Genomic DNA, 143,618 nt, shown 5'->3' with positions numbered 1-143,618 from the left:
GCTGCTCAGCAGGGTTAAGCGGTTATTGAAATAATCGGGTTGGGAGTGACCGACCAGATTTTAAAAAATAATTGTGAATTGGGACTCCCAATTCTGACTACTATTAAAATCAATAGGATTAAAAGTCAGGTTCTCTAATTTGGCCTCCTTGAACAGTAGAGGAGGTCGTGGTGGCAGCAGCGGTCCAGTGGTCAGCACTGCTGCCTTGTAGTCATGGGGTCCCAGGCTCAAATCCCCATCACAGTCATATTCATACCTACCACTCCAGGACTGCAAGGCAGCAGTGTTAAGCCAACACACCTGTCCTTTCTGGTAAAAGAAAAGAGAAACAATATTTTGGCGATTCTTGCTAAAAGTTGAATTGGGATGATCTGATCCAATTCAGCGAAAATCGGCCCAATTCTACTGCAGAGTAATAGTAAAGTATATTCCTAGATGCCTCATTAACATACAGAGCACAGGCCGTTAGTCGGCTTACTGTAGAAGTGTGAAGGTGAGTTCAGAAACACAAATGACACTCTTCGAATCATATATCTGCATCTCTCCACACACTATAGTAGTCCGAGAGGGGAGGAACGTGGTAACAGATTGCCTTAAGTTTTATTGTGGCCCTGTGAAGTTGAACAACATAATACGACCCTCGGACCATAAAATATTGTGCACCTTATCGAGATAAAAATACAGTGCAAATCCTTTACTACGTCATCAAGGCCGGCTGCACACCAACGGATTTGGATTGCGGAATCCGTGATCATCAACCGTGCTGACAATCCACGGCATTTTACATCCATTAGCAAGAATAGAACATTTGCATGTCCGCTCACAAAGGCAGACAGTGATTGTGAATACCGTTCACAGAATTAAAAGAAATTACAGCGCGGTCTATTTTTGCGCGGATTTTGAGGTGGATAGGTGGCAGGAAAAACACAGATTCCAAAAAATAATCTGTACTGCGCTTGTCTGACGGTGGCTCACTGCAGCCAAACAAGTATAGAAAAATAAGAAAAACGGCAGGTACGCGGGGTCGCCGGGCGGGCACAGGGTTGGATTCCGCTGCGGGCTCCCGCATGCAGAATCTGACCCATTTGTGTGCAGCCGGCCTAGGGGGTCTTGATAGTTCCTAGGCCGGATTATCAGATATTTTGGATTACTAGACATTTGATGGGAAGGTCTGTAACTCCTTCTTGTCAAGATTTTGTGAATTTGTGGCATCTATTATTCTTTAAATGAGTGAATAATTCATCCTAATGGCTATCTGAGGAATATATTGCTCATCCCTACTCACTTGTAGACAATCCCCAGGGGAAGCCCTCTTACCTGGCCTCTCAGGGGATGAGTCCGAGTTTGATGTAATGCAGCTCGGTTGCACGGGCAATGTCTGGGGTGATGGAGCCGCCATCTTCACCTCGCCGGAGACGTTCACAGCTGAGTAGTAAGCATTGATATAACATAATGGTCAGGAACCAAGTGCAGCAGCAGATGTAATCTCACCTGTCAGTCACTGACCTGGAGATCCACAGTCCTGCTGAGGGTCATCAGCAGCCAAGCAGTCACCGGCGACCTCCAGATCCATCATCAGGACTAAGAACAAACACAAGACACTCGCTATAACAATCGGCTATAGGGTAAAGTCCGACTTCTAGCTTACAGCCTGTGCCAATGCTCCACGCACAGTTTACACACACATTGTGTATATATTATATATTAGGTGTGAGATAGGGGATTAAGGGCTTCCTCACACGAGCGTATGCATATATATATTCGGCAAAACGCGCAGCTTTTGTACTGGGTGTGGACATGCACATTTGCTGCATAATTTACACATCTGCAGGTTTTTTGAGTGTGTATTGCCTACATGTGTACCGCGTATTTTACGCACACAAGAAAAACGCAAGCAGATCCAAAGAATGACCGTCTCGTGTCTCCTACCAGTAGCACAGTGAATAAGCATGTAACATGCGCATTAATTTCAAATTTTAGGCACCCATAGACTAGAATAGATATATTGTGCACCAAAGTAGGACATGCTGCAATTTTCTTCCTGCCCGTAAAATGCGTATGTTTAAACACCCAATGCAAATCAATAGGGTTTTAGCACAAATACACTTGTGTGAGGGAGCCCTACAACTGACTGCAATGACCCCAATTAAGAGATACTATGACATCAGAGCAGAACCTGGCATCCAAGCTGAAGTTACATGTTTATCATTGTATAATAAGAGGTATATACTCATGCCAGACAATACCAGTATTATACCTTAAGCCCCGGGACAAGTGTCAAGCACTCCATTGCCCAACAGCCGTCCCAGCAATGACGCTCCTGTGCGTTTGGCTCACAGCTTTTCAAAGTGTATGGCCAGTCTAAACCATCAGCCCTGATCAGAAAACTGGGGTGATGTGACCCCCCTCATATAATATCCAAATAGAGAGCGTATAAAATGGGCTATAAAAGGTTATAATAACCTATCTACACGGTGGCTCCACCGGCAGAATAACGAGTGCAGCTCTGGAGTATGGCTACACACCACACTGAACGCACACTCGGGGAAACCACACGTGGTTTGGCTCTTTCCGTTGCGGTTGTCTGATCCTTTAGGGACGCGGCCTAGTTTGGTACTAAGGTATACAACGACTCTTTAGTCTTTTAAGCTCCACTTTTTAAAATCCATCTCTTTTTCTCTCTCTGCTGACATGGCCACACGAGGGCCTGTTTATTGCTTGGCGAGCTGTAGTTTTTTAAGGCATGATTTTGGGGTACCTATGTATTGTTTGGCTTTTATTCTTTTTTTTTTTTGGGGGGGGGAGTGAAGACACATGAACTCTGTCAATGCTTCTCAGCACTCAGTATGCCGTATGAAGGACACGGAAACTTTTTCTACAGGTATGACGATTCTAAAATTATATAATTATTCCATTTTCGCACTATAAAAGTAGTTTTTGGCATCGCTGCATACAAAGAGCCAGAACGGTTTGGTTTTTCCACGCACAGAGTTGTGTGAGCACAATGTGGTTTTTATTGGTGCATTTTGGGGTACACATTACTTTTTGGATAACATTTATTGCGATTTTATGAGGCGAAATTAATAATTTGCATTTTGGCTCAGTTTTTAACTTTTTTAGTAGCATCTGCTGTGCAGGATGACAAGTGTGTTCACTTTATTATACAAGTCATCACCAATGCGGCGATTTTGTTTTAAAGATCCTCTAGGAAACAATGGGGACTCCTTGTGAAGAATCGCCTAAACATAGGAGGTGCCGCGACTCTTCAATATTGTAGCATCTCTGCGAGTAAAAAAAATAATTGCTCAGACAAAGCAGCAGGTTATTAACCCGCGCGAGTTCTGTCCATATCGCTATTGGATGGCACTCACGTGTCACTACACCCCAGGGCTGGGGTCACATGGGGCTGATTTCCAGCTGAATGCCCGCCTCCAAACCCGCACCATTTAGTGCAGATTTCACCCCTCACGAGGGGGTGTATTGCGCAGCAGAGACAGCGACGTAATTAACATGCCGTGGATTTGAATTCCGCTCCGCAAGGGAGTTTCCGCACCGTTCTGTGCGAGTTATTTCTACAGTTTGTGAATAAGAGTTTCGAAATGTGGTCCACTGTGCTGCTACTGTAAATCCTGTGCGGAGGGTCCGCATGGCAATTCCACCCTGTGTGAACCTAGCCTTAGGCCTCATGTCCACGGGATAATTGTGATTTTAAACTTGCAGCGTTTTTCCCGCACGCAGATCCGCGCTCCATAGGGATGCATTGGACACCCGCAGCTAGTTAATACCTGCGGATGTCATTTTCCCCTTGAGGCGCGGATTGCGTCTGCGGGAAAACACCCGCGGCATGCTCCATTTTAGTGCGGGTCTCCCGCAGGCTTCTATTGAAGCCTATGGAAGCAGTCCGGATCCACGGTACACCCGCGCCTGAATTTCTGCTCTCCGCGCGCGGGAGAGCAGGCGTTTAAAAGAAATAAAAATGGAGTGCCCGGCGCACATCCGCTGGGCCGGAGAAAGAAGATCCGGCCGCGACGGGGGGCAGGTCCGCAGCGTCCGGACAGGTAAGGAAATTCTTATTTTTTTAGCATCATATCTGCGGGAAAGGAGGGACCCGCTGCGGGATTCTCCATGAAGAATCCGCGGCGGGCCTGATTTTTCCCGTGGACATGAGGCCTTAGGGCGGCCTCACAAGAGGCTGTGAGGAAACATGGTCACTGCAGCAAGGATCCTCATTCATTAATGCGGTTTGAAGCCGTACATAATCTACGTGTTGCGTGCGTGACTGCGCATAGTACTGTACTTTTTGTGCAATACTCTTTCCATGGATTTCATGGCTCTTTAAAGCCTAATGAGTTCCTGATGTGTACTTTTTCCCGCATTCTGCACAGTGTCACACCCTTACGTATTTTCGCACCCCGCATAGACTTCTAGGGGACTTTTACTGCACAAAACGCTTATGAGAACGAACCCCATAAAATCTATGGGTTCTACTCTGTGTTTAGCGTGTGCAGATTTTGCGCATGTGAAGAAGCGCTTACACTGGGTTCACACGGGGCAGAATTTCCATCTGCAATCTTATGCCCGAGACTAAGCCGCAAAGTGGGCGAGATTTGCAAAAATCTCGTCCACACGCTGTGGACAAGCCGCAGCATGTCAATTGTCACAGCGTTTCCGCTGCGGGCCCTCTACTCTCTATAGGGAGAGATATTCTCAGCGTAACAGAGGTGAACAAGCCGCTTCAAACCCATGCGCAACGGCGTGGGTTTTGAAGCTGCGTAAGTCTCGCAGAATTTCTGTGTGGTCCCGCTGCAGACATACTGCGGCATTTCCATCCCGTGGGAACTCGGCCTTAGGGTGCAATCACATGGGTGACACCAGTCGCACGTGACTCGCATTGCACGGCACAACTGTATGTTCTACTCTCGCACAAGACTCGCCTCGCAGCAGCGCCTATTGTAAACACACCCATTGCAGATACGAGGCTGTATCTTCCTGCACAGAACCAGCCCGTGTGACTCCCCCTGATGTACGAGGTGTTAGCCAGCCCTCCTGCGGGGGCGCACATGGCCCCTGGGGTCAGGCACACCTCCACTGTGAAACCTTTGTTTTATTGTCCTCCACTGGAAGAACTGCAGCAGACAAGCAGCAGCAGGACATGCCGGTCTGTCGCCACCTACAGAGAAGTCCCAACTTTTCCCCACTCAGCGGGGGGCGCGGAGACTTCTGCTGCAGGAGCTGTATCCTCACACAGCGGCACCCCGAGCCCTCCCGCCCGTGTGACGCCACAGCAGCCGGTCCGTGGAGCCCCATCCGCACCAAGCACGGACACAACAAACACAGCACACACCTGGCCGCACGTCACCTCTAGAATGAAGTTGCTCCTTGTAGGTCTGATGACGTTGATGTCACGTGGTCGCGTGGTCACATGACTGGGTGGGGAGGGGCGTATTCATAATGCAGCTCTATGGGAGGGTGATTGCGCTGCCCTCACATTGTACAAGGAGACACCCGCAGCGAATAGTTGGCTGCTTCGGATGTGAGACCGGCAGAGTGTGTTCATTGTGCGGCGCGGGAATGAGGGTTTTTTAACCACTTAAGGTCGCGGCCTATTTTGGCTATAAAGACACAATTTTGGGGGGATTTTCATCTCCACTTTTCAAAAGCCATAACTTTTCCCCCACCCCTCGGCCGGTAGAGGGCGTGTTTGCCAAACTGTGTTTTCTGTTGGTACCATTTTTGGTGCATATAATGCATTGTAAAGCTGTTTTTGCAGGACAGGAAGAGAAAACATCAATTCTGCTGTTTGAGGATTTTTATGTACGTTAAATCATACAACATAAATGACACAATACGTTTTTTGGGGGATTGGTACAATTATGACAATACTAAAATTATATATTTTTTAGGTTTTTAAGACTGCATTCAAAGTCCCATAACTATGAATTCTCCATAGACGGAGCTCTGTGGGCTTGTTTTTTGCATGATGAGCTCTAGGTTTTATTGTGTTTTTGGGGAGGTAAAATAAAATAAGCATTTTTGCCCCATTGTTTTTAGTTACTTTCGTTACAGATTTTGCCCTGCAGGATAAATATTGCGATCTATTCATTGTACAGGTTGTTACGGATACAACGATACTACATTTATTTATCTTTTTATACAAAGAGGGGAAAGTGTGCAAAAAAAACCTGTTTATTTTGTTACTATTCCCCTTTTTCACATTTTTATGTCCATGTAGGAAAATTGAAGCAGACAAGCTCGGATCGCCACTTCTGTACTGCAGTGCATTGTCGCTTACAATAGTGGACACAAGCCATGGCAGGCTCACATCCGTTTGCCATGGCAACATAGCTCTCCGCAAATACATAGTGGAGGGCCAATGACGTTACAGAGGAGCGCATTCGCGGTGTCTCACAGCAATAGTATATAAACACTTGCATCGAGAGAGCGCGCATGTGCGGTGCGGCAATAGCCGTGTGTGGAGCGGGTTCGGCTCTTAATTCTGCTCCATACAAACTCTACGTACCCAGGATATATGTATGTATGTCCTGTGGCACTAAGGGGCAGGGATAGTATTTTTGGGGCGCAGTGTTTATACATCCCTGAAAACTATAACGCCCAATGTCCACCGGCAAAATTGAATTAATAAATCCCTGTGGGTCTCCCGCACGCGTGATCCGTGCCCATAGGGAATCATTGTCACCCGCGGATGTCATTTTTCCTGGCGTGCGGATCGCAGGTGTGGGAAACTACCTGCAACATGCTCCATTATGTTTGTTTTTCCCACACAGATGGCTCCCGTGGCTTCCATTGAAGCCTATGGAAGCCATCCGGTCCCGCGGCACACCCGCAGCTGTTTTTGTGCGGTGTTCAAAAAAAGTGTGCACAGCGCTGGCGTGTCGGGCACATCCACCGGGCCGAAATAAGCAGATCTGGCCACAAAGGAGGGGAGATCTGCAGCGTCCAGGCAGGTAAGTATAATAGATTTTCTGGCCTCATGTCTGCGGGAAAGAAGGGACCCACTGCGGGATTCTGCATGGAGAATCCGGGCAGGCCTGAATTTCCCCCCGGACATGAGGCTTTAGGCAACTATTTATACTAAGCTTTCTGCTGCGCTAATACACTGTTACAGAAGGAAGAGATACACAAACCACGCTTCCTTCCAACGAACACCTGGTCACATGTAATACAGGAATCGGCAATGCCGACGCCGTTCCTGCAAATGTACAGCGGTAGCAGTGGGTGGAGGGGAAAATAAAATGTCTCTTCTTGATTCATACACTCCCCACAATACAAGAGCTGCGTCCTGCAAACAAGTAACATTTTCATGTATAACAAGTTCTTAAGTCCCCACTAATTCTAGGGGAATCAAATCAGAGGATGCGGAATGGGACATTTGTCTTCCAAAATGTACAACACACAAAGTGTAAAGTATAAGAATGGGAAGTGTCTACAGGGGCCAAATGAAGCCGACTGGCCAATGCCTCTAATACTCTGAGCTCATCTGGTGATGGAAGATGATGATGTGGGCAGGGCAGGTGTTACTTAGGGGATGATTGGACCCTTCCAGTTAGACACTGATGTTTTTGACACCAGGATGGGTATTTCCTCTATAAAAGTTCAGCTTCTGGCCTTTCTTCCCCAGATCATTCGCAGCAGTCATGTTTTCTTTTCTTGTGTGCTTTAGGCTTCCTTCACACGGGCGACACGGCATTGTGGCGAGAAAAATCACAGCAATATCGCCTCACTGCACCGTGCGATATCACTGCGTCTTCTCGCGGCAATACCGCGATTTTGTAGCACTACAAAGTCGCGCAACTTTGTAGCACCACATGTGGGGATTTTTTGGGGGGTGCGATGGGGGGGGGGGGGGGGGGGGGCTTGAAATATAAGCCCTACCCCGAAAATATACCCTAACTGCAGAAAAAACGTAAAAAAAAAAAAAGCATACATCACCTAGACACGCTGTCCATGGCTCCGCTGCAGCTTCTCCCCAGCACTTGTCTTCTTCATCTCTGTTGGCTCTCCTGGAAGCGCTAGCTGTGATTGGCTGATGCTTAGCCAATCAGAGCCAGCACTCGATAAATGGCTGTGATTGGTTCATCGAACACTGGCTGTGATTGGCTAAATGTCAGCCAATCACAGCCAGCGCTTCCCCGGCCAGAAGAGATGAAGGAGAATAGTGCCGGGGACCGGGGGAGAAGATGTGGCCAGGCTGACAGTCCCGGAGAGGTGATGTATGTGTTATATTTTATTTTTCCTGCAGCTGGGGCTTAAATTAGGGTTTTGACAGTAGGATTACCGACTGTCAAAGTTGCATCGAACCGCATGAAAATTGCATTTTCGTGCAATGCGATGCAACAGAGAGGAAGGCTGCATAGGAAAACATAGGCTACAAAACCTTGTGTGTCGCAGGCATATCACCGGACCCGCGAGGTTTTTGTGTTGGGTTGTTGCATGCTACAAAACATCGCATGTGTGAAGTAACCCATAGGAAAACATGGACTTCACATACATGCGATTTGTAGCAACAAGACAAAATCGCGTGACTTTGTCGCCCACGTGAAGGAGGCCTTAAGGCCACTTTCCCACATTCACGCATCATCTTGGCCAAGTGCAGAACCCAGACACGGTTATGTATGGAAGTCGGCGCCACAGATCTCGCAGAAGAGCATAACCTCCATGTTACGCTCTCCAGGACCTCACATTGGGGCATGATGGGGGCTTGGTTGCAGGATAGTAACATAGTAATGACTCGGCTTCAAAGTCCTTTATAGTTTCTATACAGCCTTTTATCTGTTCCTGCACAACCATTGGGTTGTGCAGGATTCTTGGAGGCCAGGATATTGTCTTTCAGCCCCACGTGAACAGCGACATTGGTGGATTCTGAACTTGCGTTTGTGTCTGAAAGAAGCAATGACAAGGAGATAATTATGCATGCAAATTTGCTCTCCTTCCACAAAGGAGGAAAACTGTCTAGTGCTGACAATTGGGAGGTAGCTACCCTATAAGGCCTCATCCACATGGTCAGATTTTTGTTGCGCAATCCGGATCTGGCGTTGGTCTTCGGATTCCGCAGCAATAACCCTCCATAGCATGCTATGCAAAAATGATTCTTCATGCACACGAGCGGAAACCAATTGCAGTTTCCGCTTGTGGACGAAAAATCGCTGCATGCTCTATTTTTACTGCGGTACCCACATGGATGGCTTCCATTGAAGTCAATGGAAGCCGTCCAACCCGCGGCTTATCCGCAATGGCCGCGGATTCTGCGAGAAAAGCAGAAGTTAAAAAAAAAATCTGTACTGCGCATGTCAGACGACGAGCTGTGCGGACCATCCGCAGTACAGTGAAGCCGGAAAAAGACATCCATGTGGACGCCGGTGAAGAAAACAGGTACACAGGGTCATTCGCCGTGGTCAGGGCTGGATTCCGTGCGGGATTATGCATGCGGAACCCGACCCACCCGTGTGCATTCGGCCTAAGTCAATATCATTCCTTGAACAGGCCTTGCAATATGACTAAGCATATAATCTTCTCCATAAAGAAAAAAAATCTGCAGACAGTTGTTTCAATGTTCTTGGTCCTCATCTGGGAGAGACGTGTACTACATGGTTAGCTGGATGAGAGGCCACTGATTTGGGTCTGCTGAGTACTGTCTGTCCTTGTGAAGGGTGCTAAGTGGGCATAGGGATTCCTATAAACCATGGAATGCTTCCTGGAAAAAAAAGCTAAATCAGAGAACTGCTAACACGGTATCACGGTGTCCAACTCCCAGCATCCCGGCTGATCCCCTTCATACCAGGCATAGCTCTGTACCTTTGTTGCGACTGTGCCTGACAACTGCTCCAAGCTGCGGCTTAGTGACATTACTTAGAATCCTTTTACACAGGACGCTGTCGGGCGCCTCAGCGCCACCAGTACTGCCAGCGATAATTGCTCATGCACAAGAGCGAGGATCGCTCTGTTTATGGAGGCAGAGCCAGCTGCAGATTGTTTCTCCCACTCGCCTCCATTCATAGTAAACAGGTCGTCCATAGATGAACAAGCGGCTGTTTGCACAGGCCAATGTTGTTAAGTTTCATTCATGCAGAAACTGAATGCTAAACGAATTATGTCATTCGGTCGCTGCTGGCATTTATACTGAACGATGATCATTTAGATTGTAGCGATCCATCAAGAATCTAAACAATTGGAGTTCGTCCTATTCACTGAAGGTAATTTTACGATGAAGTCACACCACCAGATACAGCCACACAGAAATAGAAGGCACTGTGTTGTTTGTTTGGCATGGGTGCTGGGTGTTGGACCCCCCAACAATCAGATACTAGTGTCAAATATTATATATACTGATTAATATTACAGTTCTGAAAAATCCCTTTAATTATACAAAAAAAGTCTCACCTCGTCTTATCCACTTCAGCTTGCAGCATATATTTCACATGCAGGAGTATACTCACATACTTCATTAACCACTCGATCCGGTGGTGTTTATAAGTAAAGCAGAATCAATCAGGTGGGAACTTTGAAGTGCCGTGAATAAAAACTCCTTTTATTGTAGTCTGTGCATATAAAAGTCACAGGTTCAGAGGACTAGTTTCAGCTCCTCATGAGCCTTGATCACCTCCACGGCACTTCAAAGTTCCCACCTGATTGATTCTGCTTTACTTTAATTATACAGCTTGCAAAATGCAGCTCCGGCTACGACAGGAGCATACAAGATATATGCCTGTGGCTCTAGCCACGACGGCAGCCGCGTACGCCTGCGGCCTCTAGCCGCGACAGGAGCCGCGTACGCCTGCGGCCTCTAGCCGCGACAGGAGCCGCGTACGCCTGCGGCCTCTAGCCGCGACAGGAGCCGCGTACGCCTGCGGCCTCTAGCCGCGACAGGAGCCGCGTACGCCTGCGGCCTCTAGCCGCGACAGGAGCCGCGTACGCCTGCGGCCTCTAGCCGCGACAGGAGCCGCGTACGCCTGCGGCCTCTAGCCGCGACAGGAGCCGCGTACGCCTGCGGCCTCTAGCCGCGACAGGAGCCGCGTACGCCTGCGGCCTCTAGCCGCGACAGGAGCCGCCTACGCCTGCGGCCTCTAGCCGCGACAGGAGCCGCCTACGCCTGCGGCCTCTAGCCGCGACAGGAGCCGCCTACGCCTGCGGCCTCTAGCCGCGACAGGAGCCGCCTACGCCTGCGGCCTCTAGCCGCGACAGGAGCCGCCTACGCCTGCGGCCTCTAGCCGCGACAGGAGCCGCCTACGCCTGCGGCCTCTAGCCGCGACAGGAGCCGCCTACGCCTGCGGCCTCTAGCCGCGACAGGAGCCGCCTACGCCTGCGGCCTCTAGCCGCGACAGGAGCCGCCTACGCCTGCGGCCTCTAGCCGCGACAGGAGCCGCCTACGCCTGCGGCCTCTAGCCGCGACAGGAGCCGCCTACGCCTGCGGCCTCTAGCCGCGACAGGAGCCGCCTACGCCTGCGGCCTCTAGCCGCGACAGGAGCCGCCTACGCCTGCGGCCTCTAGCCGCGACAGGAGCCGCCTACGCCTGCGGCCTCTAGCCGCGACAGGAGCCGCCTACGCCTGCGGCCTCTAGCCGCGACAGGAGCCGCCTACGCCTGCGGCCTCTAGCCGCGACAGGAGCCGCCTACGCCTGCGGCCTCTAGCCGCGACAGGAGCCGCCTACGCCTGCGGCCTCTAGCCGCGACAGGAGCCGCCTACGCCTGCGGCCTCTAGCCGCGACAGGAGCCGCCTACGCCTGCGGCCTCTAGCCGCGACAGGAGCCGCCTACGCCTGCGGCCTCTAGCCGCGACAGGAGCCGCCTACGCCTGCGGCCTCTAGCAGCGACAGGAGCCGCGTACGCCTGCGGCCTCTAGCCACGACAGGAGCCGCCTACGCCTGCGGCCTCTAGCCACGACAGGAGCCGCCTACGCCTGCGGCCTCTAGCCACGACAGGAGCCGCCTACGCCTGCGGCCTCTAGCCACGACAGGAGCCGCCTACGCCTGCGGCCTCTAGCCGCGACAGGAGCCGCCTACGCCTGCGGCCTCTAGCCGCGACAGGAGCCGCCTACGCCTGCGGCCTCTAGCCGCGACAGGAGCCGCCTACGCCTGCGGCCTCTAGCCGCGACAGGAGCCGCCTACGCCTGCGGCCTCTAGCCGCGACAGGAGCCGCCTACGCCTGCGGCCTCTAGCCGCGACAGGAGCCGCCTACGCCTGCGGCCTCTAGCCACGACAGGAGCCGCGTACGCCTGCGGCCTCTAGCCACGACAGGAGCCGCCTACGCCTGCGGCCTCTAGCCACGACAGGAGCCGCCTACGCCTGCGGCCTCTAGCCACGACAGGAGCCGCCTACGCCTGCGGCCTCTAGCCACGACAGGAGCCGCCTACGCCTGCGGCCTCTAGCCACGACAGGAGCCGCCTACGCCTGCGGCCTCTAGCCACGACAGGAGCCGCCTACGCCTGCGGCCTCTAGCCACGACAGGAGCCGCCTACGCCTGCGGCCTCTAGCCACGACAGGAGCCGCCTACGCCTGCGGCCTCTAGCCACGACAGGAGCCGCCTACGCCTGCGGCCTCTAGCCACGACAGGAGCCGCCTACGCCTGCGGCCTCTAGCCACGACAGGAGCCGCGTACGCCTGCGGCCTCTAGCCACGACAGGAGCCGCGTACGCCTGCGGCCTCTAGCCACGACAGGAGCCGCGTACGCCTGCGGCCTCTAGCCACGACAGGAGCCGCCTACGCCTGCGGCCTCTAGCCACGACAGGAGCCGCCTACGCCTGCGGCCTCTAGCCACGACAGGAGCCGCCTACGCCTGCGGCCTCTAGCCACGACAGGAGCCGCCTACGCCTGCGGCCTCTAGCCACGACAGGAGCCGCCTACGCCTGCGGCCTCTAGCCACGACAGGAGCCGCCTACGCCTGCGGCCTCTAGCCACGACAGGAGCCGCCTACGCCTGCGGCCTCTAGCCACGACAGGAGCCGCCTACGCCTGCGGCCTCTAGCCACGACAGGAGCCGCCTACGCCTGCGGCCTCTAGCCACGACAGGAGCCGCCTACGCCTGCGGCCTCTAGCCGAGACGGGAGCCGCCTACGCCTGCGGCATCTAGCCACGACGGGAGCCGCCTACGCCTGCGGCCTCTAGCCGCGACAGGAGCCGCGTACGCCTGCGGCCTCTAGCCGCGACAGGAGCCGCGTACGCCTGCGGCCTCTAGCCGCGACAGGAGCCGCGTACGCCTGCGGCCTCTAGCCGCGACAGGAGCCGCGTACGCCTGCGGCCTCTAGCCGCGACAGGAGCCGCGTACGCCTGCGGCCTCTAGCCGCGACAGGAGCCGCCTACGCCTGCGGCCTCTAGCCGCGACAGGAGCCGCCTACGCCTGCGGCCTCTAGCCGCGACAGGAGCCGCCTACGCCTGCGGCCTCTAGCCGCGACAGGAGCCGCCTACGCCTGCGGCCTCTAGCCGCGACAGGAGCCGCCTACGCCTGCGGCCTCTAGCCGCGACAGGAGCCGCCTACGCCTGCGGCCTCTAGCCACGACAGGAGCCGCCTACGCCTGCGGCCTCTAGCCACGACAGGAGCCGCCTACGCCTGCGGCCTCTAGCCCCGACAGGAGCCGCCTACGCCTGCGGCCTCTAGCCCCGACAGGAGCCGCCTACGCCATCTAGCCCCGACAGGAGCCGCGTACGCCTGCGGCCTCTAGCCCCGACAGGAGCCGCGTACGCCTGCGGCCTCTAGCCCCGACAGGAGCCGCGTACGCCTGCGGCCTCTAGCCCCGACAGGAGCCGCGTACGCCTGCGGCCTCTAGCCCCGACAGGAGCCGCGTACGCCTGCGGCCTCTAGCCCCGACAGGAGCCGCGTACGCCTGCGGCCTCTAGCCCCGACAGGAGCCGCGTACGCCTGCGGCCTCTAGCCGCGACAGGAGCCGCGTACGCCTGCGGCCTCTAGCCGCGACAGGAGCCGCGTACGCCTGCGGCCTCTAGCCGCGACAGGAGCCGCGTACGCCTGCGGCCTCTAGCCACGACAGGAGCCGCCTACGCCTGCGGCCTCTAGCCGCGACAGGAGCCGCCTACGCCTGCGGCCTCTAGCCGCGACAGGAGCCGCGTACGCCTGCGGCCTCTAGCCGCGTCAGGAGCCGCGTACGCCTGCGGCCTCTAGCCGCGACAGGAGCCGCCTACGCCTGCGGCCTCTAGCCGCGACAGGAGCCGCCTACGCCTGCGGCCTCTAGCCGCGACAGGAGCCGCCTACGCCTGCGGCCTCTAGCCGCGACAGGAGCCGCCTACGCCTGCGGCCTCTAGCCGCGACAGGAGCCGCCTACGCCTGCGGCCTCTAGCCGCGACAGGAGCCGCCTGCGGCCTCTAGCCACGACAGGAGCCGCCTACGCCTGCGGCCTCTAGCCACGACAGGAGCCGCCTACGCCTGCGGCCTCTAGCCACGACAGGAGCCGCCTACGCCTGCGGCCTCTAGCCACGACAGGAGCCGCCTACGCCTGCGGCCTCTAGCCCCGACAGGAGCCGCCTACGCCATCTAGCCCCGACAGGAGCCGCGTACGCCTGCGGCCTCTAGCCCCGACAGGAGCCGCGTACGCCTGCGGCCTCTAGCCCCGACAGGAGCCGCGTACGCCTGCGGCCTCTAGCCCCGACAGGAGCCGCGTACGCCTGCGGCCTCTAGCCCCGACAGGAGCCGCGTACGCCTGCGGCCTCTAGCCCCGACAGGAGCCGCGTACGCCTGCGGCCTCTAGCCCCGACAGGAGCCGCGTACGCCTGCGGCCTCTAGCCCCGACAGGAGCCGCGTACGCCTGCGGCCTCTAGCCCCGACAGGAACCGCGTACGCCTGCGGCCTCTAGCCCCGACAGGAACCGCGTACGCCTGCGGCCTCTAGCCCCGACAGGAGCCGCGTACGCCTGCGGCCTCTAGCCCCGACAGGAGCCGCGTACGCCTGCGGCCTCTAGCCCCGACAGGAGCCGCGTACGCCTGCGGCCTCTAGCCCCGACAGGAGCCGCGTACGCCTGCGGCCTCTAGCCCCGACAGGAGCCGCGTACGCCTGCGGCCTCTAGCCCCGACAGGAGCTGTGTATGCCTGCAGCCTCTAGCTACGACAGGAGCCGCATACGCCTGCGGCCTCTAGCCACTACAGGAGCCGCATACGCCTGCGGCCTCTAGCCACTACAGGAGATGCATACACCTGTGGCCTCTAGCTACGACGGGAGATGTATATGCTTGCGGCCTCTAGCTACGACAACATGGATGTGTACTTTTTTATTGCTCAATGCAACAAAAAGTGACATTTCAACTCCTGATAAAGACTGAAGGGTCTTTATCAAGCTAACACAGGACTGGCAAAACATACAATATGTAAAAACTATTATCCAATGTAAAACAACCTAGCTTAAACAATACCTTCCCTCTAGCAGGTGCATCTAGTTCCTTTATGGATGGGAGGGGTTGGAGGGACGGCATCATTTCAGTCATTCATCCCAAAATATATGTATCCGGTGTTGGATTACATTTTCCTGTCAAAACGGGGTACTGACATCCATGTGACAACTGCGCATAAGTGAGACTCCCCTGATATCGCGCAGCAGCCTCACACACACTATTGCCAAATGGGCTTAGCGCTCACGCGCGGGATTACTGAGCTCTTGCGAGGACCTACATTTTAGGCTCCTCAAACAGACTCTGCACATGCGCGAGTGTTTTATTCTCCCAATCATGGTTCCAACGAATCAACCTCATTCACCCCGCAGCACTCTTTACATAGTACATGTCCAGTAGTAATAACCAGAGAAAAATGTAAAAAGTAACTTGATTATATAAATATTTCTAGCTGATATACCCGGCTTCGCCTGCTTAAATTTGTTACAGGTGTTTACGTGTGGTTCGCATGGAACATTTTATCAAGTCAAGCTTACTTTGGAGGAACCGAGGAATAAAATATGTATACACATAGAGGAGCGTTAGATTCTCCTCAGGCTGCACCACCCCTCCCACTCTCCTCCCTTTTTACCTTAAAAAGGTAACACCCCTTTTTATTCAAATTTAACCCCAGACTGGAGGTTGCAGATCCTTCTTAGCCTTAAAGGCATGCTCCATCCCTGCAGTCCATGGCCTCTTACTTATGTACTTTACAGCCTTTCAGTATATTCTCGTCAGTATACACATATAGAGGTTAGGTGGATTCTCCTCAGTATACAAATCATTTCCTTAGGCTTTATGGTTTCTAAGAAAAGAACTATTTCATGTATCGTAGATTTTCACAGTTTTTCACGCTTATAATTAAATATTGAGGTTGCAGCCCCTTTGCTTTTTTTATTAGGATGCAAAGAATGGTCATGGCAAATTTAAAGTTTGTACGACACTGGGAATTTACATAACATAGGGGTGCACTTACTTTTGCACTTAACATTGAATAATCGAGTTGTTACCCCTTTACTTTTCCTATTTAGGACCTAAACAAAGGTCATGCCACATTTTACGTTTGCACGACACTGGGAAGTTAGAGAATTAGTAGTAAGGTAGTTGAGTTAGTCAGTGGGGGCTTTCGCAATTATATATTAGCTGTGTCAATGTGTTATTTCCTAATTACGTCCTATTCCTATATAAAAGTCACTTACGGGTCAATGGGTCATTGTATTTCCATGGTAATTAATTATGGTAATGTATTATAACTAGAGATGAGCGAGCATACTCGCTAAGGCTAACTACTCGAGCGAACAGTGCCTGAGTCGAGTATCTGCCCGCTCGCCTCTAAAGATTCGGCTGCCGGCGGCAGGCGGGGGGAACAGAGGGGAGATCTCTCTCACTCTCTCCCCCCTGCTCACTCCTGCAACTCACCTGTCACCCGTGCCGGCAGCCGAATCTTTAGAGACGAGCGGGCAGATACTCGACTAAGGCACTACTCGCTTGAGTAGTTAGCCTTAGCGAGTATGCTCGCTCATCTCTAACTATAACCTATCCAGCATACCGTTATTAATTATATAACCAAGCTTGTGTAAGGTCATCTTTGTAGGATACATATATGTATAATGGAACACTTAACTATGCAACCTTCCAAAAAAGACATAGTGAATTACATTCATTAGGACCCAAATAGGATATGTGCCATCACTGAAAGGGTTTCACAAAGAGAAGCAAAAGTGATAGTAAACTGTTGTCCCCTAAATCTTCTATAATAATGGCAGGTTTGTGTCAATATTGATCACTGCGATCTCCACAGAACAACCCTCATAATAAAAATTGATATATGCAGAAGAATATCAGAATCAATGCTTTTTTATTCAATACATGTGTTATAAATATAACCACCTAATCTCTGGTGATACATCGTATTCATGTAGTAAACGGAGGACAATAACACTTGGGGAACAATCTCCTGCCGTTAATTTTCCAATAGCATAATCTTTATTGGTGAGGTGGAGTCCAAAGGAAGAAGACAAGGACAGATGCCGCACCGCCATACCCCAACTCCATTCCAGATATGTCCTGCAACAGTAAAAAAAACACATCATGAATATATAAAAGCAAATGCATGGGTAGCACTGCCATGTGTACATGCAAAGGAATACAAAAAAATGGAATACCGTAAATTACTCAGGCTAGGTAACAGGTAAGGCATTATACTCTAAATTGAGTCCTACCAGGGAGGTAGCATCCAATTCATGAATCCACTTAAGTTCTCTTTTCTTTAAACACCTATTCCTATCCTCACCTCTTATATTGGGGGGTACCTGATCTATGACGCGGAATCTTAACTGGCTAATCACATAACCCTTATCTATAAAATGTTTTTCTATCTGTTTTTCAAACTCATCATCGACTCTTAGAAGTTGGCTCCATGAAAGTGAATCTAGCATTTTAGGAGAATGACAACTGTCATATAATAATAGATTGTTTCTCATTTGACGTATAAATCTGTTTTTAATCGTCCATCTTGTTTAGGGATGCACACGTCTAGAAACTGAATCTTATCAACTGAAGTTCACTTTAACACATTCTGTTTGTGGAAGATACTATTTAGTTCCCCTTGAAATGCAAAAAGGCTCTCCTGTGTATCTTTCCATATGACAAAGACATCATCTATATACCTCCACTATGCTTGGAGAAAAGGCCAAGATGGGGAGGTATTGATGTAGGCATTTTCAACATATACTCATTGGCGTACATAGGGGCCATGTTGGACCCCATCGCCGTTCCTTGGCGCTGGCGGTAAAATGTTCCCTGGAACAGGAAAAAATTGTTGTTCAAAATAAAAGCCAAGAATGTCAATATGAATTGGATACAGTCTTGTGGATGATTTGAGGGGTTTAAACATTTACGAACAGCCTCAAAACCTCTGTCGGGTCTAATATTTGTGTACAATGACAACATCAAATGACGCTAAAATGGTGTCTGTCGTTACCGTGGTATCCTTAATTTTCAACAGAAAATCCATTGTTTCCCTAATATACGATCTTGGACCCATGGCATACCCTATCCAAAAATCGAGATGCATTGTTAAGCAATGAATTTCTACTTGAAATTATCGGCTGTCCAGGCGGATTCTGGAGATCCTTATGTATTTTAGGTAATGTGTACAGGACTGGTACATTCAGATGTGTTAGGGCTCCTACCCACTTGGTCTTTTTAACGCTGTGTTAACGCTGCATTTTTTTTCCCCGAATGTCAGTGGGACTTTTTTAAATGTTAAAAACACGATCGCACAAAAATCGCAAAGCACAAACTTGCGATGCGTTTTTAACATCAGAAAGTCCCATTACCATTCGCGTTTTTAAAAAAAAATGCAGCGGTAACGTGTTAAGAAAATGCAAGTGGGTAGGAGCCCTAGCATATAGAAATTGCATCAATTGTTGATCAATAAGCAGTTTCAAGGGCCCCATCAAACAACCCCTTCAAACCCTTCTGAAGACGTGCGGGTGGGTGACTCTTAAGGCATTCATAAACTGTCGCATAACTTCATTGATTAAAGGGGTTGTCCCGCGGCAGCAAGTGGGTCTATACACTTCTGTATGGCCATAATAATGCACTTTGTAATATACATTGTGCATTAATTATGAGCCATACAGAAGTTATAAAAAGTTTTATACTTACCTGCTCCGTTGCTGGCGTCCTCGTCTCCATGGTGCCGACTAATTTTCGCCCTCCGATGGCCAAATTAGCCGCGCTTGCGCAGTCCGGGTCTTCTCCTGTCTTCTATGGAGCCGCTCGTGCAGAATGCAGGCTCCGTGTAGCTCCGCCCCGTCACGTGCCGATTCCAGCCAATCAGGAGGCTGGAATCGGCAATGGACCGCACAGAAGAGCTGCGGTCCACGGAGACAGAGGATCCCGGCGGCCATCTTCAGCGGTAAGTATTGAAGTCACCGGAGCGCGGGGATTAAGGTAAGCGCTCCGGTAAGCTTTCTTTACCTCCCTGCATCGGGGTTGTCTCGCGCCGACCGGGGGGGGGGGGGGGTTGAAAAAAAAAAAACCCGTTTCGGCGCGGGACAACCCCTTTAAGGATTTCTTGTTGGTAATAGTTGGTATCCATTACAACAATGGCGCCACCTTTGTCAGCTGCCCGTATTCTAATGGAGTCATCCTCCCTAAGAGCCTTTATAGGTCTTCTTCAAATTAGACCCGAAACCAAACTTATATGCCCGGGCTCTTAATTGTTGGATATCCCTATTGACTAGCTGCACATACCTTTCTATACAATGTTCTGGATTAGGAAAGCAAAACTTAAAGGGGTTGTCCCGCGAAAGCAAGTGGGGGTATACACTTCTGTATGGCCATATTAATGCACTTTGTAATATACATCGTGCATTAATTATGAGCCATACAGAAGTTATTCACTTACCTGTTCCGTTGCTAGCGTCCCCGTCTCCATGGTGCCGTCTAATTTTCAGCGTCTAATCTCCCGATTAGACGCGCTTGCGCAGTCCGGTCTTCTCTGTGTTGAATGGGGCGCTCGTGCCGGAGAGCTGCTCCTCGTAGCTCCGCCCCGTCACGTGTGCCGATTCCAGCCAATCAGGAGGCTGGAATCGGCAATGGAATGCACAGAAGACCTGCGGTCCACCGAGGGTGAAGATCCCAGCGGCCATCTTCACAAGGTAAGTAAGAAGTCACCGGAGCTCGGGGATTCGGGTAAGTACTACCCGTTTTGTTTTTTTATCTCTGCATCGGGTTTGTCTCACGCCGAACGGGGGGGCTATTGAAAGAAAAAAAACCCGTTTCGGCGCGGGACAACCCCTTTAAGTAAGTGAAATGTACTTTTATTACGCAGTCCAACATCCCACATGGAAAATCCTCTACGGGGGTCGGACTGCACACCAAATGCTTTGAGGCACAATTTTTGGAAAAACTTTTACAGTCTACATCTAGTTGAAACCCATCCATCCTAGAATGACAAACCTTTAGAAAGCAAATTTGTGTGTCAGACAAGTTTTTAGTGGAAATACTTACCACTAATGATACTTCTTTCCTTGTCGTTTGGCACTCGCCATTGTTGTGATGCTTATCAGCCCTTTTCTTTGATCTTTGTTGCTTCCTGCCTTCTTGCGGGTCTTCACCCTGGGTATAATAGGGGGGCGCTGATCTGAAAAAGATTGATTGCTAGTAGCTTCTTACATGGGTGCTTCATCATTAGATTTAGAGCCTGCTGAAGTAAATCCAAAATGTGATGACCCTTTTTTTGATGGTTTCCAGGTCAATGTCTATTACTTTTGAAGCCTTGATTTGTGTGTTCCTCTCCTGGGGGGTTGCCCGCTTTAAGGCCGCCTGCAGACGAGCGGAAATCCCGCCGCGGGATTTCCGCCGCTGAACGTCTGCATAGGAGTGCATTACAATACGCACTCCTATGCAGACGGCCGCGGTTTGGCCGCGCGAAATCTCGCGCGGCAAACAAACCGCGGCATGTTCTAATTTCCTGCGGGGCACGCACTCACCCGGCCGCCGGCTCCGGTCTGCGCATGCGCCGGCTGCGCGGCAGCCGGCACATCAAAGAGCCGGGGCCGCCAGGCGCGGGTGAGTACGCGCTCGTCCCTGCAGGCTCTGGGGTCGGATCGCGCGGCGAGATTTCTCGCTGCCGGATCCGACCCGCTCGTCTGCAGGCGGCCTAAATGTGACCAATTTTATAGTCCTCAAGGTCTCTATGCCAGGTCATTCTCTTCATTCAATCTCCCTTTTGTACCGTGTGCATATATTATCACTCTTCTTCCAACCCCTCCCATCCATGAAGGAGCTAGATTCACCAGCTAGAACAGTGTTCCCCAACTCCAGTCCTCAGGGACCGCCAGCAGTTCATGTTTTCTGGATTTCCTCAGTAGTGCACAGGTGATGTAATTATCAGACATTGCCACAGGTGTTCTTACCATAGGAGATCCTGAAAACATGACCTGTTGGTGGTCCCTGAGGACTGGAGTTGGGGACCCCTGTGCTAGAGGGAAGGTATTGTTTGATCTAGGTTGTTTTTCATTGGGTAATAGTTTTTACATATTGTATGTTTTGTCAGTCCTGCGTTAGCTTGATAAAGACCCTTCAGTCTTGGGGTTGAAATGTCGCTGTTTGTTGCATTGAGCAATAAAAAAGTACACATCCATGTAGGATATTAGATTTGCACCAATTTTCGCTGTCCTTGAAGTTTCTTTTTGCTATTGTGGAATTGGATCCAGAAGCAGGATCTTTTGCTTGGGCTTGCAACTACCACTTCCCTGGATTACAGCTCTTGGCAGTGCTGCTGAAATCATTAATGCAGCTCTAGCTACGGCGGGAGCCGCGCACGCCTGCCGACCTAGCTACGGCGGGAGGTGTATGCATGCTCTGCCGTAGGATATACCAAGCACGGCATTATGGGATTTCAGTTACGCAGAGGATTGTTTATGATGGTGTAATGTTGCCATAAGAGCGTGTCTAGAATGGAAGACCTGATATAATCTACAGGTAAATGATGAGGAATGGTACCTGAGAGTCGCACGGTGTGTTCTCATCTCCTGGATAGAACAGCACAATACATGTAACAAGCCATAGATCAGCCGCAGGAACCACCACAGCAAATGCCATTCCCACAATCCTTCACCTCTACTGACAGGACCTGAATCCACCCGGTAAAAATCAAAGTGTTGAAATGCAGGTGGCTGACTATGCTACTCTCCACAAAACTGGGGGACACCGTGCACCCTAGGGGGAGAGCCTAAACTGTTGCCAAGCAGGTCAATGGCTGCAATGATTGAATAGGGAGACGGTAAACAATGAGAAACTCCTTTCCATTTAAGCCAATAGCATGTGAAAGGGAGCCTGAATGCAGTTTTAGGGGTGACTGGAGTACAAGATTACTGTGTGCAGCTCCGGGTGTGGCTATAGTTTAAGAATTATAAACGCCACTGCAGATGTAACTGAGCGCTGTGAACGCTGCTCTGAAGTACGAGATGTGTGTGTATACAGTTCTCGATATGACTGCAGTACAGGATTCGTGGATAACGCTTCGGATGCGACTGGAGTAGAGGTAGACGACCTGCAGCAGTACCTGAGATGTGAGCGGTGTCCTCCAACTTGGCTCTGCCATCATAATCTGGAGTGATTTGCCTATTCTGGTGACCTGGGGATAAAAACCAGTGACAGGTGTAGCGGGGTCTTGTGCCAGGAGAACAGAGCCGAGACGTCTTTACCTGCACCTCTTCTAACCTTGCGGAGGTCGGTATGGAGCTTGGTTGGGCGCCCGCTCCGGGGACGTGTGGCAGTGGTATTGAACACATTCCACTTGTATATGATCTTTCGGACGGTGGAGCTGTGCAGGTCCAACACCTTGCCAATGCTTTTATAACCTTTCCCTGCCTCATGGGCCTCTACCGCCTTCTTCCAGAGCTTGTCACAGATCTCTTTAGATCGGGGCATGGCTCCCAGCTACACGCCTGTCACATGAAGAGGCGAAAAAAGGCACAAGGATGTGGACTGACATATTACAGGGTTGGCTGTCAGGACTGGGACACACCGGGGTCGGAGTGGAAGCCGCTGCTCCGATCAGTGTTGTGGCCGGCGCTCGTAATTGGAGGCGCAGCTTTCATTGAAATCAATGGGATCTGCACTCGTAATTGCAGGCTGAGGTTCCATTGGTTTCAATGAGAATTGCGCCTGCACCGCCGGCCACCATACGGAGGTCAGCGCAGCGGCTTCCGCTCTGACCCTGGTGTGTCCTGAAAACACCCTTTAATGGGTGCAATCATACCAATCAGCACTGGATTCTGACTGTGACTAAGGCTCATTCACATAGACATATGCGTATTTCAGTCGCATAACTAAGCAGCATGATTATCAACTGAAATACACATTCACTGCGTATTGTGGGGGGTTTTACGCGCATATTTAGGCCCAATGTCCACGGGCAAATCTGATTTGCAGAAGATCTGCAGTTCCAGCCGCCCACAGAGAAGCATAGGCGTCCGCACCTCATACAGATTTTCCATATTCCACGTGTGGTAAACAAATCGCAGCATGCTCCATTTAAAGCCGGTTCGCGCATAGACAGCCTCCATTGAAGTCAAGGGATGTCGTTGGACCCGCGGCCCATCCACCATGGCGCATAGGCCATGGATTCCACATCCGCAGTACACAAAATAGAAGACCCGGACAGGTAAGCAGGGTCCACAGCCGCGGTCGGATTCTGCTGCACCCCCCACCGCCTGTGGACATAAGGCCTTAGGCCGCCAGCACACGAACAGATTTACATTGTAGGATCCACAGCAAATGTTGTTTGTTACATGCTATGGAAAAAACGCTTCTTCCAGCGCAATTGGTTTCCTCGAGCGGAGAAAAAAAATTGCAGCATGCTCTATTTTTGCATGGGTGGCTTGCAGTGAGGGCTCCTACCCACTTGCGGTTTTTTAATGCAATTGTCAATGGGACTTTCTAATGTTAAAAACGCTTCGCATGTGGGTAAGAGCCCTGAAGTCAATGGAAGCTGTCCGACCCGCGGCTCTTCTGCAATTAACATTGTGGAAAGGTCGCGGATTCCACGTCATCGCCTAGCGACGGCATGGGAAAAATAAACATTTAAAAATCCATACTGCGCATTTCCGACAGTGGCTCAGCGTGACTACCCACAGTAAAGAAAAAGAGAAAATACAGGTACATAGGGTCGCTGGACGCGTTCAGGGTCAGATTCTGCTTTGGGCTTCTGCATGTGGAATCTGACCCGGTCGTGTGCAAGCGGCCTTAAGCACGCAAAAAAAAAAAAAAACAGTGCAAGAAAACCCCCACTGATTTCACAGGGCGACTGCTTTTAAAGCAGACCATTTTAGGGCTCTTACCCACTTGCGTTTTTTTAAAGCGAATGTTAATGGGCCTTTCTAATGTTAAAAATGCATCGCACAAAAATCACAAAGCACAAACTTGCGATGCGTTTTTAACATTAGGAAGTGACAATCGCTTTAAAAATCTGCAAGTGGGTAAGAGCCCCTAGTGCGCAATTACACAACAAAATAAGGCGCACTGTGTAAATATAGACGTGAACAAACCCATAGGAATGAATGCGTAATACAGCATATTTACATCTGTGTGAGGGAGCCCTTACAGCCATACAGTGCTGCAGCAGAATGTGGACTACTACCCAATGCAAACAGTAATGGCACTTCTGTCACCTGACCTGCAGGATACTCCACTGCCTGCATTAAGCATCACCCTCTTACATACCTGGAAACAGGACGCACTGATTGTGCGCCGCAGAGGACGCTGGGAAATGTAGTGCATCACTCTACAGGAGAAACCATGGCAACGCACGGCATGACGTCACCGGAACTGGGAGGGATAAAGCAGGGAGCGAGTGGTTGCTGCTCAGGACACCAGTCCCAGTGTCCTTAGCGCAGCAGCCATTTTGTTGTAGTCCACATCGCCTCTAGCAGTGGCTGATGACTGAGAGGGTATCCCTCTGGTCTATATTTATTTTGTATGGTCTCATAACAAAATCATCCCAGCACACAGCCCCATTACAGTACCAGCTGCAGCAGGGCTCAAACTCATTGTTACAAGGGCCACATCCGTATTATTGCCTTCTGAGGGCTCATTCATACAGGTGTATTTGCACTCCATATTATGGACAGCTTACACCCCATTGATTTGCATGGGGATATTTTGCTCTGTATTAGAGCTTAACCCCTTCCCGCCGCAGGGCATAACTTTACGCCCTGCAACTAGATCATGGTGTGTGAAGGGTTCACAGAGGGAGCGCACCTCCTCTGTGACGTCATCAGAATCTTGCCATCTGAATCCGACGTGTTACCATGGTAACAGGATGCCAGATACCTGCATCCAGTATTGCCAGTGCCTATGATCACTATAACAAGTGATAAGGCATTGCAGGACAGAAGCGTAAAAAAAAAAAAAAAAACTAAACAACTGAAGCAAAATACAAAATTTGTAGCATTTTGCCTCCCAAAAAAAACTCAACAAAAAAAAAATTAAAACAGCCATATGTAGCCCAAAATGGTACCCATAAAAACACAGCTCATCTTGCAAAAATAAGCCCTCACAGAGCTCCGTGGGAAAAATAAAAAAAAGTTATAGGACTTTGAATGCTGCGATTTAGAAAAAAATATATTTAAAAAAAAAAAAAAAAAGGATTTTTAATTGCGGAAAAGTGGAAAAACCTAAAAAAAAAATATATATACGAATTTTGATATCGTAATCATACCGACCCACAGAAAAAAAACGTATTGTGTCATTTATGCTGCATGATTAACGTTGTAAACCCTCCCTCCTCCCAAAAAATGTATGGCAGAATTCACGCGTTTTCTCTCCCTGCTATCATAAAACTATTTATAAACGTTTTACAATATACCCAGTTTCCCTGAAAATAAAACATAGCATGATTTTCCAGAATTTTTGAGGATGCAAAATGATTTTTCAGGCTTTTTGAGGATGCTTGAAACATAAGCCCTACTCCAAAATTCAGCCCTGCTAACAGGTAATTTAAAAAGTCAATTTAAATAGTGTCCAGGCAGCTATACATGTAAAAAAGGTAAACCTTTTTGAACAAAAAATAATATAAGACACGGTCTTATTTTCGGGGAAACACGGTAGTGCATGTACCCAAAAATACTACAGTTCACCAAGCAAAAAACAAGCCGTCATACTTCGGCATCGACGGAAAAATAAAAAAAAGTTATAGCTTTTGAAAAATGGAGATGAAATCTGCCAAAAATCGTTGCGTCCTTAAGCCCAAAATAGGCCATGTCCTTAAAGGGGTTGTCTTGCGGCGAAAGCGAAAACATTTTTTTTCCCACTTACCTCCGAATTCTGCCCTGTTAAAAAGAAAGCATAGGTTAGTTTTTAAAAAGCACATTGCACTTACCTGCATCAGCGTTCTGCAGCTTCTTCTATTCTTCTTTTAAAGATGGCGCCGCTGGTCTTCTCCCATGGTGCACCGTGGATTTTCTTCTCCTTCCTTGCGTTCCATTGCCGATTCCAGCCTCCTAATTGGCTGGAATCGGCACACGTGACGGGGCGGAGCTACGATGACGACGCGGTGAGCAGCTCTCCGGCACGAGCTGCCCCATTCACCAGGCAGAAGACCGCACAGCGCAAGCGCGTCTAAAAAAGCGAGAAGCCAGCGAAATTAGACGGAGCCATGGAGACAAGGACGCTAGCAACGGAGCAGGTAAGTGAATAACTTCTGTATGGCTCATATTTAATGCACGATGTATATTACAAAGTGCATTAATATGGCCATACAGAAGTGTATAACCCCACTTGCTGCCGCGAGACAACCCCTTCAAGGGGTTAAGCAGATAGCCAGTGCTTTCAATGGTCACTATCGGGATTCTCGCCCATTAACCCGGTGTGCAGGAAAGATCAGGCAGGACCCATCTTCTCACAATGTTATTTCAAACTTAGTCAAAAAAACCCTGCATATTTCACAGACCGAAATGGCATCCTCCAATATGATTGACTCCTTACACGGCTATGGAGCTCTCTGCACTATGATGGGTTTCTCCCCTTCCACCTCTTTAGCATGAGCTTTTCTACCTTGGCGAGTGGCTTGGGTAGGGGGTCGGGGCTGTGCCGCCACCTGGGAATTGCTGAAAAATGGTGTGGAGGTGTGCCGGAGCTCAGAATCCCAAGATGGCACCTGGTCCATGCGCTAGATGCATCCTCTGGGGAAAGCAGAGAGCCGGTTGTTCTGCATCTGGACCTCCTGGGCATATAATATGACATGGCGTGTCACATTCAGCCCACTGGCCTTGAGTTTGACACGTGAGCTACAGCTTCCATATCATTGGCAGCCAGCAACAAAGCCCCCCCACTAACAATACCATCTGATGGTCATGACCCAGCCACATACCCCGCATGCTGAAGATTGAATCCACTCCTAGGGTATGCTCACACAGCTAGATCGTGTTGTGGAACCTGCCAATCCCATGACAAATCCACATTATTTACAATGGGAATCTGCGCCGTTGTTTGTACAGTGTGGATGTTTCTGCACAGTACCAGACCAGTTGTACAATGGATGCCACAGCCAGTCGGTGGACACCGGTGACTTGGGGTTCATCATGTTCCCTAGAATAGTCCTGACAGACTCTAACCTTATTTTGTCATCTGTTCATTTCATTTTCTTCATATATCTGTAAGCAGATCCTCTCAGAGAAATACCTTTCCTGTATGTTCAATACAAATTCTACTAGCTGCGCCCCAACATATAACTGCGCTGGATTGGCTGCAGCGGCTGCGGTTACGTGCTCTGAAGATAGAAGCAGATACATTGTATAAAATAATTAACAGAATGAATAGCAGGAAAATATTTAGGTAATAATGGGAAATGTTACAATAAAACATCTGATGCATCATGTGACCTTTGTGGGCAACGCGCACGTTTAGCGTAGGCTCCGCATAAACCAGTCTTCAGTAAAGCAACGTTAAAATTAGTTTTATTTGACTTTAGGTTTTGAGGCGGCAGCGTTCAAACAGTATAAACATCTTCAAGTAACGTTGTCTATGATTACCAAATAATACAAGAAAGGCCGGCTGTCAACTGGCGTAACGTTTTCCTGCAGCGGATTTCCGCCGCGGGATAACGCTAAAGTCACAGCGATTTTCCACGATGAACCTATCATTCATGATAGGTTCATTGCGGAAAATCGTGGCATGCCACGGACTTTTATACACGAGACCAGAAAATCATGTCGATTTTCCGCTCGTGTCCATCAGGCTGCACTTTCCCTAGTTATCCTATAGAAAGTGTACATTGCGCTACCTGCGTGCGGATTATCGCCGCAGATAACACAATGGGATATCACCTGTGGACAGGAGGCCTTAGGGTCTCTTCTGCCAATATCACCTGCACATACAACTACCCCACTTACCAGCCGGGTTTACAACTTACTGCAGTCGGATGTTGCAGATGGTTCAATACTGGAGCATTTATAGGCGGAAAACAACCCGACCCAAAATACTCTTTCTTTTTTTAATGGTATAGAACAGAAGGAGGGGGGACACAAAACACAGGGACACCAAAGAGGCATCCTAAACAAAGCTAACATCAGCGCACGTGTTGTGCTCTACCTTTTCAAACGGTGACAAAATAATGTGAATCAGGGCTCACTCACAGGGTGCTAAAGCCCAATGATTACTATTGGGCCACTCACACCAGCTTTTTTTTTTTAATTTGCTTTACAAACATGGAAAAAAAACCAAAAAACCTGCCGCATGTCGTATTTTGGTGCATAATACGCACCAATATAGACTATGGAGATTTAACATATGCAGCAAATCCGCATGGACACGTGTAATACGCAGGACACGTGCGCCTATGTGAGTGAGCCCTCAATAACTTTCCATAGGGCACCACCCTCCCGATTTTGACTCTCTACATCAACTGCATAGTTCTTGGAGTTGGTGAAATAAACTGGTATAGAAAGTGCTCTCCTAAGTGCAGACCGGTATTTTGTACCCGAGCTGCTTCTGCACACAGGAGAGCAATTAAAGGGCATCTACTGCCCCTTCCCGCTACACTGCATGATGTGTGCTAGGAGGCAGAGTCAGGAGGGGTACATAGTCAACAGTTGCCTCCTCACTAATGTGCTCCCTATATGATCTATGTAGATTCTTCCCCACAAGCGGCCTCTATTTCCACAGCTCTCTATCCATTTACTTGCCTTTTTTTGGACATACAGATCAGTTTCCTTGTGACCTGAAAGGGCTGGCCAGTCTAGTAATAGACGGAAGCAAAGAACCTTCTCTCTGTCCACAGAATGACTGACGCTGCATTTAGGGAAGGAACAGGAGTCTAAAAGCACCAAGTTAATGATCATTACTAAGAGTATGTGCACATCACAAAACGGTTCTGAAAATGAAATCAGCATAAAATGCGCAATTAAATCCACACAACTTTAAACTAGTTTAAGTGTGGATTGAATCATGGATTTCACTTACTGCATTGCCATGAATGGAATCTGCAGTGAAAATCTGACACATTTCTGCGATAGAACATGAGGCGGGTTTAAAAATTCTGAAGCGTGACTAGAACTGGCTGCGGATTTCTTCCAGTGTGAGTGAATGGGGTTTACTAAAAGCTCAATCACTATCGTTGTACTGCACTTTGTTGCAAAATTCGTTGACATGCTGCAACAAAACAGTGATGTCTGAACACATCCCAAGGCCGGGCTCACACGAACGGGTCGGACTCCACAGAGCAAATTGCGTATGTGTGTGGTTTTCTGCGTGAATGTGCATTTAAGGACAGCGTATCGTCCGCACGGAAAAACAAACACAAGCAGGGAATATCGGAAAGTTGTGCAACCCCCTGGAAACACCCTTCTATCGCGCAGGCAATATTTTCTTGTGCTGTCATGGTGAGATGTTCTGAGAGCCTTCAGGATGGGATACTGCTCTCCAGGCTTGGCTTGTTTACGCTATTTTTTTTGGAATTAGTAAAACCACTTAACCCCCCCCAAAAAAAACCAAAACACACATTCTTGTGGAGGAAGAGGCCAGAAGAACAAGCGGAGGTTGCAGACAGCAGTCTGGATGGTGTGTTGCTCCCAGACTCTGTCCTGCATTGTCAGCCTACAAATTCCTGCTTTCTTTATACCATTTGTTATCTGGTCTCCTAGTAACTTGTGTACGAATCGACGTCTATATGCAATTGAATATGCACTGCAGCTCCAACGCATGCTTAGAGATCAATGAAGCTTATGTACGTGGAACCCATGGTAAAATAGAGCATGCTGCGATTTGTCTTCCACTCGTGGAATCTGCAATTCCTACCCACAAGTGTGAGCGAAACGGCCAGAGTCCATGCATTTGATAAACCGCGTATCATACGCATTGACAGCAATCATGGAAACCAATCTGTTTGTGTGAGACCGGCCTAAGTACTATGATACAGGGAATGCATCATATTCAGCTCCTGAGGATTAAAAAAATACAAGACAGCATTGCAGAGACAAAACAGAGGAATGTATAAAACCGAACCATCCTAGAATACTGAATGCTAACATGCAGGGCCCCCACTCCTCTTCCGGAGACCATGTTAATACTGGTAAGACAGTAGCATGTAGGAGGGCCGTGGCGAGAACTTCCTACATTCAAGGGCAGTCTTCATTAGGACTTCTTCACATGGGCTATTTTAACATCTGTGTGCTGTCCGGATTTGACACAGATTACACACGGACAGTGCGCCGGCTCATTACAGTAAATATAACGACAGCTTTGTAATATGGGCTGTTTAAAAAAACAAATAAATAAATAATTGCCACGTGGCTTATTCTGGTCTGACTTTTCCAACAGTCCCCCATTAAAGTGAATGGGTGCGTTAAAAAAGGGCACCCATGTGCACGTTTTTTTTCCCCTGATCATTGCTAAACAATTTTAGGAAGGAAAAAAAAAAAAAAAGTTTACGACACATGGACATAAATAAAAGGAGACAACGCCTATAGATGTCACCCGGACTAACACAGCTCATTAAAATGTGTGTTTTCACGCAACAAAACCTGCCCTGCTTGTGTGAATAAGGCCTTCTGAACATCATCTGCTGATTGCTGAAGAAGGCAAGCTTGGCATTTTACTGCTTAGAGGGAAGGATGGAGTTGCTGAATCCAAGGACAAGCAGGGGTGTTAGATTGGCCATAGACGCAAACGTTTTATTAGTGGATGAGCAGTCCGAAGTCTACGGATAGGCCAACAGCCCCGATGTCTGATCGGAGGAAACTGAACAGAACAGGCTTCATTTTTACTTGCCTAACCTGGTGTTATCTCTGGTTCCACTTATGCCAGAGCAATCTGTCAGAAACGGTTAAACTGAGCTAAAACGTGTTCAAGGGGGTTGTCATTTATTATCCATCCACAGGCTAGATAATACATTACTGACCACTGGGGGCCCATGTTCATCCTCACTACACGCAACAAGGGTCATTTTGAATGAGGAGGGTAACGCGCATACACACTGCCGCTGTATTCAAAGTCTATGCAACAGACAGAGATAGCTGAATCCTGCACCGTCAACCCCATAGACACTGAATGAAGCGCTAGTGCACATGCTCATTCACAGCCCTAACTTTTCCTCATTGTAGTCATAGGGCGGCATAGAACTCCCGCTCTAGTGATGAGCAGGAGCCCTCAGCATTCTTATTTATCACCTATCTTGGTGGCAAGTGATAAACGTGTGTTGTAGGCGACATTAATGAAGAAGTCAGGGTAGAAAGGTTTTGGTTTTCGCACGTCTATGGCTGGCTTAAGGAGAATATGGTCAACCCTTCAGAGAACAGAATCACATTGTAGTCCTTATGGTTCCAGTGCCCACCTACAAATTCTACATATGCATTCCACTCAAACTACAAAACTTACACTCTTAGAAACTTTCTGACCTCAGAGGGGACAGAAAAGGTGTAACTTTTCTTCCAGAATATAATGGATAGTATATGCCTAGCTATGGCTAATGAAAAAAAAAAAAGATTGACAAAATAAAAAACCTACTAGTAACATTAAACACAAGTCCTTATGTCTTTTTTTTACCATGGTCTCAGAAAAGAAGGTAGACTGTACCCGATGCAGTGGCACTTGTGGTGAACTTTTACCATTATAAAATATTTTGCAAATACAAAGTTCTACAAGGTCTTGTCATGTCTCTGGCCATTATATCTCTTCATGGTGGAAAGCCCATTTGTGTTTCATGAAATGTGATTTATGTGCAAAGCGTTTCCCGCACAGGCGGCACATGATGGGCTTCTCATGATCATGAATCTTTTCATGTCTGGCCAACTGGGACTTGGTGTCGAAGCGGTGGTCACATTTGCTGCAGGACACAGTTTTCCCTTTTACGTGTCTTCTCTGGTGAACGAGCAGGCTGCATTTATGGCCAAATTTTCTTCCACATTGTTCACACTCAAAGGGTTTCTCACCGGTGTGTGCCCTCTGATGTATAATGAACTGCGATTTGTAATCATACTGTATACCACAGATGGTGCAGGCATAGCGTTTAACAGCATGGTTCTCTGCCCGATGCTTGATCAGCAAGGATTTGGTGACAAACACTTGGCCACAGTCCTCGCATACCACATCCACCTCTTCTTCATAACTCTTCAAGTGCTTTTGGGATTTGAGGTGCCTTTTAAAAGCAAGTCTCTTGGGGAAGGTCATGTCACATTTCTTACAGTGGTAGATTCTTCCCTTTCTGCGTAATAAATTGTATTTCTTCATTCTAGAGCTTCCATTGGATGCACCATCATCCTTAAGTAAACCGGAAGAACCTGGAAGACTTGAAGATAAATACTCGTCTTCTTGCATAGAGTCCTCTCCATCCTCCTCTTCTGACAATAACTCAGACTCGCTGTATTCACTGAAAGCACCTTCTGGCAGCCATTCTGGAGAGTTTGGCTGTTTTGTGGTCGGTTTGGCTTCTTCCTCACTGACGGATTCATCTGTCACAGAAGCACAAGTCAAGTCAAGATTTCTACAAGTTTCAAAATAGTTTTCAGCATTTTTAGGATTATAACCAGTGTTCATAATATCATTTCTTGGAAGTATCTTGCAAATGACATCTGAAAAGAGTTTCAACAAGATACTAAAAACTTCTGAAAATTTACTTACACTGAAATCCTCTGGCAAGCAAGTGAAATAACCCTTATAATTATACAATATATTTTAGCAAATAAAATGGGTGCGATAGTTTACAAAAGCAGCATCTTGTAAAAAGATAAAATATGTAAACTGATCCACTTTACCCTCAGAATAGGGTCATGTATCGGCAGTCGTGACACGAGTTAAGCCCTTCACTCTGAAGTACTTTTTCATCGTTGTTTACTCAGCCCCACTTTCCAAGAGCTCTAACATTTTTCTTTTTCTGTTGACATAGTTGTATGAGGGCTTGTTTTTTGCAGGATAAGTTGTATTTTTTTTCTTTTAATTTTTTTTTAACATTAAGGTTAACGTACTGAAAAACGTGAAAAAAAGTTCTTTGGCTTTAATGTTTACAGCATTTATGGCAAGGTTAAAATTAAAACTTTATTATGTGGGTTTGCACAATTGTGGTGATACCAAGTTTATATCATGTTTTACTAGTTTTAAACAAATAAAAAAAAACAATTAAAAAAAAATAAAACCATTAAAAAATCCTTAGATTGCGTCCGTGGGCAGGTGTTAATGACTATGGTCAACATTAATCTTAATTTCTCGTCACATTCCTTGGGGAATACAACTCAGTCTGGTGCTTCAAGTATCACTGGAAGACCTTTCTGTTTGATCTTAAGAGGATGAGAAATGTGCAGGAACAGGGGGGAAATATGTAGGGAAACTTGAAGATTGTCCACAGAATTATGAGAGCGTCCACTGCCCAAGCCTGGGGATCCTTCAACCTGGACATCCTTGCTATTCATTCTGGATGCCACCATGTTAATGTCCGGGTGCCCCCATCTGCGGCACAGGTCTTAAAGATGTTGGGATGGCTCTCCCAGGTCGACTTTCTCTCTGTTCAGGAAGCCAGCTATCCAGTTGTCCATGCCCAGTATGTGGTCCCCCGAGATCGCTGGGAGGTGTGCTAACACCCATGCCAGGATTTTTTCTACTTCTTCCAAGACTGCTGTGCTGCGGGTTCCGCTTTGATGATTTATGTACGCAACCGTCATTGCGTTGACCATCTGGATACAGACTGGGAACCCGAGAACTGTTGTGCAAAGTGGTGAAATGAAAGTGGTAGGGCTCAAAGCTTCAATCCACCCGAAACGAGACAGTGTCCAGGGTGATGTGGAGACTCTTCAGAGTGGCTGAGTGGGAAAGCCCCTTTACTAGAATGTCATCGAGATAGGGGATACTGATAATCCCCCTGAAGCGCAGAAATCGCTGTAGCACTCCTCAGATGGGCACATTTCGGTATGTGCCTTAGATGGTGATGGACGACAGGAAACCTCCCTGCTCCATCGATGCTATAACCAGCTTCAGAGACTCCATGCAGGTATGTCGGACTTTCTCATATTTATTCAGCTTCTTCAAATCCAGAACAGGGCAGACAGACCCATCCTTCTTGGGAACGAAAAAGTTGGAATAAAACCCTGTGAAACTCTCAGCCGAGAAAACCCTGAGCAATGACAGCCTGGCCAAGTAGCTGGCATATAGCTTGATCCATAACGTTAACCCGTGAAGGAGACGTTGGAAACGTAGACCAGAAGAAACGTCCGGGAGGCTGGTTGACAAACTCTATGGCATATCCTGAGCAAATGACCTCCCAGACCCAGGTGTCTGAGACATGGGAAAACCAGATGTCTCTGAAGCGGAAAAGTTGTCCTCCCCCAACTGGGGTGGTGGGCCACCCTTCACGTAGAGGATTTTATGGAGTACCTGAAGGGGAGCGCCCAAGTAAGGCATGATGGGAGTTGTAGTAGGGGCCGTGGCAGGAGAGGTGGGTGGACTCCTATCCAGTGGATGAGAGAGAGGATAGGACAGACAGAATACTAACCTCACAGCGAAGTATATTCCCCCATCTGAACAAATTACTACTATACTCCAGCAGCGGGTGCCCCACTGCTCACCTCCTCTTAGTGCTTTCATTGGAGGGGGCAGGCTATGGCTGGCATGTCACTATCAAACTGATGATAGACCATTCCTTCTTTTCTTCTGAGGGTTGGGCAAACAACAAAGTGGTTGGCTCTACACAGTTATCCCTTCTCCGTGGGGTAACTAGTCTAGTGCCTGCCCCGTATACCTAAAGGTAGTCATAAAAACTTACCGTTAACAGAGAGGTCTGCCTCCAATGAACACTAAGCTAAAACAGATTAGCTTGGTGCCTGCAGGAGGCGCATAGCTGGTAAGAAAAGCTAACACTTTTTTTTGCTTAGTAGCTATACTAACCGTCCAAGCTGCATTCCCCAGTGACACAGACAAGAAATGTATTTTAAGCCGAGCTCTCTGTCCTTTTTCGGTCTACTCAAAACAGATGCAGATATAAGTATGGATCAGTGCCAGCCTTACCCGAATCTGTATCATCTGGCAGTTCCATGAGGTCCTGAGGCTCCTCTATGACCAAGTCACTGTAAAGCTCTTTGTGCGATTTAATGTAGTCCCACTCATCCATGGAGAAATAAACAGCAACGTCGTCGCACTTCACTGGCACCTGCAATGCCGGAAATCGGGCTAAGCACAGACCAGATAACCAGAAAACACTGATGCAAGCTTAGCAATAAAATAAAAATTTTTGCTGAACCTTTCAGACTCCCTAATGAATTGCTTCCTAGTTTACTTAACAAGGTCCAAAATACATTCAAGCCATTGCTTATCAAGGCTTGACACATCCATACCTCTATGTGCACAAAGAAATAAGGACGTGGCACCTACATTCACTGCAAGCACTCTTGGCACACACAGACACATTAGACACAGCAAGAATGATCCAGTGCTGAACAAGGACAAGATTCCTCCTTCCATTTTCTAACAAGTAGAAGAAGCCCTAGTAAAATCTGATTGGTGGCCATGGTTGATAGCGCAGCTTGTGATGAAGCACTTGTAATGATCTTGTAAGTCAGAACTCACCTCCTCTGGAATGTCAGGTGGGTCATCTCTCTCCGTAAGCACCCATTTCTATATAGGAAGACATATTATACGTCAGATAAGACACAAGACAATGTAAAGCAATCATTATCCAAGTTGGAGGTCTATTTAACTGGTAACTAAACTTTTTATAAACCTTCTGACATATAGCGACATGTCAGAGGTTTTGATTGGTGGGAGTTCGGGTGCTGAGACTCCGACGATTGCTAAAACTATTGGGCACAAGCTCTTATCTGAGCGCTGTGCCCATTCTGCCATTGCGATCAGTATACAGTCTCCACAGACGTTCTACAGAACTCGTACACCACTGCGGGCAGTGATGTAAGTGGGCACAGAGTTCAGATGTCAGAAGTTTGTAAAAAGTTTAGTTACCCTTTAAGCCTTCATCTTTGGGATCCTACATTTGCCCATCCTCCTTACATCCAGTGGGAGCACTACAGTTTGTCACACATCACCCCTACCATGTCTTTAGGTTACAGGCACTACAGGGACCAGGAGAGTTGTGCGCACAATGAAGCAGTTGTTATTGTTTGATGCAATGTCTGACAACTCTACTCCACAGGGGATATTTGCTTGGAGTGTTCCAAATAGGATCCATGGGAAAGATGACCAAGAAGAAGCTTACATCTCCAGTCAGAAGAGCAACGATCTCCAGAACTTGATTCAAGAACTTCTGCGTCATCAGCTTGGATGCCTCTTCAATAAAGGGGGTGTTCAGCAGATGTTGCATGAGTGAGACCTGAATAGGCAAAAAATAGTCAGTGGTCGAAGAGAGGAACTGCATGTTCATATTCTGTGCCCGTAAAAGTCTGTGAAAAGACACCAATCAAAAAGGTTGTTGTATTTGCTGCAATCCGGTCCAATAGGCGGCACTTAACTTTTCTGTGGTGCTACCTTACAGCAAACCAGTTACAACTATCATTGATGGTGGTCATCCTGGGACTATAGCAATGTGGATCATAATGCAGCAACTGGATTCTTAAAGCGGAGTGAAGCACTCTGATTACTAAAGTCAACACTGAAAACTAACCCAAAAAATTTATTAAAACACCAAGTCATATACTATAATCAAAATACAAATTTAATGGTTAAACTATGAACAAAAAGGGGCACATTTATGAAAAGTTTGACACCGGGGGGGATGGGAATAATCACTAATAGAGATGAGCGAACCTACTCGTTTCGAGTAATTACTCGATCGAGCACCGCGATTTTCGAGTACTTCCGTACTCGGGCGAAAAGATTCGGGGGGCGCCGGGGGGAGGCGTGGCGGAGCGGGGGGATAGCAGCGGGGAACAGGGGGGAGCCCTCTCTCTCCCCTCCCCCCACTCCCCGCTGCAACCCCCCACTCACCCACGGCGCCCCCCGAATGTTTTCACCCGAGTACGGAAGTACTCGAAAATCGTGGCGCTCGGGCGAAAAAGGAGCGTGGCCGAGTAGGTTCGCTCATCTCTAATCACTAATTTTTGTGCAAATGTGTATTTGTGCAAAAATTTGCGACTTCTCTTTTCTGCACCAGTTCTGCCACCTTTTCAAAAGATGGGCAGGACTTATCAGGAGGGGCATGGCCGCCCGAAAACAACGGATTCATGTATACATTTACACCAGAAGCTGGAGTAAATGATAACAATGTACAGCAGGTTGGACCTGGTGTACGTTACTGTCTAGGCGCACGGAGCGGCTGGGAATGTGCCAAACACATGAAGAGGTGTGCACTTCTTTGTGTATTCAGCGCACCATGCGCCCAGGGAAATTCTAGCGCAGGAAATGCCGGGCTTAGTAAATTTTTCCCAAGATATTTTCTAACACTGACAAAAAAATAAAAAGGTTACAACCCCGGAACACAAAAAGCAGAAGCGATTTACTGGCTTAAGGCTAGATTTATGTAAGGTGACTGAGTTCTACGTCAAATACATTTACATGAGACGAAATTCAAAACCTACCATAAAAAAAAAAAAAAAAAAGGGAGTAACCCACAAATTCCTCAGAGGAAGGCATCAAATTGTGTATCACGCGATGGTAGGATCCGCTTTGGGGCTCACTCACACGGGCACGTGTCTACTGCGTATTTTTCACGTGGGCAAAATACACAGTACATAGCAAATACCCATATCTGCTGCACGTAAAATCTTCACACATCAAAATAGGACATGCAGTGTTCTTTTTTTCTTCACACGTGTAATATGCGCAGGGCAAATACCGCAGGTGTGAGTGGTGCAATAGAAATCAATGGGCTTTTAGCACTGTGTAATATTGGAGACACGTACGCCCGTGTGAGTGGACCCAAGAATCACACAATATGGATGAGAAAATGCGCAGATGAGTTCATCAGTGGTATTATGGGAATACCTCAGGGTGTATATATGTGACACTGGATTGTTTTTCATGAATGCGACTATTAATATAAGCATTTGGCACTTGAATATATTTCTTGCATCTACAAGTCACAATGGGCAATACATTATTTGATGGTCTAATTATGGAGTATTCCATATTTTCTCCCCAGATTTTGGTAGGGCACTCTGCCACTCATTGTGGGTAATTCATGCGTGTTGTATGATGTAATGTTTAAAATCTTCTTGACCTCTAAATGGGAGTTTAAAAAAAAAAAAAAAAAAAAAAAAAAGTTTTAATGTAACTATATAATTTGCATTTTGGATGGTAGCATATGACTGTTTCATAGTAATCTGGAGTAATAACCGCTTTATTTGGATAATGGTATAAGGATATGAATATTAATTAGCACTATACAATAAGGCAGTTTTCACACAGCGATAAAAATCACACGATTTGCGCATGTTGCAAGAGTGAGAACGCAGAATTATGAAACCAATGAATTTCAATAGTTCCATTCCCATTTGGGAGGTTTTCACTCGCGCGATGTCGTATGTTTTGAAAATCAATGCCTGCTCCATCTTTTTGCGGTTTTTTTTTCTAGCCCAGGTGTCCCTACGGAGCTTCCTATTTATCGCATTGCAACGCATGAACTTGCGATTTTCGTGCGATGAGTTTTTAACAATAAAAATTTTTATTGAGTGACAAATGGCCTGAGAAAATCACGGGAAATAACAATGCCCGATTTTTCACAAGAAGCAGCATCACTTACACTCAAAAATCACCTGAAAACTGTGATATTCCTCCAATTTTCTTGCGGCGATATCGCGATTGCCTGTTATAGTGACCTGGAGGGCCTCCAGAGTAGTCAAAGAAAGTTAATAAGGTCCTGGGATCTCACTATGAGCCTCAAGGGGACATAGGAGGTGCCCCTCCTGAGATAGAAGCTGTTTTGCTGAAATGGCTATCCCAGCAACAGCTTAAAGGGGTGGTCTCGCGAAACCAAGTGGGGTTATACACTTCCGTATGGCCATATTAATGCACTTTGTAATGTACATTGTGCATTAAATATGAGCCATACAGAAGTTATTCCACTTACCTGCTCCGTTGCTAGCGTCCTCGTCTCCATGGTTCCGTCTAAATTCGCTGGCAGCTTGCTTTTTTAGACGCGCTTGCGCAGTCCGGTCTTCTCCATTCAGCACGAGCCGCTTCAGTGTGCTCCCCGCTACAGCTCTTCTGCGCATGCGCAGACGAGCTGTCACTGCTCGGGAGCGCGCTGAAGCGGCCATTCTGCACCATCCTCTGTTAGAGGAAGGTGCAGAAACTGGAGCTGCCCAGCGGAGAAGACCAGCCCAGCCCAGCCGCCCCGAGAAGCCTCCCAGGTAAGTGATGGGTCGGGGGGGGCTGCCGCTGCGCCGGGCTGCGCCGGGGGGGCTGCCGCTGCGCCAGGGGAGCTAGCGCTAGGCCGGGGGGGGCTGTCGCTGCGATGGGGGGGGGGCTGTCGCTAGGCCGGGGGGGGCTGTCGCTGCGATGGGGGGGGCTGTCGCTAGGCCGGGGGGGCTGTCGCTAGGCCGGGGGGGCTAGCGCTAGGCCGGGGGGGCTGTCGCTGCGATGGGGGGGGCTGTCGCTAGGCCGGGGGGGCTGTCGCTGCGCCGGGGGAGCTAGCGCTAGGCCGGGGGGGCTGTCGCTGCGCCGGGGGGGCTGTCGCTAGGCCGGGGGGGCTGTCGCTAGGCCGGGGGGGCTGTCGCTAGGCCGGGGGGGCTGTCGCTAGGCCGGGGGGGCTGTCGCTAGGCCGGGGGGGCTGTCGCTAGGCCGGGGGGGCTGTCGCTAGGCCGGGGGGGCTGTCGCTAGGCCGGGGGGGCTGTCGCTAGGCCGGGGGGGCTGTCGCTAGGCCGGGGGGGCTGTCGCTAGGCCGGGGGGGCTGTCGCTAGGCCGGGGGGGCTGTCGCTAGGCCGGGGGGGCTGTCGCTAGGCCGGGGGGGCTAGCGCTAGGCCGGGGGGGCTAGCGCTAGGCCGGGGGGGCTAGCGCTAGGCCGGGGGGGCTAGCGCTGCGATGGGGGGGGGCTGTCGCTGCGATGGGGGGGGCTGTCGCTGCGCCGGGGGAGCTAGCGCTGGGGAGCCGGGGGCTAGCGCCGGTTACCTGCTGTCTGGTCGGCGGCTGCGGGGCGTCTGGTCGGCGGCTGCGATGCGTCCGGTTGCCATGGAGACACAGCTGGCGGCGTCTCGGGAGCGCGCACGTCGGGCTGCAGCGAGCGACGGGGAAAGAGCCGGCGGCCATCTTGAGGAAACTTTTATAACTTGCTGAAACGCTGGAACGGTAAGTACGAACCAGCTAGAAATGTCATTTACAGGGGGGCTTAGTAATGTGTGTTTAATGGGGGGGACTGGGCAAAAAAAAAATTAACTGCTTCCTCGAGACATCTCCTTTAAGATTGGTGCTTTAGTTGCTGCTTACCAATTGGTGTTTTAGTTGCTCAGCAATACCAGAGTCCACATGGAAAAGGTTATTTTAAGTGTGCATACGCTGTCAGTTGGGAGCAGAAGAGGGCAGACGCAAAGACAAGAGCAGGAGAGGGATATAGTGCGGTGAGACAGCGAGTGTGTCATCAGAAGAGATAGAGGGAGGAAGAACAGAGAGTAGTGGAGTTTCTCCTTCATCCAGAGTCAGAAAATTGGAGCAAGTCAGAAAGAGAGGTCATCATAATAGTGAGTGTTACCTCCCCTTGCGCAGCTAACAGTAGAACATAATCTACCCTGCATGAGCCCTTTCTGCCTGTCACTGACAGCCCGGACAAAGTAGAGGGAAAATCTTTATTGTATCCAAATAACCTTCACCATGAGAGAAGTAGGAAATCTGACACTGTCAGTGTGGATACAAATGTAACTGTTATCATTGCTCCCAAATCCACAAGAGTGAACTGTCTCTTTGACCTGACATTATATAGTAAATTGCATGCCTTCAGTTTACTGGCATCCAATTGGACTCGTCTCGTTATTTCATTACCATAAGTAAGGTTTTTCTCATATAAAGGCATTGGCATCACATACAAATATCAGCAGTCAGTACCTAAACTACGCAGAGACTCTTACCAACCCCCTGCTGCTCGAGTCGCCATATCTGTCAGAGTAGCTGCCACTGTGACAGTGTAGACTGACATCACCTACTCGAGCTACCTCTGGCTCGCTGCAGTAGGGGGGGGTCAAAACTTGGCATCTACAAACAGGATAGTGACGGCTGTGACCTATTTCACGTTGGTGTACCAAATATCAAAATTTTAAAGGCCCAGCCCTTGGCAGATCACGCCAAAAGTAAAACGGACTCTATAACATGTCCGATGAAGGTGATAATGAACAAACTAGCGCTTGCTCAGCCCAGAGCTCAACCGGCTTCACACCGCTGACAATGCCCTATTGCCTAGGTGCCCCTTGGCTGCCACGATACAGTGGAGAGGGGCATACCTTTTGTGAGTTTAAGAGTAAAATGGGAGCAGTGTTCTGACTATCCACTCGTGATGGAACAAAAAGTAGAGATCTTGATAAGACAATTAGAAGGAACTGCAGCTCGGGAAGCGAAAACCTGGCCCCGTGAGCACAGGAAAATATTTGAATGTCTGCAGGGTATCCTTGACGTGCATACTATGGCAGAGATCAAAAAGTGTTTTCTCAATAAAAAACAAAAGCCTGGCGAGTCCCTTTGAGACCATGCCCTATCCCTACAAGAGGATATGAAAATGGTTGTACAGGCTGATCCCAAAGAGGATGACAGGGCAGATCAAGCTCTCCGAGGGCAATTTATAGAGGGAACGCGGACAGATACCCTCCATACCCAATTAAAAATGTTATCCGTCCAACACCCAGATAGTAGCTTTCTTGAGTTTAAAGAACTGGCCATTCAGGTACTGGGAACAGAATCCCAGGTGGCCAAATTAGACAAACTCTGAACATTTACTGGTCTGGGCGAGAAGAAATTGCTTTGGCATACCAAAACAAGGTATCTTCGTAATAAAAGTCCCCGACAGAAACAATCCGGACGTGACATTAAGAATGAATATCCTACGCAATTCCTACACAGATGTTAAAAGCCTTGCAGAAGTCTATCCCGGCAGCATCTCAGGCCCAACAAGTGGTACTGCAGAAGGCCTCCCGAGCTTTGTCGGCCCAGCAGAAGTTCTCAAATTCGAAAGGTCATGTGGGGCGAGCTCGAATCAAAGACATAAAACCAGTAATAGTACCCCCGGAATCGGAGTTTCTACTCTGGTGTCAGACCCGTTCTGGATTGCAAGGGAAAGACTATGAGGCACTGGTTGAGCCTATTCCTATTGATGGACATCCATTTTTAATGGCTGCCAAAATCCTTATTGTCGTAACTGATGGGAGAGTTCCAGTTCACCTTATTAACCTCTGTCCAACTAAAAAAAAAAAAAATGCCGCAGTAGCACAAGTCTCTCTGCTGTCACCTGAAGACATTCTTGACTCCAATGAGACAGAAGTACAGAAATGTACCCAGCAGAAACAGCTCTACCCACAAAGACTCAAGTCGTGAAGAAATGATCTACATATTGGAGACTCACGGACCACTAGGGATCAGATTCAAGGAGAATGGGACGGGCCCTGAGAAAAGCAGGCTGCTTTTAGCAAACACGCTATGGACTTTGGTCGCATCAAAGGCATTTTCCACATTGTAGGAAAGGTCCAACTCATTGTAGATACCAGTCTGGAAAGGGTACGGCAGAAACAGCAAGCTGACTTTGACAAACACGCTCATGCAACAACGTTACTGATTGGAGATAGAATATGGCTCCGTAAAGAACGCACGATAAACCGTACGACATCTCCTCTATACCCTCTGTAGAGAAAAGATTATATTGCATCACTCAGCCTAACAGAAAACCTCAGATCGTACACCGTAATAGACTCAAGCTATGCACGTCCTCCATGTCATCACCGGAATTAACAGACTCGGATACCAGGAAAACAGACTGAGTCCGAAGCTGAACCAACGAAGGTACAGGACACTGCATGCCCATCGCCCCTTAATTTAAATAACCTATGGGCCTGGTATCAGCAATCTCCACAAATGCTACGAAACCCATCACAAGTTCCTGATAACACCCCATCTCCTCCTCGAAGACTTCCAGCGAGTCCGTTGATTGCCCTCAGACGCTCTACGAGAAGTAACAAAGGCCAGCTTCCAGCTCGCTATCAGGATTGATTATACATGTCTTTATATTTTTGCTTACGAAACAGGTTTTTCTTTTTATTTTTCCGCGGTGTTTTATGGTCGACATTTTTATTTGTTTCGCCCTCTGGATTACAAATATTAACCCCTTCCCTCCCCATGACGTAAGGGTACGTCATGTAAGCGGGGTACTTCCCGCAAAATGACGTACCCTTACATCATAGGGATAGCGCAAGATCATAGCATATCTCCCGCTATCCCGCAGCAGGAGCCGGCTGTCACTAGTTAACCCCTTCCCTGCAGCGATCTACGCAGGGAAAGGGTTCACAGAGGGAGCTGTGACTTCAGCCAGCTCTTGCGATAACATCGCGAGGGCCCGGCTGGTTGCTATGGCAACAGGACACCAGATACCGGCGTCCTGTATTGCCATTGCCAAAGATCGCTATAGTAAGCGATAAGGCATGGCAGGAGAGAAGTCCTGCCATGCCTTAACGTAGCGATCATTAGTGCTGCAGTGAAAGTCTATCAGAAGGACACAAATGGTGTAAAAATAAGAGCAAAATACAGAACAAAAAATAAAAATGTAAAAAAAACAGTTAAAAACCCCCTTTTTTATGCTTTTTTTCATATTAGCATAAAAAATCTCACATATTTGGTATCAACGCGTCCGTAACGACACGTAAAATAAATTGAACACTCTTTTTATCCTGCACGGCAAAAAGTGTAAAAAAAAAAAGCTAAAAGACCGAGGCAAAATGCTAATTTTTAGCAATTTGCCTCCCAAAAAACGCAATAAAAGTGCTAAAAAAAAACAAACGTATGTACCCCAAAATGGTACCAATAAAAACTACAGCTCGTCTCACAAAAAATAAGCCCTCATAGAGCTCTGTCCATGGAAAAATAAAAAAGGTTATAGGACTTTGAATGTAGTGATTTAAAAAATAATCATTTCCAAAAAAGGGCTTTTATTGTGGAGAAGTGGAAAAATCTAAAAAAAAAAAGAAATTTGCTATCATAACCGTACCGACCCGCAGGAAAAACTGTATTGTCATTTATGCTGCATGATTAACGCTTAAAAAAAACAAAATATATGGCAGAATTGATGCGTTTTCTCTCCCTGCGATTCTAAAAAAAAAATAATAAAAGTTTTACAATGTAGTCTATGTACCAATAAAAACTATAGTTCACCACGCAAAAATCAAGCCCTTTTATGGCCGCGTCGACGGAAAAATAAAAAAGTTATAGCTGTTGAAAAAAGGAGATTAAAAAATACCAAAAATCCTTTGGTCCTGAACGCCAAAATAAGCCGTGTCCTTAAGGGGTTAAGAAATGTGCCCTGAGAGACTACCGAGAGAAATGGAAACGTTCAAGAATTGGCCCAGAGAAACTACTTAGTGACATGTTGGTTTGATTCCCGTTTATTGATAAAGGCCACAGTAATAAGTGATAGTCTCTCCCGCCATTCGGTAAAGTGGACATCACACATACTTTGAAAACTAAACTCCACAGTTAAAGTTGACATGCTTTGTTTTTCAGGTCGTTCTCATTGATGTGGACTTTAAAGGACTTATGAATCATAACATTTGACTACTGCTTTTTAATTCTTTGCTTCCAGGGTACCTACATCACAGTACATTTGAAAGTAACATAACGCACAATGAAGATATATGCAACCTTCAGAATGTGGTGAGAAGGATTATGTAAGGGCCCTATAGCTAGCTGGGATCTAAGACTCAGTCTTAACCTAACGTTTCTCCTTCCAAAATACATACTTGCAAATACTCAAATTTCTTTTGTCAACAAAATGAACTGTCATAATTTTAGGTGGGTAGTCTTCCTTGTTCTACGGTTTGTAGTTTAGGCCGAGGACATCTATGTTTTAAATAGGGGGAAACTGTAGTAACCCGGAGGGCCTACAGAGTAGTCAAAGAGAGTTAATGTTACCATGCAGCGCGGCACGGGGTCCCGCGGTCGGCGCGTGTCGCTCCGGCGTCGGCTCCGGCGGCCTGGAGCCCTGTGTCAGGGTTATCCCAGCGGCTTGGGGCGGCCGGTGGGCAGCGGCGTGGGCGTGTCCGCCCGTAGGGTGCCGCCCGCACTCCTCCGTTCTTCTTATACAGCAGTGGGTGGAGTGGCCTCCTCCCACTCTCCGCCCCTGGGCGGACCCTTGTGGTTAAAAGACTGGCAGTGAATTGAGCTCACTGCCAGTTATTGGTTCTGCGTGCACTTAGCCAGTCTGTCTGCGGTTATCCTCAGCCAGTCCCTAGTTGCCGGTCAGCTCCTTTTGGTTCCCTAGTGCTCTGTCTGTTCTTGTTGGTTCTGTTGGCCTCTAGTCTAGTCTGGCTCAGTCTGCACTAGTTGCTATCCAGTATCCTTCCAGTTTGCCTGTGAGCTCCATCTCCAGCCTTGTAAGTTTTGTTGGTCTGTTCCATCTGCCTCCCCTGTCGGCACTCTGTTCCCCCCATTAGGTAGCTTCCTTCTTGTCAGTCGCCAGGTCCCTAGCCAGGGCAGGGACCGTCGTCCAGTTGTCCGCCTGGGGTTAGCCAGGGCCGAGGCAAGTAGGCAGGGACAGTGGGGTGCGGGAAGATCAGGGCACTCCACCCGGCGCTCGGGGGGCAGAGTGCCGTAACAGTTAACTTCCTGGGATCTCACTATGAGCCTCAAGGGGACATAGGAGGTGCCCCTCCTGAGATAGAAGCTGTTATAGCTAAAATAGCTATCCCAGCAACAGCTTACTGACTGGTGCTTTAGATGATTAGCAAAACCAGAGCCCGCATGGAATAGGTCATTTTAATTGTGTGTACGCTGCTGAAAACACGGTAGACTGTGGTTACCGCATGTTTGACTGCGTTTTGTTCTGTTCTGGCATTATTAGCCTGCTCGGCGGCATTTATAACTGTGCTGAAAAATGCAATCAAAAACGCATGCCAATGCAGCTGAACACACAGTAAACGCTGCGTTAAACGCAGTGTTTTTACAAGCGCTTGTGTAAGAGTGGCCTGGCTAGTTTTACATTGTGCAGGCGAGCCAGAGGCAGCTCAAGTGGGTAGTGTCAGTTTACACTGTCACAGTGGCAGCTACTCTGACAGATATGGCGACTCGAGCAGCAGGGGGTTGGTAAGAGTTTCTGCGTAGTTTAGGTACTGACTGCTGATATCTGTATGTGTTGCCAATGCCTTTATATGAGAAAAACCTCACTTATGGTAATGAAATAACGAGACGAGTCCAATTGGCCTTGTGTGGCGCAGAGTGTTAAGGCAGCAGAATACAGTCCTAAACTCTCACTCACAACGGGAAGGTTGCGAGTTCAAGCCGACTCAAGGTTGACTCATACTTCCGAGGTCGGTAAAATGAGTACCCAGCTTGGTGGGGGGTAATAAGCAAAAAAAAAAAAAACCTCAAAGCACTGCGGGACAAGTTGGCACCATACAAATAACAGTTACATTTGTATCCACACTGACAGTGTCAGATTTCCTACTTCTCTCATGGTGAAGGTTATTTGGATACAATAAAGATTTTCCCTTTACTTTGTCCGGGCTGTCAGCGACAGGCAGGAAGGGCTCATGCAGGGTAGATTATATTCTGTTAGTTAGCTGCGCAAGGGGAGGTAACACTCACTATTATGATGACCTCTCTTTCTGACTGGCTCCAATCTTCTTACTCGGGATGAAGGAGAAACTCCACTACTCTCCGTTCTTCCTCTCTTCTGATGACACACTCGCTGTCTCACCCCCTCTCCTGCTCTTGTCTTTGTGTCTGCTCTCTTGTGCTCCTAATGTCCAATTCCCAACTTCACCACATCTAAAAAGACAGCCAAGGTAGCTGAAAAAAAAAAGCAATACTCATCTAACCCGTCTGGGTCCCTCCCGCTGCTCTCCACCGTTCCTGCAGGCTTCCCATGCAGTTGCCAGTGCCGACAGAGCATCTATTGCTGGTAATGGGGATTGAAAACCCCGCCTCCAGCAAGAGATTGCTCTGATTGGTTGTCAAGCGCCGCAAATGGGCCAATCAATGCCAGGGCTCGATGCATCAATCACAGCCATTGAAAAAAAAAAAAAAAAAAAAACAGAATAAAAAACCTGTGTGAGGGAGGCCTTAGTCTCAGGAATTCTATTCATGCTTATGTAGTGTGATGACTTTAGTTCAAACACAACTCACACTACTGAAAAGCCTCACAATCCAGCCCTCCTAAGTCTCTGTCAATTATAGAAAAAAAAAAAAAAAAATTTATAAGCTTACCATGACTTCTTCCATTGCAAAAAATAATCTACTGTCTTTTACAGGAACATTTCTGGGCAACTGAGAATTGTCTGGAGTTAAACCCTGCAGTAATGCCGTCCAGTTCTGTAAAGCCTGTTCTTCAGTGTCCGGGTTTGAACCTATTGCTTCAGGTCCCCCCATACCCATGTCTCTTGGTGGGACAGCTGGGCCAAAGCGATAAAGGTAGTCTGGTCTGACGTTCCAAGAATTCTCTCTACGTAGAAGTTCAAACTCTGAGCATTGAATGGCTTTGTCTGCAGAACATTGTAGGGACTTTAAGCCATTAAAAAATTTACCCATTCGTGTGGATGTGGAAACTTCTCGGACAAGCGTAGGTCTGGTAAGCACTCCAATGCTGCGAACACCCCAGTAAGGATCAGTGCTGGTGGCGACATGTCTCAATTTGGGGTTATAATCAACATACATACTGAGGTGTTCTTTAGACGGGTAAGATCCATCAAAGCCAGAATCCGAATGAAATGGTAACTCAACTTCCTCTTCCTTTATGACGTTCCTTTGAAGGCCTGGAAATATAGTTGGTACAGCATCTTGTTTGAGCTTCACCTCTGCACCACGAATCATGTAACTATTGGGAGCAAAGTGATCAGAACACATTCCAAATCTCTCCGAGGGGCTCATGTCCAGCACCTGCCTGGCAGCAAGGTCAAGGTCTCCAAAGTTCTGGCCTGTTTGCTGAAGCCACAACTTTACTGCAGCAAAATTGGTCGGAAACATATGCACAATAACATTAGGGTGTTGGAGCTCCATGAAGTTTGGACAATCCGTAACAATGCATCTTGATGTAACTTCCACCTGCAACTAGAGGAAACATTTATCGTTGGATGCCATCTAGTAAGCTACACACACATACCACTGGAGAAAGACATTGCTACATACAAGACTATAACCTACTATAACACTGCCCCCTACGTACAAGACTATGACCTACTATAACACTGCCCCCTACGTACAAGACTATGACCTACTATAACACTGCCCCCTACGTACAAGACTATGACCTACTATAACACTGCCCCCTACGTACAAGACTATGACCTACTATAACACTGCCCCCTACGTACAAGACTATGACCTACTATAACACTGCCCCCTACGTACAAGACTATGACCTACTATAACACTGCCCCCTACGTACAAGACTATAACCTACTATAACACTGCCCCCTACGTACAAGACTATAACCTACTATAACACTGCCCCCTACGTACAAGACTATAACCTACTATAACACTGCCCCCTACGTACAAGACTATAACCTACTATAGCACTGCCCCCTACGTACAAGACTATAACCTACTATAACACTGCCCCCTACGTACAAGACTATAACTTACTATAATACTGCTCCCTATGTACAAGAATATAACTACTATAATACTGCCCCCATGTACAAGAATATATCTACTATAATACTGCCCCCTATGTACAAGAATATAACTACTATAATACTGCCCCCTATGTACAAGAATATAACTACTATAATACTGCCTCTTATGTACAAGAATATAACTACTATAATACTACCTCCTATGTACAAGAATATAACTACTATAATACTACCTCCTATGTACAAGAATATAACTACTATAATACTGCTCCTATGTACAAGAATATAACTACTATACTACTCCCCTCTATGTACAAGAATATAACTACTATAATACTGCCCCCTATGTACAAGAATATAACTACTATAATACTGCCCCTATGTACAAGAATATAACTACTATAATACTGCCCCCATGTACAAGAATATATCTACTATAATACTGCCCCCTATGTACAAGAATATAACTACTATAATACTACCTCCTATGTACAAGAATATAACTACTATAATACTGCCCCTATGTACAAGAATATAACTACTATAATACTGCCCCTATGTACAAGAATATAACTACTATAATACTGTCCCCTATGTACAAGGATATAACTACTATAATACTGCCCCCCATGTACAAGAATATAACTACTATAATACTGCCCCCTATGTACAAGAATATAACTACTATAATACTGCCCCCTATGTACAAGAATATAACTACTGTAATACTATCTCCTATGTACAAGAATATAACTACTATAATACTGCCCATATGTACAAGAATATAACTACTATAATACTGCCTCCTATGTACAAGAATATAACTACTGTAATACTATCTCCTATGTACAAGAATATAACTACTATAATACTGCCCCCCTATGTACAAGAATATAACTGCTATAATACTGCCTCCTATGTACAAGAATATAACTACTATAATACTGCCCCTATGTACAAGAATATAACTACTATAATACTGCCCCTATGTACAAAAATATATAACTGCTATAATACTGCCCCCTATGTACAAGAATATAACTACTATAATACTGCCCCCTATGTACAAGAATATAACTACTATAATACTGCTCCTATGTACAAGAATATAACTACTATAATACTGCTCCTATGTACAAGAATATAACTACTATAATACTGCCCCCTATGTACAAGAATATAACTACTATAATACTGCCCCTATGTACAAGAATATAACTACTATAATACTGCTCCTATGTACAAGAATATAACTACTATAATACTGCTCCTATGTACAAGAATATAACTACTATAATACTGCTCCCTATGTACAAGAATATAACTGCTATAATACTGCCCCTATGTACAAGAATATAACTACTATAATACTGCCCCCTATGTACAAGAATATAACTGCTATAATACTGTCCCACTATGTACAATAATATAACTACTATTCCTCCTAAATATCACAAAATGGTTAAGGGTACTCTTACACAGGACAACTGTTGGCCTCTTCAATGACCATCGCTCCTGTGCTTTCACACAGGAGAGACAGTTCAGTCAATGGAGGCGGAGTGCGCCAGAGAACGCTTCCAGAAGACCATCTCCATTCAAAAGATTAGCTAAGTGAGAAGCCGTTCACTAGTGAGCTAAAACAAAGCAACTAGTGAGTAATGAGCTGTTTTCCGCTCAGCATACTCTCAGGTCCCGCGTTTACATAGGACAACTACTACTTAAAAAGTGCTGATAGGTGGCCCGTGTAAAAGTATCTTGAACAAACCGTTAAAATATCTCTACTGGTATTGGAAATAACAAAGTGAACGTGACTTGCCGATGGTTCCTGTTCTGGGTGGAGTGGAGTTGTGGAAGAAGACTTCGAATAACGATGTTCCATCTTCAGTGCTGTGGTCATACTGGAGGCGTTTGTCCCACTGGCCACCGGAGAAGGCGGAGAGGAATCAACCTCACATTGTTCAGTTTTAATCTGGACCATCATTGTATCCAACGATGGAGAGGAAACTAAAGGGGGGTGAACAAACAAAGTTGGGATAGCGTCCTTCTTAAGAATCCTCTGTGACCCATCGACAGTCATATAGCAGTCTGGAGAGAAGTGGCGGGAACATATCCTATATTCAGATTTTGATTTGTCTTCAATTATTTTTTGAGAAACTTCATCTATGTCTTGGAAGTCCAGTCCAGTTTGTAGCAACCAAGACTTGATTAGTTCAATATTACGTGGAAATGAATGAAGAATCAAGCCAGGAATTCTGCTCTCCCAGTTTATTGTACACCCCTTAATGATACAAGACATCATCCTGCAAGGAAACACAAAAACCACAGTGGTGGGAGTTAGACATCTACATCTGATACCTTCCATTCTGCTGTAGTTGGAGATGGGGTGACCAGCACATCCATGCCCCAAATACCAGCAAGGTAAATTAGGTTGTACATGGGACACAGTTGTTCTATAGATCAATGCAAACACTGGGCGGACTGTTAGCGGTCCTAAGTTCTTTTTAAAATTGGCTTGATAAATAATATGGTCTTTCGCAGTGAAGCCTCTCCAGAGGACCACCACTCTATGCAGACCAAATTTCTTATGATAGACTTTCCATTCCATCAAAAAATATGTATACTGGCCATTTTCTTTGAAAAGCCCTCCCCCCAATTCTGGATGGTCATCTCACAGAGATTTCAGTGTAAATATCACATGTTGATATAGGGAAATACTATTGTCTGACAGGATATAATTTCTGTATACTCCCAGAGTATGTATTTCTAGATAAGATCCACTGTAAAAGGCCAGGACTGAAAGATGGCAGACTGTAAAGAGAAGCCTATGGAGTTCCTTGCAGTTATACGAGTGCCCTAGCAAAGTAACAATAGAACTGAGGAACGGAGTGCAGGGACCAAGATGCAATGAAATGGAATTAAATAGAAAAATTATATTCACAACACAAGCTTAAAACATCCAATTGGGAATCTGGCAATGTGTTTCTCCATCAAGGACCAGCAGCCTCATCAGGTCAATCCAGTCCAAAGCTTTTATTAAATGCAATGACCTACTTTGACCAGTTGATGTCCCTACATTGTTGTAACCTATAGTGTATGTATACAATAACCAGTTTGCAACAGTTGAGGAATCCGAAATAAACAGTAACATAGTATGTTAGGCTGAAAGAAGACAATGTCCATCTAGTTCAGCCTGTTTCCACCCCCTTCCACCCTTGTTGATCCAGAGGAAGGCAAAAAAAAAACAAAAAAACAATGAGGCAGAAGCCAATATAGCCCATTCGGGGGAAAAATTTCTTCCCGATTCCATAATGGCAGTCAGAATACTCCCTGGATCAACGTTTGAAAGTTCCTACCTGATGCGAAGACCCGGATCAACAACCCTGCTGGTTATTTAATGTCTATATCTTGTAATTTCATAGTGCTCTAGAAAAAATTCCACTATAGATTTTGCCATAACCACGTCCTCAGGCAGAGAGTTCCACAGTGCCACTGCTCTTACAGTAAAGAACCCTCTTCTATGTTGGTGATTAAACCTGAGTTCCTCTAGACGAGGCTAATACCCTCTTGTTACTGTCACAGTCCTGGGTATAAACAGATCATGAGAGAGATCCTTGTATTGTCCCCTCATGGATTTATACATAGTTACTTGATCGCCCCTTAACCATCTTTTTTCCAGGGTGAATAATCCCAATTTTGATAGCCTCTCTGGGTATTCTAGTCCTCCCATTCCAGTTATTAAATTTAGTTGCCCACCTTTGAACCTACTCAAGCACTGTAACAAACATGTATAAATAATTTGATCAGGAGAATGATGATGCCAATCTAAAGAAATTAGGCTGCCTGCAATTTGCATTGCAGAATCCGGAGCAAGCATCTGCCTTGAGATTTCGCAGTAGATACCTGCCATAGCATGCTTTTTCCTGCCCACGTGCGGAAATCATTATGATTTTTTGCTCGCGGGGAGAATAATAATTAAAAGAAAATAAAAATAATATCGCAGCATTCTCTATTTTGAGACGGTTTTCGTGGAGATGGCTTCCATTGCAGTCAATGTAAGCCGCCCGACCCGCGGCCCTTCCACAATAGTCATTGTGGAAAGGTCGCAGAAAACACGTCATCGCCTAGCGACTGCGCAGCAATAATCTGCACTGCGCATGTGCACCGGCTGGCACATCCGCAGTACAGAATATGAAGACTGCGGGCAGGTACGCGGGGATCACCGGCCAGGCACAGGGTCAGATTCCACTGTGGGGTGGCACATGCACAATCCAACCTGGCCGTGTAAAAACTTAGATTAAATAATATATTCAACTCTGCATTGGTCCATATATACTATTAATTGCTCAAAACTAAGTACTCTCTGTAAGAAAAAAACATCAAGTCTGGCTAAAATCCACATTAAAGGGGTTGTCTCGTGAAAGCAAGTGGGGTTAAGCACTTCTGTATGGCCATATTAATGCACTTTGTAATATACATCGTGCATTAAATATGAGCCATACAGAAGTTATTCACTTACCTTCCCTGCGCTGGCGTCCCCGTCTCCATGGCTCCGTCTAACTTCAGCGTCTAATCACCCGATTAGACGCGCTTGCGCAGAAGAGTCTTCTGCCTTCGGCTCGGTCCGGCAGCAGCTGCGTTCTGGCTCCACCCCCTTCTACGCGTCATCGCGTAGCTCCGCCCCGTCACGTGTGCCGATTCCAGCCTCCTGATTGGCTGGAATGGGCACACGTGACGGGGCGGAGCTACGCGACGACGCGTAGAAGGGGGCGGAGCCAGAACGCAGCTGCTGCCGGACCGAGCCGAAGGCAGAAGACTCTTCTGCGCAAGCGCGTCTAATCGGGCGATTAGACGCTGAAGTTAGACGGAGCCATGGAGACGGGGACGCCAGCGCAGGGAAGGTAAGTGAATAACTTCTGTATGGCTCATATTTAATGCACAATGTATATTACAAAGTGCATTAATATGGCCATACAGAAGTGCTTAAAGGGGTTCTGACATGAATAATTTTTTTATGCTTTAGCAGCCATTGTTCCCTGGTCTGCCTAATGGACCCAGGGAACCCATGGGTTAATGGCTGCTAAAGCATAAAAATCTTATACTTACCTTGTCTCCTGTTGTTGTTGACATCGGGGGGTCATCTCCCGGCAGCATATTAGCACTTTCTGCTTAGGTTAAGCAGCCTGACTAGAGCCACCTGATTGGTGCACGCTGTGCAGTCACGTGGTGCCGAAGAGCCAATCAGGTGGCTCTAATCAGCAGCGCTGCTTAACCTAAGCAGAAAGTGCTAGTATGCCTCCCGGCAGGCAGTCTTCTTCCTCCAGCAGCCGCGCCGCTCCGGGATCGCGCGCATGCGCAGTGGAGAGGTGCCCTCTGACAGGAGTCAGGACGGGCTGCGTCTCCACTGCGCATGCGCAGCACTCCGGAGTTCAGCCGGATGGACGGGCCGCCCACAGCAAGCACTGCTTGTGACGTGCTTGCTGTGGCGGTCCGTCCGTTGACCTCGGAAGTGCCTGACGGACGGACCAGAGCAGGAAGCGGTCTTTTTGACCGCTCCTGCTCTGCTTTAAAGGCACAGAAGAAGATGCCGGCTGGAGGGGACATGCCTGGCGATCGGGCCAGGCCAGGCAAGGTGAGTACAATTTTTTCTTTTTCATGTCAGAACCCCTTTAACCCCACTTGCTTTCGCGAGACAACCCCTTTAAATCTGATTCCCCAATTATGAACATTCTTCCAAATTCCTAACAGGTCATCTAAGTGTCTCTTGTAGAATATCAAAATGACCATTATGGGAGTTTCCATTCCAGGTAAAAATATTTTCAAATACTCCCATGAACATATTAGTATAAGCTGGGCCACCCGCATCCCCACGACTGTCCCAAATAGAAAAAAATCCCTGCGCTACGGAACACAGAAGGATCAGTCGTAGACCCATTGGTCCGTATGGTTGATTTCGGCAACTTCATGTTGCCTTTTTCAAGCAAATAGTATATCAAATACATAAAACATTATATATATATATATATATATATATATATATATATATATATATATATATATATATATATATATATACACACACACATACATATATATATATAGATACACATACACACACACACAAATTAAAATCCACTTACATTCCTATCACTCGTGGTGGACGCCGATGCAGGGGCCGTTGCGATGTCATTGAGTGGGAAGTACTTCCTACTCAGGTGACTGAATACGTCACTCTCTTTCTTGGTGAAATGCAGTGTGCGTTCCATCTTGCACTTTCAATTATAAAAACGGCTATTACTACAGCGGGGCGTGCGCCGTCATTGTGAAACATCGGGTTGTCAGCATAGTTTCTCATAAAAAGATGAATGCAATTTAAAAATTGTGCAAAAGCATGTAAGTAAATGAGGGTAGGAGTCTCGGGCATCGTTTGCCCAACAGCTGTCCCATCTACATGGGGTTAAATATATACTTATCTGTCTTTGTAAGGTGCAACCCGTCTCTAGCAAGGAGTCCATCATAAACATAATTCACTCCAAGGTCTAAAAATTCTTTCCTTTGCTGATGGCACCATCAACATAGCCACCTCTAGAATCCGCTGCCTTCTCCTTATTCCATGGCCATTGCAATATACTTGTGACTGAGTTGGTACTGGAAACAATTGGACGACCTGGGTGATTATACAGAGCTTTGGGGAGGCTGCTGAAACTGGGTTGATACTGCAGTCAACGCACAGTTGAAAAACACTGTGTTTCTGCCAACACCTGTGTGAGGGAGGCCTAACCCCCCATGCTACCATGGATGTTACAGCCTTCTATTCTAATATTAAGGCTACTAAGGCTTCCACCTGCATGGAGGATAGAATGGGCTGCTGCCTGGATTCCTAGGAGCCCCAGGCGAACAGCACCTTGTACTTGCATTTACAGGTCATCAACAATTCCACACGAGGCGCTTTTTATTTTTCTTCTAGTGAAGTAACAAGACTTCTCGCCATAGAATACATCCATCTTTTACTGGTTGGCAATAGAAGGGATCTTCCTCCACAAATCTCACTGAATGTCTATGGAAGCCATAGGTGACTCATCATCTCCATTATGTTTTACAGCCTTCTCCATATTGAGATTACTATGTGGCGTATGCCCTTCTCTTGTGACAATATCCCGGTTTTAGGACTTGCAGCAATCTGCTACACAGCATTCACTCATTAGTGGAAATATCTTCATGGATTGGTCTCCTGTAGCTGTAATATACGTGCGACCTAAAGGAGAGTGAATGGCTCCACCTGCACCATTTACTGGGAAGTTGCTCTTTAACAGCTTCTATAGTTTACAGAATAACATGCGTTTCTGAATAGGATCTCCCACCTGAAAGCTGCACATTGCCAAAATCACTACAACACCCATCCGTCGTATTAAATTCCAATGTATAACTTTCCAAACGTTTTCAGGTCATGCCCCCACCTTCAGCCTGCTAGGACTTGTAGTTCCAGTTAATGGGGTACAGGTCACTCCCCCCGCTTTTGGATTCTGTGGTATTTCTGAAGCTTACCTCTAATAAATGTATTGGAAACTTCCAGCTTTGAATCCACAGGATTGAGGGATAATTATGTAACGAGTCCTGTAAAGAAAAGGGGGACATTATATTCACAGCAAACGCAGCGCATAATTCCCAACAATGACCCAAAGTACGGTGGAAGTCCTGCTAGCATCACCATGACTGGAGCATGGGTCACACCTCGGCTGGGTGAGAGGTCACCAAATATCTTTCTTTGTATACATAAACACTCATTTTTGTTGTCTGTTCTTTACAAACATCCAAACTAGTGGACCAATCTGCAACCAATCTGGCACAATGGTAAATCAGGCGCTTCGGAAGGTCTTAGACCGGCCTTCAGCCCTCCAGGACCCACTGCTAACAACAAATTTGCATTAGTACTCTGATTTTTAGCAAGTATGAGATGAAACCCCGTCTAAAGCCTTCCGAGGCCCCTGATTTACCCATGTGGCTAATTTAGTGCTATAAAGATGTTGGCGTCATATTAGTCACATATAACAGAGTTACATGAAATAGAGCGCTGTGAAGCCAGCTCATTCTGATGGCTTAGAAATATATAAAACTTCTCAATTTCTGTGAATCTACATTTCATTAAAATGTCCATCTTCGAATTCATCATGTAATGTCCTTCTTAGGCCTCCTGCACACGGGCAGATGTGCATTGCGGAGTCTGCGGTGCGCATGCGCCTCCGGACTCTGCAGCAAATACCGCCTCACAGCATGCTATGGCAAATCGCGATTTTATCTCCACGAGCAGAAATCGATTGTGATTTTCTGCTTGCGAAGAAGAAATCGCACCATGCTGCGGGTCATGCACAGACGGCTTCCATTGAAGTCAATGGAAGCTGTCCATCCCGCAGCAATGCGCAAGTATCGCGGGATTCGCGTCACCGCCTAGCACCGGCAGCTACTGCACATCCGCAGCGCAGAAAGAAGCCACTGGAATGGTATGCAGGGGTCACTGGCCGGGCAGCGGGTCGAACTCCGCAGCACCCATGTGCAGGAGGCCTTATACTGGTGCATTAGTGTCCATGTAATACATATGACATTTCTTATACTGGTGCATTACTTAGTGTCCATGTAATATATATGACACATTTCTTATACTGGTGCATTACGCTTAGTGTCCATGTAATACATATGACATTTCTTATGCTGGTGCATTACTCTTAGTGTCCATGTAATACATATGACATTTCTTATACTGGTGCATTACTTAGTGTCCATGTAATACATATGACATTTCTTATGCTGACGCATTACTCTTAGTGTCCATGTAATACATATCACACATTTCTTATACTGGTGCATTACTCTTAGCGTCCATGTAATACATATGACACATTTCCTATGCTGGTGCATTACTCTTAGTGTCCATGTAATACATATGACATTTCTTATGCTGACGCATTACTCTTAGTGTCCATGTAATACATATGACACATTTCTTATACTAGTGCATTACTCTTAGTGTCCATGTAATACATATGACACATTTCTTATGCTGGCGCATTACTCTTAGTGTCCATGTAATACATATGACATTTCTTATGCTGGCGCATTACTCTTAGTGTCCATGTAATACATATGACATTTCTTATACTGGTGCATTACTCTTAGTGTCCATGTAATACATATGACATTTCTTATGCTGGCGCATTACTCTTAGTGTCCATGTAATACATATGACACATTTCTTATACTAGTGCATTACTCTTAGTGTCCATGTAATACATATGACATTTCTTATACTGGTGCATTACTCTTAGTGTCCATGTAATACATATGACATTTCTTGTACTGGTGCATTACTTAGTGTCCATGTAATACATATGACATTTCTTATGCTGGCGCATTACTCTTAGTGTCCATGTAATACATATGACATTTCTTATGCTGGCGCATTACTCTTAGTGTCCATGTAATACATATGACACATTTCTTATGCTGACGCATTACTCTTAGTGTCCATGTAATACATATGACACATTTCTTATGCTGGCGCATTACTCTTAGTGTCCATGTAATACATATGACACATTACTTATGCTGGCGCATTACTCTTAGTGTCCATGTAATACATATGACACATTTCTTATACTAGTGCATTACTCTTAGTGTCCATGTAATACATATGACACATTTCTTATGCTGGCGCATTACTTAGTGTCCATGTAATACATATGACACATTTCCTATGCTGGCGCATTATCCCCAGCATCACTTTAACAGAAGTAGTGTATATTTAAAGTGCCGCATTACTCTTAGCAACTCTTTAACACATACAACATCTGCCTATCTTGTTGCATTAGTTCTAGCACCATTATAATACATATGCCATCCTTCAATTAGTGCATTGCTCTTATTGTCCTTATAATCCATACATACACTATATATATTTTTTCTTTTTGGGGGGGGCGGGGAGGTGGAAGGGGAAAAGACCCCCTAACAAAGTGCTGTGTGGGTTTTTTGCAGCACAAATTGTAGTTTTCATATAGTTTATCACGGCAACAACATATGTGTGGGGTATTCTTCTGCGTTTTGACTTTTTTTTTTTCTTTACAGTTTTTCTTAACTTTGTACTTTTGTCCCACTAGGGGGCTTTCAATCCCTTATACTTCAGTACTATATTGTATTATTATATAGCCTATGAAGATCAGCCAGAGGTTGAGCCTTATTGGCCACTCTAGGTGGCAAACTCTGAGGCAGTCTTTAAGCCTTTGGGTGCCATAGCAACCCATCAAGACCCGCTGATCATATTGTGGGGGTGTGATGGGTGACACGCCATGCTTATTTGTGCACACAAAAAAATGTGCAAGTATTCTCTCATAGATTTCAATGGGCAATTAAGTTTAATCCGTGCTATGAACATGATACGCACAAAAATAGAACATGCTGTGTATCATTTTGCCCAAACTAAATGTGCATGCAACATTTGCGCATGTAAACAAACCCATTGAAATCATTGATACTATTCACCATATAGTGCGCACACAGATCCTGAAGGCGTAATATGCAGCGTAAATGTGTTTGTGTGACTAAGCCCTAAAGGAAAATGAAAAGGAAAAAAAACAACAGTTTTTTGCCCGTTTTTTATCAGTTTCTCTTCTTAAAAAAAAATGGACCCTAAGCAGGTGTGAATGCATCCTAATGAGATTAGAACTAGAGGCAAATACAATAGAAACCCAAAAAGCGGATTAAAAAAGGTCCTAAGGCAGCGGGACAAACGTGCGATATACTCCCTATATGGACAGTCCATGCGATATACTCCCTGTAGGGAAAGTCCTAAGGCAGCGGGACAAACATGCGATATACTCCCTGTAGGGACAGTCCTAAGGCAGCGGGACAAACGTGCGATATACTCCCTATATGGACAGTCCTAAGGCAGCGGGACAAACGTGCGATATACTCCCTATATGGACAGTCCTAAGGCAGCAGGACAAACGTGCGATATACTCCCTGTAAGGACAGTCCATGCGATATACTCCCTGTAGGGACGGTCCTAAGGCAGCGGGACAAACGTGCGATATACTCCCTATATGGACAGTCCTAAGGCAGCAGGACAAACGTGCGATATACTCCCTGTAAGGACAGTCCATGCGATATACTCCCTGTAGGGACGGTCCTAAGGCAGCGGGACAAACGTGCGATATACTCCCTATAGGGACAGTCCTAAGGCAGCGGGACAAACGTGCGATATACTCCCTGTAGGAAAAGTCCTAAGGCAGCGGGACAAACGTGAGATATACTCCCTATAGGGACAGTCCTAAGGCAGCGGGACAAACGTGCGATATACTCCCTATATGGACAGTCCTACGGCAGCGGGACAAACGTGCGATATACTCCCTATAGGGACAGTCCTAAGGCAGCGGGACAAACGTGCGATATACTCCCTGTAAGGATAGTCCATGCGATATACTCCCTGTAGGGACGGTCCTAAGGCAGCGGGACAAACGTGCGATATACTCTCTATAGGGACAGTCCTAAGGCAGCGGGACAAACGTGCGATATACTCCCTGTAGGAAAAGTCCTAAGGCAGCGGGACAAACGTGAGATATACTCCCTATAGAGACAGTCCATGTGATATACTCCCTGTAGGGACAGTCCTAAGGGAGCAGGACAAACGTGCGATATACTCCCTATATGGACAGTCCTAAGGCAGCGGGACAAACGTGCGATATACTCCCTATATGGACAGTCCTAAGGCAGCGGGACAAACGTGCGATATACTCCCTATAGGGACAGTCCTAAGGCAGCGGGACAAACGTGCGATATACTCCCTATAGGGACAGTCCTAAGGCAGCGGGACAAACGTGCGATATACTCCCTGTAGGAAAAGTCCTAAGGCAGCGGGACAAACGTGAGATATACTCCCTATAGAGACAGTCCATGCGATCTATTCCCTGTAGGGACAGTCCTAAGGCAGCGGGACAAACGTGCGATATACTCCCTATATGGACAGTCCTAAGGCAGCAGGACAAACGTGCGATATACTCCCTATATGGACAGTCCTACGGCAGCGGGACAAACGTGCGATATACTCCCTGTAAGGACAGTCCATGCGATATACTCCCTGTAGGGAAAGTCCTAAGGCAGCGGGACAAACATGCGATATACTCCCTGTAGGGACAGTCCTAAGGCAGCGGGACAAACGTGCGATATACTCCCTATATGGACAGTCCTAAGGCAGCGGGACAAACGTGCGATATACTCCCTATATGGACAGTCCTAAGGCAGCAGGACAAACGTGCGATATACTCCCTGTAAGGACAGTCCATGCGATATACTCCCTGTAGGGACGGTCCTAAGGCAGCGGGACAAACGTGCGATATACTCCCTATATGGACAGTCCTAAGGCAGCAGGACAAACGTGCGATATACTCCCTGTAAGGACAGTCCATGCGATATACTCCCTGTAGGGACGGTCCTAAGGCAGCGGGACAAACGTGCGATATACTCCCTATAGGGACAGTCCTAAGGCAGCGGGACAAACGTGCGATATACTCCCTGTAGGAAAAGTCCTAAGGCAGCGGGACAAACGTGAGATATACTCCCTATAGGGACAGTCCTAAGGCAGCGGGACAAACGTGCGATATACTCCCTATATGGACAGTCCTACGGCAGCGGGACAAACGTGCGATATACTCCCTATAGGGACAGTCCTAAGGCAGCGGGACAAACGTGCGATATACTCCCTGTAAGGATAGTCCATGCGATATACTCCCTGTAGGGCCGGTCCTAAGGCAGCGGGACAAACGTGCGATATACTCTCTATAGGGACAGTCCTAAGGCAGCGGGACAAACGTGCGATATACTCCCTGTAGGAAAAGTCCTAAGGCAGCGGGACAAACGTGAGATATACTCCCTATAGAGACAGTCCATGTGATATACTCCCTGTAGGGACAGTCCTAAGGGAGCAGGACAAACGTGCGATATACTCCCTATATGGACAGTCCTAAGGCAGCGGGACAAACGTGCGATATACTCCCTATAGGGACAGTCCTAAGGCAGCGGGACAAACGTGCGATATACTCCCTATAGGGACAGTCCTAAGGCAGCGGGACAAACGTGCGATATACTCCCTGTAGGAAAAGTCCTAAGGCAGCGGGACAAACGTGAGATATACTCCCTATAGAGACAGTCCATGCGATCTATTCCCTGTAGGGACAGTCCTAAGGCAGCGGGACAAACGTGCGATATACTCCCTATATGGACAGTCCTAAGGCAGCAGGACAAACGTGCGATATACTCCCTATATGGACAGTCCTACGGCAGCGGGACAAACGTGCGATATACTCCCTGTAAGGACAGTCCATGCGATATACTCCCTGTAGGGAAAGTCCTAAGGCAGCGGGACAAACATGCGATATACTCCCTGTAGGGACAGTCCTAAGGCAGCGGGACAAACGTGCGATATACTCCCTATATGGACAGTCCTAAGGCAGCGGGACAAACGTGCGATATACTCCCTATATGGACAGTCCTAAGGCAGCAGGACAAACGTGCGATATACTCCCTGTAAGGACAGTCCATGCGATATACTCCCTGTAGGGACGGTCCTAAGGCAGCGGGACAAACGTGCGATATACTCCCTATATGGACAGTCCTAAGGCAGCAGGACAAACGTGCGATATACTCCCTGTAAGGACAGTCCATGCGATATACTCCCTGTAGGGACGGTCCTAAGGCAGCGGGACAAACGTGCGATATACTCCCTATAGGGACAGTCCTAAGGCAGCGGGACAAACGTGCGATATACTCCCTGTAGGAAAAGTCCTAAGGCAGCGGGACAAACGTGAGATATACTCCCTATAGAGACAGTCCATGCGATATACTCCCTGTAGGGACAGTCCTAAGGCAGCAGGACAAACGTGCGATATACTCCCTATATGGACAGTCCTAAGGCAGCGGGACAAACGTGCGATATACTCCCTATATGGACAGTCCTACGGCAGCGGGACAAACGTGCGATATACTCCCTATAGGGACAGTCCTAAGGCAGCGGGACAAACGTGCGATATACTCCCTGTAAGGATAGTCCATGCGATATACTCCCTGTAGGGACGGTCCTAAGGCAGCGGGACAAACGTGCGATATACTCTCTATAGGGACAGTCCTAAGGCAGCGGGACAAACGTGCGATATACTCCCTGTAGGAAAAGTCCTAAGGCAGCGGGACAAACGTGCGATATACTCCCTGTAGGAAAAGTCCTAAGGCAGCGGGACAAACGTGAGATATACTCCCTATAGAGACAGTCCATGTGATATACTCCCTGTAGGGACAGTCCTAAGGGAGCAGGACAAACGTGCGATATACTCCCTATATGGACAGTCCTAAGGCAGCGGGACAAACGTGCGATATACTCCCTATATGGACAGTCCTAAGGCAGCGGGACAAACGTGCGATATACTCCCTATAGGGACAGTCCTAAGGCAGCGGGACAAACGTGCGATATACTCCCTATAGGGACAGTCCTAAGGCAGCGGGACAAACGTGCGATATACTCCCTGTAGGAAAAGTCCTAAGGCAGCGGGACAAACGTGAGATATACTCCCTATAGAGACAGTCCATGCGATCTATTCCCTGTAGGGACAGTCCTAAGGCAGCGGGACAAACGTGCGATATACTCCCTATATGGACAGTCCTAAGGCAGCAGGACAAACGTGCGATATACTCCCTATATGGACAGTCCTACGGCAGCGGGACAAACGTGCGATATACTCCCTGTAGGGACGGTCCTAAGGCAGCGGGACAAACGTGCGATATACTCCCTATATGGACATTCCTAAGGCAGCAGGACAAACGTGCGATATACTCCCTATATGGACAGTTCTAAGGCAGCAGGACAAACGTGCGATATACTCCCTGTAAGGACAGTCCATGCGATATACTCCCTGTAGGGACGGTCCTAAGGCAGCGGGACAAACGTGTGATATACTCCCTATATGGACAGTCCTACGGCAGCGGGACAAACGTGCGATATACTCCCTGTAAGGACAGTCCATGCGATATACTCCCTGTAGGGACAGTCCTAAGGCAGCGGGACAAACATGCGATATACTCCCTATATGGACAGTCCTACGGCAGCGGGACAAACATGCGATATACTCCCTGTAAGGACAGTCCATGCGATATACTCCCTGTAGGGACGGTCCTAAGGCAGCGGGACAAACGTGCGATATACTCCCTATATGGACAGTCCTAAGGCAGCAGGACAAACGTGCGATATACTCCCTGTAAGGACAGTCCATGCGATATACTCCCTGTAGGGACAGTCCTAAGGCAGCAGGACAAGCGTTCATTTATATATTCCGTAGCAACACTAAGACTAAGGTCTCTCACACGAGCGTTTTACCATGAGCGTATCTCCGGCGCAGGGCGCACGCTGCAGTAGACGGCACATGGTGTACTGCTGCTGCGCGATGACAAGTCCCCACACACCATCTTAACACGTAACACGCACCAAGATGTTGCACGTCGTGATCTTTTTTGCATGCACATTTCAGATGCAGTGTGTGCCGCAGCGCTGAAAGGAATGAAAGTTATTTACTGCATATTACACATGCAAAACCCACGCGTGTGAGAGAGCTAACATGTGGTGTGCACCATGAGGGGCTGTAGGACTGACACTGCAGGAGAACCACACTATAACACAAGACTGACACACAGTGACACGGGAGGGGGGCAGCTACAATGTGCTGGTGGCTAACCAGGAGCTCATTCACACCTCCGCCTCCAGTCTGCACCCAGACTAATGCCCCCGCCTCCGTGCACTGCTTGGTAACGGGCCTGCCGGTAACAATGCACAGTGGGGTGTATGCCCCTCACATTACCTGCCCACAGACACACAGCGTGCAGCTTGGAGGGAACAACACGCTCTCGGGCTACTGATTGGCTGAGGTTGCAAGGTGACGTCACCACGTCCCACCCGTTATCGGTAGGCCTTCTGGGAAATGTGGTTTATTTTGTCTAGATGCCGTAGCGGCTGCGTCACTTCTGCCTGAGGGATTGTAGTTCATACTGATGAAAGCACAGGACTACAACTCCCAGAATCCTTATAGGACAAAGGGAACTGTTTGATGATCTCACAGACTGTTAACCAATCATGGAGCAGCTTCGATTCTAAACGTGTTATTTCCATTTTGTGCGCTGCTGTGAAAGGTAGGTTGAGAGTTTCGTGCCCCAGAGCTCCGGCTTCTGCTTATATCGTAGCAATAACTGCATGTTGACAATGAGAGGCCAGCAGTTATCACTATGCTATAATCTGCTCCCCTCTACATCATGTCATTAGTGACTGGCATGCAATCACTCAGGACTCCAAACTGAAAAATACCTAGGAGACATTGGCTGCTCAACAGGAACATTTGGGAGCCAAATTAACCCCTTAGTGACTGAGCTTTTTTTTCTATTTTCGTTGTTTTCTCCCCCCTTTTAAAAAATTGTAACTGCGATCTAGCTGTATGAGGGTTGTTTTTTGTGAGAAGAGTTGTATTTTTTAATGGCACTATTTAATGTACTGAAAAACTTTTAAAAAATTCTAAATGGAGAGAAATGAAAATAAAAACGACATTCCGCCATATTTCGGTGCATCTTGTTTCTACGTTGCACAAAATGCAACAAAAATGACCTGATAACTTTATTCTACGGGTCAGTACAATTACTACGATACCAAACTTGTATATTTTTTTTTACAAGTTTTTTTTTTTCAAAAATATTTAATTTGGTAAAATTATTTTCTGTCTCCAGCTTCTGTGCACAATAACTTTTTTATTTTTGCATCGACATAGTTGTACGAAGGCTCATTTTGTGCGGGACGTCTTGTAGTTTGTGTTGGTAGCTTGTGTTATTTTTAAATATATACAGCGTTTTGATCACTTTTGATTACATTTTTTGTTGGAGACAGGGTGACTTAAAAAAGCGCAATTCTGGCGGATTTCTTTTTTTTCTGACATTCGCCGTGCGGGGTAAATAATGCGTTACTTTGTTAGATCGGACTTTTACGGACACAGCGATACCAAATATGTGTTTTTATACAGACTATTCTATTATAAATATGACAAAAGGGTTTTTTTTGTATGACTTTATATTTTTGAATAATTAGTAAAACTTTTTATTTTTAAACTTAAAGGGGTTGTCCCGCGCCGAAACGGGTTTTTTTTTTTTCAATAGGCCCCCCGTTCGGCGTGAGACAAACCCAATGCATGGGTTAAAAAAAAAAAACGTTTAGTACTTACCCGAATCCCCGTGCTGCGGCGACTTCTTCCTTACCTTAGCAAGATGGCCGCCGGGATCTTCACCCACGATGCACCGCGGGTCTTCTCCCATGGTGCACCGTGGGCTCTGTGCGGTCCATTGCCGATTCCAGCCTCCTGATTAACCAGGGAGAAGACCGGACTGCGCAAGCGCGTCTAATCGGGCGATTAGACGCTGAAATTAGACGGAACCATGGAGACGAGGACGCTAGCAACGGAACAGGTAAGTGAATAACTTCTGTATGGCTCATAATTAATGCACGATGTACATTACAAAGTGCATTAATATGGCCATACAGAACTGTATAACCACACTTGCTTTCGCGGGACAACCCCTTTAATTTTGATCACTCCTGCAGTATGAGGTAATGCCATAGCATTACATCATACCACGATCTGACAGGCAATCTATCAAGTCAGTATTCCTGTTCCCTCATCGACAATGGCAGGTCGAAAACCCCATCTCTCAGAAGCAATAATAGCAATTATCAGCAGCAAATTTCTCGCCTTTGTACCATAAATTGAAGTATTATGGCTTGGGAACCATAAAGAAATCCAACCAGGGCTTGGAATCCTCAGCAAAGGCTCCATTTTAGGCTTTGGATCGCGGTAGATACCCACATTCAGGCCTGGGAACCTGTAGCAAAGAAACCCATCCCGTGGCTGCACTTGCCTGGCTATGGGGCGTTGGCCCCTTGGCAATGGGGATACCAACCTTACAGATTGGTAGTGGCACTGCCGCCATGGACCAATGCAAGGATTTAAACCTCTCATGTGAACTTCAGCTAAAATAGTGTGATGAAGTTTTGTCCCCTTAAATGGAAAGACCCCCAACAGGAAACTACAGGAACAGATAGATTAACCCCCTCTCTTTCTAATGGCACAAAGCAAAATAAAAATTGGAAGTGTCCTTTTTGAGTTACAGGAGTTTAACGCTGCAGGGCGTACAGTTACGTCCTCCGGGTTCAGGGTATGTATGAAGGGGGATCAAGGGTCAATCCTGCTCCATACAATTCGGGTATTGGCTGTTTATTACAGCCAACACCCGCCTGCAACAGCTCCAATAAGTTGCACCACTGATCGGAGCTGTTAACCCTTTTAATGTCGCCATCAATTCTGACAGCGGCATTTAAATTCCCCCGAGCGATGTTTGGTGGTCCCACGCTGCCCCCTGCGATAAGATCGTGGGTTGCCGTGTGGTTGCCATGGCAGCTGGGGGCTTTCTGAAAGGCTCCAGAGCTGTCATTGCAGATTGCCTATGAAGACATGCCTGTGCTATGGCTTGATTGATTGCCTGTCAGATCGCAGTATAATGTAATGCTATATATTATAAAATTACCTTAGGAATACTCCAGGTTATAGAAAAAAAAACAACACAATTCTAATTGTCAAAGGCAAAACCCCCATAGGTAATAACCCCTAAAATACAATCCAAACATATAGTATTATTCTAAAAAGACAAAGACAACATCAAATGATATTTTAAATAAAGGGGCAAATGGTTAGCAATGAAATGTGATCAGCAGTCATCAATTAGTATCATGTGTGCAACTGTGCATACACACACCAAAACATAGGCCTGGATGGCCAACTGCCAAAAGCCTATGTGGAAATTAATAAGTCAGCACCCAAAACCCTAATAAAAGCTAATCTATAGCCACCCGACATGTTTTGCCTTGCAGCGTTCTCAAGGGAGCAAAAAAAAATGGCTATAGTGATACTGCAGGAGCGATCAAAGCATTGCAAGTTCTTGCCCCTGTGGGGACTAAAAATAAATGTAAAAATTAGTTTTAAATTTTTTTTTATTAATTATTAAAATAAAAAGTAATAAAAGTTAAAAAAAAACCTTTTTCCATATTTATAATAAAAAAAAATCTAATTAGTAAAACAAACATTTGGAATCGCTGAATCTGTAAAAGTTCGATATATCAAAGTCACACATTATTTACCCCGCACGATGAACATTGTCTGAAAAGAAAATAACTAGAGATGAGCGAGCACCCTCGTCTAAGGTGGATACTCGAGCGAGCATCGCTCTTCTCGTGTAACTGATTACTTGTCTGAGCAAATACGGGGGGGGGGGGGGGGGCGGCGGGAGGGATCTCTCTCTCTCTCACCCCCGCATTTGCTCAGACGAGTAATCAGTTACTCGAAGACCGATGCTCGCTCGAGTCTCAGCCTTAAACGGGCGTGCTCGCTCATCTCTAAAAATATTGCCAGAATTGTACGGTTTATGGTAACTGTCTCTAAGAAAAAATGTAATAAAAAGCGATCATAACATTGTACGTACTCTAAAATAGTACCTATTGAAACTACAGGACATCCCGCAAAAATGAGTCCTTATACATGTCGATGGAAAAATAAAAAAGTAACGGCTATCAGAAGATGGTGTCAAAAAATCATTTAAAAAAATTAAATATCTTTGGAAAAAAATAAAAGTACAGCAAAAAAACCTTTAAATTATGTATCGTAGTAATTATACTGAGCCATTGAATAAAGTTATCATGTCATCTTTGTTGCAGTGTGTACACCATAGTAGAAACAAGACCCCTCCCACCCAAAGATGGCGGAATTTCGTTTTCTTTTTCATTTCACTCCACTTAGAACTTTTACATTTTTTTCAGTACATTATACGAGGGGCTGCTGATAAGTCTTTGGCTTTACCCAGAAAGAAACGAGATAGGAAGATGAAACTTTACATTTCCTCCACATACTCTCCACTGATGTCAGCACACTTCTTACATCGGTATTCCAAGTTCTGTAAGCCTTGCAAAAAGGAGGATTTGGGTTGTGCCTCAAACCAGTCATCCGTCACAGCCATGGCATCAGAAATGGTGTGAAATTTGGTACCCTTGAGGTGTTTCTTCAGGTTTGGAAACAGATGATAGTGGGAGGGAGCTAGATCTGGTGAATACGGTGGGTGTGACGTCAACCAGCTGGAAGCCTAGCTCCACCAGTTTTGCCGTGGTCACTTGTGCAGTGTGAGCGGAGGCGTTGTATTGCAGGAAGGAGATTCCTTTGGACAGCTTGCCGCGCCTTTTGGCCTTCAGAGCTGCCTTCAATTGGTCCGAAAGTTCAATGTAATACCTTGCATTGATGGTGGAACCATTTTGAAGGTAGTCCACTAGCAGCACCTCTCCTTATCCCAGAACACAGACGCCATTACCTTAGTGGCTGAACTTTGGGTGAGGAGAACCACTGTGCTTCCCCTCTTCTGACTGCTCCTTGGTTTCAGGGTCATACAAATAAATCCAGGTCTCATCCATAGTGACCAGTCGATCCAGGAAGTTCTTATCAGTCCGGAAACGCTGACAAATGGACCGGAAAGTTCTCACTCGATGCTTTTCTGATCTGTTGTCAAACATTTGGGGACCCACTTTGCAGATAGCTTCTTCATGTTCAAATGTTCATGGATAATGACACAAACACGTTCACCAGAAATCCCCATGATGTCCGCTATTCCTTTAGCTGAAATTGGCCAATTCTCCAGTATGAGGTTGTGCGCAGCATTGACGATCTCCGAAACAACCTCTCTCGGTTGTCCAGGACGTTCCTCATCATTGGTGCTGAAGTGGCCACCCAGTTCATAACTGTAGAATATGAAGGGCATTGATCCCCCAATGTCTGCCACCTATCACCATGAATATCCTTTGCCGACTCTCCTTGCAGAAACCGGAATTTTATCACTCCTCTGCTCTCATTTGCTGTGAATATCGCCTTAGACTCCGCCATTTTGTTTTCCCGCGTGCCGAGATCACTGTTGCCATAAGCACAAAATTTTGAAAACATATATTAGACACATAAGGCTTTCATGTGATGTAACTCGTCCCGCAAAAAACAAGCCCTCATACAGCTACGTCAATAGTTAAATAAAAGAGTTATGATTTTTTAAAAGGGGGGAGGAAAAACAAAAAAAAGGGTCACGTCCTTAAAGGGGTTGTCCCGCGCCGAAACGGTTTTTTTTTTTTTTTTTAACCCCCCCCCCCCCCCCCCCCCGTTCGGCGCGAGACAACCCCGATGCAGGGGTTAAAAAAACAACCCGCACAGCGCTTACCTGAATCCCGGCGGTCCGGCGTCTTCATACTTACCTGCTGAAGATGGCCGCCGGGATCCTCTGTCTCCGTGGACCGCAGGGCTTCTGTGCGGTCCATTGCCGATTCCAGCCTCCTGATTGGCTGGAATCGGCACGTGACGGGGCGGAGCTACACGGAGCCGGCATTCTACACGAGCGGCCCCATAGAAGACTGCAGAAGACCCGGACTGCGCAAGCGCGGCTAATTTGGCCATCGGAGGCCGAAAATTAGTCGGCACCATGGAGACGAGGACGCCAGCAACGGAGCAGATAAGTATAAAACTTTTGATAACTTCTGTATGGCTCATAATTAATGCACAATGTACATTACAAAGTGCATTATTATGGCCATACAGAAGTGTATAGACCCACTTGCTGCCGCGGGACAACCCCTTTAAGGGCTTAAAGGGAACCTGTCACACAGTTCACTAGCTCAAGCCACTACATACACATATATATATATATACACAGTATTTTCTGGCATATAAGATGACTGCCCAACGTTTCCAGTTAAAATCTAGAGAAAAAAAATCAATACCTATCGCAGCGTTCTGCGATGATCTGCGGCGCTGCTGCAGGCTGTTGCTCCCTCCTCCACGCCGACAGAGCATTGCTTTCTGGAGGCGGGGCTTAAATGCCCCGCCTCCAGAAAGCTAATGCTCTGATTGGCTAACTTAGCGCGGCGTCAGCCAATGAAAGTGCCGCGGCAGGGACGGCTTCCATTGACTTCAATGGAAGCTGCCCTGCGTATCCGCTCTAAAAATAGAGCATGCTGCGATTTTATTTCGGCACGTAGCGTCTGCAAATAAAATCTGCTGGTGTGCATTAAAAGAGGAATCTCTACACACATCAATAGGCACATTGAGCAGCGGATCGCCCGCGCCTGCTGACAAGCGTGGAATCTGCTGCTCAATTTGCCCCGTGTGCATGAGGCCTACGGATCTTCACAAAGTGTTTTACAAGTCAGTTCACTAAGCTGCTAATATGTAGTTTTATATTGGTGGTTTTCCTTAATGTCCCTATCTGAGAGCCATACAGCCACTAAGTGTTGAGGGGCTTGTACAAGTTTCTGGGAGGCCAGAAGCTTAACATATTGGTATTTGTTTTTGGCTCTAATTAGGAGGGTTTGAATACCGCAATATTTCTATTTCAAATTGTTCATGAAAGTTGGTGCATCTGAAGGTACTTCTTCTGGTTATTTAAAATAGTGCAATTCAGTGGGGGCATTGTCAGGCACAAAGTCTTTTCTAATGCCAACTTCACAGTGATGGATTCTAAACTTCAGCTGTGGTCGTTTAGAAATGTAATCAGGCCTGTGGATTGATTTGGACCAAGGTAACTAAGGCCTTGAATTGGCTGAGGCTTGGTAAGTACATGTCCCTTACTAGTGGTTTATGATTTTACTACATTAAAGGCCCATTTACACGCAAAGATAATCTTTCAAAGGACTGAAAGATTTTGGAATCTATTTGCATAAAGTGTTAATGGCCATTAACGCCTTTTATCTTCATTTGCATGTAAAAGGGCCTCCAGGAGTTGTTTGCAGAGCACAGTGTGTGATTAATCACACGCCCAGCTGTGCACACAGCTGCATTGTTCTGCTCACTGCTGACAGCAGATTATCTCCTGTGGAGATAACAGCTTGAGGTCTACTGAGAGATAAATGTGTTTGCTTTTCCTCTCAGTAGCTGAATTATGGATTTAAAGTTCACCTTAAAATCATCATTTAAACGAAAAGTGCATGGTGCCCGCGTTTACATGTAACAATTATTGCTAATTTCTGGTTGTTTGAACGAATTTTGAGCGATAATTGTTACGTGTAAATGGGGCCTTAAGTCACAAATAGGATACATCCCCACAAAAAGCTGGCTCTACTGTGTAAGATGGGTCCATTTTAATAATGAAGTAAGATGGGAAATATATGTAAACACAGCAGTTTTGATGAGTGGTAGAGAATATTAGTGAAGCTTTTACTTCACAAAAACAGAAGCTGGTCATCCTTTTTTCATCGCATGAGCAGATGACTGACCGACCATCAGCGACTGGGATGCATCTACTCCTGTGTGCCATGTATCTTGTCATAAGGGTGGACAAAATGTTAGGTAGAGAAGATTAATAAGATTTATGGTGAAATTTCATACATCAAACTCCTGTAATTGGGGCACTGTTCTTTTATTATGAACCAGGATTTGGATCCATCTTGTATGAGGTGCCAAAGTTACACAGATTTTTAGTCTATTTTTTTTTTGTCTTCTCAATTGAATTGTTATATTAAAAAGGCCATTTGTTTTATCTTACTCTTCGCAGGTGGACAACCATGCCTAATTGTATTGTTGTAGGCTGTCCACACAAGTGTGGCAAAAAGGATAAGTTTCCAGAAGTCATAATGCACGCTTTTCCTCGTTCACTGGATCGAATAAAGTCTTGGCTTCTCCGAACCGGTCAGAGGTTTGAAGACCTAGATGGATTGGCACAACGTATCTATGATGGGAAAAAAACCAGCGCACATCGCCTTTGTTCAGCTCATTTCACAATAGACAGTTATATAATAAATAAAACCAACAGAATACTTCGTCCTGATGCCCTCCCAAGCATTTTCCCTCCCCCTGAGGACTATGATAGTCGTAAACGGGCAAGGAAGCAAAAAAAAACCAAGGATTCAAGGCTTTCCAATTCACTACCTCGCTTGCTTTGGCAAGAATCCTCTAGGGAAGAAGATTGGGCAAAAAGGGAATATTTGTTTCAGGGTGCTGAAACACAAACTGACTTGTCTTGCTTTGATACAAGTGACCTTCAACAATATGATAGATCTTTATCAGACACTGAGTTCCAGCAGCTGCTTTGTGATCATCCTCATGTCTTTGAGCAACCCATAGTAGATGCTCCTCAGTCTCTGCTTGCTAGACTTAAAGAAGAGCAGGTCCAGCTTCCATGTGCCGAACTTAAAAATGAGGTCTTGCGTGAATCAGAGGAGCATCCAAGATTGCTGACTTCTATAAAGTCTGAAAATATTGATGAGCATCCAGTAGACCAACATGAGGATGCTATTCGTCACATTGTGATAACCTCCCCCAAAGAAGAAGCAAATCACTTAATGTTCCCTGATTTGAACGACCAAACAAACTCCAGAGTTACAGATCACAGTCTCTTTGAGGTTAGTATGATGGATACATCTGCAAGCATTGGATGTTTTGGGTGATGCAAGTCCTATGCACATCTGATTTATTCGACCCTTGCTCAACCTGTTCATATGTCACCAAGAACCATCTCAAAAACCCACCGCACACAATCATCTGCACCCATACCCAATCATCTGTGCCCATATCTCGTCTACAAACAAAAAGGTTCTATCGAGTACTGAATGCGTTATTGAATGTAGTGTATTTAATGCTCCATATGTTCTGTCTGTAGTTCTCTGTTTATCTGTAACGGGGAACTCACTACTAATAAACCTTCTGTTCTAGGAAAATCGTAGGCAATCTTATGCTTCCAAATTGTTAGTTTTATATATTTAAATTTTTAGTTTTCCCAGTTTTTTGTGGTGGAACTTATTGTCTCGGCTTATAGTCGCGTCGGCTAATACTCGAGTATATACGGTATTAAGCACGATCAGTAAAGTGACTGCTGTGTTGAGTATTAGAACCCAAATGCAGGATGTTATCTTCCTACATTCTGGCAATTGACCTGGAATCTAGTGACCTTGCAATGTCATTACTGTCCTGGATGGTCTGGGGGGCTATCACATATACCAGTCGGTCACACCTAGTAGTTGTACGAGGGACAGTGACAGCTCAGCGATATGTTCAGGACATCTTGCAGCCACGTGTGTTCCTCTCATGGCGGCTTCCAAGAGTCAGCAGGATAATGCTCGGCCGCACACAACATTGTCACACTTCTGTAGCCTGCCCTATTGCCAGATTTATTGCCAATAGAACATGTATGGGACCATCTGGGATGCCAACTTTGACAAACTAGGAGTTCACACAAACTAGAGACTCAGCTACCACAAATGTGGAGCGATATGCTGCAGGATACCATACGGAGCCTATGTACCTCCATGCCTGCTTGTATCTCAGCTAGAGGCATCCCAACAGGACATGTAAGCCTCCATGCCCGCCTGTATCACATCTTGTATCCAAGTTAGAGGCAGTACAATAGGGTACTAGAGCCTCCATGCCCACCCGTATCACATCTTGTATCCAAGCTAGAGGCAGTACAATAGGGTACTAGAGCCTCCATGCCCACCCGTATCACATCTTGTATCCAAGCTAGAGGCAGTACAATAGGGTACTAGAGCCTCCATGCCTTCCCGTATCACATCTTGTATCCAAACTCGAGGTGGTACAACAGGGTACTAGAGCCTACATGCCCGCCCGTATCACATCTTGTATCCCAGCTAGAGGCGGTACAACAGGGTACTAGAGCCTACATGCCCACCCGTATCACATCTTGTATCCAAACTAGTGGCGATGCAACAGGATAGTAGAGCCTCCCTTCAATGGGTCAGTTCTCCACAATAAATGATCCTTGTGCTCTGATATTGGAATCACTGACTTATATCAACGTTACAATCACACAGAGAAACTTTCATTTGATTCTGACAGCTAGGTACTGAATTTCTTTACAATGAGTGTATTATTGATGTATATTTTTTTGAAGCACCTAGGATGAGACCAAAACTATGTGGATAGGTTATAAGAAGACCCAGCTCAATGGGCAGCGTGATATTCTCAGAACAGGCGATGGGAAAAGAAGACGACAAGCTCTAAGATAAATGAAGCCAATTACAGAATTTATGAAGACCTGAACAAAAACCAGGGAGGTGTGGAGAAACACTTTGGGACTTAAAACTTAAATAATAAGAGGTTCTTCCAATAATCATGAACTTTCTAAATCTATTGTAGACCAGCTGAAAAGAAACCTCCTATATGTCATCACTGCTGCCTTCTGGCCACTGTATATACTGTTCATTCAGAAGGTCCTATGTTGGGATTGGTTCACCAGGCATCTTAATGGCATGATCATGATTTCCATGATGGTATATATTCATCTCTCCCCTTAATTTTTCCAAACACAGTTGTCCATTACAATGAGCCGGATTTTCGCATATCATCTAAAATGAATTTGAGCTTCAGTCTAATTTGTGACGTTACTGGAAGGTTTTGTTCAATTCTGTCGGGGATCAACTAACTGTCCTAGCTGTCCAAGTTCAAGCCCCTTCTATGAATTCAGCTTCTTCTTTCCAAACTAATCATACATTTTTGTACTTCTCTTGTCTTGGTCTCTGCAGGTGGACAACAATGCCTTATTGACTTATTGCTGCTCGCAGAGATGTGGCGAGAAAAATAGGTTTCTAGATGTGATAATGCCCTATTGTCCTAGACTTGTGGATCAAATAAAAGCTCGATTTCTTCAAAAAGATAAAACATTTAAGACAAGATGCTTTAGCTCGGCACATTTCAACCATAAATGACAGATATTGTGTTTGCTTAGCTCCTTACACTGTGGACTGTTATGAGACCCGGTGCCCTCCCAAGCATTTTCCCTGTTTATGAAGACGTTGATGGGTCCATTTTAAAAAGGCAAAGGAGACAAAAAAGCCCTGGAGATTCTGGTCAGCACTCAAATCCAAAGACTTCTGCAGTTTTGCAAAAGGTGGAGAACTAAATGCTCATTCATTGCACAGTGCTCAGGTAGATCCATCTAACATCCAAGTCCATAGACCTTTATCGGAAAAAGTACCTAGGGATCCTTTTTGTGGTATTATAACTCTTTCCCAAAGAAGGTCATGTAACATATTTGAGAAGGGGTAGAGGTGGAGCTCCTTCAGCTAATAGCGTTATTATGCCTTATAAAAAATGGAGTCAGGGGCTACCTGTCAACTAATGCCAACCATATACATAGAGAGTAGCGTGTAGACTGAGAGGAGGAAGAAGAAGAACCGGGTATAATACTCATTGAAATATTTGTAAGAGTTGCGACAATGAAGTCCACAATTTTTTCTTCCTCCTCACATGTAACATATTTGGACAGTGCTGTTAATTTTACAGACAGGACAACCTCCAGAGGTACAGATTATAAGACCTGCGAGGTTAGTATGGCTGTAAGGGAAGTATTGGATGTTGTGGAGAGTTCTGCTAGACCAGTAACCAACTTGTGCATTCATCACCATATTTATAGCCGACCATAGCTGATGTATATACGATGCATCGTTTTGTTTGGATATTAATTAGTATGGATTTGCATAATTGGTTACAAGAAGGTGAACCAAGATCTGAGCGTAGTACTATCGGACAGGCACCAAAGCTTCATGGCACCACAACAACCACAAAGCCTTGTTCGGAAATGGCGGTGGCAGGCCCAGGCACGCGAACAGCGAGAGGAGACTTTGGATAACCAAAGTACAGTAATGATATGCTCTGTAATTAGCCAGCTGTATAGCTTTGATTCCCAGCCTAATGCAGATCTTAAGTCAAGCTGAAGAAACGTCAGAATCATGCAGTGAGGGGTACAGTGGACCTTCTACATGTGATCAGGAATAGAAGAGACCTCTCAACATTTGAACTCCTTGTCACTTGATTGAAACCTGTCATCACTGTCATTGGACTATGGAAGTAAAGCTTTTATATAGTAATACATGCAATCGCAGCAGGGAATTATAGTTATCCAACAAAACACCCTATGAAGCTGACAACTTGTGGGTCCTCTTATTTATATTTTGTCCCCTCAGTGTTTCTACTATAAGGCAAACCTGGACCCAATTACTCTATATTATCTGCTATTGATGGGCACTAAGGGTTACAGTTTGGCATATGGTTTTAATGTAGAAAACTGTTCTTTACAGTCTAATCTTGGTAACTGACTATAGCCTATTGTAATCCACCATATTGTCAGCTCTTATGACTCTGCTTCTCCAGGTACCATGTGAGTCTCAGATCATTTTGCTTGGCTACAGATGATCCTAAATGAGTATTGTTGCATGAGGACTTACAACCAAAGTTTGAGGTACGGTCTTCAGTGATCCGTCATTGGTGAACAACAGGTCCAGCAATGCATTGTGTATTCTTTGTATATTCTGAAATATTCATGACTCCTGTAATTGGTGATAGAGATGTAGATTATTACAAAGGGTAGAGCACTGCCTCATCTTCCACAGAGTTCTCCTTCATGTCCATTTTTCTATTTCTAGATGTACTATGGGATAAAGCAAGTGCTTTTCACTATTATGTGGTCTATCACTATAATGCTGCTCAGATTAAACTAATAACCTTGTATAAAAGCTGTCTGTTCATAAGGGAGTAACAATTGTTCTGAAGGAATCGGTAGTAATAATATCTGCTTCCGTGTAATTAAAAGGTTCGTGCTGGGTATACGTCTTGTGTATGTATGAAACTAAAAGTGCAAGTAGAGGAATCTATGGAATAAACTTGTTCTTATAATTTTTCAGATAGAAGAGATGCCGAAATGTATTGTGAAGGACTGTCTGCATTATACTGGGAGGAAAACTAGCCCCCATGGAGTGAGTCTACACATGTTTCCCAAGGACTTGGCCTCCATTAAGAAATGGCTTGTACAGACTAACCAAGACTTTGGTGACCTTGACTTATTTGCTCTGGGGATCTTGCATGGAAAGACAGGTGTTTGCTGTATTTGCTCTGCCCATTTTGCCCCAGAATGCTACGCCTTAGTTGGGTCACAAAAAGTACTTTTGGAAGGCGCTATTCCAACAATATTCCCTGAGAGGGATAAACCGTCTAACACAATGGAGACTGTGGATAAACCTGTATTTGAAAACCTTTACTTGCCTATAAAACTGTGGACAAACAGTGTGTCTGTGGTATCAAATGCAGCTCAATGGGGTGCTAACCAACTGATAAACCCTGGCATTAAAATTAATCAGAACAGTAATATAGTCGCCAATGAGTTCGGGGTTAATGTGAGCACGTCGGCAGCAGAAAATAAGCCAAAAGAAAGGTCCAATGAATGTGAAAATCCACCAACAAATTTGGGTACGTGCCTCCATCGTAACTTGGACTTGCCTGACGCCACGCTGCATGAACAGCTGAATTCTGACACTGAGACAGTCTCAAGGTTCCCTGACTTGTCAACTAAGAACGAAGACAAAGCTGTTCAATGGCCCGAGTATGAGAACAGTGGGGATGGAGACATGTGGAAAGTTCTGCACGATCATTTCTACAGAGTGCAAAGTTGCAACAAGTATCTAGGCTTGAACCGATGCTCGCCGATGACAGAGTGTATGTCAAAGGATGGGTTTGATAGCTACTTTGAAGGCACTCATTTGGAAACTGAACTGGTATGTTTGCCATTACTTGGTATTTTTTCACTTTAGAGCTGCCAAAAAACCCTACATTAATTCTTATTGGTTAGTCTCTGATTAAGTTGCTCTTTATCCACTGCCATCTGTTATTGGATTTTATTTCCAACTTGGTAAGGAATGGGTTGTCCCTACAGACCTTACGGGTAAAAAAAAAAAGTTCAGGGCTTGCATGGTCCTGAAGGAATTTGGAGACTCCATCAAGCATTGACAGGAAGCAGCTGGGGTTCCAAGTGACAACTCCCTTTTAACATCCATTAAAACTATTTTTGGTGTTTTTAAATTATGCATATTGTTTCACTGTTCATTGTTAAAATAGTTTTTCTTAACCTATCTCCATCAAGTGTTACCAACTATGAAAAGAGACTTGAGTAGTTAGTTGTTGGCTAGCCAACCGGTGCTTGGTCTCTTCACTTTTCTTACCTTCTGCATGTTCTCTCCCTCCCACCCCCATAGTTTTCAATGTTGCAGTATATCATCAGCATCTTCACAGTTAATAGAAATAAGGACCTAAAATCGGCAAGGATCTTAAACCAAGCCCTGGAGGTTGTCTCCCTGATAACTGGAGAGGTGAGCCCTTCTTCACGTTTGAGGACAAATCGCACTTGTGTCCAACTGTAAGTAGATCTCTGGGACTTTCAAGGTTGATTTTACTGTCATTTGCTTAAAAGGGGTGTTCCCTTAGTTGACATTCATCACCTATTCACATAGGTATAGGTAACAAATGTCTTACCAGGACATGTCCCACCGATGACTAGAACAGGTTTCCGCTTTCCTCCTTACTGCATAACCACAGTGAGGAGCACATAGAATGGAGCTGCAGTTGAGTATGCACCCTTCTGCTTCATAGCCCCATAGACTTTGAATGGAGCAAGAAGAGAGCCTGGACCCTTCTGCTCCATTAAAGGTTTTCCTGACTATGTTATGTACTGAACAATATCTATTGATCGGTTACATCCCAGCCTTTAGACATTTATTATTCCTTTTGTGTAAGAGAAATTTTTGAAGACCAATGATGTACATGTATATCATTGGTTGTCAGGGGGTGTATGGAGTGAACTTGGGAGCAGAGTCTGCTCTATACACAGTGGCTATTTAAGAATTTAGGTGTTGCAGTCAATACTGACCACGGCATCTAATTCATTGATGAGGGGGCTCCCTGCCAGTGGCAGGGCTTCATAGGTTAATATTGGCATGTACTATACACTGCAGATGTATTGTAGTGTATTTGTATGTTCAGGTTCCCAAGTGGGACTAAAAAAAACAATTGTGCTAAAATGTGTGGCCTTTCTACTTCTCTTTCCACAATTTGATAAGAGGGCAAGGCTAGATGGAGGTGGTGGAGCTGCCATCAGTTTGACAGATTTACTATGGCTTGCTCCAGAAATTGGCTTAAACGTTTTTTCCGGGCAGCGTAGATTTCAGTTTGTGGCGCACTTACAGCCCAACATCTATCAAATTTATAAATTGGTACATGCCACATCTTTCTCCACCACACATTGATTTAAGGCGGGCGTTGAAACACCAGTCTAAAGGCCCCTTACATAATGATCAGCTGCCAACATTTTTCCAAACTTTCATTTCTCCAATCAATAGCCCATGAAAAATGGTAACATTCAGTCAAGGAAGACGTCAAAGCTCATTTGTCAGCTGATCATTTATGGAAGCATAAAAGTGCTCACTCGGCGGCGGCACAACTCCCAATGTAAACATGGAGATGTGCTGCCAATGAATGCATTCTGTATGGGGATCGAACAATTTTAATAGTAATCATTAGTCCCCATATTACATAGTCTGCCCATGAACTAGCGCTGGCAAGCAATGTTCATTGTCTATCAACTCGTTACCACCCGTAGAACTACTCTAATAGCCCTTTCACACGGGACGATTCTCATTCAATATTGTTCAGATTGCCGCGCTCCCGCAGGAATCTGAGCGATAATCGTGTAAACGCATGCAGCGACTAAACGAGAATCATTCAATTTCTGCATGCAGGAAACTGAATGAAGTGTCGTTCAGTTAAACAGCAGACATTCACATCTGAACGACTGTCTGCTTACAGTGAATGGAGGCGGGGGGGGGGGGGGGGAGCACTACCCGTCCCGCTCCACCTATATGCCGGCAGCGTTGTGAGCGATGCCAGCGATACTCGCTCCTGTTTAACAGCGCAGGAGCGAGCATCACTGGGATTTGCTGCGGGCATTGTTTTCCATACGTCTTCTTGCTAGATTTCCTCTTTAATGTATTCAGTATTCTTATTGATCAATGTACACATGTGGTGTTTTTCCATGATTTTACAGGAGTGGGTGATTATTAACAAGAACTCCATCCATAAAGGTGTGCACCAGCTGACTGGCGAGGTAAGCAGTCCTATTGTGTCATTCTAGTGATAGTGGAGAATTCAGAAAGAGTATATAAAGGGGTGTGTTTAGCAAAATAGTAACTGTAAGCCGCTATTGAGTTGATGCATTTATGTTCCCGAGGAGACAACAGCCTGTGAGAGAAACCATTGAAAGTAAAAGACTAAAAAATAGCATCTGCCCAGCTGCCAGCTAATATACAGCACATTTTTCAGTTTCCTGTGAAGTGTGACGATGTGGCTGTCTTCTTCACGATGGATGAATGGACCTATATAGACCAACACAAGGAAGACTACGACGACTTTGTAACAGATAATATCCCAATGAGTCGCACGTGGGAAGTTCCCGAACACTGGGATTCTGGTAAGAAATTGGTCCATGTACATACATGTAAATAAAAAAATAAAGCTTGTTCTTTGTATAGCGCCAACTTATTCCGTAGCGCTTTCAAGTAATTTATTTATTACTCCCAACTAAGCTGGGTACTAATTTTACCGACCTCCGAAGGACGGAAGGCTGAGACAACCTTAAGCCGGCTACCTGAACCACGCACGGGATTATACTCGCAACCTTCTGGTGACAAGCGAGAGCCTAGGCCTGCATCTCTGCTGCCTTGAGACTCGGCGCCATGACATTGTCAACGTTTGCTTTATCCTGACTGCTTGGCTGAGGCTCTCTATAATCTTCTGGTGTTGGGGTTGTTAGATTAGGGGATTTTCTTTTTCCATTGTACAATGCCTGATGTAAGGTTACATTTACAAGTAGTCTATTTTGGTGAGCATCCACACCAAAATCTGCACCATTTGGTGTGGATTTTGATGCAGTTTTTTTATGCTGATACACAGCAGATTTAACCCTTTCAACTGAAGGGATGAGGTTTGCTGCGGATCCAAATCCAAGACAAAACTTTGGTGCAAATATTCCACTGCAGAAAATTTGCACAAATACTGCAACGTGTGAATGTACCCTGAATTTCACATAACGCACTGCTCTGTACAGACCCTACACAAGCAAGATGGGGAGGGCGTTACATGGATCTGTACTGTCCTGTACCTGACCACTAACAGAAAACCAGCAGAGTAGTGAATAAAGCTTTAGATGTGACTAGTGTATAAGACTTTATCCACTATTGTTCTTTGTTGTTTTTTTAACTGTCAGATCCCATTACTGAAGATGATGAAGAAGACGACATGGAGGATAACCCTGAAAAAATCAGCTCAGAATGGGAACCAGATAGTGACATGGAATCTGAGGATAGTTATGACGGAGGCCAAGAACCCAGCAAGAGTCCCGATAGATCATCTTCTGCTGAGGAAGACCCAATAACTCATAGATGTGAGCAGTGTGAAGAGTCTTTCTCCGACACACAGGCTCTTGAGACACACAAAATAACACACATGAAGAAGTGTAAGAACTGCGAGGAGCTGTTCAGTTCTAAAGCAGAAGTGATTAAACATCAGGCTGAGAACCACGCCGCCAAGCGCTTTGCCTGCACTGTCTGTGGCATACAGTACAATTACAAGTCTCAGTTCATCATACACCAGAGGGCGCACACGGGAGAAAAACCATTCCACTGTGATGACTGCGGGACAAAGTTTGCCCATAAAAGCAGTTTGCTTGTCCACCAGAGGAGACACTTAGAAGGAAGAACCTTTAAGTGCAGTAAATGTGAAAGATGGTTTGACAAAAGAAGTGAAGTGTCCAGACACGAGAAGAAGGTCCACAACAAGAAAAAGCAATATAAGTGCAGTAAATGTGGAAAGACATTTGTACAGAAAGCAGCTCACGAGAGACACAAGTGGGATCATGATGATGACTAAAGACGTTTGGCTTCTTGGAAGCTGGATATTTAAAGGGGTTGTCCCGCGCCGAAACGGGTTTTTTTTTTTTTTTTAACCCCCCCCCCGTTCGGCGCGAGACAACCCCGATGCAGGGGTTAAAAAAACAACCCGCACAGCGCTTACCTGAATCCCGGCGGTCCGGCGTCTTCATACTTACTTGCTGAAGATGGCCGCCGGGATCCTCTGTCTCCGTGGACCGCAGGGCTTCTGTGCGGTCCATTGCCGATTCCAGCCTCCTGATTGGCTGGAATCGGCACGTGACGGGGCGGAGCTACACGGAGCCCCATTGAGAAGATAAGAAGACCCGGACTGCGCAAGTGCGGCTAATTTGGCCATCGGAGGGCGAAAATTAGTCGGCTCCATGGGAACGAGGACGCTAGCAACGGAGCAGGTAAGTATAAAACTTTTTATAACTTCTGTATGGCTCATAATTAATGCACAATGTACATTACAAAGTGCATTATTATGGCCATACAGAAGTGTATAGACCCACTTGCTGCCGCGGGACAACCCCTTTAAGTGTTCGATTGTTGTTTTTTTTGTGTAATTAAGTCAGGTAGGGATGTGGCAGTAAGACCTGTGAGGTGTGGCAGTTCCATTGTTGCCATTACTGGGGAGCAATTTCATGTTGCCTTAAAGGGGTATTCCCATCTCAGCCAATCCCATTCATGTCTATGGGATTTGGTGGGAACGTGTCACCAGGATCATGCTGCCCGAACCATAGGCAGAGAGAACCCAGGATAGGTATGTACAGTTTATCCATGTATGTAGGGAGAGAGCTGTCATTCCACCTGATGCAGACGGGAAGAGGCCAGCATGGTGCCACCCCCGTGACTTGGAGCTGCATTTGGACAGCATCTTCAAAGTGGGTTTGCTATGATGAAGCTGAAAGGGTGGAGACACAGATTAGATATTAGTCAGTGAGGGGGATCATTGAGTGGAACAGGTTACAATAGGAGTGGGGAGTTCTCCTCCAGTGGAAGTCCTCAAACAGTGGCTGGACAGGCATCTGTCTGGGATGATTTAATGATTCTATACTGAGCAGAGGGTTGGTCCCTTCCAACTCTACCATTCTATGGTTCAGCAGGATGAGCCTGGTAACATGTTACCTTTAAGAAAACTGTAGAACAGCCAATTCAGGGCAGATGTGGCCATGGCATATAGACAGGTATTCCCATCTCAGTCAATCATTGCATGAGATGGGAATACATAGTAACATAGTATGTAAGGCCGAATGAAGACAATGTCCATCTAGTCCAGCCTGTCTATCCTATTGTGTTGATCCAGAGGAAGGCAAAAAAAAACCCAGGGCCAGAAGCCAATTAGCCCTTTTGGGGGAAAAATTCCTTCCCGACTCCCTACTGGCAATCAGACTGTTCCCTGGATCCCTAAATGTTCGACGTGCACGCATCTTGCGCAACAGTATGCACCCTCGATTGGCTGATCAAGGACCGCATACATTGCACAAGTAGCACACTGGATGACATTGCCAGGCATGGAGCTCATCCTAATGGGGATCTACAATTTACTTGTGGAAGTAATGAAGATAGACTTGTTCACACTCCGCTCACACGCTGCTACAACCGCTGCCGCAACCGCTGACCCTCTGCCGCAACCGCTGCCGCAACCGCTGACCCGCTGCCGCACCCGCTGACTCGCTGCCGCAACCCCTCACCCGCTGCCGCAACCCCTCACCCGCTGCTGCAACCCCTCACCCGCTGCTGCCTCTGTGCAACCACTCACATGCTGCCGCTCTCGCGCATCCTCTTACTCGCTGACACTTATGCGCAACCAGTCACAAAAATTTTTATTTTTTTTTTACAAACACTTAGACCCCCAGACACACACACACACGGAAGACACAACTAACCAGATACACAGAAGACACACACTTAGCTCACAAACACACACAGAATATACTTATCAGCTCCTCCACTCCTCCTGGTGACGTCACCCGCTGTCCCGGCGGCCGCTCACTCTGCCCTCCTGTCTCAGCTGCTCCGCTGAACTCCTGGTGGCCTCTTGGCTCCGGCTGCTGCGCTCCGGTCTCTCCGGTCTCTCCTGCCCCCGCACCTGCTTCGGCTGCCCCCGCACCTGCTTCGGCTGTCCCCGGACCTGCTTCGGCTGCTGAGCTGCTCCGCTGTCCCCTTCAGCTCCCCGCTCGTGCCTCTAAATGCCCTTGCAACTGGTGTCTAGGATTTTCCTTTCTACGCAGTTTCTTTTTTTTCTTACTCCCGTAGAAGTGAATGGAAGTTGGACAAAAGTAGCACAGCAAGCTGCACGGTTTATGCAGCTCCCATACATTTTTATGAGAGTTAAGGAAACTGCACAGAACTGCCCCCAGCTCGGCTGTTTCCATAATTCTGGCTATCTCAAGCAACAGAGCTGAGCTAGGATGGGGGTGTCAGTTTTTTGAGTTAAGGAAATACATCTAGGTTCCATCACTGGGACCGACACCTATCCGATAATTATGGCAAATCAAGGGGATATGCCATAAATATCCAAAATGGGAATACCCCTGTAATGTGTGCAATCAACTCCTGCTTCCTCCGAGGCTTCTGTTAACTGGTGGAGCCTGGACCACTGACTTTCTTACTGATGTCTAGTACATTCAAAGCTTTAGTTCTCCATTCTCTGTTGAATTTCTCCTACTTAGGTAGAGCTATTGTTAAATGCAAGAGCCACATCCGTCAATTCATTTGGTAATTAAAAAACAAATGTCTGTTGGACGTCTTAGATTTGATCACCCCTACAGCTAGTATGTGAGGGAGTTGTCGAAGCTGAACACTCCCTTAATGGTGGATAGGTACATGCAAATTCAGATTTCTTAAAGTGGCCATTAACTTGACAATGATTTGAATTATCCAACCAAGAACAGGTAGGAAGAGCCATACCCATTCCACCTGGGGATGCCAGTGATCGGATTCATAGCTGAACCAGTTATCTGTTCTGGGTTGGATCTACAAGATTGCCACGTCTGCGGCTTCCTTAGGAGACATGAATACAGACATTTATCAGAAATGATCCTTGGTAATTAGTCGCTGTTGCTAATGTTGTAGGGCTGAAATAATATTTGACTGAGATTTTTATGGGGCAATAGAGAAGCCTTGTACAGATGCTTGCCATTGTGAGAATAGTACCCTCCAAGGAAATCAGTCATCACAAGACATGTGTTTACCTGTACGCCAGGCCGATGTCTGTTCTAACACTAATGCTCATCTAATGGGAGTCTGTGTGAACTTGGCCGCTTGTAATGATATACTGTATACACATTAAGATATTTGGTTTCTTTTAACGATTAGGACTTGTTTTAATGTTAGGTATTTGACACAAGTAAATACTGGATATATTACATTTTATATGCAACTTTTTAAATAAATCTTTATCCTAAAAGGAAAGTATTGTGGGAGGGAAGTGCAGTTCTTTAGTAGTTGTACAGAGATGTAGTGTGCCGTACTAGGCAGGAGGATGGGGCGCATAAAGGCGTAGGGTGCCCTACTAGGCAGGAGGATGGGGCGCATAAAGGCGTAGGGTGCCGTACTAGGCAGGAGGATGGGGCGCATAAAGGCGTAGGGTGCCCTACTAGGCAGGAGGATGGGGCGCATAAAGGCGTAGGGTGCCCTACTAGGCAGGAGGATGGGGCGCATAAAGGCGTAGGGTGCCCTACTAGGCAGGAGGATGGGGCGCATAAAGGCGTAGGGTGCCCTACTAGGCAGGAGGATGGGGCGCATAAAGGCGTAGGGTGCCCTACTAGGCAGGAGGATGGGGCGCATAAAGGCGTAGGGTGCCGTCCTAGGCAGGAGGATGGGGCGCATAAAGGCGTAGGGTGCCCTACTAGGCAGGAGAATGGGGCGCATAAAGGCGTAGGGTGCCGTACTAGGCAGAAGGATGTCACGGACAAAGGCGTACGGTGCCCTACTAGGCAGGAGGATGCCGTACTAGGCAGGAGGATGGGGCGCACAAAGGCGTAGGGTGTCGTACTAGGCAGGAGGATGGGGCGCAGAATGGCGTAGGGTGCCGTACTAGGCAGGAGAATGGGGAGGACAAAGTGATAGTGTGCCGTACTAGGCAGGAGGATGGGGCGCACAAAGGCGTAGGGTGCCGTACTAGGCAGGAGGATGCCGTACTAGGCAGGAGGATGGGGCGCACAAAGGCGTAGGGTGCCGTACTAGGCAGGAGGATGGGGCGCACAAAGGCGTAAGGTGCCGTACTAGGCTGGAGGATGGGGCGCACAATGGCGGAGGGTGCCGTACTAGGCAGGAGGATGAGGCGGACAAAGTCATAGTGTGCCGTACTAGGCAGGAGAATAGGACGCACAATGGCGGAGGGTGCCGTACTAGGCAGGAGGATGGGACGCACAAAGGCGTAGGGTGCCGTACTAGGCAGGAGGATGGGACGCACAATGGCGGAGGGTGCCGTATTAGGCAGGAGGATGGGGCGCACAATGGCGGAGGGTGCCGTACTAGGCAGGAGGATGGGGCGCACAAAGGCGTAGGGTGCCGTACTAGGCAGGAGGATGGGGCGCACAAAGGCGTAGGGTGCCGTACTAGGCAGGAGGATGGGGCGCACAAAGGCGTAAGGTGCCGTACTAGGCTGGAGGATGGGGCGCACAATGGCGGAGGGTGCCGTACTAGGCAGGAGGATGAGGCGGACAAAGTCATAGTGTGCCGTACTAGGCAGGAGGATAGGACGCACAATGGCGGAGGGTGCCGTACTAGGCAGGAGGATGGGACGCACAAAGGCGTAGGGTGCCGTACTAGGCAGGAGGATGGGACGCACAATGGCGGAGGGTGCCGTACTAGGCAGGAGGATGGGGCGCACAATGACGGAGGGTGCCGTACTAGGCAGGAGGATGAGGCGGACAAAGTCGCAGTGTGCCGTACTAGGCAGGAGGATGGGACGCACAATGGCGGAGGGTGCCGTACTAGGCAGGAGGATGGGACGCACAAAGGCGTAGGGTGCCGTACTAGGCAGGAGGATGGGACGCACAATGGCGGAGGGTGCCGTACTAGGCAGGAGGATGGGGCGCACAATGGCGGAGGGTGCCGTACTAGGCAGGAGGATGAGGCGGACAAAGTCGCAGTGTGCCGTACTAGGCAGGAGGATGGGACGCACAATGGCGGAGGGTGCCGTACTAGGCAGGAGGATGGGACGCACAAAGGCGTAGGGTGCCGTACTAGGCAGGAGGATGGGACGCACAATGGCGGAGGGTGCCGTACTAGGCAGGAGGATGGGGCGCACAATGGCGGAGGGTGCCGTACTAGGCAGGAGGATGAGGCGGACAAAGTCGCAGTGTGCCGTACTAGGCAGGAAGATGGGACGCATAAAGGCGTAGGGTGCCGTACTTGGCAGGAGGATGGGACGCACAAAGGCGTAGGGTGCCGTACTAGGCAGGAGGATGGGACGCACAAAGGCGTAGGGTGCTGTACTAGGCAGGAGGATGGGGCGCACAAAGGCGTAGGGTACCGTACTAGGCAGGAGGATGGGGCGCACAAAGGCGTAGGGTGCCGTACTAGGCAGGAGGATGGGGCGCACAAAGGCGTAGGGTGCCGTACTAGGCAGGAGGATGGGGCGCACAAAGGCGTAGGGTGCCGTACTAGGCAGGAGGATGGGGCGCACAAAGGCGTAGGGTGCCGTACTAGGCAGGAGGATGGGGCGCACAAAGGCGTAGGGTGCCGCCCTAGGCAGGAGGATGGGACGCACAAAGGCGTAGGGTGCCGCCCTAGGCAGGAGGATGGGACGCACAAAGGCGTAGGGTGCCGCCCTAGGCAGGAGGATGGGACGCACAAAGGCGTAGGGTGCCGCCCTAGGCAGGAGGATGGGACGCACAAAGGCGTAGGGTGCCGCACTAGGCAGGAGGATGGGACGCACAAAGGCGTAGGGTGCCGCCCTAGGCAGGAGGATGGGACGCACAAAGGCGTAGGGTGCCGCCCTAGGCAGGAGGATGGGACGCACAAAGGCGTAGGGTGCCGCCCTAGGCAGGAGGATGGGACGCACAAAGGCGTAGGGTGCCGCCCTAGGCAGGAGGATGGGACGCACAAAGGCGTAGGGTGCCGCCCTAGGCAGGAGGATGGGACGCACAAAGGCGTAGGGTGCCGCCCTAGGCAGGAGGATGGGACGCACAAAGGCGTAGGGTGCCGCCCTAGGCAGGAGGATGGGACGCACAAAGGCGTAGGGTGCCGTCCTAGGCAGGAGGATGGGACGCACAGAGGCGTAGGGTGCCGCCCTAGGCAGGAGGATGGGACGCACAGAGGCGTAGGGTGCCGCCCTAGGCAGGAGGATGGGACGCACAGAGGCGTAGGGTGCCGCCCTAGGCAGGAGGATGGGACGCATACAGGCGTAGTTTGCCGTAGTAGGCAGGAGGATGGGGCGCATACAGGCGTAGTGTGCCGTACTAGGCAGGAGGATGGGGCGCACAATGGCGTAGGGTGCCGTACTAGGCAGGAGGATAGGGCACATAAAGGCTATGTGAACAAGTAGCGGCATATTGGTGGATAAATGCTGCATTAAAATAAAACCTATTTTCTGAAAGTGGAGACATGTTACAGTCAGACCGCAGTTTCCTGCCCTGCCCAGTTGTAGGCGCACCACTATATACAAATCTCTCCTGACACTCCTGTTTCACCAGAGCTAAGTCTCCCACAGCAAGACAACAATGACATCACTGGTGCCACTTAGCTGGTGAGCAACTGTCACAGTCACATTGCTGTGGCAGCCAGAAGTGGAGGCCGGCAGAGGATATAGTATGGTGGCATTTGCCTCCAATATAGTTAGTTCTATAGCAGTACAACTCATGAATTGTGTTGCTTATCACCTAACTTTTTACACATTAAAGGGGTTATCGCAGACTATATTATTGATGACCTATCCTCAAGATAAGGCATCACTATTAGAATGATGGTGTCCGACTCCTGATGCTGCTGCCGATCATCTGTTTGCAGGGATAGAGGCCTATTTATTGGTCTGTGATGACACATCCATTAGTCACATGGCCTTTGCATGGCTCAGTTCCATTCAAGTTCCATCCGTTTCAGTACTAGGCACTACCACTATAAAATGTACAGTGCTGTGCTTGGTACACAGTTAAGTAGGCACAGCACTCACCCAAACAGCTGATCATGAGGGGTGCTGGAAGTTGGACCCCACAACTCCAATATTGACTGTTCCTGAAGACTTTAAAGTGACCTTTTGGGTCCAGAAACAAAACTTTTCTGGTGGGGATGGGTTCCATTATCGTGTGCTGCACTGATCGGTTTTGTTTTTTCAAGCGATTGTCACATTTCACACAGTAGGCAAGTAACAGGAGGTCACAATACATATAGTAGATGCCTCTTGGTCGGGCGTGGTAGATAAAAAGTGCTGAGCTCAGTTGTGGTCTTCTGCAACTCTAGACGTTCCATGTATTACGCCTGCAGTAGCAGCAGCTCCATTCTGTGAAACAAGCACATGTTTAACCCCTTAAGAACCAGGCTGTTTTGTACCTTAAGGACCAGATACCTTTTTTTTTTTTTTTTCAGGGATTTTACCCATGTGGTGGTTGAGCTGCCCTACTTTTTATGACATCATGATTTTTTTTTTTTTGTGGGTTGGTACGTACCACAGTACCAAAATGAATGTATTTTCTTTTTTTATTTTTCTACTTTTCAACAATAAAACCATTTTTTGAAAATTATTTTTTATTTTCATTGTTACTTTATTTTTCCATGGATCGTGATCTGCAAGGGCGGAACAACCGGAAATTCTTATAATCAGCAAAGTTCAAGTTGCCTTTGTATTCTCCTCTCTCAGGAGAACTGGGGGAAATTCTCAGTCAAAAAATGCAATTTTGAATTTTTCTAACCATAATTCTTAGTTTGTTATGAAAACCCATGACAAGGACAAACTCCACTATGTGATCCTAAAGAAGTGTTGATTGGTATAAACCTGTTCTACAACATGCTCACCAGAACAGTCTCATCCAATGTGGGTCCCTTATCTATATCCTGATAAAGCTGAAAGGTTATTGTAGAAGTAAATGCCCCAGATGGGATCCATACACACTATCATAGGCACCAGGCCAGCGGGGCCATAGAACTGGTCCAGAAAAATTGACTGTTCTGATCTTAGATGGCAGTCTTGCAGTGCTGTGGCCAAGATGTCCTCATCTCCTTATTGATGTAGATGTAGGCCCAAGTTAGGAAAGGAAAAATTGAGATGGACGTAGCCACCAGCAATCTGATCCACCAACCACGGCTCTGTAATAAATCAGTGAAAATCATTATAGTAATTGTAAAAATGTAGATGGGGTAGCATTATGGTGGCTACCCCCCTCCCCCCCCCCCCCCGGGTACCTAGGGGGCAGTGTTCCGGTGGCTACCCCCCGGGTACCTAGGGGGCAATATTTTTCAAGTATCTGTGTCTGGAAGGAGTGACAGCATACCAGGTGCATAAATTGAATACTTCTTTATTCCTCTATTCCTGCGACGTTTCGATCCGGCTCGGGGTCTTTGTCAAGCTTATAAGCTTGACAAAGACCCCGAGCCAGGTCGAAACGTCGCAGGAATGGAGGAATAAAGAAGTATTCAATATATGCACCTGGTATGCGGTCACTCCTAGATACAGATCTTTGCACATGAGTCTTGGGCTGAGACTCCTCAGTGACGGGGATTCAGGATCTAAATGATCCAACTATTGAAATACAAGTCAAGAAAGTGCTACAGGCTAACGGTGTCAGTATTTTTCAAGTAGTCATTTCTTAAATGTGTATTCCAGATCCTTTAATATTGGTGGCTTCTCCTCAGGATAGACGGTCAGCAGAGGTCTGCAGCCGAAGATCCTCGTTGATCGCCTGGCCCACTGCAGTGCAGCGGATTGGCTGACATCATCGGTGGTCAGGGCTGGAAGTGTAATAGACGGCTTTACACTGCCATTTAAATCAAAGTGATCAATACCTTCTATTAGATGTCTAACCCACTGCACTGACAGCTGATCAACAGGGATCTGGAGTGGGGTATCGCCGCCTACCAACTATTGATCACCTGTCCGTTCCGATTATTTCCCAGTAAGGGTGACTACCCACTAGTGTTTTTCTGCTGCGCATTTGCTGCTATTTTTTCTTCCAATTGTCAATGGGACTTTCTAATGTTAAAAACGCAAAGTTGCGTTGCGTAGCGTTGTGGTTTTAACATTAGGAAGTCCCATTGACAATTGGAAGAAAAAATTGCAGCAAATTCGCAGCAGAAAAAAAACCCGCTAGTAAATAGTCACCCGTAGCATGTCCTGCGATCATTGCTGATCACATCTTCTAGACCTAAAAAATGAGCGACTGCACATCTCCAGCTGTGTAACTAGGGAAGCGCTACCAACAATGTACTCTATGACAAGAGGAGGTTGAATAAATGATCGCTCAAACTAATGGTAATTGCCAAGTGAAAGTAAACGGGTGCCGCTCAGCGCTCCTTAAACTTACCTTCCAGTGTCTTTACAGAGGATGAGCCACAGTGCAATGATTAATAATCCAATTAACTCCCTACAAGATAACTTTGAGTGAGTGTCAGAAGGAAGCCAAATCTTCATTTTTAATGTGTCTTTGCAGCTAATAAGCTGCCGTTATATAAAGTTATTTTCTACCTCCACCCTCTTACTACTTCCCCTATGTGTCAGTCTTCCCTGTAGTTCTAGCATTCTATTCATAAGCTACAGCAATCATGTACTGTAGTCATACAGCTTACCTGCACTCCTCCTCTTGTAGTATGCTTTTTATATTACCAGAAATCAGAAGCGATGCCAAAAGATAAAAAGCTCCAATCAAACAGATGGCGCAATGGAGACCGGACAGCGTCCTCCAGATCACGTGACCTATGTGTTGAAAATAACATGGATGTTGTTACAAAATGCCCCTTTAAATTTTAGCAGCTATGGAAAGATGTGAGAATCAGTGTTGACCCAGGACCTGGTCATTATCACTGTGGACTCACCCGTTATATCTGGATCTATACTGAGGAGGGAAATCAGGGCGGCTGGGACTGCATAGATCACCTATAGAGAATAAAGAAACGGAACGGAGTGTGTACCCTGGAAACCGTAGAGCCGGATTCCGCATGCAAAATCTGTCCCTGGCAGCAGCGGCATCCGCGAGTACCTCTCTTGTCTTCTTCATCTGTACTGCAGATGGTCCACATGGCTCGCAATCGGACATGCACAGTACATTTTTTTTTTTCTTCAAATGTTAATTGCAGACGGGCCGCGGATCAGACGGCTTCACTGACTTCAATGGAAGCAGTCTGTGCTGAGCCCGCACAAAAGTGGAGAATTCTGCAATTTTTCCCTGCAAACCAAGTGTGCAGGGAAAAGCGTTGATGCCTGCAGTGGATTTCATAGCAAAAATCCACCCATGTGCAGGCGGGCTAACAGTCTGGTCAGAACGGCCCAGTTGGCAGGTAATTTGTTGATACGACCATCCAGCTTCTCCCATCCCAATACTGCGCCCCTCTAAGACTCCGGTAAAGGGGTGAAATCTCTTCTCGTAGAGGCGTCTAGTGAGCAACAAGCTCCACACAAGCTGAAGAAGAGGTCACTACGGGCCTCTGAGAGCCTTTTATAGGCCAAGGGTGGAGGCGCTTTTACGGCCTCCGGTGACAAGACCGTTCATCTAATCACCACAACTCATCATTTGTATATCTGCCTGAGATGGAACTGCAGGACGGGTCTTACAGTAAAACTACAACGTCTTCTAGGTGTTCGATTTTATTTTTTTTCCTTTTGGCAGAGAGTGTATAGCGGGACCCCGACAGGTAATTTATGTGTGTCAGCCTGTCCTACTGGTCACTGCTGCCACCCCCCCACACACAAGGGGCATCACCCTCCAGAAGCCGCAGGATTGATGGTGACACTGCCACCATAGCCAATTGCTGAGATTCGACCGGACTCCCTGATTGTGCTGCAGTCAGCCAGCAGGCTAGCGCTGCGTACAGCATGAGCAGAGTGGTGGCAGCAGAACTTGGAGCAAGTTTCCTGGATTCTGGGACTGACCAGCTGGATCCAGGACAGTTGAGAGAGCTCTGCATGGCCGACAAGCACTATGGTCATCTTTATGGCCACTTCTTGTGGAATAACTGAGGGGATCACATTGTGGAACGCCTGCCACACTTCCGCCACGTGAGAATGTGGTCTTAGGGCAGTGTTTCCCAACTCCAGTCCTCAAGGCACCCCAACAGGTCATGTTTTCTGGATTTCCTCAGTGTTGCCCAGGTGATGTAATTATTGTCGGTGCCTCAGACATTCCCACAGGTGTTCTTACTAGAGGAGATCCTGAAAACATGACCTGTTGGGGTGCCTTGAGGACTGGAGTTGGGAAACACTATCTTATGGACTAAATTTTGTTACTTTCCTCAGACTTTATTGACATGGCCCATTTATCAGAATACCACAAGTTTGCTTGGAGTTACTTACTATCCATATTTCAGCATCTGGGTCATTGATCTGCAAAAAAAAAACAGGAAAGAAAGGTTAGACAAGTGGTGACAAGAACCAGTAGCCCCAGCATCATGAGCATTTGTAGCAGAACTGATGTGTAGTAACGGCACTTTATCAGCATTGCAGAAATACTCTGTGCTGCTAGGAGCCTTGCTTGTTCCACAATTTAATGCATACGAGATCAGCACAACCATCCCCTGAAATACTCTGTACTGGCCTGTCCATGTTATTTCATTCACTCCAGCAGATAACGGGTTAAACTTACTTGCACATAAGCCGCCTTGTCGTGGTGGAGTGTGCGGTCACATAGACTTGTCGCGGTGGAGTGTGCGGTCACATAGACTTGTCGCGGTGGAGTGTGCGGTCACATAGACTTGTAGCGGTGGGGTGTGCGGTCACATAGACTTGTCGCGGTGGAGTGTGCGGTCACGTAGACTTGTCGCGGTGGAGTGTGCGGTCACATAGACTTGTCGCGGTGGAATGTGCGGTCACATAGACTTGTCGCGGTGGAGTGTGCGGTCACATAGACTTGTAGCGGTGGGGTGTGCGGTCACATAGACTTGTCGCGGTGGAGTGTGCGGTCACATAGACTTGTCGCGGTGGAGTGTGCGGTCACATAGACTTGTCATGGTGGGGGTGTGCGGTCACATAGACTTGTCGCGTTGGAGTGTGCGGTCACATAGACTTGTCGCGTTGGAGTGTGCGGTCACATAGACTTGTCGCGGGGGAGTGTGCGGTCACATAGACTTGCCGCGGTGGAGTGTACGGTCACATAGACTTGTCGCGGTGGAGTGTGCGGTCACATAGACTTGTCGCGGTGGAGTGTGCGGTCACATAGACTTGTCGCGGTGGAGTGTGCGGTCACATAGACTTGTCGCGGTGGAGTGTGCGGTCACATAGACTTGCCGCGGTGGAGTGTGCGGTCACATAGACTTGCCGCGGTGGAGTGTGCGGCCACATAGACTTGTCGCTGTGGAGTGTGCGGCCACATAGACTTGTCGCGGTGGAGTGTGCGGTCACATAGACTTGTCGCGGTGGGGTGTGCGGTCACATAGACTTGTCATGGTGAGGTGTGCGGTCACATAGACTTGCTGCGGTGGAGTGTGCGGTCACATAGACTTGTCGCGGTGGAGTGTGCGGTCACATAGACTTGTCGCGGTGGAGTGTGCGGTCACATAGACTTGTCGCGGTGGAGTGTGCGGTCACATAGACTTGTCATGGTGGGGTGTGCGGTCACATAGACTTGTCATGGTGGGGCGTGCGGTCACATAGACTTGCTGCGGTGGAGTGTGCGGTCACATAGACTTGCTGCGGTGGAGTGTGCGGTCACATAGACTTGCTGCGGTGGAGTGTGCGGTCACATAGACTTGCTGCGGTGGAGTGTGCGGTCACATAGACTTGTCGCGGTGAAGTGTGCGGTCACATAGACTTGTCGCGGTGGAGTGTGCGGTCACATAGACTTGTCGCGGTGGAGTGTGCGGTCACATAGACTTGTCGCGGTGGAGTGTGCGGTCACATAGACTTGCCGCGGTGGAGTGTGCGGTCACATAGACTTGCTGCGGTGGAGTGTGCGGTCACATAGACTTGTCGCGGTGGAGTGTGCGGTCACATAGACTTGTTGCGGTGGGGTGTGCGGTCACATAGACTTGCTGCGGTGAAGTGTGCGGTCACATAGACTTGTCGCGGTGGAGTGTGCGGTCACATAGACTTGTCGCGGTGGAGTGTGCGGTCACATAGACTTGCCGCGGTGGAGTGTGCAGTCACATAGACTTGCTGCGGTGGGGTGTCCCGTCACATAGACTTGGCGCGGTGGAGGAGTGGTCTGTCACAGTAATTTGTCAGGTGGGGTTGGAAGGGGGGCTGTGACAGTAATTTGCCGCACTGGGTGGGTTAGCGTGGGGCTGTCACAGTAATTTTTCACATGGTATAATCCTGTCTGTGCAGGGAGGGGAGGAGGTGAGCTGTGTCTGTTGTGAATGGTGGATCCTGTGTTATCTATATATAGGTATCACTGTACTTGTAGGGGGGAGGGGCAGGGGGTGCTGTTAGTGTACTTGTGTGTGGGCACTGTAAAGGGGGACTCTGTGGGGGAGGTCACAGGGGGGCACTGTATAGGGACGCTGTGGATGGGGGGACTGTGGGGGGCATGCAGGGGGGGGCTACTTTGGAGTGCACTGGGGGGACTCTGGGGGGGGTGGCATGTGTAGGTGGGTACTGTGGAGGGCACTCTGGGGCGGGGGATACTGGGGGGGCACTGTTGAGGGGGGACTGTGGAGAATGCTGTGGTTGGGGGGGAATGAGGGGGGCATGTGGAGGGGGGCTACTTTGGAGGACACTGTAGGGGTGACACTGGGGGGCACTGTGGGGGGGCATGTGTAGGGGGTACTGTGGAGGGCACTGTTTGTGGCACTGTAGGGGGGAACAACTGTGGGGGATCATTAGGGGGGCACTGTGGGAGAGTGCACTGTGGGGGGGGGGGTCATTGTGAGGGGCACTATGGGGGCATGTGAGTGTGGGGAAATGTTTTGTTTTACTTTCCTTTAGCAGGGTGGGGGGGCAGTAGATACCCTTGCAGTGGGGGGCTGCAGGAGAGTTCTCTCTCCATTCACTATACACTGTGCTGCTGTTTACACTAGGGATTTTATCGTGAACCATGAGTGTATAACACAGTCTCCCCTGGCCACACCCCCTCTGATTATAGTATGCATCAGGGGCGGGGCCTGGGTGGGGAGAGACTGTAGTTCGGTTCAATAGAGGTGGGCGTGTCCTGGGCGGGGCTATGACCAGAGAGGAGCGAGGCCAGGAAATCCTGCCTTTCATGCCTCTCACTGCCATCGGGTGCGTGCACACAGAAGAGGGAGAGCGCAGAGCATTGTGGGAAGGCAGCACAGAGGGAGAGCGCAGAGCATTGTGGGAAGGCAGCACAGAGGGAGAGCGCAGAGCATTGTGGGAAGGCAGCACAGAGGGAGAGCGCAGAGCATGTGAGAAGGCAGCACAGAGGCGCCATCTTTGAAAGCTGCAGTGAAGATCAGATTCTAAGGTAATAAGCTGACATTGCAGCTGATCTGCCTGCTGGTTTGAGCCCCTGTATGCTGTGTGTTACCATCCTTACTGAAAGGGAAGCAGCAGCATTATAAAAAATGTTACCCTGTGTGGCCGGACAACCCCTTTAAACTTTCTCTTCCTTGATGTGACTATTCGGTTCCTTTGCTAATGACTAATTTACTGGGGACACCCTTAAAATATAACCTTTAATAAGATATAACAAGGCCTGATGTCATGTAAGAAACAAACAATACACAAAATACAGAACACAACTAAAAGGTCAGGGACAATCGGCCGTATAGTCCCAAATCAATGAGTCGCTCACAAATATACCCATGGGAGACCGCATTGATCAGACGCAGAAAGCCATAGATTTCTCTCTGCTAATTGGTCAGTGTACTGAAAACCAACTGCGCAGCCCCAGAGTAATAACAGGAGGGTCACTGTTGGGGAATCTCCAGATCCTAACTGAAAAATATTGTTCCTTTGGCCTCGTGTTAAAGGGGTTGTCCCGCGCCGAAACGGGTTTTTTTTTTTTTTTTCAATAGCCCCCCCCGTTCGGCGCAAGACAAACCCGATGCAGGGGTTAAAAAAAAAAAACCCCGGATAGCACTTACCCGAATCCCCGTGCTCCGGTGACTTCTTACTTACCTTGCTAAGATGGCCTCCGGGATCTTCACCCACGGTGGACCGCAGGTCTTCTCCCATGGTGCACCGTGGGCTCTGTGCGGTCCATTGCCGATTCCAGCCTCCTGATTGGCTGGAATCGGCACACGTGACGGGGCGGAGCTACGAGGAGCCGCTCTCCAGCACGAGCGGCCCCATTCAGAAGGGAGAAGACCGGACTGCGCAAGCGCGTCTAATCGGGCGATTAGACGCTGAAATTAGACGGCTCCATGGAGACGAGGACGCCAGCAACGGAACAGGTAAGTGAATAACTTCTGTATGGCTCATAATTAATGCACGATGTACATTACAAAGTGCATTAATATGGCCATACAGAAGTGTATAACCCCACTTGCTTTCGCGGGACAACCCCTTTAATGGGTGGGTCGGATTCTGTATGCGGGAGCCCTCAGTGAAATCAGACTCGAGCGGCGACTGCACATGTGCGCGGAAGTGCTGGGCGGCACACATGCGCAGTATAGTTTTGTTTTTTTTTTAACTGCTTTCCCGCGGATTGGATGGCTTCCATTGACTTCAATGGAAGCCGTCCGTGCGGGAACAACACTGAAATGGACCATACTGTGATTTGTTTTTCGGACCAAAAGATCCGCAAAACAAATCTGCATACTTTAATTGGGGTGCGGAGGCCCATGCTTCCTTATGGGTGGCTTTAATTGCGGATCTTCCGCAAAACAAATCCGCCCCTGGACATTGGGCCTCAATCTGATAGGGCTAAAGTAGGGTAGCTCAAGTCTAATACTTCTAGATAGCCTCAAGTATATGTTTGAGTGACTCATTGACCTGGGGCTATATGGCCGATTGTCCCTGACCTTTTAGTTGTGCTGTATTTTGTGTATTGTTTGTTTCTTACACATCAGCCCTTGTTAACTGGTATAGTTATATCTTATTAAAGGTTATATTTTAGGGGTGTGCCCCGTGATTATGTCCTATTTGGACACTTCCTTGGCTATACTGTAATTCATTTGCTAATAACTACAATCATGTGGATTGTATAAGAGGTGTTTTAAATATGAAAACCATTTTAGTGAATCGGAGATTATAATTGGAGATTATTATGGACAGTAGAGTAATAACGCATAAGTGTTGATGCATCACATTCTTTTTTAACATACTCTTCACATTGGTGGATTCTAAAGGTCTGGCCTCTCTGGATCTAATATCTACAAGGCATATTATAAGCCTCCAGTATATCGCTATATGTCCTGGCAAGAGAGTGAGGAGTAAATGTAGTGTTTAATGGCTGATGGCGCTATATGGCGCTCTACCATTTGAAAAGAGTGACTCCTAAGGTGACCAGAAGCTAAAGTGATCTGCTTCCTGTCACAAAAATTGTTAAAGGGGTTGTCCTGCGGCAGCAAGTGGGGTTATACACTTCTGTATGGCCATATTAATGCACTTTGTAATATACATCGTGCATTAAATATGAGCCATATAGAAGTTATTCACTTACCTGCTCCGTTGCTAGCGTCCCCGTCGCCACGGTGCCGTCTAATTTCAGCGTCTAATCACCCGATTAGACGCGCTTGCGCAGATGGGTCTTTTCCCTTCGGCTCGGTCCGGCAGCAGCGGTGTTCTGGCTCCGCCCCCTGTACGCATCATCACGTAGCTCCGCCCCGTCACGTGTGCCGATTCCAGCCTCCTGATTGGCTGGAATCGGCACACGTGATAGGGCGGAGCCAGAGCACCGCTCGTGCCCGGACCGACCAGAAGGGAGAAGACCCTTTTGCGCAAGCGCGTCTAATCGGGCGATTAGACGCTGAAATTAGACGGCACCATGGCGACGGGGACGGCAGCACTGGAGCAGGTAAGTGAATAACTTCTGTATGGCTCATATTTAATGCACGATGTATATTACAAAGTGCATTAATACGGCCATACAGAAGTGCTTAACCCCACTTGCTGCCGCGAGACAACCCCTTTAAGCACGGTCAGTAAAGTGACTGCTGTGTTGAGCATTAGAACCCAAATGCAGGATGTTCTCTTCCTCCATTCCGGCAATTGACCTGGAATCCAGTGACCTTGCAATGTCATTACTGTCCTGGATGGTCTGGGGGGGACATCACATATGACAGTCAGTCACACCTAGTAGTTGTACGAGGGACAATCACAGCTCAGCGATATGTTCAGGACATCCTGCAGCCACATGTGTTCCTCTCATGGCGGCTTCAGCAGGATAATGCTCGGCCGCACACACAAGGGGGTCACAGGAATGTCCCCACAGCATTGTCACACTTCTGTAGCCTGCCCCATTGCCAGACTTATTGCCAATAGAACATGTATGGGACCATCTGGGATGCCAACTTTGACAAACTTGGAGTTCACACAATCTAGAGACTCCGCTACCATAAATGTGGACCGATATGCCGCAGGATACCATACGGAGCCTGTGTACCTCCATGCCTGCTTGTATCACATCTTGTATCTCAGCTAGAGGCGGCCCAGCAGGACACTAAAGCCTCCATGCCCACTCGTATCACATCTTGTATCCAAGTTAGAGGCAGTACAACAGGCTACTAGAGCCTCCATGCCCACCTGTATCACATCTTGTATCCAAACTAGAGGCGGTACAACAGGGTACTAGAGCCTCCATGCCCACTCGTATCACATCTTGTATCCAAGTTAGAGGCAGTACAACAGGGTACTAGAGCCTCCATGCCCACCTGTATCACATCTTGTATCCAAACTAGAGGCAGTACAACAGGGTACTAGAGCCTCCATGCCCACCTGTATCACATCTTGTATACAAGCTAGAGGCTGTACAACAGGGTACTAGAGCCTCCATGCCCGCCCGTATCACATCTTGTATCCAAGCTAGAGGCGGTACAACAGGGTACTAGAGCCTCCATGCCCACCCGTATCCCAGCTAGAGGCGGTACAACAGGGTACTAGAGCCTCCATGCCCGCCCGTATCACATCTTGTATCCAAACTAGTGGCGATACAACAGGGTACTAGAGCCTACATGCCCGCCCGTATCACATCTTGTATCCCAGCTAGAGGCGGTACAACAGGGTACTAGAGCCTCCATGCCCGCCCGTATCACATCTTGTATCCAAACTAGTGGCGATACAACAGGGTACTAGAGCCTATATGCCCCCCGTATCACATCTTGTATCTAGTGGCGATGCAACAGGTTAGTAGAGCCTCCCTTCAATGGGTCAGTTCTCCACAATAAATGATCCTTGTGCTCTGATATTGGAATCACTGACTTATATCAACGTTACAATCACACAGAGAAACTTTCATTTGATTCTGACAGCTAGGTACTGAATTTCTTTACAATGAGTGTATTATTGATGTATATTTTTGAAGCACCTAGGATGAGTCCAAAACTATGTGGATAGGTTATAAGAAGACCCAGCTCAATGGGCAGCGTGATATTCTCAGAACAGGCGATGGGAAAAGAAGACGACAAGCTCTAAGATAAATGAAGCCAATTACAGAATTTATGAAGACCTGAACACAAACCAGGGAGGTGTGGAGAAACACTTTTGGACTTAAAACCTAAATAATAAGAGGTTCTTCCAATAATCATGAACTTTCTAAATCTATTGTAGACCAGCTGAAAAGAAACCTCCTATATGTCATCACTGCTGCCTTCTGGCCACTGTATATACTGTTCATTCGGAAGGTCCTATGTTGGGATTGGTTCACCAGGCATCTTAATGGCATGATCATGATTTCCATGATGGTATATATTCATCTCTCCCCTTAATTTTTCCAAACACAGTTGTCCATTACAATGAGCCGGATTTTCGCATATCATCTAAAATGAATTTGAGCTTCAGTCTAATTTGTGACGTTACTGGAAGGTTTTGTTCAATTCTGTCGGGGATCAACTAACTGTCCTAGCTGTCCAAGTTCAAGCCCCTTCTATGAATTGAGCTTCTTCTTTCCAAACTAATCATACATTTTTGTACTTCTCTTGTCTTGGTCTCTGCAGGTGGACAACAATGCCTTATTGACTTATTGCTGCTCGCAGAGATGTGGCGAGAAAAATAGGTTTCTAGATGTGATAATGCCCTATTGTCCTAGACTTGTGGATCAAATAAAAGCTCGATTTCTTCAAAAAGATAAAACATTTAAGACAAGATGCTTTAGCTCGGCACATTTCAACCAAAAATGACAGATATTGTGTTTGCTTAGCTCCTTACACTGTGGACTGTTATGAGACCCGGTGCCCTCCCAAGCATTTTCCCTGTTTATGAAGACCTTGATGGGTCCATTTTAAAAAGGCAAAGGAGACAAAAAAGCCCTGGAGATTCTGGTCAGCACTCAAATCCAAAGACTTCTGCAGTTTTGCAAAAGGTGGAGAACTAAATGCTCATTCATTGCACAGTGCTCAGGTAGATCCATCTAACATCCAAGTCCATAGACCTTTATCGGAAAAAGTACCTAGGGATCCTTTTTGTGGTATTATAACTCTTTCCCAAAGAAGGTCATGTAACATATTTGAGAAGGGGTAGAGGTGGAGCTCCTTCAGCTAATAGCGTTATTATGCCTTATAAAAAATGGAGTCAGGGGCTACCTGTCAACTAATGCCAACCATATACATAGAGAGTAGCGTGTAGACTGAGAGGAGAAAGAAGAAGAACCGGGTATAATACTCATTGAAGTATTTGTAAGAGTTGCGACAATGAAGTCCACAATTTTTTCTTCCTCCTCACATGTAACATATTTGGACAGTGCTGTTAATTTTACAGACAGGACAACCTCCAGAGGTACAGATTATAAGCCCTGCGAGGTTAGTATGGCTATAAGGGAAGTGTTGGATGTTGTGGAGAGTTCTGCTAGACCAGTAACCAACTTGTGCATTCATCACCATATTTATAGCCGACCGTAGCTGATGTATATACGATGCATCGTTTTGTATGGATATTAATTAGTATGGATTTGCATAATTGGTTACAAGAAGGTGAACCAAGATCTGAGCGTAGTACTATCGGACAGGCACCAAAGCTTCATGGCACCACAACAACCACAAAGCCTTGTTCGGAAATGGCGGTGGCAGCCCCAGGCCCGCGAACAGCGAGAGGAGACTTTGGATAACCAAAGTACAGTAATGATATGCTCTGTAATTAGCCAGCTGTATAGCTTTGGTTCCCAGCCTAATACAGATCTTAGGATCATGCAGTGAGGGGTACAGTGGACCTTCTACATGTGATCTGGAATAGAAGAGACCTCTCAACATTTGAACTCCTTGTCACTTGATTGAAACCGGTCATCACTGTCATTGGAATATGGAAGTAAACCTTTAATATAGTAATACATGCAATCGCAGCAGGGAATTATAGTTATCCAACAAAACACCCTATGAAGCTGACAACTTGTGGGTCCTCTTATTTATATTTTGTCCCCTCAGTGTTTCTACTATAAGGCAAACCTGGACCCAATTACTCTATATTATCTGCTATTGATGGGCACTAAGGGTTACAGTTTGGCATATGGTTTTAATGTAGAAAACTGTTCTTTACAGTCTAATCTTGGTAACTGACTATAGCCTATTGTAATCCACCATATTGTCAGCTCTTATGACTCTGCTTCTCCTGGTACCATGTGAGTCTCAGATCGTTTTACTCGGCTACAGATGATCCTAAATGAGTATTGTCACATGAGGACTTACAACCAAAGTTTGAGGTACGGTCTTCAGTGATCCGTCATTGGTGAACAGCAGGTCCAGCAATGCATTGTGTATTCTTTGTATATTCTGAAATATTCATGACTCCTGTAATTGGTGACAGAGATGTAGATTATTACAAAGGGTAGAGCACTGCCTCATCTTCCACAGAGTTCTCCTTCATGTCCATTTTTCTATTTCTAGATGTACTATGGGATAAAGCAAGTGCTTTTCACTATTATGTGGTCTATCACTATAATGCTGCTCAGATTAAACTAATAACCTTGTATAAAAGCTGTCTGTTCATAAGGGAGTAACAATTGTTCTGAAGGAATCGGTAGTAATAATCTCCGCTTCCGTGTAATTAAGAGGTTCGTGCTGGGTATACGTCTTGTGTATGTATGAAACTAAAAGTGCAAGTAGAGGAATCTATGGAATAAACTTGTTCTTATCATTTTTCAGATAGAAGAGATGCCGAAATGTATTGTGAAGGACTGTCTGCATTATACTGGGAGGAAAACTAGCCCCCATGGAGTGAGTCTACACATGTTTCCCAAGGACTTGGCCTCCATTAAGAAATGGCTTGTACAGACTAACCAAGACTTTGGTGACCTTGACTTATTTGCTATGGGGATCTTGCATGGAAAGACAGGTGTTTGCTGTATTTGCTCTGCCCATTTTGCCCCAGAATGCTACGCCTTAGTTGGGTCACAAAAAGTACTTTTGGAAGGCGCTATTCCAACCATATTCCCTGCGAGGGATAAACCGTCTAACACAATGGATACTGTGGATAAACCTGTATTTCAAAACCTTTACTTGCCTATAAAACTGTGGTCAAACAGTGTGTCTGTGGTATCAAATGCAGCTCCATGGGGTGCTAACCAACTGATAAACCCTGGCATTAAAATTAATCAGAACAGTAATATAGTCGCCAATGAGTTCGGGGTTAATGTGAGCACGTCGGCAGCAGAAAATAAGCCAAAAGAAAGGTCCAGTGAATGTGAAAATCCACCAACAAATGACACTGAGACAGTCTCAAGGTTCCCTGACTTGTCAACTAAGAACGAAGACCAAGCTGTTCAATGGCCCGAGTATGAGAACAATGGAGAAATGTGGAAAGTTCTGCACGATCATTTCTACGGAGTGCAAAGTGGCAACAAGTATCTAGGCTTGAACCGATGCTCGCCGATGACAGAGTGTATGTCAAAGGATGGGTCTGATAGCTACTTTGAAGGCACTCATTTGGAAACTGAACTGGTATGTTTGCCATTACTTGGTATTTTTTCACTTTAGAGCTGCCAAAAAACCCTACATTAATTCTTATTGGTTAGTCTCTGATTAAGTTGCTCTTTATCCACTGCCATCTGTTATTGGATTTTATTTCCAAACTTGGTAAGGAATGGGTTGTCCCTACAGACCTTACGGGTAAAAAAAAAAAAGTTCAGGAATTGCATTTTCCTGAAGGCATTTGGAGACTCCATCAAGCATTGACAGGAAGCAGCTGGGGTTCCAAGTGACAACTCCCTTTTAACATCCATTAAAACTATTTTTGGTGTTTTTAAATTATGCATATTGTTTCACTGTTCATTGTTAAAATAGTTTTTCTTAACCTATCTCTATCAAGTTTAACCAACTATGAAAAGAGACTTGAGTAGTTGTTGGCTAGCCAACCGGTGCTTGGTATCCTCACTTTTCTTACCTTCTGCATGTTCTCTCCCTCCCACCCCCATAGTTTTCAATGTTGCAGTATATCATCAGCATCTTCACAGTTAATAGAAATAAGGACCTAAAATCGGCAAGGATCTTAAACAAAGCCCTGGAGGTTGTCTCCCTGATAACTGGAGAGGTGAGCCCTTCTTCACGTTTGATGACAAATCGCACTTGTGTCCAACTGTAAGTAGATCTCTGGGACTTTCAAGGTTGATTTTACTGTCATTTGCTTAAAAGGGGTGTTCCCTTAGTTGACATTCATCACCTATTCACATAGGTATAGGTAACAAATGTCTTACCAGGACATGTCCCACCGATGACTAGAACAGGTTTCCGCTTTCCTCCTTACTGCATAACCACAGTGAGGAGAACATAGAATGGAGCTGCAGTTGAGTATGCACCCTTCTGCTTCATAGCCCCATAGACTTTGCATGGAGCAAGAAGAGAGCCTGGACCCTTCTGCTCCATTAAAGGTTTTCCTGACTATGTTATGTACTGAACAATATCTATTGATCGGTTACATCCCAGCCTTTAGACATTTATTATTCCTTTTGTGTAAGAGAAATTTTTGAAGACCAATGATGTACATGTATATCATTGGTTGTCAGGGGGTGTATGGAGTGAACTTGGGAGCAGAGTCTGCTCTATACACAGTGGCTATTTAAGAATTTAGGTGTTGCAGTCAATACTGACCACGGCATCTAATTCATTGATGAGGGGGCTCCCTGCCAGTGGCAGGGCTTCATAGGTTAATATTGGCATGTACTATACACTGCAGATGTATTGTAGTGTATTTGTATGTTCAGGTTCCCAAGTGAGACTAAAAAAAACAATTGTGCTAAAATGTGTGGCCTTTCTACTTCTCTTTCCACAATTTGATAAGAAGGCAAGGCTAGATGGAGGTGGTGGAGCTGCCATCAGTTTGACAGATTTACTATGGCTTGCTCCAGAAATTGGCTTAAACGTTTTTTCCGGGCAGCGTAGATTTCAGTTTGTGGCGCACTTACAGCCAAACATCTATCAAATTTATAAATTGGTACATGCCACATCTTTCTCCACCACACATTGATTTAAGGCGGGCGTTGAAACACCAGTCTAAAGGCCCCTTACATAATGATCAGCTGCCAACATTTTTCCAAACTTTCATTTCTCCAATCAATAGCCCATGAAAAATGGTAACATTCAGTCAAGGAAGACGTCAAAGCTCATTTGTCAGCTGATCATTTATGGAAGCATAAAAGTGCTCACTCGGCGGCGGCACAACTCCCAATGTAAACATGGAGATGTGCTGCCAATGAATGCATTCTGTATGGGGATCGAACAATTTTAATAGTAATCATTAGTCCCCATATTACATAGTCTGCCCATGAACTAGCGCTGGCAAGCAATGTTCATTGTCTATCAACTCTTGTTACCACCCGTAGAACTACTCTAATAGCCCTTTCACACGGGACGATTCTCATTCAATATTGTTCAGATTGCCGCGCTCCCGCAGGAATCTGAGCGATAATCGTGTAAACGCATGCAGCGACTAAACGAGAATCATTCAATTTCTGCATGCAGGAAACTGAATGAAGTGTCGTTCAGTTAAACAGCAGACATTCACATCTGAACGACTGTCTGCTTACAGTGAATGGAGGCGGGGGGGGGGGAGCACTACCCGTCCCGCTCCACCTATATGCCGGCAGCGTTGTGAGCGATGCCAGCGATACTCGCTCCTGTTTAACAGCGCAGGAGCGAGCATCACTGGGATTTGCTGCTGGGCATTGTTTTCCATACGTCTTCTTGCTAGATTTCCTCTTTAATGTATTCAGAATTCTTATTGATCAATGTACACATGTGGTGTTTTTCCATGATTTTACAGGAGTGGGTGATTGTTAACAAGAACTCCATCCATAAAGGTGTGCACCAGCTGACTGGCGAGGTAAGCAGTCCTATTGTGTCATTCTAGTGATAGTGGAGAATTCAGAAAGAGTATATAAAGGGGTGTGTTTAGCAAAATAGTAACTGTAAGCCGCTATTGAGTTGATGCATTTATGTTCCCGAGGAGACAACAGCCTGTGAGAGAAACCATTGAAAGTAAAAGACTAAAAAATAGCATCTGCCCAGCTGCCAGCTAATATACAGCACATTTTTCAGTTTCCTGTGAAGTGTGACGATGTGGCTGTCTTCTTCACGATGGATGAATGGACCTATATAGACCAACACAAGGAAGACTACGACGACTTTGTAACAGATAATATCCCAATGAGTCGCACGTGGGAAGTTCCCGAACACTGGGATTCTGGTAAGAAATTGGTCCATGTACATACATGTAAATAAAAAAATTAAGCTTGTTCTTTGTATAGCGCCAACTTATTCCGTAGCGCTTTCAAGTAATTTATTTATTACCCCCAACTAAGCTGGGTACTAACTTTGTTACAGATAATATCCCAATGAGTCGCACGTGGGAAGTTCCTGAACACTTGGATTCTGGTAAGAAATTGGTCCATGTACATACATGTAAATAAAAAAATAAAGCTTGTTCTTTGTATGACGCTAACTTATTCCGTAGCGCTTTCAAGTAATTTATTTATTACCCCCAACTAAGCTGGGTACTAACTTTGTTACAGATAATATCCCAATGAGTCGCACGTGGGAAGTTCCCGAACACTGGGATTCTGGTAAGAAATTGGTCCATGTACATACATGTAAATAAAAATATAAATAAAGCTTGTTCTTTGTATGGCGCCAACTTATTCCATAGCGCTTTCAAGTAATTTATTTATTACTCCCAACTAAGCTGGGTACTAATTTTACCGACCTCCGAAGGATGGAAGGCTGAGATGACCTTGAGCCGTCTACCTGAACCACGCACGGGATTATACTCACAACCTTCTGGTCATGAGCGAGAGCCTAGGCCTGCATCTCTGCTGCCTTGAGACTCGGCGCCATGACATTGTCAACGTTTGCTTTATCCTGACTGCTTGGCTGAGGCTCTCTATAATCTTCTGGTGTTGGGGTTGTTAGATTAGGGGATTTTCTTTTTCCATTGTACAATGCCTGATGTAAGGTTACATTTACAAGTAGTCTATTTTGGTGAGCATCCACACCAAAATCTGCACCATTTGGTGTGGATTTTGATGCAGTTTTTTTATGCTGATACACAGCAGATTTCACCCTTTCAACTGAAGGGATGAGGTTTGCTGCGGATCCAAATCCAAGACAAAATTTTGGCACAAATATTCCACTGCAGAAAATTTGCACAAATAAAATACTGCAACGTGTGAATGTACCCTGAATTTCACATAACGCACTGCTCTGTACAGACCCTACACAAGCAAGATGGGGAGGGCGTTACATGGATCTGTACTGTCCTGTACCTGACCACTAACAGAAAACCAGCAGAGTAGTGAATAAAGCTTTAGATGTGACTAGTGTATAAGACTTTATCCACTATTGTTCTTTGTTGTTTTTTTAACTGTCAGATCCCATTACTGAAGATGATGATGAAGAAGACGACATGGAGGATAACCCTGAAAAAATCAGCTCAGAATGGGAACCAGATAGTGACATGGAATCTGAGGATAGTTATGACGGAGGCCAAGAACCCAGCAAGAGTCCCGATAGATCATCTTCTGCTGAGGAAGACCCAATAACTCATAGATGTGAGCAGTGTGAAGAGTCTTTCTCCGACACACAGGCTCTTGAGACACACAAAATAACACACATGAAGAAGTGTAAGAACTGCGAGGAGCTGTTCAGTTCTAAAGCAGAAGTGATTAAACATCAGGCTGAGAACCACGCCGCCAAGCGCTTTGCCTGCACTGTCTGTGGCATACAGTACAATTACAAGTCTCAGTTCATCATACACCAGAGGGCGCACACGGGAGAAAAACCATTCCACTGTGATGACTGCGGGACAAAGTTTGCCCATAAAAGCAGTTTGCTTGTCCACCAGAGGAGACACTTAGAAGGAAGAACCTTTAAGTGCAGTAAATGTGAAAGATGGTTTGACAAAAGAAGTGAAGTGTCCAGACACGAGAAGAAGGTCCACAACAAGAAAAAGCAATATAAGTGCAGTAAATGTGAAGAATGGTTTGAAAAAAAAAGTGAGATGTCCAGACACGAGAAGGTCCACAAGAAAAAGCAATATAAATGCCGGAAATGTGGGAAGACATTTGTACAGAAAGCAGCTCACGAGAGACACAAGTGGGATCATGATGATGACTAAAGACGTTTGGCTTCTTGGAAGCTGGATTTAAGTGTTCGAATGTTTTTTTTTTTGTGTAATTAAAGGGGTTGTCCCACGCCGAAACGTTTTTGTTTTTTTTGCGTAGCCCCCCCCCCCGGTTCAGTGCAGGACAAACTCAAGGGATGTGTTGAAATAAAAAAATTATTTTTACCCGAATTGCCTCTCTGCAACTTCTTCCTTCTTTTCCTCCAAGATGGGCGCCGGGATCTTCACCCACGATGCACCGCGGGCTCTTTGCGGTCCATTGCCGATTCCAGCCTCCTGATTGGCTGGAATCGGCACACGTGATGGGGCGGAGCCAGAACGCCGCTCGTGCCCGGACCGACCAGAAGGGAGAAGACCCTTCTGCGCAAGCGCGTCTAATCTAGCGATTAGACGCTGAAATTAGACGGCGCCATGGAGACGGGGACGCCAGCGCAGGGAAGGTGAGTATATAACTTCTGTATGGCTCATATTTAATGCACGATGTATATTACAAAGTGCATTAATATGGCCATACAGAAGTGTATAACCCCACTTGCTTTTGCGGGACAACCCCTTTAAGTCAGGTAGGGATGTGGCAGTAAGACCTGTGAGGTGTGGTAGTTCCATCGTTGCCATTGCTGGGGAGCAATTTCATGTTTCCTTAAAGGGGTATTCCCATCTCAGCCAATCCCATTCATGTCTATGGGATTTGGTGGAAACGTGTCACCAGGATCATGCTGCCCGAACCATAGGCAGAGAGAACCCAGGACAGGTATGTACAGTTTATCCATGTATGTAGGGAGAGAGCTGTCATTCCAGCTGATAAGAGGCCAGCACGGTGCCACCCCCGGGACTTGGAGCTGCATTTGGACAGCATCTTCAAAGTGGGTTTGCTATGATGAAGCTGAAAGGGTGGAGACACAGATTAGCTATTAGTCAGTGAGGGGGATCAATGAGTGGAAGAGGTTACTACAGGAGTGGGGAGTTCTCCTTCAATGGAAGTCTTCAAACAGAGGCTGGATAGGCATCTGTCTGGGATGATTTAGTGATTCTATACTGAGCAGAGGGTTGGTCCCTTCCAACTCTACCATTCTATGGTTCAGCAGGATGAGCCTGGTAACATGTTACCTTTAAGAAAACTGTAGAACAGCCAATTCAGGGCAGATGTGGCCATGGCATATAGACAGGTATTCCCATCTCAGTCAATCATTGCGTGAGATGGGAATACATGTCTAAATGCCCTTGCAACTGGTGTCTAGGATTTTCCTTTCTACGCAGTTTCTTTTTTCTTACTCTCGTAGAAGTGAATGGAAGTTGGACAAAAGTAGCACAGCAAGCTATATGGTTTATGCAGCTCCCATACATTTTTATGAGAGTTAAGGAAACTGCACAGAACTGCCCCCAGCTCGGCTGTTTCCATAATTCTGGCTATCTCAAGCAACAGAGCTGAGCTAGGATGGGGGTGTCAGTTTTTTGAGTTAAGGAAATACATCTAGGTTCCATCACTGGGACCGACACCTATCCGATAATTATGGCAAATCAAGGGGATATGCCATAAATATCCAAAATGGGAATACCCCTGTAATGTGTGCAATCAACTCCTGCTTCCTCCGAGGCTTCTGTTAACTGGTGGAGCCTGGACCACTGACTTTCTTACTGATGTCTAGTACATTCAAAGCTTTAGTTCTCCATTCTCTGTTGAATTTCTCCTACTTAGGTAGAGCTATTGTTAAATGCAAGAGCCACATCCGTCAATTCATTTGGTAATTAAAAAACAAATGTCTGTTGGACGTCTTAGATTTGATCACCCCTACAGCTAGTATGTGAGGGAGTTGTCGAAGCTGAACACTCCCTTAATGGTGGATAGGTACATGCAAATTCAGATTTCTTAAAGTGGCCATTAACTTGACAATGATTTGAATTATCCAACCAAGAACAGGTAGGAAGAGCCATACCCATTCCACCTGGGGATGCCAGTGATCGGATTCATAGCTGAACCAGTTATCTGTTCTGGGTTGGATCTACAAGATTGCCACGTCTGCGGCTTCCTTAGGAGACATGAATACAGACATTTATCAGAAATGATCCTTGGTAATTAGTCGCTGTTGCTAATGTTGTAGGGCTGAAATAATATTTGACTGAGATTTTTATGGGGCAATAGAGAAGCCTTGTACAGATGCTTGCCATTGTGAGAATAGTACCCTCCAAGGAAATCAGTCATCACAAGACATGTGTTTACCTGTACGCCAGGCCGATGTCTGTTCTAACACTAATGCTCATCTAATGGGAGTCTGTGTGAACTTGGCCGCTTGTAATGATATACTGTATACACATTAAGATATTTGGTTTCTTTTAACGATTAGGACTTGTTTTAATGTTAGGTATTTGACACAAGTAAGCCCTGGATATATTACATTTTATATGCAACTTTTTAAATAAATCTTTATCCTAAAAGGAAAGTATTGTGGGAGGGAAGTGCAGTTCTTTAGTAATTGTACAGAGATGTAGTGTGCCGTACTAGGCAAGAGCATGGGGCACGGCCAAAGGCGTAGGGTGCCGTACTAGGCAGGGGGATGGGGCGCGGCCAAAGGCGTAGGGTGCCGTACTAGGCAGGGGGATGGGGCGCGGCCAAAGGCGTAGGGTGCCGTACTAGGCAGGGGGATGGGGCGCGGCCAAAGGCGTAGGGTGCCGTACTAGGCAGGGGGATGGGGTGCATACAGGCGTAGTTTGCCGTACTAGGCAGGAGGATGGGACGCATACAGGCGTAGTTTGCCGTACTAGGCAGGAGGATGGGGCGCATAAAGGCCACTATAAAATGTACAGTGCTGTGCTTGGTACACAGTTAAGTAGGCACAGCACTCACCCAAACAGCTGATCATGAGGGGTGCTGGAAGTTGGACCCCACAACTCCAATATTGACTGTTCCTGAAGACTTTAAAGTGACCTTTTGGGTCCAGAAACAAAACTTTTCTGGTGGGGATGGGTTCCATTATGGTATGCTGCACTGATCGGTTTTGTTTTTTCAAGCGATTGTCACATTTCACACAGTAGGCAAGTAACAGGAGGTCACAATACATATAGTAGATGCCTCTTGGTCGGGCGTGGTAGATAAAAAGTGCTGAGCTCAGTTGTGGTCTTCTGCAACTCTAGATGTTCCATGTATTACGCCCCGCAGTAGCAGCAGCTCCATTCTGTGAAACAAGCACACGTTTAACCTCTTAAGAACCAGGTTGTTTTGTACCTTAAGGACCAGGGTTTTGTTTTTTTTAGGGATTTTACCCATGTGGTGGTTAAGCTGCCCTACTTTTTATGACATGATTTTTTTTTGTGGGTCGGTACCTACCACAGTACCAAAATTTTTCTACTTTCAACAATAAAACCATTTTTTGAAAATTATTTTTTATTTTCATTGTTACTTTATTTTTCCATGGATCGTGATTTGCGAGGGCGGAACAACCGGAAATTCTTATAATCAGCAAAGTTCAAGTTGCCTTTGTATTCTCCTCTCGCAGAAGAACTGGGGAAAATTCTCCGTCAAAAAATGCAATTTTGAATTTTGCTAACCATAATTCTTAGTTTATGAAAACCCATGACAAGGACAAACTCCACTATGTGATCCTAAAGAAGTGTTGATTGGTATAAAGCTGTTCTACAACATGCTCACCAGAACAGTCTCATCCAATGTGGGTCCCTTATCTATATCCTGATAAAGCTGAAAGGTTATTGTAGAAGTAAATGCCCCAGATGGGATCCGTACACACTATCATAGGCACCAGGCCAGCGGGGCCATAGAACTGGTCCAGAAAAATTGACTGTTCTGATCTTAGATGGCAGTCTTGCAATGCTGTGGCCAAGATGTCCTCATCTCCTTATTGATGTAGATGTAGGCCCAAGTTAGGAAAGGAAAAATTGAGATGGACGTAGCCACCAGCAATCTGAATCCACCAACCACGGCTCTGTAATAAATCAGTGAAAATCATTATAGTAATTGCAAAAGTGTAGATGGGGCAGTGTTCTAGTGGCTACCCCCCCCCCCAGGCACCTAGAGGGCAGTGTTCTAGTGGCTACCCCCCCTCCCGGGCACCTAGGGGGCGGTGTTCTAGTGGCTACCCGCCCTCCCGGGCACCTAGGGGGCGGTGTTCTAGTGGCTACCCCCCCCCCCCCCAGGCACCTAGGGGGCAGTGTTCTAGTGCAGTGGTCCCCAACCTTTTTGGCACCAGGGACCGGCTTCAAGCAAGACCATTTTTACAAGGCCCGGCAGGGTTGGGCGGGGCTATGAAGGGGGTTGGAGTTTAGTGCATTCTTATTTAATTATGACATTTAGAATGTCCTGGCAGTACACACACATAGGCAGCATAATATATTCCCCCCCCCCCCCCCCCCCCCGCCTGGCAGCACACACATAGGGCAGTATATAATCTATCCCCCCCTCCCCAGCACACACATAGGGCAGCATATAATTTATCTCCCCCCCCCCCCCTCCAGTAATAGACAGCCCCCACCTCTCAGTAATAAGTAGCCCCACCCCCAGTAATAAGCAGGTCCCGCCCCCCCCCCCCCCCCAGTAATAGGCAGGTTCCCCCCCAGTAATAGGCAGGTTCCCCCCCCAGTAATAGGCAGCCTCCACCCCCCACTATTAGGCAGACACCCCCAGTAAAAGGCACCCCCTTCCCCTGTAATAAGCAGCCCCCCTCTAGTAAGCAATCCCCCCAGTAATAAGCAGCCCCTTCCCCTGTGATAAGTAGCCCCCCCCCAGTAATAGGCAGCCCCTTCCCCTGTGATAAGTAGCCCCCCCCCCAGTAATAGGCAGCCCCTTCCCCTGTAATAAGTAGCCCTCCCCAGTAATAACCAGGCCCCCCAGTAATAAGCAGCCCCTTCCACTGTAATAAGTAGCCCTCACCCCCAGTAATAACCAGCCCCCCCCAGTAATAGGCAGCCCCTTCCCCTGTAATAAGTAGCTCCCACTCCCCCAGTGATAAGCTGGTCCCCCCCAGTGATAAGCAGCCCCGCATAATAGGCAGCCCCCCCCCCCAGTAATAGGCAGCCCTGCGTAATAGGCAGCCCCCCCCCCCCAGTAATAGGCAGCCCCCCAACCCATATACTTACCTCCCCCCTGCTGTCGCTCTCTGTCTGCTTGCCCTGACGTCAGTGTGCAGCCCAGAACGCTTCCTCCCCGAGTCCTCTCCTGCGGAACTAATGAGCAGGGGACTCGGGGAGGAAGCGTTCCGGGCTGCACACGTCAGTGTGTGCGCCGGGATCAGCGTGATTACCAGGAGGGAGCTGCAGGCCACATAACACAAGGCAGCGGGCCGGATTCGGCTCGCGGGCCTTGTGTTTAGAGCAAAAGTTCCCGGCGGTGCCGCGGACCAGCGCTAAACACCCAACGGCCCGACCCCGGTCCGCGGCCCGGTGGTTGGGGACCCTATGGGGCAGTGTTATAGTGGCTACCCCCCCCCAGGCACCTAGGGGGCAGTGTTCTAGTGGCTACCCCCCCCCAGGCACCTAGGGGGCAGTGTTCTAGTGGCTACCCCCCCAGGCACCTAGGGGGCAGTGTTCTAGTGGCTACCCCCCCAGGCACCTAGGGGGCAGTGTTCTAGTGGCTACCCCCCCAGGCACCTAGGGGGCAGTGTTCTAGTGGCTACCCCCCCAGGCACCTAGGGGGCAGTGTTCTAGTGGCTACCCCCCCAGGCACCTAGGGGGCAGTGTTCTAGTGGCTACCCCCCCCAGGCACCTAGGGGGCAGTATTTTTCAAGTATCTGTGTCTGAAAGGAGTGACAGCATACCAGGTGCATAAATTGAATACTTCTTTATTCCTCTATTCCTGCAACGTTTCGACCCGGCTCGGGGTCTTTGTCAAGCTTCTTCAATATATGCACCTGGTATGCGGTCACTCCTAGATACAGATCTTTGCACATGAGTCTTGGGCTGAGACTCCTCAGTGACGGGGATTCAGGATCTAAATGATCCAGCTATTGAAATACAAGCCAAGAAAGTGCTACAGGCTAACGGTGGTCAGTATTTTTCAAGTAGCCATTTCTTAAATGTGTATTCCAGATCCTTTAATATTGGTGGCTTCTCCTCAGGATAGACGGTCCGCAGAGGTCTGCAGCCGAAGATCCTCGTTGATCGCCTGGCCCACTGCAGTGCAGCGGATTGGCTGACATCATCGGTGGTCAGGGCTGGAAGTGTAATAGACGGCTTTACACTGCCATTTAAATCAAAGTGATCAATACCTTCTATTGGATGTCTAACCCACTGCACTGACAGCTGATCAACAGGGATCTGGAGTGGGGTATCGCCGCCTACCAACTATTGATCACCTGTCCGTTCCGATTATTTCCCAGTAAGGGTGACTACCCACTAGTGTTTTTTTTCTGCTGCGAATTTGCTATTTTTTCTTCCAATTGTCAATGGGACTTTCTAATGTTAAAAATGCAAAGTTGCGTTGCGTCGCGGTTTTAACATTAGGAAGTCCCATTGACAATTGGAAGAAAAAATAGCAGCAAATTCACAGCAGAAAAAAACCCGCTAGTGAGTAGTCACCCGTAGCATGTCCTGCGATCATTGCTGATCACATCTTCTAGACCTAAAAAATGAGCGACTGCACATCTCCCGCTGTGTAACTAGGGAAGCACTACCAACAATGTACTCTATGACAAGAGGAGGTTGAATAAATGATGGCTCAAACTAATGGTAATTGCCAAGTGAAAGTAAACGGGTGCCGCTCAGCGCTCCTTAAACTTACCTTCCAGTGTCTTTACAGAGGATGAGCCACAGTGCAATGATTAATAATCCAATTAACTCCCTACAAGATAACTTTGAGTGAGTGTCAGAAGGAAGCCAAATCTTCATTTTTAATGTGTCTTTGCAGTTAATAATCCGCAGTTATAGAAAGTTAATTTCTACCTCCACCCTCTTACTACTTCCCCTATGTGTCAGTCTTCCCTGTAGTTCTAGCATTCTATTCATAAGCTACAGCAATCATGTACTGTAGTCATACAGCTTACCTGCACTCCTCCTCTTGTAGTATGCTTTTTATATTACCAGAAATCAGAAGCGATGCCAAAAGATAAAAAGCTCCAATCAAACAGATGGCGCAATGGAGACCGGACAGCGTCCTCCAGATCACGTGACCTATGTGTTGAAAATAACATGGATGTTGTTACAAAATGCCCCTTTAAATTTTAGCAGCTATGGAAAGATGTGAGAATCAGTGTTGACCCAGGACCTGGTCATTATCACTGTGGACTCACCCGTTATATCTGGATCTATACTGAGGAGGGAAATCAGGGCGGCTGGGACTGCATAGATCACCTATAGAGAATAAAGAAACGGAACGGAGTGTGTACCCTGGAAACCGTAGAGCCGGATTCTGCATGCAAAATCTGTCCCTGGCAGCAGCGGCATCCGCGAGTACCTCTCTTCTTCATCTGTACTGCAGATGGTCCACATGGCTCGCAATCGGACATGCACAGTACATATATTTTATTTTTTTCTTCAAATGTTAATTGCAGACGGGCCGCGGATCAGACGGCTTCACTGACTTCAATGGAAGCAGTCTGTGCTGAGCCCGCACAAAAGTGGAGAATTCTGCAATTTTTCCCTGCAAACCAAGTGTGCAGGGAAAAGCGTTCATGCCTGCAGTGGATTTCATAGCAAAAATCCACCCATGTGCAGGCGGGCTAACAGTCTGGTCAGAACGGCCCAGTTGGCAGGTAATTTGTTGATACGACCATCCAGCTTCTCCCATCCCAATACTGCGCCCCTCTAAGACTCCAGTAAAGGGGTGAAATCTCTTCTCGTAGAGGCGTCTAGTGAGCAACAAGCTCCACACAAGCTGAAGAAGAGGTCACTAGTAGAGATGAGCGAACCTACTCGTTTCGAGTAATTACTCGATCGAGCACCGCGATTTTCGAGTACTTCTGTACTCGGGTGAAAAAATTCGGGGGGGGGGAGGGGAGGAGGCGTGGCAGAGCGGGGGGTAGCAGCGGGGAACAGAGGGGAGCCCTCTCTCTCCCCCTCTCCCCGCTGTAACCCCCACTCACCTACGGCGCCCCCCGAATCTTTTCGCCCGAGTACGGAAGTACTCGAAAATCACGGCGCTTGGGCGAAAAAGGGGTGTGGCCGAGTACGCTCGCTCATCTCTAGTCACTACACACAAGGGGCCTCCGAGAGCCTTTTATAGGCCAAGGGTGGAGGCGCTTTTAGGGCCTCCGGTGACAAGACCGTTCATCTAATCACAACTCATCATTTGTATATCTGCCTGAGATGGAACTGCAGGACGGGTCTTGCAGCAAAACTACAACGTCTTCTAGGTGTTCGATTTTGTTTTTCCTTTTGGCAGAGAGTGTATAGCGGAACCCTGACAGGTAATTTATGCGTGTCAGCCTGTCCTACTGGTCACTGCTGCCACCCCCCACACACAAGGGGCATCACCCTCCAGAAGCCACAGGATTGATGGTGACACTGCCACCATAGCCAATTGCTGAGATTTGACCGGACTCCCTGATTGTGCTGCAGTCAGCCAGCAGGCTAGCGCTGCGTACAGCATGAGCAGAGTGGTGGCAGCAGAACTTGGAGCAAGTTTCCTGGATTCTGGGACTGACCAGCTGGATCCGGGACAGTTGAGAGAGCTCTGCATGGCCGACAAGCACTATGGTCATCTTTATGGCCACTTCTGTGGAATAACTGAGGGGATCACATTGTGGAACGCCTGCAACACTTCCGCCACGTGAGAATGTGGTCTTAGAGCAGTGTTCCCCAACTCCAGTCCTCAGGGACCGCCAACAGGTCATGTTTTCTGGATTTCCTCAGTGTTGCACAGGTGATGTAATTATTGTCGGTGCCTCAGACATTGTCACAGGTGTTCTTACTATAGGATATCCTGAAAACATGACCTGTTGGGGTGCCATGAGGACTGGAGTTGGGAAACACTGGCTTATGGACTAAATTTTGTTACTTTCCTCAGACTTTATTGACATGGCCCATTTATCAGAATACCACAAGTTTGCTTGGAGTTACTTACTATCCATATTTCAGCATCTGGGTCATTGATCTGCAAAAAAAAAAACAGGAAAGAAAGGTTAGACAAGTGGTGACAAGAACCAGTAGCCCCAGCATCATGAGCATTTGTAGCAGAACTGATGTGTAATAACGGCACTTTATCAGCATTGCAGAAATACTCTGTGCTGCTAGGAGCCTTGCTTGTTCCACAATTTAATGCATACGAGATCAGCACAACCATCCCCTGAAATACTCTGTACTGGCCTGTCCATGTTATTTCATTCACTCCAGCAGATAACGGGTTAAACTTACTTGCACATAAGCCGCCAGAGCAAAAAATGAAGCCATTAAGGCATTGCAGATCCTCCATAGTGTCTGCTGGTACTGGGGGGTGAGGACTGAGACGGGCTTCAGACTGGACCCCCAAGGTCTGTCTACTCCTTCCATGTTCTCCATGCAGATTCCATGTTCTCCGAGGTTTCACTCATATTTGTCAAAGCACTTCCTGTAGGAAAACTCCGCCTACAACTTCCCAGGGCATTAACCCCTTCTCCACCAGTTTACTGTTACCTCTCCAATCTGGCCATATCATTGCGGCTTAGTTTGGTATGCAATCATCTCATGACCGAGGGTGTTTTGGGCCTTACGACCAGAGCCAAGGGCTCGTTCTCACCGGCGTTCAGCCTGTCCTCTTTTTAGAGCAGAAACATGGAATTAATCAGTTCTGTTTTCCCCCATTGATTTCAATGTTTAATAAAGAAAAAAAAAATTTTTTTCGTTTACTTCTGTTCTTTTAGGAACAAATAGTGGAGTCTACTATTAATCTGCATAGCCCCTCAGTCTAGAATTGGGCGGTGTGCTGCCTCTGAATTAACATGGACTGCAGGCGGCCCCAAATGTGCTAGTGTGCCGGAGAGCTAGATGCCACAAAGTCTCCATGTAGATGGACATTACATATGTGGCGCTCTGCCTGTTCTGGTTTTATCTTTTTTGGCTTCTCATTCAGGCTTCCTACCCACTTGGGTTTTTTTAACTCTGCGTTTTTTAACACAGATGTCAATGGGACGTTCTAATGTTAAAAACGCATCACAAGTTGGTGCTTTGAGATTTTTGTGCGATGCGTTTTTAACATTAGAAAGTCCCACTGACATTCGCGCTAAAAAACCGCGAGCAGGTAAGAGCGCTCAGAGTACTTACACATGGATGAGAAGTCTGTCCAATTTTTGGACTGAAAAATGGTATGTTAGTAGCCTCTTCATTGGAGTGGCTGTATGCACATCGGCTTTTTTTTAAACTTGTATGAATAGTTAAGAGTAAAAAGAAAAAACAGCAGCGTGTCCCATTCTTATGCGAAAATCAGAGGAGAATAGTACTTGTAAGTGTGCGGCGTTCAGCGCATGGGACTGCATATGGACGGGATATCCAGGTGCTGACCAATGAGAATCTCAGGAGCAACTTTTTAGAAAGCAAGTCCTCCTTCACATGCGACGTTTCTCCGTCACAGGTCTCTATCAAGCTTGAGCTATGAGGTTGAAATGTCTCATGTGAAGGAGGAATAACATTCTGCTTTTATTTTTGCACCTGACATGCTGTCGCTTTTATTGGTATTGATCAGTGAATTCGGGATCCTGGTGGCTTTGGCACGCCCCACCGTGTGGGGAATTGGTTGTGCTGTTGACTTAAGGCTCATTCGCACAAACATATTTTCACTGCGTATTACGTAGTACATTGATCCATTCACATCAGCGTATATACATTGATGTAATATGCGCGTTCTATTTCACAGTGTATTACGCGTGTACGGAATAAGTTGGCGCTATACAAATAAAGATTATTATTATTAAGATTATTATTACAGCCTCTATGGGTTCCATATTCAACGCTGTACATATGCAATACATTGCGTACGGGTGACATTGCAAATGGAACGCCGCTATGAGACAGAGTGGGGAATTAAGGCATACGTGAGATACGCTGTCATGCGCACTGCACAATTGCTGCCTTACGCAGCGATAGCCGTCTCACTTCTGGCTCTCACGGCGGTAAAACACTGCGTGATCCATGCAACGTTTTACGCATACGGACGTGGGAATGAGCCCTAACTGTGGTCTTTATTGTATTGGGCGTAACTTTTTAGCCGTCGGCGTGCAAGTAGCCTAAGCTTAATACATGTGACGCATCTTTTAGCAGTTTATGTGCTTTCTGGTGTAAATGATAGTAAATCCGTAGTCCCTGCGTATCTCACTAATCCTGATCACTCTTCGAAAAGTGGTGAGCGCAGTTTAAATAAACAAAATGACACATATTTTCGAGGAGGAAAAACAAACGTGCGCTTTACAATTAGCGAGTTTTCTACAGCCAATAATTAGCACGTATGCCTTGATAAATGTCCCTCTATGTCTGCTTAGTGATCTACTGCTGCTAACAGAAAACAACAGCTCCACTCAAGAAAGAACCAACTAAATATATAGAGAGCATTGGAGCCCAGGAGCTGGCATCAGCCTACCAGCTCTAGAGTGGGCAGAGCCTGGTCACGTGGGGGGCAGGACTGTGACAAGGAAGGACTTCCCTATATGAGCAGCTCTAGTCCCTGTGATTGCAATGCAGCCCTGTGTGGCTGACAGCAGCACCTCCTCAGGTCAGATCCCATGCTGCCCGGTAAGACTGACCTTTGTCCCTCGCGGAGTCCAGCTGGCCAGGATTAACCCCTGCAGTGCTGGACCAGGCTTTATTTGTAATACCTCCTAGCATTGCTTAGGCTTGTGGGCCTTTCCACAACTTTCCTCTGCATCGTTAGGTCTCTTAAGAAGCCCACCGATGCAACAGTAGCAGGCGGGGGCATTGCTAGAATCTTAGAAGAATAGGCAGAGGCTAAATGTAGGGGGGCTCAATGCAAAATCTGTATCACGGCGCCTCAGCCACCCATGTGCTATTTATAATACTGGTGTCTCCTTATATAAGCCCGCTACTGGGCAGTCGCTACCTCTGCACCCCCTATAGTTATGCCCCTGGTATTGCAATGTCTTTAGTGTCTTGCTCTCCCAGTGCCCGTGATGGTTGGGATAGTGCTGGCATCTTGAATCATGGCGAACATGTAGAAGATGTCGGAAGATAGACCCATATTGCAGCAGGCTGGGACTTGAAGCGGCATTTTTACTTCGGCTATCATGGCCATCAGTTATCTTTGGAAGCCATCTACCACAGAAGTGCGCAAAAATGCAACGTTCATTGTGCAGACAGGCAGCACAAATGAGCATGTAAATACGCTCACCCCCCTGTGCAGCAGGCCTAAGAGCACACATAAATGGCAGATCTATTACATTAGGAGACATGTATAAGCGGTATCAGAACCGTGACAAGAGACTGATGCGTGTGACTCTGGCGCAGGATGTAGAGCGGGACAGGGTTCAGGATAGAAGAGACAGCATGTCATTTATATGGGACCGTGTGCGCGTGATACGCGGGCATGTGCAGTACACTCACAGCCAAACACCGTCTATGCCGGCAAACTGGGTATTTACAAACGCCGGTAAAACGTTGTGGGGCGACCTGCAGCATTTTACCAATACGGCTGTGGACATGAGGCGTAATGTGAGAGGATGACCTCGGTGTCCCATCGGGGGCCATATTAATACCCCAAGGGGAACATCCTAGCTTAGTTGAGTTCTCACTCACTATCCTGTTTCTATGTCATTCTTCAATGTCGAACCAGAATGAAAAGAGTTTTAGGTTCCTCACAGATATTATATGAAGTTTAGACGAGGATTTTGTAAAGCTTGAAATGTAAGGGAACACATAGACGCTGTTGGCATTCTCCTCTTTCCAAAATTTAGACCTAGAATCAGGGCTACTTCAAGGAGATGCAACTCCCTAATGTATCTGATCAAGGGGATCTGTCTCTCGCACAGACCCACAAGTGATCTGGCAGGCACATTTGCACCTACTATAGTGTTTGCCTGAAAATAAGCCCCTACCCTGATTTTTGGGGGGAATTTTTGGGGAGGCTGGAAATATAAGCCCTACCCTGAAAATAAACCCTAGCTACATTACATTAAAAAAAAGTAATACATTACCTAGCAGGCGCTGTCCAGGTTCCTCATGCTGCTCTCCGGAGGTCCACACTGTTTTCTGCAGTCCTAGCCGCTTGTACATTATCACCTCCTGGTTACAGGATGAATCCCGCCTCCAGGAAGCGATGGCTGTGATTGGCTGAGCCATGGCGCTCAAGAACCAATCTATGCAGCACTCGATGAACCAATCACAGCCATCACATTGGTTCATCCAGTGCTACATTGATAGGCTGAGCTGCGGCGCTCAAAGAACTGATGAATAGCTACGTGCTATGGAGGCAGGGTTTATAAATTGGCTAGCCGCTGCCCAGCCAATTCATAAATCCCAACTTGACAATGTGATTCCTGTTGATTGGCTTAGCTGTGGCACTCGATGGGTGTGATTGGTTCATTGAGAGCTGCATTGATTGGCTGAGCAGCACTGGAGAGCTGTATTGATTGGCTGAGCAGCGCTGGAGAACCAATCACAGCTATCGCTTACTGGAGGTGGGATTTATGAATCCCTTTACCAGGAAGTGATGATGTACAAGGGGCTAGGACTGAAGAACAGCGCGGACTTTCAGAGAGCGACGTGAGGGATGTTGATCAAGCTTGTTATGTAAGTAAAATAAGACCTAGTGCCTCTTTTGGGGCAAAAATTAATATTAGACAGGGTCTTATTTTTGGGGGAACACTCTATATAAACTCCCCCAATAAATGATCAATGATACTCCATAGACTTCAAACTAGTCTACACACGAAAGAGAAGCATCAAGCTTTGGGCCTTTTTAGTGCTTTGGAACAGTCACAAGCGCTCTGTGAAATGTGGCATGCATGTTCTGGGTTGGCCATTTATTAGGGGCTATTGTTTTCCGTCTGATCAGCACATGGCATTGACTCTCATAAAATCTTATTTTGAACCATCTCATTTCATAATTGTTCATCCCTCTATGTATATTGTATTTCAGAAGCTGAGATGTTGAAATACCCTGTAAACGAAGAAATGGAGGAACCCTTTTTCACGTTTGGTGTCATTGCTGATATCCAGTATGCCGACATAGACAATGGTTACAACTACACCAAGACAAGAATGAGATACTACAGGAATAGTCTATCCTTGCTTCAAGGTGCCATACAAGAGTGGGCTTCAGAGCGCTTTGTTCCTCAGTTTATCCTCCAACTTGGAGACCTTATAGATGGTTATAACTTCACTTACAAATCTTCAGAGCTGTCACTGAAGAAGGTCTTCACAGAGATTTATAAACTAGAGACCCCCGTCCATCACATCTGGGGAAACCATGAGTTCTACAACTTCAGTAGGAAGCAGTTAATGGAGTCAAGGCTGAACAGTTCAAGACTGCAGGGTACATTGACCATGAGTCCTGAAGATGGTGGGGACTCCCTGGACTCTTTTTACTCATATCACTTCAGTCCTTCCCCCAAATTTCGGTTGCTTTTAATTGACTCTTATGACTTTAGTGTAATTGGAAGAGATCCTTCTAGCGATAAGCACATCAAGTCCTTGAAGCTCCTGAGACAGAAGAATCCGAATGAAGATAAGAACAGTCCAAAAGGTATTGAATGGGGAAGATGATGGTGACTGCAGTGAGAGTCGACGGACCGATTATGGTTCATATAATCGTTCAAACTAGAGAAGCTGAACGATAATCATTCACTTTAAACATGGGCAAGAGTGAGAAGCATGAGGTTCTCGCTCGTCATTAAGTTTCAGCTGGCATAAAAATCAGCTCCGCAATTTAAACAGGCTGCCCAAGCGTGGACGAGCTGGCGATGATGTTACTAGCCCATCTGAATCGTAAGATTCTTGGCCCGTGTAAGAGGACCTTAAAAGACTGTGTGGCATGTAACTCCAAAGTTCATTAAAACCTGTAGGCTTAAACATCAACTTCAGAGCCACATGTATTGTCCTCCTCATGTAAGGGTGGTCATTAGATAGCTGCGAGTATTTGACCGTCAACTATCTCACCCAAAACCCCCATAAACATGCCCCCCCCACCCTAGTGTGCATGTGTTCAGAGTAGTGGACAGACTCTGATTAGGATTAGGTAGCTGAAATCCGTCTACCCTATCCTTATCTCTCCCGACAATGGTTCTCCGGGGAGAGTCAGGAGGCATCAATACACATTAGATGATCAGTCAAACCTACAGAAATCAGTAGGGTTGGCTGATATATACTGTATATAGTAGTATACATGGGACACCCTAATCCTCAGAGGGACTGAGTAGTAGAACACTTAGGTGGAGCTCTAGGAGTTTTGTGCTATTTAATATCCAGTCCAAGTAAAATGGAGAGAGCCATGCCAAGTTCTCAGTATTTTTCAATTGTAAGATGAAACAATATAACCGGCATGTGGACTGGGGGTATAATCACATTTTTTTTTCCCTTTTCCACGTTGCAGATCTTTCAGAAACTCGGTTTGTCCAATTTAATGGAGGGATCAGCGCTGCTCAACTCAACTGGATTAATGATGTTCTCGAGACCTCAGATAAAAACAATGAAAAAGTGATGGTTGCAGGTACATCACCTTCTTACATGCACACACAACAGATGTCGTAGCAGGTACCAGCCTAATAACTAATGCCAATTATGTTTCAAGAGAACCTGTCAGGTCTCTCATGCTACTCTGTATGTGTGCGGCACAGTGTAACGGCAGACACACTGAATTCTCTGTTCTGTTATGTATGTAGGAGTTAAAGGGTATTCTCATCTTGGCTTATCATGGCCGGGATGGGAGAACCCAGCGCTCTGTTGCCATCACCTGTTGGAAAGGGCTGAGTGCTGTTTAAGTAGCGCTCATTGAAGTGAATGGCAGCTACGGGAACAGCGTAGCACAGCGAGTTACAGAAACAGCGTAGTCCCTATTCATTCAAGTTACAAAAACAACAATCAACTGCATGCTTGGCTTTTTCTGTAGGCTCCAGGGTAGTAGTGTCTTATTTTGGCTATGAAAAGCCAAGATGGGAATACCCCTTTAATGTGAAGAGCACAGCATGTTAAACTGTCTTGCTTACTCTGCACTGATCTGATAAAGCTGTTATAATGCAAACAGACATAATAAAAATGTTTGTCCTTTACAGGTCATCTTCCTGTCCACCCAGACTCCACAGATCCCATATGTCTGACCTGGAACTATCCAGAGGTCCTAGCTACTCTACAGTCTCATCCCTGCGTGGTGGCCTACTTTGCTGGGCACGATCATGATGGCGGCTACTTCCAGGATCAGAGTGGAGTCCACCACTTAACGTTCAATGGCATCATTGAAACTCCCCCTGAGAGCCAGGCGTTTGGCACCATATATATATATGAGGACAAAATGGTCCTGAGAGGCCGAGGCCTCATCCCAGATAGAACACTGTTCTATAGGAATAGCAAGTAGACGGTGGGAACAAGCCTTGGACAATCTTCTGGGAAGATGAATGTAGTGAGATAACTGGATGAACTTTGGTTAATAACAAAGATGGCCAGTTGACCCTAGAATGTATTGTTGTGACTTAAAGCACAGCATTTTTTCTTCCGCCAGTTAAAGGGGTAGTCTGATGGGGGACTGTAACTTGAACTGTGAAATAAGAGCGACATGGGTTCACTATTCTCGGGATCGTGGGGGTCCCAGTGATTTGCTCCTTCCGATCAATCTGTTTTCACCCATCAGGGGAAGGGTGAAAACTGCAAAAAACATCTCACTGCCAGAATATCCACTTAAAGATTTTGTACTGCAAAAACATGAAATAGTTCTGGAATATTAGACTGCAGACCAAGGAGTAGAACATTGCAAGATCTCTATAAGGGCTCATTCACAAGACCGTGATTTCGGCACATAGTAGACGCGGTGGATGGAGTCAGTGAGAGGACATGGACTTTCACTGATCTATTCACATTAGCGTGTAAACGCTGCCTCTAGATATGTACGTGATAAAGATCAGAGCATGCTCTAGTTCACCGCATATCACACAGCGTGAGCCCTATTCTTTTCTATGGGCAGCATATGCTACACTGTCCATACGCAATACATTGCATATGGGTGATGATACGTACACAACCCTGCTATGAGACGGGGAATTAAAAAAAAATGCACAAGTCACACTGAGCATGGCAACGTGCGTGAGATACGCAGCCATGCGCAGTGCACTCGCTACCATATGCCGCAATGGCCGACTCTGCCGGCTCATGAGCTCACACACATACCAGTAAAATCTGTGACCCACAGGATCATCTGAATGAGCACTAATACATAGAAAGTATCCACTGCTCATACATGTAAAATGGAAACCTGTATAATATAGTGTGAAATACAAAATATATTTTTCACATAGAATACATAGTAAGTTGTTTATTTCATATTTGGTATATTGTGTCATTCTTAGCTACAGAGGGCAGTATTGTAGTAGTTATATTCTTGTACATAGGGGGCAGTATTACAGTAGTTATATTCTTGTACATAGGGGCAGTATTATAGTAGTTATATTCTTGTACATAGGGGCAGTATTATAGTAGTTATATTCTTGTACATAGGGGAGCAGTATTATAGTAGTTATATTCTTGTACATAGGGGAGCAGTATTATAGTAGTTATATTCTTGTACATAGGGGGCAGTATTATAGTAGTTATATTCTTGTACATAGGGAGCAGTATTATAGTAGTTATATTCTTGTACATAGGAGCAGTATTATAGTAGTTATATTCTTGTACATAGGGGGCAGTATTACAGTAGTTATATTCTTGTACATAGGGGGCAGTATTGTAGTAGTTATATTCTTGTACATAGGGGTCAGTATTATAGTATTTATATTCTTGTACATAGGGGAGCAGTATTATAGTAGTTATATTCTTGTACATAGGAGCAGTATTATAGTAGTTATATTCTTGTACATAGGAGCAGCATTATAGTAGTTATATTCTTGTGCAGAGCAGGCAGTATTATAAAAGTTATATTCTTGTACATAGGGGGCAGTATTATAGTAGTTATATTCTTGTACATAGGAGCAGTATTATAGTAGTTATATTCTTGCACATAGGAGCAGTATTATAGTAGTTATATTCTTGTACATAGGGGGTAGTATTATAGTAGTTATATTCTTGTGCAGAGCAGGCAGTATTAAAGTAGTTATATTCTTGTACATAGGAGCAGTATTATAGTAGTTATATTCTTTTACATAGGAGCAGTATTATAGTAGTTATATTCTTGTACATAGGAGGCAGTATTATAGTAGTTATATTCTTGTGCAGAGCAGGCAGTATTAAAGTAGTTATATTCTTGTACTTAGGAGCAGTATTATAGTAGTTATATTCTTGTACATAGGAGCAGTATTATAGTAGTTATATTCTTGTACATAGGGGGCAGTATTATAGTAGTTATATTCTTGTACATAGGGGGCAGTATTACAGCAGTTATATTCTTGTACATAGGCAGTATTATAGGACCGTATATTCCAGCGTATAAGGCGACCCCCCCAACTGTCGCCTTATACGCCAGGAGTGCGGTGTAAAAAAAAAAACGCAGCGTCAGCCAATCACAGCCATTCAATGACATCATTGAATGGCTGTGATTGGCTAACTCTGGCGGCGTCAGCCAATCACAGCCATTCAATGATGTCATTGAATGGCTGTGATTGGCTGACGCCGTGTGAGTTAGTTAATCACAGCATTAGCTTTCTGGAGGCGGGGATTTCAAGACCCGCATCCAGAAAGCAATGCTCTGTCAGGGACAAGGAGGGAGCGACAGCCTGCAGCAGCGCCGCAGAACACCGGGGAAGGTGAGTTCTGCTTTTTGTTTTTTTTGACACCTGTTTTTTTGTATACCTGGCGTATAAGACGACCCCCGGTTAAAAGGTCGTCTTATGCGCCGGAATATACGGTAGTTATATTCTTGAACATAGGAGGCAGTATTACAGTACAAATATTCTTGTACATAGGGGGCAGTATTATAGTAGTTATATTCTTGTACATAGGGGGCAGTATTATAGTAGTTATATTCTTGTACATAGGGGGCAGAATTATAGCAGTTATATTCTTGTACATAGGGGGCAGTATTATAGCAGTTATATTCTTGTACATAGGAGCAGTTTTATAGTAGTTATATTCTTGTACATAGCGGGCAGTATTATAGTAGTTGTATTCTTGTCAATAGCGGGCAGTATTATAGTAGTTATATTCTTGTACATAGGGGGCAGTATTATAGCAGTTTTATAGTAGTTATATTCTTGTATATAGCAGGCAGTATTATATTAGTTATATTCTTGTACATAGGAGGCAGTATTATAGTAGTTATATTGTACATAGGGGCAGTACTATAGTAGTTATATTCTTGTGCATAGCGGGCAGTATTATAGTAGTTATATTCTTGTACATAGCGGGCAGTATTATAGTAGTTATATTCTTGTACATAGGGGGCAGTATTATAGCTGTTATATTCTTGTACATAGGAGCAGTATTATAGTAGTTACATTCTTGTACATAGTGGCAGTGTTATAATAGTTATATTCTTGTACATAGGGGGCAGTATTATAGTGGTTATAGTCTTGTATATAGGGTCAGTATTATAGTAGTTATATTCTTGTACATAGGAGGCAGTATTATAGTAGTTATATTCTTGTACATAGGAGCAGTTTTATAGTGGTTATATTCTTGTACATAGCGGGCAGTATTGTAGTAGTTATATTCTTGTACATAGGGAGCAGTATTATAGTAGTTATATTCTTGTACATTGGGAGCAGTATTATAGTAGTTATATTCTTGTAGATTGGGAGCAGTATTATAGTAGTTATATTCTTGTATATAGGGAGCAGTATTATAGTAGTTATATTCTTGTACATAGGGAGCAGTATTATAGTAGTTATAGTCTTGTACATAGGAGGGCAATATTATAGTAGATATATTCTTGTACATAGGAGGTAGTATTATAGTAGTTATATTCTTGTACATAGGAGGTAGTATTATAGTAGTTATATTCTTGTACATAGGGGGCAGTATTATAGTGGTTATAGTCTTGTACATAGGGGCAGTATTATAGTAGTTATATTTTTGTACATATGAGCAGTATTATAGTAGTTATATTCTTGTACAGAGGGAGCAGTATTATAGTAGTTATATTCTTCTACATAGCAGGTAGTATAATAGTAGTTATATTCTTTTACATAGGAGGTAGTGTTACAGTAGTTATATTCTTGTACATAGGAGGCAGTATTATAGTAGTTATATTCTTGTACATGCGAGGCAGTATTATAGTAGTTATATTCTTGTACATAGGGGGCAGTATTATAGTAGTTATATTCTTGTACATGGGAGGCAGTATTATAGTAGTTACATTCTTGTACATAGGGAGCAGTATTATAGTAGTTATATTTTTGTACATAGGAGACAGTATTACAGTAGTTATATTCTTGTACATATGAGATAGTATTATAGTAGTTATATTCTTGTACATAAAGGGCAGCATTATAGTAGTTATTTTCTTGTACATAGGAAGTAGTATTATAGTAGTAAGATTATTGTACATAGGGGGTAGTAATATAGTAGTTATACTCTTGTACATAGGAGCAGTATTATAGTAGTTATATTCTTGTATATAGGAGGCAGTATTATAGTAGTTATATTCTTGTCAATGTGGGCAGTATTATAGTAGTTTTATTCTTGTACATAGGGGGCAATATTATAGTAGTCATATTCTTGTACATAGAGGGCGGTATTATAGTAGTTATATTCTTGTACATAGGAGCAGTATTATAGTAGTTATATTCCTGCACATAGGAAGTAGTATTATAGTAGTTATATTATTGTACATAGAAGGCAATATTATAGTAGTTATATTCTTGTACATAGGGGGCAGTATTATAGTAGTTATATTCTTGTACATAGGGGGCAGTATTATAGTAGTTATATTCTTGTACATAGGGCAGTATTATTGTTGTTATATTCTTGTACATAGGAGGCAGGATTATAGTAGTTATATTCTTGTACATAGGAGGTAGTATTATAGTAGTTATATTCTTGTACATAGGGGGCAGTATTATAGTGGTTATAGTCTTGTACATAGGGGCAGTATTATAGTAGTTATATTTTTGTACATATGAGCAGTATTATAGTAGTTATATTCTTGTACATAGGGCAGTATTATTGTTGTTATATTCTTGTACATAGGAGGCAGGATTATAGTAGTTATATTCTTGTACATAGGAGCAGTATTATAGTAGTTATATTCCTGCACATAGGAAGTAGTATTATAGTAGTTATATTATTGTACATAGAAGGCAATATTATAGTAGTTATATTCTTGTACATAGGGGGCAGTATTATAGTAGTTATATTCTTGTACATAGGGGGCAGTATTATAGTAGTTAGATTCTTGTACATAGGGGGCAGTATTATAGTAGTTATATTCTTGTACATAGGGCAGTATTATTGTTGTTATATTCTTGTACATAGGAGGCAGGATTATAGTAGTTATATTCTTGTACATAGGGGGTAATATTATAGTAGTTATATTCTTGTACATAGGAGGCAATATCATAGTAGTTATATTCTTGTGCATAGGAGGTAGTATTACAGTAGTTATATTCTTGTACATAGGAGGTAGTATTATAGTAGTTATATTCTTGTACATACGGAGCACTATTATAGTAGTTATATTCTTGTACATACGGAGCACTATTATAGTAGTTATATTCTTGTACATAGGAGCAGTATTATAGTAGTTATATTCTTGTACATAGGAGGTAGTATTATAGTAGTTATATTCTTGTACAGAGGGAGCAGTATTATAGTTGTTATATTATTGTACATAGGGGGCAGTATAATAGTAGTTATATTCTTGTACATAGGAGACAGTATTATAGTAGTTATATTCTTGTATATGGAAGGCAGGATTATAGTAGTTATATTCTTGTACATAGAAGGCAGTATTCTAGTAGCTATATTCTTGTACATAGCAGTATTATAGAAGTTAAATTCTTGTACATAGGAGCAGTATTATATTAGTTATATTCTTGTACATAGCAGCAGTATTATAGTAGTTATATTCTTGTACAGAGGGAGCAGTATTATTGTAGTTATATTCTTGCACTTAGGGGGTAGTATTATAGTAGTCTTATTCTTGTACATAGGAGGCAGTATTATAGTAGTTATATTCTTGTACATAGGAGCAGTTTAATAGTAGTTATATTCTTGTACATAGGGGGCAGTATTATAGTAGTTCTATTCTTGTACATAGGAGCAGTTTAATAGTAGTTATATTCTTGTACATAGGGGGTAATATTATAGTAGTTATATTCTTGTACGTTGGAGGTGTCAGGGCCGGGAAACTGGAAGTCCCTGAAAATACCCGCAACCCCTGTCCTTACCTACTTGCCCCCCTGGGCTAAGCCCCAGGGCGACAACTGGGCGACAGTCCCTACACTCACTAGGGAAGGGGAACACTAGGACTGACAAACGGACAGACACTGGAACAAACAACAGCAAGGAGAGTCAGACGATCCGGGTCAGCAACGAGAGGGTACATGGTACAAGAGGGTCAGGCAAAGGCAACGTCAAGTCAAAAGCAGAGAGTCAATATCAGGAGTCAAAACACAAAGTACGCTGGTGTAGCAGGAAGACCAAACTAACAATGGCACTGGTCTGCAGACACAAGCAGGTTTAAATGCTGTCAGAGCTCCCGCCCTAGCAGCTGATTGGGGCGGGGAGTCTGACAGCAGCTGAGTGCACCCTGCAGCACTGGGGAACCTGCTCTTAGCCCTGCAGGAGGCAGGAAAGGAGACACATGCCTAGTTGCCATAATACTGAGGACACGACGCGGGGCAACACCCACCGCGTCCCTAGCAACCCGGCGGCGAGGAGGAGCTCGGCGGCCAGGGAGGTGACGAGGACCAGGGCCCACCTGCGCCGCACAGCATGTACGTCCCGGGCAGGAATCCATGTATGGTCCTAAGGGCCAAAACCCTTCCAATGTACCAGATATTGTAAAATACCTCTCACACGCCGAGCATCAATCAAACGCTCTACCTCATACTCCAGTTCCCCCTGTACAAGCGTAGGAGAGGGCGGGCTCTGGGCGGGCAGAACTGGAGTTACATATTTCTTCAGCAGCCCCTTGTGGAAGACGTCCTGAATCTTCCACGACTGCGGAAGAGATAGTCTGTACGCAACAGGATTCACCACCTGGGAGATGGTGTATGGACCAGCAAAGCGAGGAGCCAGCTTTAGGGATGGGACCTTGAGTCTCAAATTTTTTGAGGCCAGTAATACCTGCTCCCCAACCACGAACGGTGCAGAGATCGTGCGTCTTTTATTAGCTTGACCAAGAAGTTTATTCTGGGAACCCTGAAGGTTCTTATGAACCTGGGCCCAAACTGTGCACAGTTCATTAATGGCAGAGTCCGCAGACGGCGTGTCAGAAACTCAGGGCGCAGAAAAAGAAAATCAAGGATTGAAACCATAATTACATAATAACGGCGACACATGAGAAGACGAATTTACATGGTTGTTAATGGCAAACTCGGCGAGAGGTAGAAAGTTAACCCACAGATGTTGATTGTCAGAAACAAACAGTCGCAGGTATTGGATTAATTCTTGATTCATCCTCTCAGTTTGCCCATTCGACTCGGGATGAAAAGCAGACGAAAAGGACAAACCAATATTCAGTTTCCTGCAGAAAGCTCACCAGAAGCGAGCGACAAACTGTACACCTCTATCTGAGACCACGTCCTCAGGAACCCCATGCAACCGCACCTCCTCCTTAATAAACATGTCAGATAGCAGTTTGGCATTTGGTAACTTGCTCAGAGGAATGAAATGTGCCATTTTGGAGAACCGATCTACAATAATCCAAATGACCGTATTCCCCTGTGACGGGGGCAAATCTGTGATGAAGTCCATGGACAGATGTGTCCAGGGCCTGGACGGAATGGGCAAGGGAAGAAGAGGCCCCTCAGGACGTCTCCTGACACTCTTCCCCCTGGCGCACACCGGACAAGCAGTGACAACAGCCCGAGCATCCCTACTCATATGAGGCCACCAATAAATTCTGGAAAGTAATTCCTGAGTTCCCTGGATACCGGGGTGACCAGCAAGTATCGAGGCATGCGTCTCTTCTAACACCTTCAACCTTAATGGAAGAGGAACAAACAGTTTGCCTTCTGGAACTGCTTCAGGGGCTGATTGCTGCGCAGCCTGAATTAGCGGCGTGAGGTCAGTGGAGACAGCTGCGAGAACCACCCCAGGGGAAAGGATAGTTTCAGGCTCCGACTCAGGAGGTTCCGGAATACCAAAACTCCTAGATAGGGCATCTGCCTTAACGTTCTTTGAATCGGGTCGGTAGGTAACCAGAAAATTAAAACGAGAAAAGAAAAGAGCCCAACGAGCTTGTCGCGCATTCAACCTTTTAGCAGAATCTAAACATATAAGGTTCTTATGGTCTGTGAGTACCATGATCTGATGGCGTGCTCCCTCCAAAAAATGCCTCCACTCCTCGAACGCCCATTTTATAGCAAGTAACTCACGATTGCCTATATCATAATTTTGTTCAGTAGGGGAAAATTTTCTAGAAAAGTAAGCGCACGGTCTAAGATTTGTGAGTGTAGACGGCTCCTGAGAAAGCACCACCCCTACTCCAAACTCAGAGGCATCCACCTCCACCAGAAACGGGCAAGACAGGTCTGGTTGGACCAGAACGGGTGCGGAGGAAAAGGCAGCCTTCAGGGTAGCGAAGGCCGCCAGCGCATCTGGAGACCAGGTACTCAAATCCGCCCCTTTCCTGGTGAGATCCGTCAAGGGTTTAGCCACTACAGAGAAGTTCTTAATGAACTTCCGATAATAATTAGCGAAGCCCAAGAAGCGCTGAAGGGCCTTTAGAGTGACTGGTTGGGCCCACTTTGTGATAGCTTTCACCTTTCCCAGATCCATCTGGATATCCCATGGAGTAATGATATACTCTAAAAAGGTTATATTCTGCACCCCAAAAACACATTTTTCAAGCTTAGCAAACAGCTGGTTAGCCCTGAGTCGAGTCAGAACATGTACCTGGTGTGTCTCCCAGTCGGAGGAAAAAATCAGAATATCATCTAGATACACTACGACGAACACCCCCATGATGTCCTGAAAAACTGAGTTCATGAAACCTTGAAAAATAGCAGGGGCGTTACACAACCTAAAAGGCATGACCAGGTACTCAAAGTGACCGAGGGGTGTGTTGAATGCCGTCTTCCACTCATCCCCCTCCTGAATACGAATGAGGTTGTAAGCTCCCCTTAGGTCGAGTTTAGAGAACCACTGGGCACCGGTGACCTGGTTGAGGAGGTCAGGGTTGAGCGGAAGGGCCTACTGGTTCCTGATAGTGATTTTGTTTAGCTCCCTGTAATCAATACGTCCTTTTTCTTCACAAAGAAGAAGCCAGCTCCTACTGGAGACTCGGAGGGCCGGATGTGCCCCCAGGCCAAACTATCCTGGATATAATCCTTCATAGACTCCCTCTCCGGAACTGTAACATTATAGATTCGACCTTTAGGAAGTTTGGCCCCTGGAATCAACTCTATCTTACAATCCCATTCTCTGTGGGGAGGCAAGGCTTCTGATAGCTGTTTAGAAAAGACGTCCGAAAACTCGGAGAGGTAGTCAGGTAGTTCAACTCCCTCGCAGGTGGAGACATCCACCTCCACTGGGTGCACGTGGCTGTCACAGCGAGAACCCCACTTGACCAGCTCCAACGTGCCCCAGTTAATTACAGGGTTGTGTTCCCTTAGCTAGGGTAGCCCTAGCACAACATCCACAGACAGGTTCTTCATCACCAAAAACGTACAGGACTCTGTATGTAAGGCCCCAATAGTGAACTGTAACTCTGGGGTAACCAGATTTACAAGACCAGCCTGCAAGGGAGTAGAATCGACACCAGAGACTAAACGGAAAAAATACCCAGACAGTTTAGCAACAAAATCGAAATTAACAAAATTAGCAGCAGCTCCAGAATCAAGAAACGCTTGCCCGGCACGGTAGAAAGACCGGAATTCTAAGGTGCAGGGCAACAACATTTTAGACCTTACAGGGAGTACCTTAGCTCCTCGACAGTCCTCCCGACAACTGCCTAGGAGCGGAAGTTTTCCTGCCGCGGCTTTTTCTCGCAGGTCACAATGCGATGACCTGGCTCCCCCACAGTAGAGACAGAGGCTCATCCTGAGACGATACTCCCGACGTTGCTTCGGGGTCATGGTTCCCAGCTCCATGTGTTCTGCGGAGGGAGGGGTTAAGGTCGGAACCACCGAAGATGTAGACGTACGGACAGGGCTGGTCCGAATCGAGCGTCTGGCCCTCAAGCGGCGGTCAGCCCGGATGGCTAGGGACATGGCTTGCTCCAAGGTCCTAGGCTCCGGGTGTGCCACCAAGAGGTCCTTGAGGCCCTCCGACAGACCGGCCAGAAACAGGTCCTTTAAGGCAGCGTCATTCCACCCAGACTCCATGCAGTGTTGGCGAAATTGTGAACAATAGTCCTCAGCCACCTTCTGCCGCAGTCGCAAGGCCAGGAGTTTAGAGACTGCGAAGGCAGCACGGTCAGGTTCATCATACAGCTGGCCCACAGCAGCAAAAAAGGCGTCTAGTGACTGTCGGGTGGGGGAGTCAGCTGGTAAGGAGAAGGCCCAGTTTTGGGGTTCTCCCCTCAGGCGACTTATCACGAAACCCACCTTCTGGTATTCTGTGCCAGAGGTGTGGGGTCGGAGGTCAAAATAAAGCTTGCAGCCTTCTCTGAACACAAAAAACTGACTTCTCTCCCCAGAAAAGAAGTCAGGAGGTGTTGCTCGGGGTTCAGAAACCGTACCAGGAGGGAGGGGGGGGGGGAGCTGCACCATATTAGAAGCCCCTTGCTGCTCCTGATGCTGCAGGCGAGCAGTCAGGTCCTGGACCAGGTCCGTCAGAGCCTGGACCTGGTTGGCTAAGGCCGCCACAGCCTCCATAGCGGGGTTCAAGGTTGCTGGTCGGATGTAGGGATCTGTCTTCCTTTTGGCCAGTGTTACTGTCAGGACTCGGGGTCCGGGAAACTGGAAGTCCCTGAAAATACCTGCAACCCCTGTCCCTACCTACTTGCCCCCCTGGGCTAAGCCCCAGGGCGACAATTGAGCGACAGTCCCTACACTCACTAGGGAAGGGGAACACTAGGACTGACAAACGGACAGACACTGGAACAAACAACAGCAAGGAGAGTCAGACGATCCGGGTCAGCAACAAGAGGGTACGCGTTACCAGAGGGTCAGGCAAAGGCAACGTCAGGTTCAAAAACAGGGAGTCAATATCAGGAGTCAAAACACAAAGTACGCTGGTGTAGCAGGAAGACTAAACTAACACTGGCACTGGTCTGCAGACACAAGCAGGTTTAAATGCTATCAGAGCTCCGGCCCCAGCAACTGATTGGGACGGGGAGTCCGACAGCAGCTGAGAGCACCCAGAAGCACTGGGGAACTCGCCCTAAGCCCTACAGGAGGCAGGAAAGGAGACACATGCCTAGTTGCCATAATACTGAGGACACGACACAGGGCAACACCCACCGCGTCTCTAGCAACCCGGCGACGAGGGGGAGCTCGGCAGCCAGGGGAGGTGACGAGGACCAGGGCCCCCCTGCACCGCACAGCAGCCGCACGTGTTACAGGACCGGCGGTGCGGGCACGACGGACCCGTGAACCGCCAGTCCTTACAGGAGGTAGTATTATAGTAGTTATATTCTTGTACATACGAGGCAGTATTATAGTAGTTATATTCTTGTACATAGGGGGCAGTATTATAGTAGCTATATTCTTGTACATAGGAGGCAGTATTATAGTACTTATATTCTTGTACATAGGGGGCAGTATTATAGTAGTTATATTCTTGTACATATGGGCAGTATTATAGTAGTTGTATACTTGTACATAGGGGGCAGTTTTATAGTGGTTATATTCTGGTACATAGGAGCAGTATTATAGTTGTTATATTCTTGTACATAGCAGCAGGAGTATAGTAGTTATATTCTTTCACATAGGGGGCAGTATTATAGTAGTTATATTATTGTACATAGGGGGTAGTAATATAGTAGTTATATTATTGTACATAGGAGGCAGTATTATAGTAGTTATATTCTTGTACATTCGAGGCAGTATTATAGTAGTTATATTCTTGTACATATGGGCAGTATTATATTAGTTATATTCGTGTACATAGAAGCAGTTTCTATCTCTGAGCCAGTTCCTTACCCAGATACACACGTTTTTGCCAAGAACGAGCTGCCTCACTTTATATATCAACCTATTATGCAGCACAGCATGGTGTCAAATGCTTTAGAGAAATCAAGATATACAAGATCAATAGACTTTCCCAGATCCAGCCTAGAACTTACTTTATCGTAGATGCTGATCAAATTGGTCTGACATGATCGACCCCTCTTGAACCCGTGCTGGTAAGGGAGTTATTCCGTTTTTCTTTTTGAGGTATTCTAGGATGGCATCTCTCAGAAACCCCTTGAATATTTTTCCAGTTATTGAAGTGAGACTTACCGGCTTGTAGTTACCAGGCTCTCTTTTGGACTCCTTTTTGTATATTGGAATGACATTGGCAATGCGCCAATCTGATGGTGCTACCCCGGTCTTGATAGTGTCCATAAATATAAGAAATAGTGATCTAGCTTTTACATCACTTGGTTCCTTTAGAACCCTTGGGTGTATTCCATCTGCGCCTGGTGATTTATCGATTTTAATCCTCATTAACCGACTGTTACGTGTGCTGCTGAGACATGTTGTACTATTGTGATTCCAGCAGCACAGCACTCTCAGGGTTAATGATTGAGCTGGCTGGCTGTGGTACTGTCTGCTAGCCAATCCACTGGATTTGTGCTCACGTATAAACCCAGCTCCTGGTCAGTCTGCATGGCCCATCAGGTAAGTAGTCATGAATGCTTGTCTGGTGAGGGTTGGAGTGTGACTTGGTTCATGTCCGTTTGTACGTTTATATTCTGTCAGTTTTGTGTTAGTTTGCTGTGTGTCCTGCAATCTGTGTCTTGTCCTGTTGCAGCGTGCAGTGTGAACGCTGTCCGGTTCTGCTGGACTCCTGGTTAGTGTAGGGACTAGCAGTATAACCAGGAGCCGTGAAGTGGCCTGCTAGCTTCCACATATTGTACAACATGTTAACTAATACCTGGTATTTATAGTCAGCTTTCTATCTGTTACTAGTGGTTGCATGTTATATGCAGTGTATTCTGGGTCTGTCATGTGGCATGTGAATGCATCCTGTTCTGGTGCGTGGCTCCTAGGATCAGCTAGGGCCCAGATCCGAAGACCGCTGGGCTGCCCTTATTGGGGCAATGTCCTCGCTCAGGTAGGGCCATGCCAACCTTCTGCGTAGAACAGGGACAGTTGGGTGAAACCTGTATGCATATTGAGTCCCCTTTGGTCACGATCGTGTGGATCCTGTGCTTTGCCTGCCCACACGATAGTAACACCGTCTCTGCACTTCCTCCTGTGTTAGGTATGCAATATTTAGCGGGGGGTTCGTTTAATTCCCCTCCTTCTTGTGTGCCATTTTTTTTTCCGTTCGTGAATACACTTGAAAAGAAACTATTTAATAGATTTGCCTTCCTTCCCACCGCAAGGAAGAACCGTACACGAAGGCCGCGTGCTTGGCTGTTTTCCCAGAAGCACCGTATCTAGATAACGACTGTTCATCTACGTATATAACTTTCACTGTCTCAGCCGGAAATCCGGACTTTACATATATGGTTATGCGGTGAATTTGAGCCAATGAGACCATTACCCATTCCTAGTGATGAGACCAAAGGGTATAAGATCCCATGTAATCTGTAATAAAGTGCGCAGTTATGTCCCCGTGTGAGGAACTATACCAGACCTCCGTGTGTGGTGTCTCTTCTTTACCACCGGCAGCGGGGTATTGGGGTGGGCCTGATTGGTGCTGTACTTGGAATTTCCCTGACAAATGGCGCCCAGAAGTGGGGCGGTAAAACCGAAGCTGTGCAGCGCAGTCCACCCGGATCCACGCCACGGGGAACCCGTCCTGCTGCAAACCGAGCCTGATCAACTCGGAGAACTCCAGGTAAGACCGGCATATATTTATGTTGTGTTTTACGCTGAGAGTCTTGCAGCAGGAGGGACTATCTGTGTTTTGTGACCGGACGGGTTGGGTTAAGAGTTCTACACGGTAACTCGTGGGCTTCGGGTTTGCCGTCACGGACCACTGACCGTGATAAGCGCACCAATCGCTCACCCAGGGACTAGTCATTAGTCTATTTGTTGCTGAAGTCCATAGTGTTTTTAATGATAGTGGAGATTGTTTGTTGTATCTGCAGAATTTTTTTCTCTTTCTTTTCATTTAGTCTCATAAGAGAAGGGACCCTCGGTTGTTTTGCCAGTATATAAAGGGCTGACAATTTGGTTTAAGAAGGATACATTCTATGGAGCGTGTTATTATTATTGTTGTTCTAATATGCGTAAGACCTTATTAAAGAAGACGGATCCCCTCAAGGGCTGCCGCCGTGCGGATGAATTGGTGGAGGAGAAACAAGGGTCCCAATCTGTAAAATGTAAGAAAACTCTTATGAAAATGTGTGACATCGACCCGCACGGTAGATTACAGTATGGTGACTGGGAGGAGGTCTTTAGGACCAAGAAGGGCGCCTTGAAAGACCAAGGGTTGCTAGAAAAAGCTGAAGTGAGGAAGAGAGAAATAGGGGAAACAAGCAAAGTCGAACGGAAAGTTACAAAGCATGTGATTTGTTGGCAGAGAGAGAGAGGAAAAGGTATATAATACTAGATAGATATAGATGTATGTGTGTGTATATATATGTATATATGTGCAAATGGTTAACTGAGCTCACTTTTAGTGGGAGAAGGATTGTTTACTTGAAGCTGCAGCTTGTGTCTAGCTTTCAAGGTCAAGAGATAACAAAGCAGAGAGAATGCAATACTAACCCTGAAAACTATGTTTGCTTGCTGTAATGGAATGGAAGCTTGTAATGAATCTAATGAATTATAACATTTGTCTTAGAAGGCAGGAAATATAGCAATTTCTAAGGTATATTCTTACTGGGTTCTGAGGTCACAAATGGACACGTCTTGGTCTCTTTCATACAGGTGTAAGAAAGTTATACCCCACTCACATCCTCTGGGGGCTTTTAAGAATACAGGGGTTGAAAGTGCAGAACATGTTGCACTGTCAGAAGGTCCCAGCATATGTGTTATTTATGAGTTCAAATGCAGGGAATAGTTAAACTAAAACAACTCTGTTCAGCCAGTGAATGCATATTCGTAGTTATTTTGCAAAGGTGGGGGCTTTCAGTTCAGAGTCACAGACAGAGAAGGAAAGGAAGGGGGGCTGAAAGATACCCACAGATTCTAAAATACATCAGCGTTTAATATAGCATATAATAGCTTCAGTAAATAAGACTTTTTCACATGATTTGTCGGGGATAGCGCTCATTCGTGGTCTCATCCCAATAGAATCATGTACTTTGTAGCATTGTGGCACTCACCTCAATGTTTTTCAACTGATGTATGTATGTTTGTCACTCTTTTTTTCTGTGTATCTGTGTGTGCTGGTGAACCTTCAAATGTGGGGGTGATGGGGCAGACTTGAGCGCATGGATGGATGAGAGTTAATGACCCGTGTTCAGGCTGTGATGAATGTAAAATGTGTGATGCAGATATTGACTGGGGATAATAGTTTCCCCCCCCCCCCCCCCCATGCATAAGACTTTACTTGGTTGAGATGTGGATGCTTAGACTGTGGAGTTTAAATGAAGGTGTGAAGATAGACGCAAGCGGCCAGTATCGAGGGGGTGGAGCTAGATGACGTAATGGATCATACTTCTTTTGTCCACAAGGGAGGGGTGAGAATCTTGAGCAGCTAGTAAAAGTTTTGTTTTTTTCCTCTCTCAAATTTGATAAGACATTGCAGGCAGGATCAGATTAATAATGAATTTGCTTAAAGGATATCACATTTCCAATATTAATAGATGTTTGTAGATTATTCTGCCCCGATGTAACTCATGTCTCTGTTATTGGTGCTAACATCGTACAGGCCTTATCTGCATCCATCAAATTTTTTTTCCCCCAATGTTATACTACCTTGAACCCAGCTACTATTCTTCCAATTGAGTACCCTGGTTCAAAGGGGGGGAGGAGAAGGCATAGGTGATCTAGGTATTGCAAATAAGCCATTTTTAAAATTTTTGCAACAAGATTCTGATCTTTTTGAAATAGAATATCAGCATGATTGTCTAGCATTGATGCAACAAGAAAATTTAAGTTTTAAAAAGTCACTGAAACCCCTTGTTGACAATGCAGATTTTGAGTTGTTTTTTATAGATGGTCCCAGGGTGATTGACGACTCCACACTGGATATGCAGTGGTCACACAACAAGATGTCCTAAAAGCAGAAGCTCTGCCTCCGCATGTCTAAGCACAAGAAGCGGAGCTGAAGGCCCTCACTGAGGCGAGTAGAGTGGCAGAAGGTAAGACAGCAAACATTTACACTGACACCCGGTATGCATTTGGCATAGCTCATGATTACGGCCCAACATGGAAGGCCAGACAGTTTTTTTTACCTCAGCAGGACAGCCAATTAAGAATGATGCAGCGGTGCAGAGTCTCACGGAGGCCCTACTACTACCTGACAAAGTGGAAAGCTCACACCAATTCCTACACCGGAGAAACAAGAGGCAACGCCATCACAGACCACACAGCAAAGGCAGCGGCCCTCAAGCCGTGGAAGAAAGAAGATGCTGACAGCATAAGTCAGAGACAAACTTTGGACATTGACTAAATTTTGGACTTTGATAAAAACTTTGGACTTTGATATGCTAAAGATTTTACAGTTACAAGCCAGCAAGGAAGAAAAAGACAAATGGACTAAAAAGGGACAGTGTATGGCGAACAGTCAACAGAACTTGCCTACCATGGTCCCTGTGCCCCATGATGGCCCAGCTGATGCACGGAAAGACGCACCTCTCAAAGCAGCAATGATGTCGACGCTTGAACGAGGACGGGTGGCTCCTGGGTTTTCTGTAGCTGCTGCATCATTTGTCCAATTTTGCATGATCTTTGCCGTAAGCAACAGGGCAGAAGTAAAATTTGCCACATAACACTTGCCGGGGCCACTCTACCCATTTCAGCGATTGCAAATTGGCTACACTCAGCTCCCACTTGTTGGGAAGCATGAATATGTGCTTGTTGTTGTTGATTTCTTTTCAGGTCGGAGACCTACCCTGTTACCAAAGTAAATAAGCAGATAACCGCACAGAAGCTCATGAATGAGGTAATCTGCAGATATGGAGTATCGGAAGTGATTGAGTCAACAAAGGTACACACTTCACAGGTGAAATTATGCAACACATCATGTCTGCTTTGGGTATATTCCAGGCTTTTCACACACCCTACCATCCGCGGAGTAGGGGGAAAGTAGATACAAAAGGCAATAGAGGAAATGGGCAAATCTTGAATTGAGTGTCTTCCATTAGTTTTTTCTCAGTTAAGTCCATGCCACAGTAGCTGAGTTTGGGAAATGATTCTCTTGTTAATTTTGTCATAGGCCTCTCCAAGGAATTGTCAATAATGCATTCTGCAGTCTCTGCTTTTCTCCCAGGTCCTACAGACGAGTGTCACAATCTGAAACCAGGTGACAGGGTCTATGTGAAAAAGTTTGAGAGAGAAACATGGTTTGAAGGTCCTTACCAGATGTTGCTCACCACCCCAACTGCAGTCAAGCTCGAAGGAAAGCCCACTTGGATCCAAACCTCACACTGCAAAAAGGCCCTGGGTCCCGGAGCACAGAACTCATGATCCTGGATATCCTTTACACGCTATAATGTGGTACAATTCCTCTAACACCCATAGCCAC

General features: G+C 46.4%; 7 protein-coding genes across 10 annotated transcripts in view; 3 read left to right on the top strand and 4 right to left on the bottom strand.

The window, feature by feature from the left end:
- The window catches only part of LOC136587699 (zinc finger protein 662-like), a 21,042-nt gene extending 15,652 nt beyond the window's left edge, over positions 1-5,390 (bottom strand). Inside the window, exons 1-3 of the mRNA XM_066586423.1 lie at positions 5,360-5,390; positions 1,507-1,581; positions 1,318-1,425 (exon numbers count right to left, since the gene is read on the bottom strand). Coding sequence (XP_066442520.1) covers positions 1,318-1,425; positions 1,507-1,576 — 178 coding nt within the window. The 5' untranslated portion in view covers positions 1,577-1,581; positions 5,360-5,390. The remainder of the gene's footprint in view (positions 1-1,317; positions 1,426-1,506; positions 1,582-5,359) is intronic.
- Positions 5,391-27,774: 22,384 nt separating this feature from the next.
- On the bottom strand, positions 27,775-65,010 carry LOC136588241 (uncharacterized). Of its 2 annotated transcripts, none has more exons than XM_066587319.1 (8): positions 64,962-65,010; positions 56,623-56,691; positions 50,897-51,380; positions 47,711-48,550; positions 36,588-36,701; positions 35,945-35,992; positions 35,387-35,528; positions 27,775-32,844 (listed from the first exon to the last, which is right to left on the bottom strand). In XM_066587319.1, the coding sequence occupies exons 3-8, from the start codon at positions 51,377-51,379 to the stop codon at positions 32,060-32,062; spliced, it is 2,412 nt and encodes an 803-aa protein (XP_066443416.1). In that variant the 5' UTR covers position 51,380; positions 56,623-56,691; positions 64,962-65,010; the 3' UTR covers positions 27,775-32,059. The 2 variants fall into 2 exon arrangements, with proteins under 2 accessions (XP_066443416.1, XP_066443418.1); XM_066587321.1 differs by having other exon boundaries at positions 47,711-48,544.
- Positions 65,011-65,237: 227 nt separating this feature from the next.
- On the top strand, positions 65,238-109,790 carry LOC136588379 (uncharacterized). Of its 2 annotated transcripts, XM_066587542.1 has the most exons (10): positions 65,244-65,289; positions 72,760-73,606; positions 77,900-78,766; positions 79,244-79,357; positions 81,088-81,147; positions 81,363-81,510; positions 107,736-107,786; positions 107,924-107,974; positions 108,112-108,162; positions 108,967-109,790. In XM_066587542.1, exons 2-10 carry the CDS (start codon positions 72,770-72,772, stop codon positions 109,710-109,712), a joined length of 2,925 nt encoding a protein of 974 aa, XP_066443639.1. In that variant the 5' UTR covers positions 65,244-65,289; positions 72,760-72,769; the 3' UTR covers positions 109,713-109,790. The 2 variants fall into 2 exon arrangements, with proteins under 2 accessions (XP_066443640.1, XP_066443639.1); XM_066587543.1 differs by lacking the exons at positions 107,736-107,786; positions 107,924-107,974; positions 108,112-108,162; positions 108,967-109,790 and adding an exon at positions 82,306-83,068 and having other exon boundaries at positions 65,238-65,289.
- LOC136588283 (transmembrane protein 220-like) lies at positions 90,702-100,572 on the bottom strand. Its single transcript, XM_066587379.1, has 7 exons — positions 100,567-100,572; positions 94,708-94,722; positions 94,419-94,448; positions 92,945-93,005; positions 92,699-92,825; positions 92,437-92,496; positions 90,702-91,222 (listed from the first exon to the last, which is right to left on the bottom strand). Exons 1-7 carry the CDS (start codon positions 100,570-100,572, stop codon positions 91,162-91,164), a joined length of 360 nt encoding a protein of 119 aa, XP_066443476.1. The 3' UTR covers positions 90,702-91,161.
- On the top strand, positions 97,302-107,675 carry LOC136588380 (uncharacterized). Its single transcript, XM_066587545.1, has 5 exons — positions 97,302-97,482; positions 104,252-105,046; positions 105,522-105,682; positions 107,364-107,423; positions 107,639-107,675. The coding sequence occupies exons 2-4, from the start codon at positions 104,261-104,263 to the stop codon at positions 107,371-107,373; spliced, it is 957 nt and encodes a 318-aa protein (XP_066443642.1). The 5' UTR covers positions 97,302-97,482; positions 104,252-104,260; the 3' UTR covers positions 107,374-107,423; positions 107,639-107,675.
- A 3,295-nt stretch (positions 109,791-113,085) lies between the features above and the next one.
- TMEM220 (transmembrane protein 220) lies at positions 113,086-119,280 on the bottom strand. Of its 2 annotated transcripts, XM_066586553.1 has the most exons (6): positions 119,013-119,273; positions 118,723-118,752; positions 116,951-117,011; positions 116,705-116,831; positions 116,443-116,502; positions 113,086-113,653 (listed from the first exon to the last, which is right to left on the bottom strand). In XM_066586553.1, the coding sequence occupies exons 1-6, from the start codon at positions 119,154-119,156 to the stop codon at positions 113,521-113,523; spliced, it is 555 nt and encodes a 184-aa protein (XP_066442650.1). In that variant the 5' UTR covers positions 119,157-119,273; the 3' UTR covers positions 113,086-113,520. The 2 variants fall into 2 exon arrangements, with proteins under 2 accessions (XP_066442650.1, XP_066442651.1); XM_066586554.1 differs by lacking the exon at positions 116,443-116,502 and having other exon boundaries at positions 119,013-119,280.
- A 1,980-nt stretch (positions 119,281-121,260) lies between these two features.
- On the top strand, positions 121,261-127,071 carry ADPRM (ADP-ribose/CDP-alcohol diphosphatase, manganese dependent). The gene is made up of 4 exons (XM_066586699.1): positions 121,261-121,358; positions 123,718-124,323; positions 125,170-125,286; positions 125,849-127,071. The coding sequence occupies exons 1-4, from the start codon at positions 121,349-121,351 to the stop codon at positions 126,145-126,147; spliced, it is 1,032 nt and encodes a 343-aa protein (XP_066442796.1). The 5' UTR covers positions 121,261-121,348; the 3' UTR covers positions 126,148-127,071.
- Positions 127,072-143,618: the final 16,547 nt, after the last annotated feature.

Source organism: Eleutherodactylus coqui, chromosome 13 (genome assembly GCF_035609145.1).
Source record: "Eleutherodactylus coqui strain aEleCoq1 chromosome 13, aEleCoq1.hap1, whole genome shotgun sequence".
Lineage (NCBI taxonomy): Eukaryota > Metazoa > Chordata > Amphibia > Anura > Eleutherodactylidae > Eleutherodactylus > Eleutherodactylus coqui.
This window is presented reverse-complemented; position numbering and strand designations above follow the sequence as displayed.

What these genes read in the sequence shown, in the direction of transcription:
- LOC136588241 (XM_066587319.1), bottom strand. Translation starts at nt 51,379, where the DNA reads ATGATGTCTTGTATCATTAAGGGGTGTACAATAAACTGGGAGAGCAGA. An exon ending in TTGCAATGGAAGAAGTCATG is followed by an intron (nt 36,702 to 47,710) that starts GTAAGCTTATAA and finishes TTGCCTATTCAG; the next exon opens with GTCTCACTCATGCAACATCT. An exon ending in GCCAGATGATACAGATTCGG is followed by an intron (nt 32,845 to 35,386) that starts GTAAGGCTGGCA and finishes CTTCTGTGACAG; the next exon opens with ATGAATCCGTCAGTGAGGAA.
- LOC136588380 (XM_066587545.1), top strand. Translation starts at nt 104,261, where the DNA reads ATGCCGAAATGTATTGTGAAGGACTGTCTGCATTATACTGGGAGGAAA. An exon ending in CTCATTTGGAAACTGAACTG is followed by an intron (nt 105,047 to 105,521) that starts GTATGTTTGCCA and finishes CCACCCCCATAG; the next exon opens with TTTTCAATGTTGCAGTATAT.
- ADPRM (XM_066586699.1), top strand. An exon ending in AGATAAGAACAGTCCAAAAG is followed by an intron (nt 124,324 to 125,169) that starts GTATTGAATGGG and finishes TCCACGTTGCAG; the next exon opens with ATCTTTCAGAAACTCGGTTT. An exon ending in TGAAAAAGTGATGGTTGCAG is followed by an intron (nt 125,287 to 125,848) that starts GTACATCACCTT and finishes TGTCCTTTACAG; the next exon opens with GTCATCTTCCTGTCCACCCA.
- TMEM220 (XM_066586553.1), bottom strand. Translation starts at nt 119,156, where the DNA reads ATGGAGAACATGGAAGGAGTAGACAGACCTTGGGGGTCCAGTCTGAAG. An exon ending in CTCTGGCGGCTTATGTGCAA is followed by an intron (nt 118,753 to 119,012) that starts GTAAGTTTAACC and finishes TTTTTTTTGCAG; the next exon opens with ATCAATGACCCAGATGCTGA. An exon ending in TATAGATCCAGATATAACGG is followed by an intron (nt 116,832 to 116,950) that starts GTGAGTCCACAG and finishes TTCAACACATAG; the next exon opens with GTCACGTGATCTGGAGGACG.
- LOC136588283 (XM_066587379.1), bottom strand. An exon ending in CAGATGCTGAAATATGGATA is followed by an intron (nt 93,006 to 94,418) that starts GTAAGTAACTCC and finishes TATTCTCTATAG; the next exon opens with GTGATCTATGCAGTCCCAGC. An exon ending in CTCTGTAAAGACACTGGAAG is followed by an intron (nt 91,223 to 92,436) that starts GTAAGTTTAAGG and finishes GATTTATTACAG; the next exon opens with AGCCGTGGTTGGTGGATCAG.
- LOC136588379 (XM_066587542.1), top strand. Translation starts at nt 72,770, where the DNA reads ATGCCTAATTGTATTGTTGTAGGCTGTCCACACAAGTGTGGCAAAAAG. An exon ending in CAGATCACAGTCTCTTTGAG is followed by an intron (nt 73,607 to 77,899) that starts GTTAGTATGATG and finishes ATAATTTTTCAG; the next exon opens with ATAGAAGAGATGCCGAAATG. An exon ending in TCCCGAACACTGGGATTCTG is followed by an intron (nt 81,511 to 107,735) that starts GTAAGAAATTGG and finishes ACTTTGTAACAG; the next exon opens with ATAATATCCCAATGAGTCGC.